The 144179-nt window shown below is 34.0% G+C and overlaps 3 non-coding genes across 3 annotated transcripts; 2 read left to right on the top strand and 1 right to left on the bottom strand.

Moving 5' to 3' along the window:
* Positions 1-13473: 13473 nt before the first annotated feature.
* On the top strand, positions 13474-13664 carry LOC125995172 (U2 spliceosomal RNA). The gene has a single exon (XR_007490754.1). It is a non-coding gene; the product is annotated as a U2 spliceosomal RNA (small nuclear RNA).
* A 35-nt stretch (positions 13665-13699) lies between these two features.
* LOC125995297 (U6 spliceosomal RNA) lies at positions 13700-13806 on the top strand. Its single transcript, XR_007490843.1, has one exon. It is a non-coding gene; the product is annotated as a U6 spliceosomal RNA (small nuclear RNA).
* A 40960-nt stretch (positions 13807-54766) lies between these two features.
* On the bottom strand, positions 54767-54900 carry LOC125995614 (small nucleolar RNA SNORA51). Its single transcript, XR_007491109.1, has one exon. It is a non-coding gene; the product is annotated as a small nucleolar RNA SNORA51 (small nucleolar RNA).
* Between the last annotated feature and the right edge of the window lie 89279 nt (positions 54901-144179).

Below are 144179 nucleotides of genomic sequence, written 5' to 3' on the forward strand. Positions count from 1 at the left end.
CTTGATTTTTTTTCTTTCTTTATGTTGACATGACTGTTGAATTATTATAATTAAATAAATAAGTTAGTTATCATAGAATGTCTAGAATGTTTGTCAAAAAAGCCCAAATACCTGACACAGCAATTATTGATTATATGAGACTCAAATTCCACATTAAATTAACCACAATTCCAGGAAACATTATTAATTTCAATGTATTGTTCAACAAATGTGTCTAAATATCTTAATATATACTAGCTAGTAGTCTAAACAATGTAGGTAACAATAATATGTTATATTTCCTTAAGTATCAGGTAATATGAGTCAGACCATAATGTATATGTCAATAATGTCCCAAGCTCTCAAAGCATTTTTATGATAAATTGAAAAATATAAAAAACTGAGATTTAAATTTGTATTTGCTATAGAGAGACTTTAATTTAAAAAGTATGGTGCAATATGTTGGGCCCTATAGACCTGAATTAATGAAAAGGGAATTATGTTCTGTGCATAGACATTAACTGACTTGTGTATAGCACTTGGGAATGTAGTTTTATTTTAAGGACAGGGCATAGATTAGACATAAATCTTGTTTGGGGAACTAAAAGAGAGAACAAGGTAATATATATTTGATTGTAATGTTTTCCAATGAAGTAATTTGAACCTGGAAGGAAACTTGAGGATAGAATGCTTTTCAGTTAAAGAAAGAGCTGTATAACAGACTGTATATTGGTATTAATTTCTGAATCAGCTCTGAATTTCTTTTCATATTAATTCTTTACACATCATAATCTATCTCTATATTTGAGTTATTTCATTCTCATTCCTCTTCAGTTGCTAAAACTGTATAAATAACTCCTTTTAAACTACTTCTTTCTCCACAACTGATCTATGAAATAGGCTAATTTTATCCTCCATTTTCAGATAAAGGAAATGATACTTTCTACAAATTAAGAAAAGGAAAAAAAAGTGGACAATACCCAAGGGCCAAGTGATCTCAGGAGCACTGAGTTAAAAAAAATAAAAAAGAAAGGTCAGATCTAAATACCCAAATACCCAAGCCAAAGTCAACAATAGAATCAAGAGACCCAAACTGTAACAAGCTAAACACAAAATGGACTTGTCACACTAGTAGTGCAGGGGGCTCTGGGTGGAAGTATGGGAGCATGCTGGTAACTATGGTGGAGGGAGGTAAACACTAGTGGTGGGATTGATCCTAATTCACTGTCTTTATATGCCTGAAATACAACAGTGAAAGACTTGCAATTCACAATGGCCTCAGTAAAATTTAAAATAAATAAACACTTATTTCTTAATCTACTGTTTCATCCATGTTGTCTCAGTATTTTGATTATTGAATCGAATATATATAATCTACCTACCTATATGTCTATCTATGTACATACCATTTCTATCACTTTTTAAAACATTTCTCTGTAGGAATAACTAAATTTTAGCTGTTTTCTATTTTGATACTTTTAATTTTAAAGTTTATCTTTTTCTCAACAGTGAAGGCTAAGAGAAAGTATTAGAGGTACAGAATATGAAGGGAAGAGTTTTATGGAGCAAGCCTGGAGGTAAAAATACTTTTATCCTCATTTTATTAGCCAAAACTTTGGAACACATCTAAAGCTATGAGCAAAATATACTGAGAACTAAAGTTCATCTCAGGACAGAGTAGTAAATTAAACCTCATAAACTGAATATAAGTGACTTCTTTGAAAAAGTTTGGAGGACATATCTATCCCAAAATTTAAATTCTTACTTAGTTTTCTGTCTCGAAATTTAAAATGCATAATAATTTTTACTTATGATACAAGAAACTCTTTTTGCTTTAGTTTTAGCCTGTCAGTTTGGACTCTTAATCAATCTTTATCTATTTTTGGGGTGATATCTCTAGTTAAGATGAATGATAACCCTGACATGAGTAACCTTTTCATAACTATACCAGACTGATGACCATAAGTATTTACTCCCCCAGGTTATTTACTCCCCCAGGTTCAGCATTTCTTAAGGCAATATTTCCAGCCTTGCTTTACTTAACAGGCTGCCAAGCCTTGATAACAATCCCAGGTTCTCACTCAGCTATAAATAGTGTCTTCAGGCAAAACTTGGCCTACATGATCTGAGACCTGAAGCAATTTTATTTTTTACTCTAACCAAATAAAACTTGAATTAATCACAGTATGTGGATGAGTTAACAAGAGGATTGGACGAAGGATGGAGAAAGAAAAAGGGAAAACTAAATATGCAGATTTTGTTTTCTTTCTAAAAGTGAATTATAAAAATATATAGATATGAACACCTGTTCAATGGTGAAAGCTAGTCGGAGCATCAAATAAAAATGAAAAAAGACAGTGAATTACTGAGGAAGTAAAGTTTATGGAGAAGAAGAGAAGCATATTTATTTATCTGCCTCTGTTTACCAATTTTTATGCTATCAATGAACTTGTCAGCAAGCTTTAAATGGAAACCAATTAGTTGCTGGATTTACATGTAATATTAATGTATGATAAAAGGTTCATTTTCCATTAGTACAGTGGTGGATAGTAATAACCAGGCTAAATGCTCTCAGATTTATGGGACTTCAGCAGTAGGGGAGGGCTTTACAAGTCCAAGTAATGAGAAAATAAATGGTTGATATGGGCTTAATATCATTTTTAACAACTATGGCTAAAAGTAGAGACAAGATCTCACTCAACAGAGAAAGATAAGTTGGACTCAATAGAAAATCAGTATGTACTCTCTAAACTTCAGCTTATGAAAGTATTAAACAGATGCTGGGAAGACAGAAAAAACAGTATTAGATGGAATAAAAAATATACGAGAATAATACAAACGGAAGATTCATATCAGATTGTATTTATTCTCTAGCATGTACTTTATCTCTTTACTACTAGTATATACAACTAAATTTAATATTTACATGTATAGGAAACCTTATTTCACTCAGCATAATAGATTCTATGTACATCCACATATAGGAAAATTTTATGACTTCATCTTTTCTGACAGCTGCATATTATTCCATTGTGTATATGTACAACAGTTTCCTTAGCCATTCATCTGTTGATGGATATCTTGGGTGTTTCCAGGGTCTGGCTATTGTAAATAGTGCTGCAATGAATATAGGTGTGAGAAAGGGAATTTTTAATTTGAATTTTGTGTTCCTAGGTTGTATCCCTAGGAATGGTATAGCTGGATCATATGGGAGCTCAATTTCCAGGTTTTTGAGGAATCCTCATATGTTTTCCATAATAGTTGGGCTAGACAGTATTTGTAGCAGTGATTAAGAGTTCCTTTCTCTCCACATCTTCGCCAGCACTGATTGTTCTTGTTCTTTGTTGTGTGCCAGTCTCTGTGGTGTGAGATGGTTCCTCATTGTTGTTTTGATTTACATCTCCCTGTTGATTAATGATGTGGAGCATTTTTTCATGTGTATTTTGGCCATTTTTATTTCTTTGAGGAAGTGTCTGTTAATTTTTTCTCCCCATTTTTAATGGGTTTAGATGTTTTATTCTTGTTATGTTTTGTCAGTATCTTGTATATTTTTGATATTAGCCCCTCATCTGCTAGGTATTGGGTGAGTAGTTTCCCCCAATTCTGTGTGTAGCTTTTGTATCCTGGGCACTATTTCCTTTGAGGTGTAGAAACTTCTCAGCTTAATATATTCCCATCTGTTTATCTCTGCTTCCACTTGTTTGGAGAGTGCTGTTTCCTCATTGAAGATGCCTTTAGTCTCAATGTCATGGAGTGTTTTTACCTACTTTTTGTTCTATATACCTTATGGTTTCAGGCCTGATATCAAGGTCTTTAATCTATTTAGATTTGATCTTTGGGGTGATGTTAAGTGGGGGTCTGAGTTTGATTTTTCGCAGTAGCTAACCAGTAGTGCCAACACAACTTGTTGATTTTTCTTGCTTCATTTTGGATTTTTTGTCCCTTTTTCAAAACTTAATTGATTGTATGTCTGGGGAACATTCTCTGAATACTCAAGTCTATTACACTGATCTGAGGATCTGTCTTTATTTCAATACCATGCTGTTTTAATAAATATTGCTTTGTAATACAATTTAAAATTGGGGAAAGTAATGTCTCCCATATTTCTTTCCACAAGAGTTGCTTTAGCTATTCATAAGTATTTATTATTCCAAATAAATTTCAGGAGTGTTTGAGCCACTTCTTTGAAGAATGGGTATCTTTAGAGGGATAACATTAAATCTGTATAATGCTTTGGGGAGTATTGCCATTTTAATAATATTAATCTTGCCAATTCATGAGCAGGGTATGTGTCTCCAGTTCCTTGTGGCTCATCTTATTTATTTATTTATTTATTTATTTATTTATTTATTTATTTATTTATTTTTGGTTTTTGGGCCACACCCGGCGATGCTCAGGGGTTACTCCTGGCTGTCTGCTCAGAAATAGCTCCTGGCAGGCACGGGGGACCATATGGGACACTGGGATTCAAACAAACCACCTTTGGTCCTGGATCGGCTGCTGCAAGGCAAACGCAGCTGTGCTATCTCTCCGGCCCTCATCTTATTTCTTGAAGCAGGCTTTTGTAGTTTTCTTTGTATAGGTCTTATATCTCTTTGGTTAAGTTGACTACAAGATATTTGAGTTTGTGTGACAGTAATGTGAAGAGGGTTATTTTTTAATGTCCATTATGAGAAGGCCATTGATTTTTTAGTGTTAATTTTGTAGCCTGTCACTTTGCTATATGAATCTATTGTTTCTAGAATCATTTTTGATGAGCTTCAGTCTTAAGGATCATTTATCATTATAAAAATTTTATAAAAATGTTACGAGTTCTTATGTTTTAAATATCATTGGAAAGTATTTATTGAAGATGCAATTTTTGTGATGTCTTTTCTTAGAATCAGGCAGGATATAAGTAAAATAAGAAATCACTTAATTTTTAAAAAGTTTTCTAAGCACTCCCATTAATTTATTATCATTATTATTTTTATTAGTTTTTGGGTCACACCTGATGGCACTTAGGATTTAACTCTAGCTCTGTGCTCAGAAATTGCTCCTGGCAGGCTTGGTGGATGACATGGGATGCCAGGTATTGAACTGGATCTGTCCCAAGTCAGCGGTGTGCAAGGCAATAGCCCTACTGCTGCTCTATTGCTCAGGTCTACCATTTATATTTTCTTATCTAAATTAAATTGTTAAAAATCTCCAGTAAAGGGGCTTGAGCCATAGCATGGTGGTAGAAACTTTGCCTTGCATGCGGTCATCCCAGATTTGATCCCTGGCCAAACTCCTGGGAAATGATTTATTTTCCAGCCTGGTTATATATTTCTACTTATTTTTATATTAAAAAATTACATTGGCAATCTGAAATTTTGTACCATTATTTCTATTTTTATTACTAAATGTTAATCTAGAGTGCTATCATTGTTGCTAAAATAATTGGCTATTTCCTTTATTTTTCTAGTGAATGTTAGTTTCTTATGCCTTGATAGATATTTATTTCATTCTAACATTATTTAACTATTTTAATCTTATTTTATTCTAGCTCCTTAAAATTGAATTGCAATCAGGACAGTGAATTAGAAATATATTTCCACCATGCCAAACACTTAACTGCCTTCACCTTGTAGTAATCTTACTTCTGCTCTGTTCCAGAATGTTCAATTTGAATAAAATTTGCCAGATCTATAGACTTGTAGTTCTCCAGTCTTTCTATCAGCCTGTGCCTGATATCTGAATCTATTTATTGGGGTGAATGAAATGTATTGAGAGAATACTGGCCTTGTCTTTTCTAAAAAAAAATCTGTAGTTATGTCTTTTTTCACTGATAAAATAATCTCAACATCATAGTAGAAAAGCAGACATGAGCTTTACTCCTTTTTAAATTTAATACAGATATTTCTGTCCTATGCAAACAATAAGTCTGTATCTATGTACACAGACACAGACGTGTGTGCAGTTGATTTTAAGCAAGTTGTTGCTAAGATTTTGGCATAGATGATGAAGAGCCCGGTATACATAGTGAATAAATTAGTTTCTGTGGACTGGGGAGATAGCTCAGTGTTATATAACAAATGCATCCTAAGAGTAATCTGATGGTGTCTGTTTATGTAATCTAAACAATTTATTTAGGAAATATATAATAAGTAAACGATGTAAAAATTTTAGTTATAGATAAGGCAGTAAAAAATAAAGCATGCATAAATATAAACAAGGTATAGGTTTTTCTATCATTCATTACTATTTAGTGCATGAAAAACGTTTTTGCTAATATGGCAGTATGAGACTATTGTCATATGTGCAGGGAAAACATGTATAATAGCAGTATGTTTACTAATGTATGCATAAAATCCTGCACTTAATAAATCTACATTAAATTTGTCATCTATGTGAAATACTGTACCTGTTATTGTGAGAAAAAATAATAGGTAAAGATACCAATAAAACTCCCTGTAGTAAAAAATATAGTATACCAACAAAGAAAAAAGAAGAGAAGAAAATGCGTGCCACAAATAAGCACAGGACATTTAAAATATTATAGATGCATAAATTTAGACTATTGTGAGTGCTATATATTAGAATATATTGTCGTTGATTTACTAATGCAACCAATATCCATTAAGTCTCACATTACTTTGGAATATAAATGTGACAGGCTAAGACAGGCTGCTTGTCTGAAAATAAAGGACCCTTCCCAGTTTAATAGAGGCAAGATAATCAAGTCAATATTTGATAGGATAGAATATACATAGCAATATGAAAAAAAGAGATTCAAAAAGAAAAAAATGGAATATGTAAATGCACATGTATAGAAGAAATAAACGTGTTGTCAGTATTGACAGTTGGATTGTAGGAAGATTATTTTAAAAAAATAAGAAATTGTTTTACTACAAAGGCCATAATAATTTACTAGGGATTTTATACAGGAATACAGGTAAAGATTATGATGGGAAATTATTGACTCCAATGGGAACATTTCAAAACATGATGGTTGAATGCCTTAACCTTACCAAATGTAAAAAAACCTCTCAGTTTTTCTGCCCATAGGGGTTCCTGGATACAAAGGGTGAACATCCTACGGTGGTACCTCGGTGCTGAGTCACACGAGGCACCATACTCAGCTTGCATCATGAAAATGTCCAGATATAACTCTTTAACATCCCCTTTATCTCTAGATTATGCCTTTTTTTAGGACCTAAAGGCATGACCAGCCAGACCACTGAAGCAACAACCACGACCTACAGATTTTAACTACAGGGCCTAAGCATCGAACACGTTCAAGCAAACTAACATGCCCTTGCTCTTTTACCCTCTCTTCTCATTACTTCATATTTTGTTGTTGTTGTTGTTGTTGTTTAATTGTTGGTTTGTTTTGTTCTGTTTTGTTTTCCCTTTTCTCTCTTCTTGTCTCCCTCTTCTTCCACCTTCTTCTCCTCATTACCATCAATTCAATCCAGGTCAAATAAAAACCACACGGTTACCTCCTCTATAGGAAAGGAAAGAAAGCTAATATAAAGGGTGCTGCGGACAATACTGCAAAGGGTAAAAACCTATATAGATAGACCTCTCTAACACAATGGTTAGTACTCAAGACACGAAACCTATACATATCCAAAAGTTGATCTATTAGTTTCCTTTCCTTACAAGTACTATACCTACCTATCTTTCTGTACTCAGCATATCTCTTGCCCTCCCCACCTCTCTACATTAATATATACCTAAGCTAACCTCTATGTTTATATGGGGGCAGGAGCACACAGAGATAGGGATCCTCCTTAAGAGAAAAAACTAAACCACAAACAATCCATACCTATACCCTATATAACCCCTCCCATGTACTATCCCCACTCCCCCCTCAGAAACCTGACTATCCCTTCACCCCTTAATCCAATCCCCGATATCCCCACCATGTTGTAACCCTTTACTCTCAGTTCTTAACCCATTAGGCATCCAGACCAACCTCCTACACCTACGAACCAGTACCCAGTTCCCAAGTGAGGAGACACCCACTCAAACTCACACCTCGTTCCCAGCAAGAAAATACAACCAACACCCCGACTGACTCATGCAGTGTGGCCCTCCTAATCACCTCTCCCTATTGTGTACTGTGGATTAATACCAGATTAGCTCCAAAAGGACTCCTATTGCAAGAACTCTACCCAAGACCTCCCTGTGTGGAGCCCACACCTCAGGAGGAAATCTCAAAAGACAATGGGGAAGCCTATACTATCATCATAAGTATAGACCTATATAATGCTACCTCTTATACTATTTCTCCCCAAATGTAAAGTAATCTCCTGTATCACTTTCTCCCTTTTTCTTTTTCTCCCCTTGTTCATTTTTTTGTTTTGTTTTGTTCTACTTTTTATTTTTTTTGATTTGATTTGTTTTGTGCTTCTTTTGGGTGTCAGCTGGCTACGCTCGGAAGGTGCTCCTGGCTCTGTGCTCAGAATTTGCCCCTGGTGGGCATGGGGGACAATGTGGGATGCCGGGATGTGAGCCACCGTCCTTCTGCAGGAAGGACAGACGCCTTGCCTCCAGTCTATCCCTCCGGCCCCACTTTATTCCTTTAATTATGTCTTTTATTTAATCTTTTTTTTCTTTTAAGAAACTCTTTTATCTTTAGATATATCTGAGCATATATATTTTTAGTTTTTGTCATGGGTCTGTTTTCTTCTCTCTTCACTCCCAAATCCACCAGCAATATAATGTAGCACCACTTCTTCCTGCAAAGGCATATTAAAAATAGTGTAAATTTTACCTGTAAAAACAAGCTCTTATCTACTAGGGATAAGAACTTATACTTTTTTACAACACAGGGACATCTCCCACCCTGAATGTATGTCATGGGGAACCAACCTAGACTCCAGGGAAATAGGCACTGACCGTCCAGCCTTGACTCCTGGATCCCAGACATAGAAACGACAGAGTTTTCCACAATAGCTCCAGGAACCAAGTCCCCTCCAGGGCATTTCATAATACTGTTCTGACGCCAATGTTTGCCAGTTCCAAATTGATAACCTGACAACGAGGAAATGGGAACAACTAGATCTAAGAGCAAGTTATCTTTCCTCACCGGCCAATGATAAGACAAAATCAGAAGACATGTCACCCTTTGATCTGTGCAAAAACCAAGATTGCTATATACAGATGACTGGTTGTTACAACCAGGACTAGACAGTACGCATCCCGGGACCAACAACAACAACAACAACAACAACAACAACAACAACAAAAAGCTCTAATCTAGCCTTTGGTCTACAATCTGTTCAACAAACAAGATCTCCAATTCCAGAGGTCTGACTGAGACAACTGCAAGTGAACGGGTCTTCCAGAAACAACGAAAGACATTGTCCCAGGCTCCATCCTAGGAACAACATATTGACCAAGAACACCAACTACAGAAGATGAATTAAAATGACACTGAAGAAGCAGAACTGCTAGAACCACAAAGAAAGCCTTCATCAAAAGCTCCATTCCTTGAGCTGCACAGTCACCAAGATCTCTAGATACAGAGGACTGATTTTACCATCCATGAAGAAGCAGAAGTCTTCCATACACCACAAAAGCACTAAGGGGAGAGTAAATGATCATGCAAGGAGTCTATAGTTAATCCCATGACAATATACTTCAGGGATGAAGAAATCCTGTATCTCCATTCCAAGAGAATTCTCTCTATAATATCCCCAATAATTACTGTGCCTATGCAGGGGGGAAAAGAAAAAAAAGGAAGAAAGAAAAGCACAAAATAATCATTTTCCACATTTATATTTATTTATTTATTGATTGATTATTTTTTGATGTCTTTACTTTGGTATAGATATTCAAGTTGATGTCTTCTTTTTTATTTTATATTATTTTTATCTTATCTTTCTCTTTCTTTTTGCACTCTGGCATGATTTGACTTCAGAACCGAGACTATTGTATGGTGCTTCTCTTTATTGCTGTAGGGCTCACTGGATATTTAATTTAACATTTATTTTTGTATTGTTATGGTGTTTCAATTACCTTTTTAATGTCCTCTCTCAAACTGAGGCTGATAGCCACTAGAAGGACTCTTCCCATTTTCAGCATATTTTTTAAATTAATTAATTTATTTAAAAAAATTTTTTGCTTAATATTTACCCTATTCTATTGCCTTTCTTTTCCTCAAACAAAACCACATAACTCGATTTATCTAGGTTAGCCTCTCAAATAGAGGGAGAAACAAGAGAGGGCACCAGGACCAAACAGATGTTTGTAAGTAAGCTAGACAAAGAGGGGACCACCTACTCTAGCAGCCTGGGAGGTGATGGTGAGGGATATGAGGGAAAGGGAACAGGGAAGGGGGGAAGACAAATTTGGTGGTGGGTATTCCCCTGATTCAATGTTAATATGTACCTAAAATACTAATGTGAAAGATATGTAAGCCACTATGATCAAAATAAAAATTAAAAATAAAACTTTACAGGTTAAAAAAAATAAGAAAGGAAGATTGGGAATAAATAGATTCAGTGTCTCAAAGTGCTAGTCTTCTAATAGTTATATAAAAATTAACTTTAATTGTTTACTTTTTTCATGATCTGGAACATATTAGATAATTTCAGTTCAATATAATCCAATATAATCAATTTGATTTGAATTTATTGAATGCAATATTTTATCATTTAGTGAATTAGCATATTGCAATAACACATGTTTTATACAACTCATTTATCTGTGGGCAGTTTGCATTCTCAGGTCAATTGTGCATACCTGATTTGATTCTTAATCAGGTTTTCATTCACAATAACATAACATGATACAATTATCCCAGGAATCTGAGTCATGTTTTTCATTCTACCAAGATTTTTTTCTGGAGAGAAGTTCAAAGTGTTCATATGATTAGGTATTATTTTGTGGAATGTACTTAAAGACATATATTTTAAATTTTATTTTTACTGTTATTGAGGCAAAGCAGTTTACAATAATGTTCTGTTTGTCCATTTGATATATAAAGTTACCAACATCACTACCAAATGCCATCACTGTTTATGCCATTTCTAATCAAATTTATCACTCCTCATTCAATGTTTAGTAACTATTCCATTATCAGAGTTCAATTTTTTATTTCCATTGTAACAAAGTCAACTATTTTCTTAATTTCTTTTTATAAGTATATGAGATTATAAGGCATCTGTCTAATCCCTATTATGTTTTCTATTTTAACACAGCCACCCTGTAGCTCTGTCCAAGTTGGACAAAAATGAATTTTTGAAGATAGAAGTCACTGAAATTTTGCAGTGATCAGAAAGAACCATGCATGAGTGAAGAAAGGGTTCTGATGAGCATGAATATAATTCATTAATATAATTCCTATTGTAACTTTTATATAAGAAAATTAATAAATAAAACCCGCTTTCTCTCCTATTTAAATCATTATAAGAGTGAGTATCAAAACCCATCTAGGTAATCCCATAATAAATTTATAAATAACTTTGAAGATCACATTTTTTTTTTTTTGGTTTTTGGGTCACACCCGGCAGCTCACAGGGGTAACTCCAGGCTCTATGCTCAGAAATCGCCCCTGGCAGGCACAGGGGACCATATGGGATGCCGGTATTCGAACCACCATCCTTTTGCATGAAAGGCAAACGCGTTACCTCCATGCTATCTCTCTGGCTCCTGAAGATCACATTTTAAGTTTTGAATCTGTAGGTTTTTTTTAACTCACAGATAGGGCTTTATTGTGAATAAGTGATAAAGCCATTAAGCAATTGTTTCAAATAAAAACTGTTTTAAAAATGTTTTAAATAGGGGCCAGAGCAATGGTGCAATTGTAAGGTGTTTGCCTTGCATGCACTAGCCTAAGACGGATCACGGTGTTTTCATCATCAGTGGTTTCATCCCCTGGCGTCACATACGGTCCCCCAAGCTAGGAGCTATTTCTGAGTACATAGCTAAGAGTAACCCCTGAGAGTCACTGGGTGTGCCCCCCGCAAAAAAAAAAGTTTTGAATACTAAAACGTAAGTTGATATGTATATGATTTTTAAACTTTTTTTTATTACACAAAAGTATATATTTTGAAGAAAATAAAAAGTATCACCAAGTAACTGCTCATAAGTTTACCATTTTTAAAAACAATTTGTAATGTTTTATATAACCTGTTACATTAAATAATAAAGGAGGCCCTTTGGATGGAGCTGGATGGTGATGGGGTGCATGGAGGGGCCTTTCTCTGCGTTACAGCACCACTTGTCTCCAACTTCTCCAGCCATAGGGGCAGCAGCTTCAGGATAGAGGCGAGTAAATCATCCACAGACAGGTTCCAGGAAATATCAGTTTTATTCGTGCCCTAGCCAACATGTGTGGCCTACCATAACCATTTATGCTGGATTCCTATTCAGCCCTGCATTGTACCTTGTTCCTCAGCCATCTCCTCCTGCTTCATTCTCTATTCTCCATCCAGGCAAAATTCTCTTTGCCCTTCCAGCCAAAGCCTTTCGTTATCTATCAAAGACCCCTCCCAGAAATGGGAGGTCAATTAGCAGGTAAAATTATGCAGGAGGAATAGGGGTGGGGTAACATAACCTACTACACATTTTTTCTCTCCAATTTTTCTCTTAAAATAATCCTGTACATAATATCTTACATTTATAACAACTAAATGTAAATATATTTCTGCTTTAAAATATATTTATGTAACACATTTAATGTATTAATTATATTCTACTATACTAGGTCTTACAATTTAATTATTATTGAACATGCATATTCTTGCAAATTTTCAAATACCATCAGCAGTATTAAAACAATTCTTGTATTTAAATTTTTGTGTAATATTTTCTTAAAGTAAGCTTTGGTGAAATTACTATATAAGTACAAATTATAATTAAAAATTTACTTAATTTTAAAGCAGAATGATATTAGAGCATTAAAACTTTTGCCCTGCACAGGGCTGACCCAAGTTTGATTTCAGCATTTAAGAAGGACTTTTGGGAGTGATCCTGTATTTCTGAGCCAGGAGTATGCTCTGAGCATCATCTGTGTGACCTAAAACCAAATAATACATATGCAAACAAAAAGTAAAAAAATTAATAGTTAAGACTTTCTTTACCATGTAAAGATACATAAAAATAATTTTAAGTCATCTAAGTGATACACATATTTAGATATAGTTATGTTTGCACCTTAAATACCAAAAACAAAAAGTACAGGACCAAACTTATGTCATCATCTTTGGTTGAAAATAGTCATGTTTATTTCTGATATTTATATCTTTTTAATAAGCTAATTTATTCTCTCTAATTGCTGCTAATAATCACATTCAGATTATTTTTGTCTTTTTTGGGCCACACCGGTGATGCTCAGCTGTTACTCCTGGCAATGAGCTCAGAAATTGCTTCTGGCTTGGGGGATCATACGGGACACTTGGAAGTGAACCTCAGTATTTCTGGTGCACGCCAGGCAGATTTACGGCTAGGGCCACCACTCTGGCTCCAACATTGCAATTGAAATATTTAAGAGATACACTGATTTAAAAGTTCTATTTGATCGCTTCTCGGCCTTTTGGCTAAGATCAAGTGTAGTATCTGTTCTTATCAGTTTAATATCTGATACATCCTCTATCCGAGGACAATATATTAAATGGATTTTTGGAGCTGGGAGTCGGAAGAGGAGCTTGCTCAGTCCGCTCCGCGCATCGACCCAGTATTGCAGTACCTCCGGGAATGGTGCACCCCCTCCTTGGGGAAATAAACTTGTTTAAGAAAAGACTTAGTGCTCGCTTTGGCAGCACATATACTAAAATTGGAACGATACAGAGAAGATTAGCATGGCCCCTGCGCAAGGATGATACGCAAATTCGTGAAGCGTTCCATATTAAAAAAAAAAGTTCTATTTGAAATATTAACTTAAAACCCAATTACTACCAATGAATTTTAATACATTGCTAAAAAAAATTTAGCTATTTCAATATAAATACCAATACATTATCCTATTGTGGCATCTATACACCTGAATATAAAAATTTACTGTCTAGAATATTTTGAAGAACAGTTAAGGAATATTTGTATATTTTTAATACCATCACTTATTTCTAAGATTTATTTTATTTTTCAAAACTACAACTCAGTATCGTCTATTTAACAATAACTTCCTATTCCTCTATTCCTTCATTCCCTGGCAAACACTACTTTATACCCTGGTAGAGTTTGAAATGCCATAGTATATAGTTTAGGTAAATCATACACTATCTATTTTTGTTACTAGCTTATTTCATTTAGCTTAATGTCCTCAAAGTTCATTTATGTTGTACATAGGTCAAAATTTCTTTTCATTTTTAAGACTGATAAATATTGTATTTAATGTATATGCTGAATTTTCTTTATTCATATATGAACATGTAGATTACATTCATAAAGCTATGATTATTCTAATGAGGTATAAAATAATACTATTGCTATCTTAACCCACTAAAATAGCATAGAATAAAACTATTTTGGGGGACGCACTTGGCAAGCGCTCAGGGGTTACTCTGGGCTTTGAGCTCAGAAATCACTCTGGTAGGATTGGGGATTATATGGGATGCTAGGGACTGATTCTGGGTCTGAAAAGGGAAATCAGCCCCCCCCCCCCCCCCCGCACCAACCTTGGCGGGTGCCCCGCCCCTTAAGGAAGTCGTCACTGCCTCGGCCCCACCTCTACTCCTACCTCACCAATGATTCGTGTTACCGTAGGGGAAGTCCAGCCCTCAAGGACTCTCCTTCCCCTCCCACTTCCCATCCTATATAAGGGGGTGATCAGGGAACCACGCGGTCTTTGGTTCTGGTCCTATTCTGGGAATCCATAGACCCTGGCCATTCCGAATGGTCAGTATTAAAGCACTTTTAAGCATTTGCTGGGACTCATCAGCCTCTTCATTTCTCTGCGCCGGGCAGCTAGATTAGGACGTCCGGACCTTTCAACACAATAAGTATTTTAAGTGACAATAAGATATATACCTTACACAATATAGAACAAAAATATAAATCAACAAAATATGAATAAAATAGTTGATTAATATTATAGAAAATGTATTGGGCTATAAAGTTTAGAATAAAAGAGATATATGTTATGAATTCATATTTTATGCTCAAATGCAATTTTTAGTTTCAGACATTCTTGTTAAATTAAGTGTAGAAATACAAAAGTGTTTTTCTTTATTAATAATAACATAGCTTCTTAACAAATATATTTATTGTAAATTTTAAATAACTTATATATGGACTTTTATTATCATGTATTCACCTATTGAATTCTGTATTTGTGCATACTGGTCCTTGGTTGTGAAGGACCATTTAGCTTTTATTTTCCATAGTGGCATTAGTAGGAATAAAAAAGGATGGCAGGCATCTAGCAGTATAGGATAAATGGTTAACTCCCAATAGTAAAAGAAAATTTGTCTAGTTTAATCAGCTGATGTGGCATGTAGGGCAACTCATGGGGCATTTTATGATCTTTCTTACTGAGTCTTATAGTTAATTTGTGTGGAAAGATCTTTATTATAAATTAAATAAATGATGAGGTGATTAAGAACTTGAATAATGAACCAGAATTTAAAATTAGGGGGAGGAGTTGAAAAGTCCGGACGACCCGACCCCCCCAGTTGCCCAGCACAGAATAGTGAAAAAGGCACATGCTCAGCAAATTGCAGGCAAGTTCCAATTTTAATCTGATCGATCAGAGGTTCGAAACGTGCTCAGAGCAGAGCAGAGGTTGCGAACCCCGAGGTCTGAAATCAGGGTTTTTTTATACAGTTTTCAGGTGGGCTGTGTTATTTTTACAGCGGAAACAGGAATGGGCTTTGATATGGGGGAATCCGGAGGTTTTGGGGGTAGGTGTGAGTAGGGATCCAGACTTCAAGTCTCCAAGTGAGCGGGATTCAGACTTTAAGTCTCCAAGATGTCTTCAGGACGATTAATGCAGGGTCTGTAAAACCATGGGGAGCCAGCAAATGGATCAGCACCTGTAGCTCAGTAGATAAGAGACAAGCAGGTAGTTAACACAGAGGGGAGGGTGAGGGGGGAACATTGCATTGCATGAGAAAGAGACAGACAACTCTCATCAGAAATGTGTAGGGGAAAATATGTTTTTCACTTCTTTCAGAGTGAAAACACAGCCATAAGCCATAAGGCATTTTCCTTACACACAACTGTCTTATGTTAAATCTCTGGCATGTCACATGTCCTGCCAGGAGTAATTCCTGAGCACAGTAATGTTTCCTGAGTGATTCCTGAATGATTTCTGAGTCAGTAGTAAACATCGAGTGCCACCAGGTGTGACCCCAAAACAAAATACAGCACAATAAAATAAAATTTATCTCTATGACATGAAATTTTGTGATTTTAGTCACAAATTATTTTTATTTCATCTTTTCAGATTTATAAGTGGAATTTCAAGAAGTTAATATAGTTACATAATTCAGAAAATAATGATAAGATGAATTGAGCTTGTAGAGCCTGTGAAACATGTGAGACACCATAGCTTATTGGTGGTGTCACCAATGTGAGACATCATATTATTTTGTAAATTTTTTTTCTCTAACCATTACTACCATGACAAGGTCTTCTAGTAATCTGATTTCATTATTTTTCTTTGGTTCTTTTCCACATACAAACTAGAGAACACTTTTGGAGCCTGTATTTCCTTTACCAACTATATTCATTTCCTTTTACAGTCAACCCCATTTACACCCCAGCATCAGTTCCTGAGCTACTACTGACTTCTCTGGGGCTTAAGAGTTTTTCTCCTTAGATGTTAATTTACTGCCACCAGAAAGTGACAAATCTCCTTTTGCAGCCTTTTTACCACAATAAAACTCATTAAGAATAAGAGGAGGCATGGAGATGCAGGGTTTGGGGGAAATCATAAAAAAATATATATCTTTTTCAAGCAATTTGCATTTATTCAAGTGGCAGCACTAAGTGAGTTAATGCTAAGAAAGTAGACAGCTCAAGTTAATAAGATAGATTACTCAGGGAAACAGAAGTGTCACTATTACTTGCCATGTACAGCAGTGGATTTGTTACTTTTGAATGTTGGCAACATTAATAAAAACATCATTTATTCAAATCGAGATGTTCCCTAAAGTTGCACTTTGGTTAATAAAGATAAAATCCTTATGTTGTTGTTAAATGCTATCTTCCCATTCTGGGAATCCTTCCAAAAGCAACCAGGGCATTTAATCCCTAAAATAAATTAGTTATTGTGGGATCTTCCAGAACCTGGGTTCTATTAACTGATTTCTTGGAACATGTCTTAAGAATCAAATATTTGTACCTCTTATTTAATAAAGCACAAAACAAAGAAAGAAAAAATATCTCATACCTAGAGCAAAGACATAATTCCATTGAAACTCTTATTCAATTTCCACATTCTCTTATCCTCTTTTCAAACCCCCTATTTTTTCCACTATCATTTCTTTCCTTCATTCTCTTTTTCACAAAAGTCTAGCATAATCCAAAACATCACTATACTATATGGATAATTTTAGTACTTCTTTACTTGCTCTACTACAGATAATACTAATACATCTCTTGTTTTTTTAAACTATATCCAGTTACTTTAATTTCATATTATTTCCCATTTAGTTCATTAGTCACATTGATTCCTCTCAACTACCACTGTCAAACACAGATTCTGTGCCTCCAGGCTCAGTACTCCCTTTGCTCTTTCCTCCTTCTTTTCACTCTCCTTAAGCCTTAACCTGTGTACCATTTGTTTGCAAGTAACATTTTTAACAGTTCTAGTCTCTGACTTACATTTTCCCAGAGCTCTGAACTCTGAACCTGTTGAAGTGGCATCTTCCTAGGCTCTTGAAAACTTTCCAGAAGATACACTTTAAATTTCCTAGTTATGTCACTAGTCATCAAAACACTAGACATTCTGATTTTCCATACATCCCAGACTTCCGTGTTCTCCTTAAAATAATCTACGTACTTCATATTTCATGAACACGAGCTATTTTAATTGTTAAATATTGTTCATATTCTATCTATCTATCATATATCTTTTTTATACTTCTATTTTCAAGCACAGAGACTGTCAAGGAACTGAAGAGCTAAAGCAACTGAGGACTAAATTTTGAATTATAGAATCTCTATTATCAACACAAATAAAAATCTAGTCTCTTGTAAGAATTTTCAAATTGGTCTCCTCAATCTGAATTTATTTACCAGTAACAATTCTTCATTTTGTTAATAAGCTGAGTGTTTTAAAAAACAAAATAAGATAATGTTATATCTATCCCTCTATTAAATAATTGGAAATTATTATATTAAAAATGACATTTATATAAGATATAAAATGTCTTTTATATCTTGCCTTCTGCTCTAGGTCTCACTGTGAGAATGATCAGTCTTGCCTGCACTCCTTATAATCTCTCTATTTGTCACATGCTGTGACTTTCTGGTCTACAATTCCATGTCCTCTTAATCAACCCCTAATTTATATGAACTCATTCTTCAGCCTTGCTGATTTCTTTCTCTCTTAAAATTACTCATAATAGCTAACTGGAGGGGACAACTATTTCTATAATATGATCTAACAATAGAAAATAAAACTATAGCTATAATAAAATATTTTGAATATTTTTTCTGGTCTACTTAAAAACATACACAAAGTATGCTTTTTATGTAAAAACATGTCAGTGTCCTTTATTGTGTAAATAAAAATGCAGGTGATATTAATGCACTTGTTTACTTTTAATGTATAGATGAAATGGTGGAAATAATGGAAGTATTCAGTAAGAAATGATCTTTATCTGAGTATACCATTTTAAATAGTACACTGCTGCAGACATCTTGCATCCCTAAGCAAAACCTTAGTGGGGTCAGAAAATCCTCACTGGAAGAAAGTAGATACACGAGCAGACAAATATGAAATATGAAATAATTGAGACCACACAAAATGCATTGTATGGGGACCCACATCTATGAGATGAGAGACACCTTTACTTTTCAGCCTTTAAGCACAACTCTGGTATGCAAGACATTTCCAGGGGAACAAAGGGCATAGGATAAAAGGAAGGCTAATTTCTTACATATCAAAGTAGTACATGGCCCTAGGAGTCATTACTGATGTAAATTAAGGGATAGCAGGAAATCATGTTTTTCTCCTGATAACAAATATTAATCTGAGGGAAATAGTATTCTAGCTAGGGGCTAAAACCCATTTCCTCTGATCTGGTAATAGAAAGAGATAAAAACTAAAGAAAGGGGTGAAGAATTATTCAAAGTGACAGGGAAAGTTCCTGAGACAAAAATAATTCTGCTTTTGTGCTCAAAGGCCGGGAGAGAAGACCATTGTCTTGAAGATGCTATGCTTTGACTTGGCCTTAGGAAGCAAATAGGCTAACAGAAAGAGTGGTATCTGGCTTGGCTTTAGAGATGCAAATATACTTAGCCAGCAAGGAATTTTTGGCGGGTTTTCTTTGGTACTGAAATTTCTTTATGACTGCAGGATAGCTAAGGTCGAATTTCTGTAGTATAGCAGAAACGAATTAAAGGGAAATGTTAAGTCACTGCCATGTAAGAATTATGACAGAAATATCGCCAGTGATCCATGCAGGGGTTAGACTTCTCCAAAGGGCCTTCTGGCAGAGATATTTCTTGGGAGGAAAATTAGGCACTGCACCAGGAAAGCCAAAGAGCACATCTGGAGTGTGCCTCCCTTGATAATGGAGACATGCTCTAAAATACACTCTTTTCTATTATTTTTTATGTCACACCTGGCGGCACTTAGGGACTATTACTGGCTCTGTGCTCAGAAATCGCTCCTTGCAGGCTCAGGGGACCAAGTGGGAAGCCAAGATTCGAATCACTGTCCTGCATGCAAGGCAAACATCTTACGTCCATGCTATCTCTTTGGCTCCACTGTCCAATTAGAAGGTAAAGAAATAAACAGAACCAAAAGAAATTAAAAGTTATCAATCTGATCCTAGCAGTGTAGGATTCAGAAGCTGTAGCACATCTATAGCTAAATAGGTTAAAATAGTATGAAGACTGGGATATTAGTTATAATTTATCTATGAGAACCTAAATATAGGCTGGTTACTTTAACATATAAAGATTGAGAATCTGTTTTGACACTGAGGAATTTGAACAAATAAGTAAAACACTTTAGGCGAGAAAATTGTAAGGAGAAAAAATTGGAGTAATACTAAAATCTTCTGTTCCTGCATAAGCATAGAAAAGTTAGAGAAGAATTAAGCAATAGAAAACAATAGAATATATAAACAAATTTTGATAGGAATATTGTTAGAAGGGGAACTGCTGGTCTGCTGAATATCCCCATATGCATATATACATAACATTTTTTCCAAATTCCAATGAATTTAGGTAAAACAGTAAAACTATGTTCTTAGCTACTTTAAAGAAAGTAGGCTTAAACAGAAACATATACACAGAAGAGTAAAAGGTGGCATTTTGTTTAAGAGTTTATAAATTCAGTGTTTTGATTTTTAAGAGTCTATCAGCTCAGTCTTAATTTTTATCTGCGGGTCTGACGTCATCTGTTTCCAGGCAGCTTCCAGGGGATGGCTGTCAGGGAGTTTTCACGATGTCTGCATTCTGGTCTTTTAGATGTCACAGGACTGTGGGTTGAAGCTGAAATCGGCAGGGAGTTGAGTCGCTGAATCTGCAAACAGAGCCTGTCTGTCTGTTCAGGAGGCTCAGTTCAGGCAAAGACTCTGTCCAGGGAGCCAGATAGTTCCTGCCGATCCTTTCTGAAAAACTGAAAATTTAAGCTAGAAGTTAGTGCAGACATTATTATTGAAGAATATAGTTGCTTACTCTTGACTGGATTCCAGTCAAGAAAATATTTCTAGACCTATAGAAATTTAGATAGACCTATATTAAATTTAGATAGCTTTAATTATTATCAGGGGAAGCTATAGGCTTCCTTTCTAAATGTATATTCTAGAAGTTCTATCATTTAAAAAATATTAAAAAGGGAGTGTGGGCAAAGAAACCCCATTCTTTGTTTTTAGGATGGCAAAGGGCTGTCCATTAGCTGTAGTTTCTACGTATAAGAAAAGATTAAATTTTTATGTTACTTTGATTCCAAGTGAATGCAATTGACTGGTTTGATCCCGCAGTTTTAATTTCTGGAAAAGATCAGGTTTATTAGTGGGATTTCCTGAGCAGATCAGGCCTCAGAGCTGCAAGTGTTCCTCTCCTTTTGGGAGGACAGAATTTTATTTGAAATGATAACAAAAAAATTAAGTTAAAGCAACATAGCATTAATTATCTTAAATTGATTATGAAGCAACGTAAATTTTCTATAGTCATAATATTTAAATGCATTTTATATGCAAGTAAAACGAAGTAGTGGTGTTAGGTACAGCTATTTTTCGAGGCTAGAAATATAAGGAAAATAAAAGAAGCAAGATTTTTGCCATAATTGCAAGTGAAATTGAATTTAGTTATACATAAGATTACAAAATAATTATTGTATACTTAAAAGAAATGTTTAAGAAAATTACATAATTGGCATAACTAATCATATTGTATATATTTAAATAAAGGAGAGCAAATTTATAGAAAAAATCATAAAAAGAATAGGGAGAGGAAAAAAATTCTTATTTAAATGAAAAGTTAAGTAGCAAGTAAGGTGTGAAAATTATTAATGTAAGTTACTTGTTAACTGGCATTTGTGAGGAGATACACTGCCAGTCTTAGGAAAAACTTTAATGCTATGCTGGGAGAAAACACAGCTGAATTACATTACTGTTATTTTTTCACTTAAATTTTTAGAGTAAGATTTTCCTGGTAAGGTTAAAGTTAGATTAGTAGTTGTATTAAAACTTTGTTACTTATGACCAGTTTGTTACAAACAGTAAGTAACTTCCACCTTAAGTCCTCTAAAAATGCATATAACTTAAATACAAAAAGTAGTTGCCATACACATGTTAACTTAAAATTTTATTTCCAGATAGCTGAATATTACGTTATGCTCTTTAGCATAAATTTAGTAAGATTGGAGAAATCTAAGATGTATTTTAAAATTTCAAAACAGGGAAAACTAATATATTTGAGGGAAATAATACATCAAGAAATGCAAATAGAAACAGATTATAAACTATATTTGTAGAAATATATTCAAATCAGGGGAAGAAATAAAAACTAAAAGAACTTCCAACAGTATTTAAAACTTAAATTTAAAAAGAAAATTAATATTACAATATTACAAGATATTGCATTTACATAGCAGATTTTTTTCAACTGTGATAGACTAATAATTCTGATAATTATTTTCTAAATATTCTAGAAGTAAACATTAAACACTAAAGAAAATTTGAGCTGCCCTTTGCAATGTTATGGATGGAGGTTAAAAATACAGATAAAAAAGAACGTACATTTAATTACAATAAGATGTTGAATAAATGTATTTAAATATGAATATATTTATTATACATTTCTTATTCATACAAAGACAAATATTTTTACCTTAATGTAGATAAGAATATATAATTAGAATCTCTAAATATCAGCTATGTGTTTACAAATAAATATATTTCTGTGTATATCTTGCATCTATAAATATAGAGATTTGAGAAATATTTATTGATATAGATATTAGGAGCATATATTCTATATTTAAATACATATTTATATATAAATCCAATTTCTATCTTTATGCATTGAAAGGTGTTTTGATAAAAAACTGAATTGCTCAATATTGAACATACCTAATCAACAAATCTGACTTCACAAAGTAATTATTTAATATCATTTGAATAAAAGAATTATTTCAGTGTTAAGGACAGGTACAGAATAAGATGTTCCTAAATAAAATTTTATGCTATTAAAAATGTCATGCCATATTGTTCAAAATGGTAGACTTCTTTTCTTGTAAGATTAATGTTATATCATTATAATGTACACATATAAAATGAAGCAACCCTATAAAATAACTATATATAATATTCATTTCTGTGTGGTTATATCTTCTACTATGACCCAAAGATTATGATTCTTGAGACCGCTGAAATGGACAACTGCACACCACAGACATATGCTATAGGACCCACTCATTGAGTATATATTAGTAAATTACTATTTTCCCTTTCCTTTTATTTTTTCTATTGTTTTCTCTTTTTCTTCTCTCCTTTCTTCTTCTTCTTCTTCTTCTTCTTCTTCTTCTTCTTCTTCTTCTTCTTCTTCTTCTTCTTCTTCTTCTTCTTCTTCTTCTTCTTCTTCTTCTTCTTCTTCTTCTTCCTTTCTTTTTTGTTTTTTTGGCCACACCCATTTGATGCTCAGGGGTTACTTCTGGCCAAACGCTCAGAAATTGCTCCTGGCTTGGGGGGACGCCAGGGGATTGAACCATGGTCCTTCCTTGGCTAGCACTTGCAAGGCAGACACCTTACATCTAGCGCCACCTCGCCTGCCCCCTTTCTTCTTTTTTAACCCAAGCTATGGTACTATTATATCATAATGTCTATGCTGTCAGCTTTTTTCCAGGAAAGGAACATCAATGTATGAGACATGGTGGATTATACTACATAAAGTAGATTCTTATATTGCCCGCTACCTTGCTTAGTACTCTAGTTGTGAAAACAATGCTTATCTTATAATGCTCCATACACACTCTAACCCTGAAATCTTCATTTAGCAAAATTTACCCCTGTCATCCAAGAAGCACCACAAAATTGGAAAACTTTTCCCCTCCAAGATATCGAATAATAATAATGTACATAACAATTATATGCAAGGTAACAAGAGAAGTATATATATTTATGTTTTGCCTCTTTGATTGATTTTTTCTTAGTTATTATAAATAAATATTGAAATGAACACTGGTATGCTATTTCTTTGTGATTTATATAAGATTTTTATTTTATTTCTATCATATATCTGATAGGAAGTAGAATTGCTAAATCAAAGGGTAGTTTTATTTTTCATTTTTTCAACTGCTGAAAATGAATATATATTTATGTAAGTTTGTGTAGAGATTTACAAGCAGATGTATCAAAAGTTGTATAGAGAAAAGACAGAAAATGAAAGTAGTATAGAGATTATGAGAGCAAATTAGTGTAAGGCCCATACAAAGACATATGAAAGAGAAAATAAGAAAATGTTTATATCTGGATGTAATATATATTACATATGTATGACTATGTTTTCTATAATTTTTAAAATTTTAATAAGTCTTAGGTAATCTAAAATATAATATGAATAATATTTCATAATGATATACATTAGTAAATATTCTTAAAAGGGTTTGATATTACATTAAGTTGCTTGCCTGCAATTGGTTAACCTAGGTGTAGTTTCTTAACATGGCATATGATTCACAACCAATCTAGGTACAGAATCAAGTATAAACATGCTGTATAATCCAAAATTAATAAAGCAACCCAAAACCAAATAGTCAAATAAAATGTGGTAATACAATTGGCAATACCAATATCAAACTATTTGGCAAAAAATTACAATATAGAATTAAATCTTGGGTATACATTTTTTCCTAAGCTATAGCACTACCATTTTTTTTTTTTATTAATTAACAATACTAGTCTGGAGTTTTCTGATTTTTTATACTTTACTCACAAGTGAATGATAATCAATAGATTGACAACTACCTGATTAAATATCCTTTTCAAATCATTATCAAGTTTTGTGTTTTTTGTTTTTGGTTTTTGGTTTTTGGGTCACACCTGGCAGTGCTCAGGGATTACTCCTGGCTCTATGCTCAGAAATCGCTCCTGGCAGGGTCGGGGGACCATATGGGATGCCGGGATTCAAACCACCATCTTTCTGCATGCAAGGCAAACGCATTACCTCCATGCTATCTCTCCGGCCCCAAGCTTTTATTGTAAAAGAACATAAGCTGAAATTTATTATTCTATAGATCATATTTTCTCACTGTAATTTAGGTTTATTTAAATTTGGATTTATCTCAAACCAGATTTTTAAAAGATATTTTGATTTTTATGGGTTAGTTACAATAAAAGGATGTCTAGACTAATAGTAGCTGTTGACTATTTAATTCTAAAACTTTCTCACAGCACCCTACTTTTCTTCACAAGTCTGTTTTGAATTTAAATGTTATGCAAAGAGTTTTGTCAGTGAAATGCCTTCACTTCAATAAGGTATATGTTTGCATGTTAGCATAGCTTTAACTAAATGATATTGTGCAAGTGATGTTTATATTTCTATACCTTCTTTATTAAAGATGATATTTTAAAAGAGTGCCCCTATGAACAAGACTGTCTTCCTTATATCCATTTCTTCCTTGTAGAATGTTATTTACAGTAAAAGTGACTCATGCTTGATTATAAAAATGTACAGCTTAATAGTACAGATTAACACATTTGTCTGTAATCCTTTAAATCATAATCTTGATCTGTAGAAACTTGGAAATGCAAATTGATAGCCTTTATTACTCCAATCCATATTTTCAATATAATTTGTTTTTTAAATTTTTGGGGGGCCACACCCATTTGATGCTCAGGGATTACTCTTTGCTAAGCTCTCAGAAATCGCCCCTGGCTTGGGGGGACCATATGGGACGCCGGGGGATTGAACCGTGTCCTTCCTTGGCTAGCGCTTGCAAGGCAGACACCTTACCTCTAGTGCCACCTTACCGGCCCCTCAATCTCATTTCTCAATTTTCTTATTTGGCAGCTGCAAGTGCCGCTAGATGGGCATAATTCAAATAGTTTAGTTTTACAGCTGCCACCTTTACTTAGAAGTTATAGAATTCTATTGAGACAGCATAGAAAATAGAAAGTACATGGCTGAGTCACACTACAGAACACTCAGGGCTTGCTTGCCTTGGTTGTTCTAAAGTTTGAAAGGATGTGGGAGGGGAGATATTTAATTAGGCAAAGGGTAATATCGAAAAAATAGGATCCTACCCAAGATAAAGTAAAAAAAACCTCTTTAAAAGATAGAAGCTTACAATCATTTTTTTTCTCTTTTACAGAATATACCAACAGAAAAAGGATGCATCTACAGTATTAATATTACTAACTACAGCTTTAAGTTACAGAAATTTTATATGTCAACTTATTTTATCTTTAAGAAAAGGCTATAATAACTAGTCTTTTACTCATTTTATAGATTTTGGAAAATGAGAATTAGTGTAGTGATGAATTAGGCTGCATATTTTTCTAACATCAGTGAGTTTTTATCTTTGAATATTATAAAATTATATATATTTTATTCAGGGGTACAACTGGCAATGCTGAGGAGCTTAATTCAGTCTTTGATTTTGTTAGCAATCCAGGGCTTTCTGGACACAAGGAATAGAACATTCTCTGGGACCTTTATATTTTCATTTTTTTTTGGCCACACCCGGTGATGCTCAGGGGTTATTCCTGGCTATGGGCTCAGAAATCGCTCCTGGCTTGGGGGGCCATGGGTGATCGAACCACAGTCTGTCCTAGGCTAGCGTGGGTAAGGCAGACAGATGCCTTACTGTCTGTGCCATGGCTCTGGCCCCTTATTTTTATTTAATAATTGATATATTTGTTACAAGACTTTAATTTCTTTATCTGGTAATTTCACACCTCTTCAAAATATATGAGCAAAAATTAATGTCTCTTCACTGTTCACTGTACATTTTTTTTATTTTTATTGTTGTTTTTATTTTTATTGTTGTTTGTTTTTTATTTTTTCTAAACATCAGGAGGTGTTTAGAAACTACTCTAAGATTGTATTGAGGTAGTCAGCTAGTGCTGGGAATTGGTGATTGAGAATTGAACTCAGTCCTACATATATAATGCAACTATTTTGTTAAAGAGTCATTTCTAGCAACAGTCACAATACTACTTATTAAGTTTTCTGTCCATAATTCTGTCATATACTTACATACACAACACATACACAGATTGTCTCTCTATGCAGACTGTAAACTTCTCAGGGTAGGAATCATTTTCAGTGAGTCTATGGCACACTAAAGCACAAGGCTGGAGGTTATAAGGCTAGAGAAAATGACAAGTCCTAGATTTATAAAGAGACTCTGGTAGTCAAATAATACTATGCAATCTCTGACTCTGAAGCAGATACAGGTGGGTCTGCATTTACTAGTTTATCTGTAAATGGAGAAAGGACAGTTCCTAAAAAAATAAATAGCAAGGACTCTGTATCCCAAAGAGTACCAGGACTTACTATTCTCAAGATGTGTAGCAAAATATCAAAACCAAAATCTTATTTTATTTTTTAGATATAGCAGTATTAATCAAAGTTCAAGTTTTCTGAAAACAAAAGAATAATTCTATTTTTTCAGATGAGGACAAAATAATAGATAGTAAAATGTACAGGTTTAATTCACAGGTTAATGTGAAGGTATTTCTCATCCCTACCTTTCACTGCTCCCTCAACAAAGTTACCCTGTTAATCCAGAAGAGGATGGTCTGATTTTAAGGACACACTTTTTTTTTTATTATTTTTTTAATTTGTTTTTGGAGGAAGAACTGCCATCCTTTAGGTGTCACAGTGAACCACAGGTTTAAAGCATAAAGACCATTATACAACACAGACTTATTAAACATGGGACCCTATAATCAATGTTAATTACATATGCTATGTTCTCTAAATTTATTTCTGTCAAATTTTATTATAAATGTGGTCAGTCCCTAAAAATATTGACACTCAAAAATGTAAATTTATGAAACCTTTCTAGACAGTTTATTAACCTCACACCAAAAACTTTTGGGTAGAAAAATTAGATGACAGTTTGTTTTTGTTTGTTTTGGGGCCACATCTGGCTGATCTCAGGGATTACTCCTGGCTCTGTGCTCAGAAATAGCTCCTGGCAGCCTCAGGGAACATATGGGATGCATGGAATCGAATCCGGGTCTGTCCCAGGAAGTCTGCATGCAAGGCAAATGCCCTACCACTGTGCTATCTTTCTGGTCCTAGAGATGACATATTAAAGGCAATTTTCTTCTATAAAAAAAAGTCTCACTGACCAGTGGTTGGTAATATAACCCATGTAAATTATGTTACTACAGGGCCTTACTTGAGTCTAGAGTGATAAGTTTTATGAATTGAATTTCAATATATCAATAATAGTAATTTGCAATTAAATATTTGAGAAAAAAAGGTCTATGAATTTATGACAAAGATGTTTTCTTTTGTATAAAAAGATTTATTAAGTTATAATCCAGCTCTCACCCAATAACCTTTGTAAAGTATCTATTTTCATAAATTTTAGTACATTTATACAACTGAAAAATTCATCACCACAAATAACATTTGAAAATTAATGTGTAATATTAACTTCATTCATATTTATCCACATTTCATCTTTAAGTAGAAAGCCAAAATTTTCTCAGGAAAGGAAAGAATAAAGTGACTATTTAGACCAATGGTCTTTAAACTACGGCCCGCGGGCCACATACTGTATTTATTCCCATTTTGTTTCTTCACTTCTAAATAAGATATATACAGTTTGCATAGAAATTTGTTCATAATTTTTGTTTTTACTATAATCTGGCCCTCCAACAGTCTGAAGGACAGTGAACTGGCCCCCTGTTTAAAAAGTTTTAGACCTTCTAGAAACCATTATGTTGCTCCATTGACTACATATATACTGATCAATAAAAAAAGGTGATATTTTAGACAAAGGAAAATGGGCACTTTTGAAAATCAAAGCCCCTCAAATTTGACTTTGGCCAAAATGCAAGTCTGAGGTGTTACCCAGGATACAATTGGTGTGCTATGAACTAACATGTAAAGGGCAAAACCTTTTGCCAAGATACTGAAAAAATCAGAACTTTATGAGTCAAGATAGCTTTCCAAAGTGTGTGAAGGAAGGTGATTATAATAAAAAGAAAACCAAAGAAAGGTACTAAATTCTAATGAAGCACAAATCGACTTAACTCGTACAACCATATGGTCCACCAAGCCTGCCAGCTGTGATTTCTGAGCACAGAGCCAGGAATCACCTGAGGGGCCCTGAGTGTGGCCCAAAAACCAAAACCAAACTAATAATAAAAGCAAAAACACCCACACACTTAGTGAGAATTAGTGGATAAAAGTCTTATCTCTAGAATCCAATTTTGGGGAATTCATACAATGGAAAATGTTTAAAAACATTTTTTTGAGGGTCCTGAGTGATGGCACAGCTTTAGGGCATTTGCCTTGCATGCAGCTGACCCAGGACAGACAGAGATTTGGTTCCTGGCATCCTATATGATCCTCCAAGCCAGGAGAGATTTCTGAGTGCATAGCCAGGAGTAACCCCTAAGTGTCAATGGGTGTGGCCCAAAAATCAAAAGAAAATAAAACAAAATATTTTAATGACTTCTGGATAATAAAAACAAACCCTCATTTTCCTCTTTTTTCTTCTCAAATCTAATTCTCTCTATATATTTTTCTTTTCTGAATATTTTGCAAGAATAGGGTGTTAGGCTATGTAGCTTTTTGTCTGATTATTTCTACAAATATATATTGTTTACAAGGTTCATTTATATTGTAACCAGTGACAGTAATTTTTCATATATATTCCTTTGTGTATGCTCATATTCCACATTTTAAAATCAATTCATCATTTGATGGGCATTTGGGTTGTTTTCAGGCTTTACCTATTATAATACTATTATAAATACATGTTTTTATGTGTTATAATTTATTTCCACTGCTGAATACTTATAGAAAAGATTGATGGATGATATGATAAGACTATGTTCAGCTGGCATACTTACAAAATATTTTTCTAAAAATGTACACTGTTTTACATTTCCATCAGCAGCGCTTGAGATTTCTTATCTTTCCACATTTATGCCAATATTTTTTTATTTTTAAAAGCAAAGATGGGTGAAAAATAAGTATATATTTTTGTGCAAGTTTAGATATTCATGTTGGAGTGAACCTTTGCCATGCTTTTAGGTGGATCAATTATGGTGAATGAGATGTTAATTTTAACATGTAGTTACTTGCACACATACTTGGAATCAGCAGGATCCTTCCATTTCCCTGTAGGACACAAGTAAAATTTGAGCCAATTTAAAAAAACATATATTCCAGAATCATGCATGTAGCTCCTAGAGTTGGAGTTCATTCCTTGCTTATTTGAGGTCCTGAGTTTGATCTCTGATACCACATGATACACTTAAAACTGCTGGCTAGAGATTTAGAGACCCACTAAGTATCGTGATGTGTAGTCCTGGTGGTCCCCCAATATTGAGCTTGACAAGCTTAGTATTGGTTGGCTAAATATCACTCAAGTGGCCTTTAGGTCCCCTGAACATTTCTACAGTGGTGTGGAGAAAAGGTCAAATGCTCAAATGCATGTTTTGCTTCTAGGACAGAATTTTTCAACCACTGTTCCATGGCACACTAGTGTGCCATGAGATATTGTCTGGTGTGCCGTGGGAAGAGTTCCAATTTCATCTGTAACACAAATAGACCAATCATTAGATTATTTCATAATAAAATAATTATAAAATAATTTACTTGTGTTTATTTGATTCCTATTCAAGAGAATTACTTTATGTAGTCAATATAGGCACAGTTATTTTTTTTAACATTTTCAAATGGTGGTGTGCCTCTTGATTTTTTTTTTTCTTGAAAAAAGGGTGCTGTGGCACAAAAATGTTGAAAAATACTGTTCTAGGAGGTTTGAGTGGTTAACCATATGGTCCTCCTGATCATTACAGAAACTATTTCCAAACACAGAGCTGAGATACCCTATGAGCATTTCTGGGTGTGGTTCAAAAGCAAAACAACACCAACAAGAAAAATTTCATAGTTATCAATCTTTCTAAATAATAGGTGATTCAGATTCCAGGAAAATAAAAAGAGAAACACATTTTAGAATCATGATAATTATGTCATAGGGCACAATTCTAGAGAAATATGGGAATGTCATGCAAAAACACTTATAAATGTAATACAATGTAAATGGTCAATTTTCATCAATGTGAATATTATTATTAACTTATATTTAAACCCTGTTCATAAGACTGTTGTTTCAGACATTCAGAGATCCCAACACCAGTGTATTCTTCCCAATGTCAATGTACCGAATTAATTCTCAACCTCCAACCCTGCCCCAGTAGCAGACATAAACAAATTTAATATATATTACTTGTTACAAAATGGAAAAGGAATGTTCAAACATATATCAATAAAAGAGAATCTTTAATAATTGTTTCTCATAATGGTTGCTACTAGGATTTTCTGAGAATATACTGGTTGGTGCTAGTTGTGCCTTCTCTGTTACTGTTTTGCTAGTCAACATTCCCACTAAATTTGCTGTGTTTCTACTTGGCAGCCAGGATTATGAAATTTGTAGCTGGGATTATTTGGTGATTTAGAGTCTTATAAGGTTCAGGTGTGTGAGGCTACGTTTTGTTTTGTTTTGTTTTGTTTTTGTTTTTGTTTTTTTCCATGCTAGAGGATGTTGATGTAAGGGGGCTGCTAGGCCTTCCAAGCAGGAAGGTGAATTTGCTGCCCCATTCTCACAAGGCCCCAGAGTTCACAGCCTAGAGACCAGTCTGCAAGAGCATTTATTATTAATGCAATACTTTCTAAAGGGATTATAGGGATATTTCACAAGTTGTACTCAGGTTCCTGGATACAGGCCTGATTGTTTCAGTGAGATGTGGTGTTTCAGGATGAAATGAGATGGATTAAGATGATTACATCCAACTGGCTCTTGAAATATGTTTAGATTTATATTCTCATTTTTTTGTAAATACATAGAGAAAACTCCAAAAACTTATTTAAACATTATATCAATCTTTTTACTCATCTTTTGGGCAATTCAAACTCCTGTCTCTGATGTCAGAAATTATTCCTCTATGACTGGGAGATCATATGAGATGCTGGAAATCTAACCCCCTGTCTGCTACATGTAAGGTAAAATACCCAACCTGCTGTGCTATCACTTTGTCCCTAACAATCTTCATGATCAGCATATATTTCAAAAGTAGCAGATTAAAAATCAAATATGTATTCTTGTTAATGAGTCCTTATGTCCTTTGGAAGATAGCATGTTAGATGGTAGTTGGTTGTTCTCAAGTGGCCATTTGCTAGAAATATTAGGGCATTTTTCTATATTGCATTTTAGACTCCACCAAAGATAGCCAAAAATTCCAGTCAGGATTCAATCAGAGCATAAAAACACGAAAAGGTCAGGATTGAGACAAAGCCAACGAGCCAAGTAGCAAACAAACCTAGTTCAAGTAGGTTTGTTGTGGGAATAATTTTAAAGGTATTCTTACAAACCTAATGCAATAATTGGAATATTATAGTGATTAAACATATATATCATCATTATTATGTATAAATGCATAAAATAGTTTACTAAATATCTTCAAATTTAACACTAAGCTTTAGGACATAATCAATTGATTTTTATGACATTACAAATTCTTATTTAGTAATTAAAGTTCTGTAGTTTTCTACCAAGGCAATTGTTCAAACATAAAAATTTTAAAGCATGCTGTGTCAGCTCATTGAGAAACCTCATATTCTTGCAGATATTTTTGTATGGTTAAAATCCCTCTTGAAAGGACAAAATAACAGAAACTTGTATTTACCTCATATACCAGTGCCTCTTCTGTTTTAAATAGAAATGAATATTTTAAATTTGCTTTATTTTATCTTAGATTTATTTAACAAAATTTAAACTGTCTCACGATCATGGATCTCACTGTCTCTAGTTCATTATGCTTTGGGCATAAGTAAAACATGAAAATATTATCATGCCATTTATTTAGCATAATATGAATGACAGCTAATTGCTTTCCATTAATTTTTTAAATTTTAATTCATCTAAAAATGCTTCATCTGGCCAAAGCAATAGAGCAGGTAGAGTACTTTTTCTGCACACCACTAACCTGGATTCAATTCCTAACACAACGAATAATTTTTTTCTAGGAGTGATCCTGGAGTTAGAGCAAGGAGTAAGCCCTTGAACATTTTCAGGTGCAGCACCCACACCAAACACACACACACACACACACACACACACACACACACCTCATATTCTTATTTATCTGTGCTAACTAAAATAAAATGACAAGGAAAGGGGAGTTATCAAAGTGGGTGAAACTTTATGCTAGAGTGCAGATATGAAAAGGCAAGGGGAGGAGAGAAATGATGTGTGATTTATGTTGAGCACTGTATGTTTGAAATTCATCCTTTGACACCTTTGAAAACATTTGTACGTATGTAAAAGAAAAAAATAAATTCAGGCTTTTATAGTATTAGAGAAATTCTTTGCTGTTTTTGCAAGTAATACAATTTTCTTGCTTTGTTGTATCTTGCTGAACTCCCTTTTATCAAGGTGCTTCTATTTATCTCCAAAGCTCTTCTTTCCATTGTGAGAGGGAAGGAAGGACCTAGAGTATTTGACTGCAAATGTTTTAGTGTTAGAAAGTAGGATTCTAAATGTTGAATTACTAATTCAGTTTCACTGAATTACTTTTTACTTATTTGAAGAATAAAATTGCACTTCATAGGTTTTTAGGATACTAAATGTAGCAATAAATGCAAATGCATTAGTCTACAATATAGAATATTGCATATAAACACTCAAAATGTTAAATATTGATACAGATATGTCTACATAAATTATTTTTTATTAATATTTTATAAATAATTTCAGATTTAGTTGGTTAGTTAGTTTTGTTTGGGGGTCATACCCGGCAGCTTTCAGAGCTTACTCCTGGCTCTGTGCTCAGAAATTGTTCCTGGCAGGCTCTGGGGATGAAATGGGATGACATGGATTGAACTCAGGTTTGTCCTGGGTCGGCTGCATGTAAGGCAAACACTCTACCACTGTGTTATCTCTTCGGTCTTTAATTCCAGATTTATATTGCTTATATTTGAGAATGCATTTTGTGTAGAACTTTGCTATTACATACATTCTTGTTCCTTAAGTGGGTTCCCATTATACACAGAATGTAACTATATAATTATTTTTATTACAGAACATAAAGAACCAAATTTTCTAATTTCTTAATATTATTCTATGTGTTAGCTATGAACGTATCAGAGTAGTTTATGACTAAAATTATTCAGTGACTATGTACTTCTCTTGTAAAGATGTAAAATAGGACTCCATTGTAGCAAAAATGAGTACAATGTAATCATAGGAAAAATTAAATTTACTAGTACAGAGATTTCTTTGCTCAATTACTATCTGGATTATATCCTGGAAGTTAAGAACTGGTCATTTAAGTCAGAATGCTTAAGAAATTTTGTATCAAAACAGTTGATATCTAGTCAAGGTATTGACTCAAAATAAAGAATACTGAATTCTAAACTGTTTGGTTGATTAAAAATTCGGAATAAGTCTAAGGAGTTCTATATAAGTTGAATTTTTATTAAAAAGTAACGTTAAAAGCCAAAGTTTAGACCTTGTCTTCATTAATATCTAAGAGAAATACTTTAGATATATTTTGTCAAATCTCATGTTTTTTTTTTTCCTAAATTTTCAAGAGTAACAAGCATGGGTTTGGGATTTGATAACCTCTTAATCATGTACGTTTCAAACCTGAAAATCTGGTCTTATTAATTTGATCCCATTGCTCAATGTGGAAATATTTTTTTTTGTATTAAGAATCTGCTCTGTAACTTTGAAATAATCTACAATTTGTAGAATGGGTTGTTTTTCTGTTTTTGCGTTTGTTTTTTGAGTCACACTCAGGGGTTACTTTTGGCTCTACACTCAGAAGTCGTTCCTGGCAGACTCCAGGGACCATATGGGATGTCAGGATTTGAACTACTGTCCTTCTGCATGCAAGGCAAATGCCTTACCTCCATGCTATCTCTTTGGTCCCTGCTTTCCTTTTTCGTTTTGTGTTGTTTGGGCTTTATAACTGGTTGTGTCTAGGCTCACTGGCATCTCTATACTGACAAATCATTCTAGAAGAATCAGAGGACTAATATGTAGTCTCTGGGATTAAACTGGGTCTACCTTATACTAATCAAAATCCTTACCCAGTGTACTATTAGGTTCCTTAAATTAATTAGTTTATTTTTTGAAGAAAGCTAAAATTGCTAATCAATCAACAGTACCATAGCACAGGATAGAGTTTAATAGGACATTCAATCTCTAAGCTATCTGGTAGGATTTTCCTGCATAACAAGTCTCATTCAATAAGTCTTTGCTTTTGATTCTAAGTTGTTTTTATGGATCTTACTCCTGAATTCTCTGGTTTATCTGGCAATTAGTGATGTAATTATTTGTAGACACAGAAGGTTAAGAAAAAGTCCAGAATTGTTGTCTGCAAATTTGTAGTTTAATTTAGAATATTTGCTCTTCGTTTTTTTGATATTATTTTTTTCTTTCAATATAATTAGTCTAAAATCCATTTTTCATATTTGCCTTTCTTCCACAAAACATTTTATTTATATACATTTTATTTTTTAGTATATTTTATATATATTATATATATTTTAAATTTTAGTATATTTTAAATATACTATTTAGCTATTCCAAAGCCACTTCAGATTTCTTATATTTCCTATAGAAAATAATATTTCCCTCCCTTTTTTATTTGTGTAGGATGAATAATAATTAGTATAAGCATTTCAAATGGCTTATCCACTTTTATTTGGTTTTTTTTTGGGGGGGGGGCAGACCCAGCAGCACTCAGGGGTTAATCTTGGCTCTGCACTCAGAAATCATTCCTCATAGGCTTGAGGACCATATTGGATGTCAAGGATCAAACTTAGTCCATCCTGGGTTGGCAGCTTGCAAGGTAGTGCACCCTCTGTGCTATTACTCGGCCCTTCTTTCCATCTGAATAGAAACAACACCACTTGTCACTTAAATTAGAAAGCTAAAATTACATTTATATGACTCATTTTGTAATCAGAGCTTGACCTAAAAGTTAAAAAACCCTTACTTTAAAAAAGTCTTAACTCAGTTTTGTCAAGTTCTTTTGCAAGGTCTCCAGTAATCAAGAATATACATGGCTCTGCCCTATCTCAATGATATCATTTTCATATCTGTAAGACCCTGACTCTGAAAGTCTAGGTATGGCCACTCTCTATTCTTACATTGGATCCCCCAGGTTTATACTTATTTTCTATTATGTCAGTTTTTGCTTTTGTATTTTAATAATTCCACTTTTGTTCTTAAGTCATCTTATAGGGTAACTATACACTAAAAGTTTACAGTTGAAATATACAATGTGAATTCTATTTTTTAAAATATTTTTGTTACTTTTGGATCACACCTGGCAGCTCTCAGGGATTACTCCTGGCAGAAATCGCTCCTGGCTGGCTCGGGGGACCATATGGTGTGCCAGGATTCGAACTACCTTCCATCCTGGATCGGCTGCATGTAAGGTTAAAGCCCTAGTGCTGTGCTATCACTCCAGCCCCAAGTTCTATTTTTGTTATATATTTTTAAAATTGAATCTTGATATTTTTGTACTGTTACATTAGTAGCTTTCAGAAACAGGTTTTTAAAGTTTAGAATTGTGAAATTAGTCACAATTTGTCCTTGATCAAATTGATTTGCTAACAGATAGAAAATTTAGACTGATATCTCATGTCAAACCAACTATCTAAAAACTATCTTGTCACTGTGTCCTGTAAATTTAATGTGTGGTATTACAAAATTAATTAAGACTGTTAGTAAAAAATACCAATGTGTTTATTTTTAAAACAAAAATAACTGAAAATAATATTTTATCAATTTCTTTATTATATTAGAAATCTTAGGGTTTTAATAATTATATTATGGAGGCCAGAGTAACAATACAGAGGATAAGACACTCACCTTCTATGCAGCCAACCTAGATTCAATCCCTTGAACCCCATTTGACCCCCCAGCCCATCAGAAGTGATCCATGAGCAAAGAGTCAGGAGTTAAGTCCTGAGCATCACTGGATTTAGACCATAAACAAAATTAAAACTGTTAAAGTTGTGCAAAACATTTTAATTAGTCTAATATCCATAGAGAAATGACCTTATAAGGAAGCTAGAATATGTACTCAATGTGATATATATACATATATGTGCATGTGTAAATATAGACATATACAGATATGTATATAAATGAGTGTGAGTGTGTGTATGTGTAGTAAATGAACTGATACTTACGAAATTATCAAAGAAAAAAGTCATATCAGTGATGATTAATGGATTTGGGTAATTATGTTGAATGAAATAAGTTGGAAATCAAAAGAATATTGCCAGACAGTTTTTTTTTTCACATTTGGAAAAACTAATTAAGTAAAACAAACTAGAAAAAAGTAATAAAAGTAACTTTAGACTCAGTACAAATGTCAGTACAAATGTATAGGACAGGGCCAAGGAAGAAAAATTGGTAGATAGGTCTTTTGAGTGCTAGTTTTCTGTGTCTAGATCTTTGTAAGTGTGGTATAAAGCTATATCCCTGAAATTTGATAGTATAATTAATCAATGATAAGTCCAAAAATAAATAGAAAACATCTGATTTTTTGTTTTGTTTGTTTCTATTTTGGACCACACTCAGCATTGCTCAGAAATTACACCTGGCTCTGCACTCAGGAATCACTTCTGGTGGCCTCAAAGACCATCTGGGATGCAAGAAATCAAGTCAGGTAGGCCAGATGCAAGGCCACTGTCCTGCCTAGTGTACTATCCCAACAGCACCACACCTGAGTTTTCAAATTATACACCTATCGACATTTGAAGCATGAACAGCTACCACTCAAAATAGAAGAATGTAAATATTGGCACTTTGTTGACAGTTATCTTGGATACCAAACAGACATCTAAGCAATGATCACTGAATGCGAATACTGGTAAATGTTGATCATACACTGTTGATAGAATGGCAAGTCTTAAGCCATAGACATGAATGAATAATAAACCCTTATGCATATAACTATGTTCTTTTTGAGTTATACTGCCTACTCTAAAAAATTCTGGGGAAATATGAAGAAAGCTTTTTTTCACAGGACAGCCCTATGAGTGTTTCAGAGAACCATGCAGAGAACAGAAATTTCCCCCTACATTTTATAATCAAGAACAATCTTAATTAATAAGATTTTTTTTAAAGTACCTGCTACTTAGGTCACTGTTGAAGCCCCGTGTAATAGAGAGGAAATGCTCCATGTGATGCTATTCTATATAGCCTGGATAGGGGTATAGATAGGTAATAATTCTTCCAAAATAGGCACAATGTTAAGGAACCAAGGTATAATCAATATTATTGATGAAATAACGTAGACCAGTAACCAGAGATATAGTATAGATGGTAGGACATTGCCATCTATAATGCAGAATCATGCTATATTCCCAGCATCCCAAATGGTCCCCCAAGAACTGTCAGAGTCATCCCTGAATTGAAAGCTTGGAGCACTGTAATTAGTAAGCATTGTTGGGCTCTTGAAAAAAGAAAGAAAAAGAAAATTAGATCAAAAATATAGTTGTGGGAAGGCAAGGGAAATCCCAGGCACCAACGAGCCAGAGCAACACCAGATTGTGCTTCACATTCAGCAAAATAGACTTATTGGCTGAAAATCACTAAAAAGCCCCCTTACCAGAAAACTCCTGAGCACATCTTGGGAGGCTCAAATCAAAACAAAATCTGTGGAAATCAGATCTCTCTTTAAATGAAGGAAAGATAAAGTAATAGTGTTACAGAGAATCTGACACTCTGATCGTAACCATAGCAACCAAAAAGCTTAATATCAGTGAAATTGTTTTTGCTTTGTTTCAAATTTTTTTGAAGGTTAAGAAAGCTTTTATTTTGAAAGATGAGATGATTGTGGACCAATCTGAGCAGTTAAGTTGTGGCTTCAAAATTTGTCTTGATGTCCTTCAAGAGTTAGATTTTTTTTTTTATCTTGGCTTTTATCCCTTCTTTTAAATTGTAACTTCAGACTAGTGTTGAGTACAAATGTAGTCTTTAAAATCCCTTGAAATTACTCCTGAACTCCAAACAAGAGACTACAATTTGAGCAGAGAGCAGATTACTGGATAACAGAACCTCTTTTACTCTGGAGGCTAATAAGTAGTGTTTTATAGGAATAAGCTGCTTTGTGAAAATTAATATTATATAAAAAATTTATCATCCAAGCAACCTGTACTGGACAGCTGAATCCTTCAGAATCATCGAAAGTATGCTAAAACAGCACTATAATGCTTAATTTTTACAGGGATAGTTCTTGTACTATATTGAAACTTTAAAGTTCTTTTAAACTTATTGATATCTGTGAACAAAAATTATTCATTTGTATTTTTGTACTTTACACTAGAATGTCAGTTAAATGATATCTCAAGAATTGATAATACTAAAACGTACATAAAAAAATTTCTAAAGACGTAGCAAAACCATGCTCATTTATAGGCATATGGGCCATTTTTATCAGTCCTCATTACACTGTCCCATACACTATTTTTGATTTTCATGATATACAAAAGAATGTAAAAGGCAAGAAAAATTTACTATTATGAAATATCATTCATTCAAACTAAAGTCATCTATGTAACAGAGAACATAGATTAAGCTACTGGATTTGAATTTATTGTTTATATGATAAATTTTATAATGTAATTATTGTGCAACACAGAAATTCTGTTCAAGATAATTTAACAGAGATGATAAAAATAAAGCCTGTAGAAGTGCTAAAACTGAAAACCATAATATAATAAGTGAATAATATATTTTCTGGTTGATTTACTGGAGATGAAAATACTAGTTTATTTCCCCAATAACTGTGCCTATGCTAAAAAACACACAAAAAACAAACAAAAACAAAATCTTGCCACACCAGCTCCTCCACTCCTATTTTTTTATTTGCTTTTTTTCCTTTTATTCCTTTCTTCTTTAAATTTAAATTTATAGCTTTTACACAAGGGCTCATCCTCATTTATTTTTTTTCAACAGAACCATAGAACATGAATCAGCTTGTTCTGCCTCATAAATTGAGGGGGGGAAAAATAAATGTCCCAGGGGCAAGCAGTCTCATGAAATTGAGTGGAAGTAAAAAATTTTCAGCCCTAAATACCCAACTTAAAGTCAACAAAACAATAATAGAATCAAGAGATAGAATAGAATAGAATAGATAGAATAAAAATAGAATCAAGAGATCCAAGCTACAACAAGCTATACACAAAAGTGTCTTGTTACTCTAGCTGTCCAGGCGGCTAAGGGTGGAGACAGGGGAAGCATGCTGGTAACAGGGGTGGAGGGATGTCAACGATGGTGGTGGGAATAGCCCTAATTTACTGTCACTATGTACCTTAAATATAACTGTAAAAGACATGTAGTTCTCATCGGTCTAAATAAAAGTTATAAAAAAATAAAAAGAAAATATTAGTGAACTTCAAAATATGTGGTTTTAAGTTATGCAACTGAAAATTTAAAAGCAGAGTGAGCAAATTAGAGAGAGAAAAAGAAAATAAAGAATGGAAGAAGGGGAGACCCCATAATATCAAGACTTATATAGAAAAATATCAAATGTTGAAAGTATATAATTAAAGTTACAAGCAAAAGAGGAGCGATAGTTGAAGAATGAGTGCTGAACAGTACTTGTTGAAAGCATATACAGCAAGTGTCTGAGTAAAGATGCAGGTGACTGTACTGAGGATCATTATAAATTTGAATATAGTGATGGATATATTTGCTAAGCAAGAGCTTTGGAGAACACTTGATCAAGGCTCTTCATTGTATGTAAGGTTGTAATAATAGCAATAGAAACTGTGGGATCTGTATGATTATGTGACTCTACTTAAAAAGCTCACATGCACACACATACAAAACCAAGTTGATTTTTTTAATTCCTAGCTTAAATTATAATAAAGAAACCAGAGAACATCTTTGAAGAGTCTCTAGTGCTTTATTATATCCACTAAGATAACTTGGAGAAGAAAAATTTCAACAAAAGTTGAATTCACAGATTTGCTGTATCTGTTTTGTGAAAAGCAAGACATTGATATAAATGGAGTGGGTGTTCTGAAATTTAGAGGGAATATTGGATGAATACATGTGAGGCTAGGAATATTAAAATTTGAGCCTTTCTAAGCCTCTCATCACTTCAAAATTTTTTGCCTGACAATGTAAAAGAAGACAATCTTACACTGTTGAGATAGCTAATGAGGATTTGATTTTAGTGATAACACTCTGATATAAAATTATGATATATCTTCTATATTATTTTATTAAAAGCTGCTAAAAGTGTGGCAAGAAAGATTGTACAGTGGGCAGGTCACTTGCTTTGCACATGGTAGACCTGGTTTTAAACTCCAGCACCCTGGAGTAAAGTCAGGAGGTGATCCTTGAACACAAAGTTAGGTTTAATCCTGGAGCATTACTAGGTGTGCTCCAAAACCTAACAAAACAAAACAAAAAAAGATAAACTTTTTAAAAAGGTAAAATAAAATCTATAAATTTCAGGTGTTATTTATAGTTTTCTTCTATTTTCATTGCAGAAATGACTGAGAACTGCCACATTATTTATCAGTGATCATTTGGATTTCTAAGAGGAAAATGAATTATGAAAAGCATTGCCCACTTTTATTCCCAGCAATTTCTATTCTTGTGTGTAAATTTTTAAGTAAAAAAACAATGTTGTTATTAATTAGTGCTGAGCAATGGTAGGGAAAAGATAGAAAGCAAGAAAGCAAGCCCATGTTTGCCACAATTGCTGTTTTTAACAAAATGAAATATAGTATAAAATATTTTCTATAATATGTATGTGTATTTATGTATTTATTCACAGAATTATACATATGTACATATCCTATATAACAAAGATCAAGAGAGTGTAAATCTGTGTTCCTAAGTATTAATGTAAACTCTGAATTTCAATCCTTACACAGTGAAACTTTGCTTTTAGAGAAATTATATGTTGACTTTGTATTGATGATATTTATATATATTTATATATACTCCATAATTCTGAACATTGAGCAAGCATTTAATCATCAGAGGTTTTGGTCCTGAAAATACATGAGGTAGCTTCCCTTTGGGTAAAAGAGATGGTAAATATTTCCCAGGCTGAATCAAGCATTTGTGAAGGCAACCTGACCTTATTTAAACAGCTAGAAAAATAAAAGTAAAGAAGAAATAAGTTGAAAGTCAGAGATTTACCTGTCTTTACTTGTCTCTTTGGTTGTGCCTCAAAGGAATACTCTGCTCAGGAAGCCCAAGCAGTACCTTTCTGGTAATCCATGTGTGCAGTGGGATCAATCTACAAAGCATGGTTTTATAAAATATTGTTGCTAAAATGGGAACTGGCAGCCGCATTCATTTTAAATAAGACTAAAACACAGAATCACATTCCTTCTCCTGGATACAGATTTCATTTAATATTTCTTATGCTAAATCCCAGATCACTTGAAAAACCCACAGAAGATTAAATTCGTGTTCTTTCCTTAATATTCTTGTAACATTTGAAATCTAGTTTTACCTTTGCTTTCCCCCAATTCTTTAACCAAGTCCAAGTGTCATTTATCTACACTGCCCTGGGACTGTGCTAGGTAGCAAATATAGCAAATAAAAGCCCTTTGCAGACAAAGTTGACCTACTAAAATTTTGATGGAGATCCTAGTCGAATAATTTAGGTACCATATAGGTGTTCATCATTTGATAGATATCACTGATGGATATGAGATACTTGAGTATTTAAGTAAGGCCAAATTTATTATAATCATGGGATAATATCTGTCTTATTCTATTCTTGTTTCATGCTTCAATATGATTTCTCTTTTAAGCTATCACTTAAAATGGAATATTCTTATACTTAAACATGTCAAGTAGATTGTATCTCATGATTTTAACCTTGAAATTAAGAAACCCAGTTTTTTGTTAAAAGGCACTAAATAAGGCCCCAGATATCCAAATATTAACCTCAGCTTTTGTCCTTTGGGTGGAGCTAACTCTATTTCTAGCTCTAGAGAGAAGCATGCAATAGCATTTAAACTCTTCCTTGGACACAATGTTGAATACACAGAAATTTAACTCAATTAGTGCCAATAACACTAATGTTAGGATGGGACTGGGCAGACAAAGTGAAGGATAAGCTGGTTTTGTTTTGTTTGTCAGTTTTTAACCTTTCCTTCTGAAATTTCCAGTAATTTTTACACCACAAAGGGAGTACCTGTTTTAAAATAGGGTGACTGCAGAGAAAAATCTGGAATGTACCTCTAAAAAAAATAAATACTTACTGATGTTCCTGCTACAGAAGACAAATAGTACAATTTGTGTATACACATGTGGTGTGCATGTTTTTATGGAAAAATTAATTTTGTTTTAATTTTAAGACATTAATGTAGGATTCTGGTGTCTATCACTAGCTCTGAAGTGGAGGTAGATATAAAGCTCAAATATGTAGTGCCCCCAGGCCCTATAGTGAAAGTGCTCATGATGCCTATTTCAAGCCATCAGTGTGAGGCTTCTGAACAGAGACTTGGGAAGAGATTTTTTTTTTCATTGAGTCTGGCAAGAATTATTCAGAAAACATTATTGATTAAATTGTTTGCTGATTTTAAATAAGTAAATAATTATTTCTACTGGCAATTATGAAAAATTTTAGAAATATCTCAACTTTTTCAAAATAAAAACTTCAATCTGTTACCATGGTATGGTGATGTCTTTTTCAGTTTTTAATGAGGGAAAATAAATTCTTACATGTAAGCTCTAGTAGATATATTTAGAATATTTTATATTTATTCTGTCTTATTAATGTAAGCTAAAGTGTCAGAAGCACAAATAAGGGAATCATTAGTCTTATTTTAAGTTTTTCTGTTACTGTGGAAACTCAGAAAAGCCAGATCTCTTTGTCTTATATTATATATCTAGAAAATAAGTGTGTTTGAATAATAGTGAGCATTGGCCTAATAAGGTAAATGATATACTACTATATATAAAAGGGTTTGATCTAGTGACTGAAACGCGGCAAATCACTAATAAATATTCATTATAGTCATGTTAAAATCCATCACTATTTCTCTTCTTTTTAGAAGTCATATGTTTTATCTGGTCTGTTTTGTTTTGGGGTCACACACGGTGGCTCTGAGGGGTTACTCCTGACTTTGAGCTTAGAAAATGTTCCTGGGAGGTTTGGGGAACCACAAAGTATGTCAGAGATGGAACTTCAGTCAGCAACATGCTAGGAAAATGCCCTACCCATTGTGATATCCGTGTGGCCCTTTGGAGTCATGCTTTAAGGTAAGTCACTAGATATTAGTTATCAGCTTACTTAAGCTTTATTCATTTATTTCTTTTATTTTTTTCTGAGTGAATCTTCTAATTTATTTTCATTATAATTAATCATCTTTAATTTTCTCTTGAAGTGACTTTATCATCACAATTTCTATCAGTATATTTTCCATCAGTACATTTACATTTATATAAGTACAAATTTCATTTAATGTATTTTATTTTGAGATTCTAAATTGGCATTTTCTTATTTTATCAGTAATCGTCTATACCAGTGATTTGCTTGTTTTTGTCTTTGGAATCACTCTTTATCTACTTATTTAACACCATGCCATATTAAAACTTTTTCAATCAACTGCTTTTTCCCTTAACCTTAGTTAAAGTTTTCTTCCTATGTTTTTACTAAACCTTAATTGCTGCATATTTTAATATATTGTTGACTCTGACTTCAATTCTCCCCCAATGAAAGCATTTGTTTTTGTCTTGTATTTGTTTTTAATTTTCTGTTTTGTAGTTGTACCTTACTGTGATCAGACTCTGTGCTAAAGGATTTCTATGATGATGATTATGTCACCATATGTAACAGTAGTGGATTGAATCTGATTCAGCCACAATAAGAGAATGCCTAGCTCCTGTACTATATCTCTGTAAAATAAAAATCCATGGGTGTGATCTCACCCCAAATGCTGAATTTCCAACCCCTTAGGTGGAAGGGTCTGAGAAATAATACACCAAGCAGTCAGAAGTTATTGGAGTCAGTCTTAATTTTACTTCAAGGCCTCTCTGCCTCATGCTCCCTTTGCTGAGTCAAAATCCTTTATCTAAACCATTTCCTCATACCAGGAAGGGAAAGGTCCAGTACTGCAGGTAGGCTTTTACATACCAAAATAAGAGGTTTAGGGAAAGAGCAAGTTGGGAGAACACCTTTGTTTAAGGTGTTTAGCTAGTCTCATCTTACATATCTCTATCCTTGGAGGCACTCACTTTGATTTAAAAGAATAAATTGTTGGTTAATAACATTGTAATTGCTCTTTTGTTGTTGTTGTTGTTCTTGTTCAGGTATGTGTGTGTGTGTGTGGTGTTGAATTTCCTACATATTAGATATGTGCTTTACCAATGATACTCATCTTCAGTAGTTTAAGTGTATATATAATGTATATATATATATATATATATTTTATATTTATACTATAAGGTTATTATTCCACAATTTTTTCCCTAGTGCAGTAAATTCTTAATATTGAGGCATAGTCTTTATTCATAAGGCTTAATTAAACTAGGGCTTCAATGGAAATACCAAATACTACAGCTATTTAATTTTGCAGAATTAAATTTTTATTTATTTTTCTTAGTTAAATAGTTCTTCGGTTTGAGGAGCAAACCTGGTGGTACTATAGACTCTGCTTTCAGGAATCACTTCTCACAGTCTCTAGGGACCATATGAGATGATGGGTATTAAATTACCTATGTGTGAGGTAAGTGTCCTACCAGTTGTATTATATATCTGGCCAAAACAGTTTTCTTTAAAAAGAAATTTATATATAAATGTAAGCAGACAAAATGATAGGTACATGTTCAAGAGTATGTGGTTTTCTCCAGAGAGGAAAAAATCAGAGAAAACCTATTTAAAAACACCTGTCAGCCACCAAGATGGTAAATGTGCCAGATTCAAACTGTCAATTCTTTTTTTTTTTTTGAATCCATATTAGCAGACTTTCTTCTCAACTTTTATGTTTTCAGTTATTATTTAAGATTTGTTCAAATGTTAATGGGAGTGATTGCCACAAAAGTGGATATTTCTTTTTTCAAAAATATTCTTTCCATTTTTAGGCATTGGATGCAGATGCTACTATAGACACTCTACCACAATGAGCCCATGAACCTATAATTTCAACAGAAGTTTTATGCCATAGTCATAGAAGATGCCACAAAGATGAACCATATAAAATGTATATATAATATCCTGTCAATTTTTAACTTCAAAGATGAATGTTAAAATGACATTTCTATTCGAAGAATTATACAGATTTAGTGCACTCATGTTAAAATTCTAAGGTTTTTTTCAAGGACATATATCAAAAACTAAATCCCTGACTAGCCAAAGTAACTCAGAAGAAAATGATGGGAAGAGGCCATTTTCTAGTTTTAAATTATAACACAAATCTATAATAATCCATTTTATACTCATTTCAAAAGACTAAACCATTTATTGATAAATGACTGAATATAAAGAGGAAAAAGAAAGTTTTCAATAATTTTTGTAAACTATTTAGTACATGCAAAATAATATCATTAAGCCACTATCTCATATAAAAATAGTGAGCTCAAATGAATTTTAAATAAATATGTGCAGCACAAGATCTCTAAAAGCATTGCAAAAATAAACAAGTGAAACACTGTCATTCTTAGTGTTTTTAGTGATTAAATAGATGAAAAGTATAATATAAAATCAATCATTTATTTCATACCTAAAAACATCAGTGCTAAGAAAGAAACTATGACTAAAACACAAAAACATCTGATTTAGTGGGAGAAAATGTGTGTATGCCATATATACTAACCAGGGGCTAGAATCCAAGAAATAGAATCACTCACAATATCCAGTAATAAAAATTATAATTCCATCAAAATATTGGGAGAAGATCTGAAATCATAAATAATCTGAAAATTAAGATGTAGTAGGGAGTAGGTATTGGCTCCCAGCAAGAGACCTGGTTCTCTTTTATGCACATTAGCTTGATTTATGCTTTTCCATCAACCTAAACATTCCAGTTACCCTCAGTAAACTGAAACTTTGTCATAGCAGCCTCCAAGTCTGAAAATTAAATTAGCCATGTTACTGAAATAAAAGTTAAAATATATCACTTTTAAAAGAGTAAAAATAAAAATAAATCCTTTAAAATCTCCATGCTACAAGCTTTTAGAATAAGGAACTAAAATCTTCCACATTCCATATTAAGAAAAAAGTGCATCCATCATACAATGAATTAAAGCTTAGTTGATTAGTGTAGACATAATTTTAGCTGTGATTTTAATTATGATTAAATGAAATCAAACTGAGTTCTAACTCAATGAGAAAAATCCAACAGAGCAAAGAAAAATGGGCTAAAATAGAATTTCTTTCCATTTTATTGTACATTATTAGGTGTAATATCTCAATAAAAACATTCCTTTCTTAGCATGGTTTAAATACTATGCTTTATTTAGCATCTTATATATGACATACAAAATATGAATGAATCTGTCTGATCTGATTTCTTTTTATTGGCGGGGTTGGTGGAAGAGTGGAGAGTTGTTTGGGTCACATCAAGCTTTCTTCAGGTCTTACTCTTGCCTTAATCTTATACTCAAGGATCACTTTATGTGGGATCATATAGAGCAGGGGTCTTCAAACTTTTTAAAGTGGGGGCCGGATTATGGTCCCTTAGAGAGCTGGAGGGCTGGACTAAATGAGCTACTAATTTCTACTCACACTGCACATATATTACATAAATAAAATGAAAACCATTTATAAATAAACAGATCACGCACCAGTATTTCAATGGGAACTGTAGGCCTGCTTTGGGCTAATGAGATGGTCAATGTCCGGTTCCATATTTGTCACTGCCAGCCATAACAAGTGATGCAAGTGGGCATCAGTTATTCTTGATCTGGTTGGAGATTTCAGATGTTTTATTCTTGAAAAATTCTGTTCACAGGCATAAGTGCTACCAAAGATGGTTACCATTTTGAGTGCATGGTTCCTGATATTTGGATATGTCTCAGAGGGGTGAGATGCATAGAAATTCAAAAGGTTACTTGACTTAAATGCATCTTTCAGAGAGTCACAATTCTGCAGTTCAGCCAGTTCCATTTGGTAAATTGTAAGAACATTTTTAATCTCAACAGAAAAGGGGTTACGAAAAAGCTGTATGTCCTGTTCATGGAGATGAAGTTCTTTGAATCTAAATGGAAACTCCTTTTGCAACAATTCTAGTGAAGCCAGACATGTTTCCTTTGGGAATGCAACCAATGGTTTGTCCGCTGACAGGTTTTGAGTTATTGGGAGATGACTGAAGTTTTCCTCCTGTACTTGTTTGATGAGAAGGCCTAATTTTACTTTAAATGCTTTCACATGCGATGCCATATCACAGATGAGCTTCCCCTTGCCTTGAAGTTGCAGATTGAAACTGCTGAGTAGCTCTGTTATATCTGTCAGAAAGCAAGGTGCCATTTCCATTCTGCATCATTGAGCTCTGGTACTTCTTGTTTTTTTGAAAGTAGAAAAGCTGTAATCTGCGGAAGTAAGTCATAGAAACATTTCAAAACTCTCCCTCTACTCAGCCAATGGACTTCTGTGTGGTACAGAACATCTTCATGGGCAACATTTACCTCAGATAGAAATTCCTTAAATTGTCTGTGGTTTTAATGTAATTAATACAAGATACCACAATTTTCATAACAGAGTCCCACTTCAGTGATTTACAACACAGCGCTTGTTGGTGAATGAGGCAGTGTATGGCAATTAGATGAGGATGGTTATCCTTTTTTTTGTTTTGTTTTGTTTGTCCAGCTCTTGTGTAATGTGAGCAATTACTCCTCTCTTAGACCCCACCATGCTAGGAGCACCATCTAGTTTAACCCAGTCCAGCTCCAAACCATTCACAGTTTGGCAAACCTTTTCAAATATATCCACTCCTGTGGTTGTACCTTTGATACTTTGCAGTGCAGCAAGCTCTTCTGTGACTTCATAATACTCATTTGTCCCACTGATATAAATGAGAAGTTGGGCAGAATCACAAATATCATTGCTTTTATCGAGTGCCAAGGAAAAATAGCAAAGTTTCTTTGCAGAGTTTTGCAAATGGTGCAGCAAATTTTCTCCCATTTCTTCAATACTTCGTGTCATTGTAACTCCTGAAAGGCTCACTATACTAAATAAATTGGCCTTCTCTGGACACATCTCTTTGGCAACAGAAATAAGGCATTCTTTAACAAATTCTCCCTCCACAAATGGTTTGCCATTGCGCGCTATTAGTTTGGCAACTTGAAAACTTGCCCACAGTGAGGAAGTATCTAACTGCTTCTGCTTTACAAAAGTATTTTGCTGAGTTGTCAGTGTATGTTTCAGTTGTAATATTTTATCTTTTCTCACTTCTCCAACCAAGCAATCATATTTATCTTTATGTTGAGTTTGATAGTGGTGTCACAAATTGTATTCTTTGAACACAGCAACTATATTCTGGCATATCAGACACAGCTTTTTCTTTGTACCACATAAAAAAGTAATCGTAAGTTCACTGTTCTTTGAATATCCTACACTCGCCGTCAATTTTTCTTTTTCTTGACATCATTGTTTCCTAGGGATTCCAAACTAATATTAGTGAAATACAAATATGTGTGCATATATATACACAGTGTATGAACCCCCATTAGTCCCTGATGTGAACACTTACCCCTTGCAGGCTTTTTCTTTCTTTTTTTTATAATTATCTTTATTTAAACACTGTGATTACAAACATAATTATAGTTGTATGATTACAGTCATGTAAAGAACACCCCCCTTCACCAGTGCAACATTCCCACCACCAATTTCCCAGATCTCCCTCCTCCCCACCCTCCCACACCTGTACTCAAGACAGACTTTCTACTTCCCTCATTCATTCATATTGTTATGATAGTTTTCAGTGTAGTCATCTCTCCAACTGCACTCATCACTCTGTGTGATTACTTCATGTCATGAGCTGCACCTACCAGCCCTCATCTCTCTTGTCTCTGAGATACTGTTAAAAATGTCTTTCATTTTTCTTAAAGCCCATAGATGAGTGAAACCATTCTGCTTCTTTCTCTCTCCCTCTGACTTACTTTACTCAGCATAATAGATTCCATGTACATCCATCTATAGGAAAATTTCATGACTTCATCTCTTCTGACGGCTATATAGTATTCCATTGTGTATATTTACCACAGTTTCTTTAGCCACTCATCTGTTGAAGGGCATCTTTGTTGTTTCCAGAGTCTGGCTATTGTAAATAGCACCCTTGCAGGCTTTTCTAAACAGACTAGCTCAGATATAACTATTTCAGTTATATCTCCCTATATAATGTTTGGAATCAGCATGTGAACACTGAAAAGGAATTGCAAAATGTATATAAAATTTTCAATGTAACCCCTTTAAAATGCTTCAGCATCGATCCCTAATTTTCCACATGGGCAATTCAGCACCGAACCCCTAACTTCCCAACCACCACCCACACTCTAACTTTGATCTCAGCACTGAATGCCAATCGGGCAGAACCCCCCATCTGGCAAAAAATTATTTCTATGGCACTTTTGACTGACCTTTGGCAGTGGAGGGAGTGGAGGAAAACCTCACTGACAGGCAGGCACAGCACACAGACACCATGTTGCCTGGGGGTGGAGCAGGCGCCTTTTTACATCATATAGTCACCCACATGTGGTACTTCTTGCCATGTGGCGACCGGTGTCCTCCAGTGACATCATCAGCAATGCACGTGCCAAGCGCAAGGGTGCATCAGTGTCCCTCTCAACACCGCCCTCACGCCCACCCTCCCAGCACACAACATGCTGTGGGCAGAGGTGGTTGACATCATCCCTGAGAAACTGTGACACTGAGTGTATATGCTGGCAGGTATCTTGGCAACCAAACAGTGCTCACTGTTGGCAGGCGGATCAGACTCCTCTGCTGGCCGCAGTTTGAAGACCCCTGATATAGAGTGTCAGGATTGGCTGTGTCCAAGGCAAACACTTGATAGGCTATCTTATCTCTTTAAATCAAATAATTTCAAATGGAAATTCAAATAGACTTTTTTTAATTCCCCTTGTCAAATGTCACTACAGTATTTCATATTTTATAAGGGAATTAAAGAAGGATATGTTTGTAGATTATGAAATAAAGTTTATGTTTATGTTTATGTTCATAAACACCTTTACTCTTTGTAGTTTAATTGGTATACTGGCTACTTATTTTACTTTTCTTATTTATTTTTAGACACAGTGTTTAATCTGTATGTGATGGAAATTATGTGAAGTGAAAATGTGCAACAAAATCTCCAAATTATAAATTGTTATGATATTATTAGGCTTTAGTTCATTAAATTCTTTATATTCAATAAACACACAATAAATACCCAGGATTAAGTAGAATTAAATTTAAAGTACAATTATGATTACAAAAAGTAAAAGAACCTTCCTAAATCAAAATTTCTTACTTAGTCATTAAAGTTCTGATTATCATGAGTCCTTTGAAAATATGTATTAAAATTTCATTTATGATTATAGAGAGGAATTTGAAATAATGGTGTCACCTAATCATTTTTCACATGTTTATTTTGAATTCTCTGTAACATATATAAAAATAACATTCTATATTTTATATATGTATATAAATACTGAATAGGGTATTCATATACAAGTCATTGATATTGTATAATTGAATAAAAGACATTAAAAGAAAAAATCATTATCTCCATATTTCTTGGTCAGGTTGGTTCTAGCTAGTGATTTATGTACCTTGGATTTTAAGCCTTTGTCAGATGGATTAGTGGCAAATATTTCTGCTAATCTATGAGTTATCCTTTTTACTAGAGTCACAATTTGCTTGTCTGTTTTAATTGTTTGTTTGTTTGGTTGGGTCTCTATTTATTTGCAAAAGTTTCTTAATTCAATAAAATCCCATTTGTTTATTTTTAATTTTGTTTTCTTAGTCTATGGCACTGGATTATTGAAGATCATTTAATTTATTATATTATAATGTTCTGCCTACTTTTTCCTCAATGTAAGTATTGGGATCAGTTCTGATATAAAGGTCTTTGATTATCATGAATTAACTTTGGTACATATTTTGAGACAGGGGTTTGATCTTGTATTTTTTTTTTTTTTTTTTTTTTTTTTTGGTTTTTTGGGCCACACCCGGTAACGCTCAGGGGTTACTCCTGGCTATGCGCTCAGAAGTCGCTCCTGGCTTGGGGGACCATATGGGACGCCGGGGGATCGAACCGCGGTCCGTCTCCTAGGCTAGCGCAGGTAAGGCAGGCACCTTACCTCCAGCGCCACCGCCCGGCCCCGTGATCTTGTATTTTTAAACATAACTTGTCATCAAGTTTCCCACCACAATTTGTTTAAAAATGTTTTCTTTCTCCATTGGATTACTTTTTACTATTCTGTTAAATATTCACTATGATTTATTATACATTATGATCTGTGCTCTCAATACAGTGTCATTGATCTGAAAGTCTAACTTTATCCCAAAATCACAATGTTTTGATTAATAAATACAACTTTAACTTACTCAAATAAGACAAACAGATGGTTAAAATCTATGTAAAAAAAACTTACCTTAATTATATTAGCATGGAGAGGCAAATTAAAACAATGAAATATCACCTTAAATTAGTGAAGAAAAAATTAGCACCTGAAACATCATGAAGAACAAAACCAACCAATGTTTACATGAATGGGAAAATGTACCCCAATTTTGATGGTGGCAGATTGTCTGTTCCAGAATTTTTGTAAAATACGTTTTATGTTAATAAAAAAAATATGTCAGCTTCCATATGATCCAGAAAATCTAGTTGTTGACATCTATCTCAAAGGTTCAAACACTTTACTCAAAAAAAAAAAAAACCCACAAAACAAAAATACATTGCTTTTATGTTCATTGCAGCACTATTCACAATAACTGAAATTTTAAAACAAATGTCCAAGACAATACTCTAGAATTTCTTGAATACTCTTTAGTCATAAGAAAAATGAAATTGTGCAATTTAGTGTATGTGGATTTATCCAGGGAGTATTAAGTGGAGTGAAGAGTCATAAGGAGATATACAGAACAGTCTCTCATATAGGTAATATAAAAAACATAGTAAGAAAACAAAAATTTCCCTCAAGCAATAGAATTTGAGAACTGAAGGACAGACTTGAATGCTTCACAGTGCTGGGAGAACAGTTGAGGAGTGAATAGTGTCAGAGGGTGCTGGGAAGAATACTAGCGCATGGGTGTGCGTTGCTGAATTGTTGTATTCACCCAACCATACTATCTCATGAGTGTTTGTGTGAAACCCTACCATATTATGTTATTATAAACCATAGAACCTAAAATAAAATATATTATAAGTAAATTAATTAAAGAAAAATGAGATGTTGACAGCAAATTTGAGAAACAGATATCACATTTTCAATAAAATTTATCTGCTGTAATATTTTATATTTTAAGTTAGCTCTTCATTCAAAGACAGAACCAAAAATAATAATAATCTTGCTTAAAACCCATAAAGATTTTTAATAAGTTAAGATTTATTTAGTCTATAAATATGCTCTGAATGAGGAAGGGTAAGAAAGTAACAGTGACAATAAATTTGATATGGCAACAGTTACGTTAGCACTTTTTTTCTGTTTTTGGTGTGCAAGAATTTAGTACGTCTCTACCTCTATCTCCATTATTAGTCTTTTAGAGATTTTATTATAATATGAATTTGTGGAAATTTATAAATTCCCAGGGCCGGAACAGTGGTGCTACAGGTAAGGCGTCTGCCTAGCCTAGGACTGACCGTGGTTTGATCCTCTGACTTCCCATATAGTCCTCCAAGCCAGGAGCAATTTCTGAATACATAGCCAGGAGTAGCCCCTGAGTGTCAGCTCCCCCCCGCCAAATTTATAAATTCCCAATAATTTTGCTATTCAGAGTTGGAGTTTTCTAATTTCTGGTCTAATTAATCCTGTTCAAATTCTCTTCTGAAGATGCTTAATGTTTTATTTTTCTAAATTAAATAGCTGTACTTTTAAATTTAGCAAACTTCTCTCTCTTTGATTTACCCATATATTGAAGATTTATTTCACTTATTCCCAAGATAAAGGACGAAGTTTTCCCCAGATAAACAAATCCTGTAACTAATTATGTGCTGAATGTATAATATCATTCTGCACATTTAAACATGTGTACAGCATTATGCATCATTATTGTCTTTCCTTATATTTGAGGTGGTTTCTGCCTCAAGAATTCTTTACTTGGGTTTCTTATTCTGTTGAAGACAGGTGGCAACTCAGACTTCTAGAAGGCTTATTTGTTCCTGTTTAGGCTGGAAATACTGTAAAACCTTTGGGTTAAATCAGCTGGTCCTCCACAGCCATCACATGTTTCTTTGTGTAGTTTCTCTTAGGATCCCTGCTGCATGATGTGGTTGCTGTGTAGACAGATTTTACATGGCTGCTGAGGATTCCAATGTAACATGAAAGAAGAAAGCTGGACTAAAGTTAAATACTTAACGTGACTGAGTTATAAAAATAATCCAATTCTTTTTTAAATTTTTGTCATTTATTATAAGCAAGCCACTAAGGTCAGACAGTTACTAGGGGAGATTAGAGAAGACCTCACTTCTAAATGAACAAGGGCAAAAGGATTATATCACTTTTTAAAACTAACAAATCTTTGTGATTTCAAGATGCTCTATTAATAGAGATACTGTTCCTACGACTAACATATTCTCTCTTTGTTGACTCCTTATTACAACAATTCTTGATATTCTATCATATTTGAAAAATTCGATTCTTTAAGAAACCATGAGTTATTACATAAATCATAGGTAAAGAAAGAACTATAATTTTTAATGTTTTATACAGAATGCAACAATATAACTTTTATATTTATCAACTAGAAAGATTTATTGAGACCTAAAAATATAAGAAAATTTTTGAATAAGTCCATTATTTACTCAGGCTATCAGAAGGCCCTTTATTTATTTTTTTGTCCCCAATATCAATACAGACCAGGCAAAGGGCCTGGGATTGAGGTGTATATGGGGTGCATTTACTATAACTCCTCTTTCTATACAGTCAGTGTAAAGAACACAGTCTGTGGTAAGAATTGGGAGGCCTTATCTTTTCTTTTCATTTTTATGTATATAGACATACATACATACATACATACATACATACATACATACAGACACACACACACACAAAATCCTTCACCAGTGCAACATTCCCATGACCAATATCCCAAGTGTCCTTCCTCCCCACCCCACACAGGCCTGTACTCTAGACAGGCTTTCAGAAGGCCCTTTAGAATAGTAAAAGAGGAACAGAATAATTATATATGAGCTTAGGTGTTTGTTTGTTTTTTTTCATGCAGTTAACCCAAGTTCCAACAACTGGCAAGACATATTTCCAGAGCACAGCAGGGACACAAAGCCAGGAAAATCCCTGAAGACCATTTGCAAATCCCATTCTCCCACCTCCTGCCAAACAAAAGAAAATATATAATATTTCTTAATTACCTGGTTGAATAGATAAAAGTTTTCCACTGGGATAAGGAAAACTTGGCTCTAATATTAAAATTTGTAAAAAAAAAGACAAAATATATACTGTGTTCATAAAACTCAATTAATATCCTATGGATAGAGAATTTGAGAAAGGCAAGCTAAGTACTCCTAAATTATAGTGCTCCTTTTGGGTTGATCTTCCTTTTGAAATAACCAAGATTAGAATCTGTTATAGTTTGTATACATCAAATGTTTTACTTGGTATCTTGATGGCAGCAGTACAGAGAAATTATTAAACTCAGCAAATACTCATTAAAATAAAAGGTCTCTCAAAGCCCCTGGAGGAAAACTTTATCAGGAAACCAATTAGATTAATTTCAGCCCTTTGACTCTTTCTATTGAGAACTTTTAAAATCACCATCTTATTTCCTATTTTATTTCCTTAACCTATAATTAATTACTATCCATTATAAATTCATAAATCATAGGATGGAATTAATTGCAACTTTAGCTCACTGATAAAAAATCTATAGAAAAAAAGATGCTTAAAGTTAAGCAGTGATAGGTTGGATAATATCTAACCTTGAAAACAACTGTGTGACTTGGGAAATAATTCAAGATATTCTATTATTCACTGAAATGAAACATTTACATACAGATTTTGATCAATTTGGAAACAGTAGATTATGCAGGACAAGATCATTGTCATGGTGAGATTCTAGGTTAGGGATCCCCAAATGATGGCCTACGGCTTCATGTGCCCCAACAATGACTTTTCTCTGGCCTTCTGGGTAATTTTTGCTGCTTGTCCTACTTAGCAGCTGACTTATCCCAGGTCTACAGTTCTCTCTGTCTCTTCACTTCTCTCAGACCTAATTTTTAAGCAACACTTTCCTCGGACCTAACCTCATGACCCAGGCACTCAAAATAACACTATCTTTGGCAGCACTTATATGTGAACAGACTTTTTCCAGAAATGTGTTAAATCTCTATCTAGTTATATTAATTGATGCACACTTGCATCATTGTTACAACTAGCAGTGACAAATATGGAACCAGAATTGACCATCTCATTAGCCAAAAGAAGGCTCATAGTTCTCTTTGAAATACTGAAAAATTTGTTGATTTAATTTTTCTTGATCTTTATTTTAAATTATTGTATTTGTTCCTTTTTTTAAAAATTCAAAACAAGATATGGATAGTGTGCCAAGGAATTGTTCATAGCCATTTTTTTTAACTATAGTCTGGCCCTCCAACTGTCTGAGGGAGAGTTTGGACAGTTATTTAGAATGTTTGAGGACCCCTGCTCTAGGTATTATGGAGGTTCTCAATCTTGAGTTTGTTTTTGGCAAATGTAAATATCTCACAAAAAATACTAAAAAAAAGTTAGCTACAGTACATCTAGGTTTATGTTAGCATATATAGTATTTTTTAATTGGGAGAGTTAATTGAAATTTTATTTCTTGGTATTATCATAGAAACTTAAAAGTTTTGTAATCTTATAAATTTATCTACAGTCTTACACACAGTCCTATAAAACTTCAGATATATGCAATGAAAACTGAGAAGTAAATAATTTTCTCCACTTACATTATGTTTTCTACAATATTTGCACATATATGCAATATATGCACAATTAAGAGGAAAATGAGGTGAAAACACTTATATTGCCTTTAAAGCAGGACAGTTATTGCCAATTTGTTTAATGTATATATATATATCAAATAGTATATATTTATTTATCCAATTGTTTAATATTGTTAGATTTTCTCAATCACTATAGACTTGAAGAATTATAAAGGATGCTTTTCAATGTATATTGATAGATCCAAGGGAAAAATATAACAAAATAAAAGTTGTTGTGAAAAAGGAAAGTTGAAGTAAAAATTAATTTGCTCCTACAAGTTATAAGTCATAATTTCTGGTATATTTAGGACAATTTTCTACAAAGATTCCTTTGTTGAGAAAGTGTATAAGTAAATCAATATATATTCATATATTTATATTATATTTGTCTCCTTTATCTTTCAACTTAAGCATATTAATTGGAAGCCTACTCTGTGGTCTAAAGTTGTCTAAAATATTGTTTATTTTATCAGGGTAATGTGAAAAACATTGTATCAGGATTAATACATAGAGAAAAATGACTTATAGGAAGGTCAAGGAAGGGGTGACCAAGGTTTTGTATTCCTAAATCCTAAATAAAACCTAAATTTGTTTGGGAAAGTTTGTTTCATTTTCTATATGAAGTGATAGAGTCACAGAGAAACAAAATCACTTTCCCAATCTTAAACCTTGTAGTTGGAGAGTACCTGAACATTACCACTTGAATTCATCTATATTACATTCTTAAATATTATTTCTCAAAATAATTAATTAAACAATTAACTATCACCAGAAAACATCTAATATCTTTTAATGTATCAATAAACTAGATGGCTAAAACTAAGGTGAATCAATCTGGTTTATGCATTCTGACTCAGAATGTTCTACTACAGTGCTAAGTTAGAAATTTAACTTTAATAGTTTATTTCATTGAAAGTAAAGTTATTTTACTCTTTATGTATTACTTATCATCTGCATAATTATTAGATAGGACAGTTAGTTATCTTTTTAATATATCATCATTTGTTTACATTGTGGGTGGTATCATCTAAACTTTTGTATTCTCTTACATTTTGAAATTAAGCCTCACTTTAGTAATTCATCTCTAAGAATTTGCTTACCCTGTAGTTGGAAGACACAGCCTTTGAACATTTTGATTCTTATAATGAATCCAATTTATTCCTATACAAGTATCCTACAGTAGAGACAGAACCTGACAATTTCTCCCAAACTGTTCTATCACTTTGAATAGCAATTATTTTAATATTTCTCTCAAGTCCTAAAATGAAAATAAAATTCAATTAGTATTTCCTCATGTTCTACATATATTCTCTATGACTTTCTGTACATATACATAAAAGCAGAGAAAAAAAGAAACAAAGAAAACTATCTCTTGGTAATTACACATGTATGAGCATCTTGAGTAATAAAATAATTTATTTTCATATCTTCAGATTAAAAATGGCTTATTAAAAATAACTTATTGAATTAAAATTAATTTGTATACAATTCTATAAATCTATTGGACCTTTTGGAAATAGTGGAAAGCAAGAATGACACTGTAGGTTAGGCTTCAATGAAAAAATATAGTAGAATTTTCTAGTAAAAAGCAACATATTAAATAAAGGCGTGATGGAAAGGAAAGTCTTACATAATGCAAGAGGAGGCAGTTAAAGCATGTTTTTTTATAAAGCATAATAGCCTCCTTTTCTCTAAACAGGACATTAGAAATATTCTGCTGATAAAAAAATACTGTTTTATTTCTCTTTTACTATTTTGTTCATATTCTTTATACTTATTTATTATTTATATTATTAATATATTCTTATATAATTCATACATTTATTTATAAATAATATATAAATGTATATAAATAGGTTATATTATACATGATATAATAAATATATCTTATTAATATAAGTAGATTTCCGTTCTAAGTAGCCTATTATTGGAAATAATACTCATTATTTAAATAAGTATAATTAATGGGAGTTTTTAAGATAGTTTACTTTCGTAGTTAGGAGCAATATGTTACATTTAGATATGAATATGTATATATTTATATAAATATGTATGTGATAGATAATAGTGACAACAACTAAAGTACTCTACATGAACTTGACCCACCAAATAGCATGTGGCTTAATGTCTTTTTAAATGTTATCCCATTGACAAACCCTCAATTTTTATTCATATTAATTTAGTGGTGTTATTGTGTTTACTTTTAAAGGTCAGTAAATATGTGTTCTTTTTCTGGTAACCTCTGACCAATGTCTTTTCTCTGTGAAAATAAATATTCGACTCTCTGATGTTAGTTTGAGTAAAATAATCCTTTAAGTAATTTTTTGCTTTGAAGAAATGTTTTCCATAGCACTGGTTCCCTGGTCTCAAAACATGGCACTATTATTGTTTTTATTTTCTTCTTTTTGTTCCAGCGCTAGATATATTTTGTAGAGATACAGCTCAGGGGTTACTCCTGAATCTCTTCTGGGAAATATCTCCTGGCTGGCAGGAGGGAAAGAAGGGATTCGAATCTTCCTTGATCCTGGGTCAGCGGCTTGCAAGACAAAAGTCCTACCACTATGCTTTCTCTCCAGCTTATGTAGAGATACTCTTTATAGGTTTTCCTGGTCAATCATCATTAGAGAAAGAGGAACATTGTTATCATTGGCCAGACCTGAGATATTTACTTATCCTATAAAACAGGATTGCAACCTACCAAGCCTGCCTTATATGAACAGAGAAAGGATAATGAATAGTTCTGCTTAAGGAAAGGAGTGAAAAAAAAGCGGGTTACTTGTGGCATGAGCTATTGCACAGTGGTAGGGCATTTGCCTTGCATGAGGCCTACCCAGGACAGAGCCGGTTCAATTCCCAGCAATCCACATGGTTCCCAGAGCCTGTCAGGATTGATTTCTGAGTGCAGAGCCAGAAGTAACCTCTAAGCATCACTGGGTGTGGCTCCAAACTCAAAAATTAAAAAAAGGTGACTTTTGGAAATATTTAATAATTAGATGTATTTAGATGGATTGCTGGCAGAGAAACATTGAAGTTGTGAGAAATTTTATTCAACATACATATAATACACACACACCCTTGAACATATACACCTACCCAGAAATATCATTTTATCATTCAGTAGAATTCAACAAAAATGGGTCATCTTTCTCCCTTAGATTTGTTTATTAAGTTGTGGAGCTAACTGTTGTTCCTAAACTACTTTGATATGTTTATCTTAGTGTGGGAATTTTCCAATTAGTCAGTACAACAAACTAGGCTCTCATGATCTCTGCGTCTCAGATGAAGAAAGGTCTTCAAAATACCTGGAGGTGGGTCATGACGATGGTCAATAATCAAATTAAGATTTGATCCTAATTGTCTGCATTGGTAAGAATCCTTGTTTGTTTACAGATTTCAGGAGGACATCTCCATTTTATCCAGGGTTGGGAGTAACAGAGCTATTGTTCCAGTGGTTCACATGACACGCTGACACAATAATTAATTTCCTTTTGTAGGTGGGTGTGTTGATCATTTCTGGCCTTGTTTAGGGCTTACTTCTAGCTCTGTGCTTAAGGATCATTTCTCGCAGGGCTTAGATGACCATATGCGGTGCTGGGGTTTGAACCGAGGTCAGTTGTGTGCAAGACAAGTGCCCTCCTGCAATATTATTTCTCTAGCTCACAGTTTCTTTCGGTTCTTATAAATAAACCTTTATAGCTCTATAAAATTATTTCAGAAAATGCCCTTATTTTTTTGCCTACCTGATGATTCTTTTTCTAATGCCCACTCTGGGGAAGTATATCTGTAATAACAAGTTGAAATCTTACAGTGTTCAAATTCCGAGTTGTAGCCTTTTCCAAGCAGAGGGCTGTGAAGGTGAGCACATACACATGCAGTTAGATTTTGTGCAGAATTTGGGCTTTATTACCAAGATGTGCTGGTAACAATCCAAAGGCTTGTTTATACGGTTGGTTGTCAACTTTGTGAATCATTCTCCATCTCTTTATGTTGCCTAGGCAATGAGTTGTAAGGGGAGATCAAGATTTACAGATTCTTTAGAGAACAGATTCTTTAGACTCAAATTACCCAAAGGAGTGTGAATTTGATGATGGAAGCATTCACTGTAGATTTTATTAATTTGTTGTCCTTTGAAATAAAAGATAAGAAATGAAGAATGAGTTATGCCATGAATTAGAAATATGAATAACTCCATAAATTATTTACCTGCAATGAGTGCATTTTTATGATCTCAGACAATTATTATACAAAAATATGACATTCTAAAATAAACACAAATATTTTAACATGTTCCTTTAACTTTCTATTGATATATGACATTTTTAACTTTTTATTGATATATGAAACTTTGACAAATTAAGCATACTAAACTATGCTTGCCTTCATATATCTAATGTTCCTTTCTCTTCAAACTTAAATAGCTCATATATTCTTGGATATCTTCTTACTCTAAATGTGCATATAAAAGAATGTTTGAATCTATCTCCTAGGGTTTCTATGGAAGGAAAAGGGGAAATGTCATTAGCATTAACTGTGAAGTCATGAACACACCAAGCACTAATAAGAGTCTCTACGTAACTGTCCTATATACTTGTTTTGGTATTAATTTGCTACATAAAGCACCCAAACAACATGGATATGAAGAATAGTGAACTCATTGTTTAACCTAGATTTCCAGCTCCTACATTCCCAATCTATGTGATAATGGGAATTTTATGAGTGCCTTAGATTCCTGATGTGCAAAAATGATAGTAACTATCTTGTAAAGTTATTAGGGCAGGATGCCAGGGAGAAAAAGATGGGGAAGGGAAGGGTGTTAAACATTATTTTATATGTTGAGTATCAATAAGAATCTAAATGATTTATTTGCAAGTGAGAAATAAAACATCTTTCCCAGACTTCACACTCCGTGTGATAAAGAGAACAGTGTGTACAAAATGGGGAAACATCTTGATATTCCTTTCTTTTAGCCTAGAAGAGTCAATACTATCAACCTAGGCATTATTTCTGAATTAAGTCTTGACATATCTTCAGAATTATATTCAATGCACATTCTAAATTGCATGAATTTACTCCAATGCCACTGACATAATCAATTTTATAATGCTCTGAAAACATAATTCTGAATTACAGTTAAGAGAGAAATAGACCTGAGGAAGGAGGGGCATAGATTGGTGAAAATGGCCAGGTAAAGAACACAGATAAACTGATATTTTCTATTACTTTATCGAAGCTCATTCTCTGTCATTCTTTATTAGCCTAGTGGTGATTTACAGATCCTAAAAATTGGCTACTTGGAGAATTTATATATGTTATAAACTAATATAATAAAGATTTTAATGTCATATAAATACTTCTATAAAAATAATTTAATCGAGCAACTTGGAATGTAAAGGGAAAATGACATGGGATTTTACCTGAAAGCCATGTTTTATGAGTAGGAGCACACTGGGAAATTTATTCTTTTACTTATAAGAAGGTTGATCAACCTTTAATTAAATGATTATTAGATTAAAACTAAGGTAGAAAGAAAATACTTTTATTGTTTTTGGCTTACAAAATAATAAATAATGGTTTCTCAGGGACAAGTCTGACAACAAACCAATTAATTATAAATAATTGTAATAATATTTAACTTGGAATTAAATAAAGACCAATCCATAGAAACAATTAGGTTTACTTTTTTTCAGTAGCATTGTAGATTGCTTTTAATCTGTTTAATATTACATTTATTTATTCAAATTTTTAAATTTTTATTGTGGCCAAAGAAATAAAGGAAATAAAAAACTAAAAAAAATAAAAAACAAGACAAAACAATAAGAATAACAATAACAAAAATCAATTAAAAAACCCAAACCAGCAACTACTTAAAAAAGTTTGTTTCTTTTCTTCTTTTTTTTTTCAAAGGCACAGTAAGTATTGGGAAAATTAGAAAGGGAATTCCCTTGGCCTAAGAAATACAGGGTTTCTTTGCCCTTGAAGCATACTGCCACGGGAACAACTACAGGCTTCATACATACTCATTTTCACACCCCAAGGTCTTTTTATGATGCCAGGTAATTTTCTGCTCAGTTGTGGATGATAACATCAGAACTCTATAGCTAGAGATATTGGTATTTGCATAGGTCATAGGACGAAGGCTAGGGGAGAGTCTTTATGGTTCTAGAAGTTCTGTTCCATCACTGTTGTAATCAATCTTCTGTATTTAGTGGTTTTAGATTTTACTTAAATTCCAGGACAAAGCCTAGAATAGTTTTTTAGTATGGTTCCAGAAGATCTGCTCAGTCACAGTTGTCAAAGTCAGACAAGTTTACTTTTATAAGAATGAATGTTGGTGCATCTCCCTTGATATCTATGGCCCTTTATTTGAACAGCATATGAAGAGCAACTTCTCTTTCTTATTTCTCCATGAAATGATTAGGATAAATTTTAAAACAGTGTATTTTGATGGGAAAATAAAATATAGGAGCCAAAGTGATTGTATACTGGGTAAGATAATTTTCTTGTTTGTGACAGACCTAGGTTTGATTCTATCACCACAAATAGTTCCCAAAGCCCACCTGAGTGATCCCTTATTACAGAGGCAGGAGTGAGTCCTAAGCACAGGTAGGTGTATCCCAAAGCCAATAACAAAAAGGAAAATGTAGAAATGTAATAGCAAAATACTTCTCTGTCCTTGTGACTTGCAGATGAAAGCAGTCCATTTGCTCCTTCTGATTGTTCAATTAAGAATTTCTTTCTCTTCTACCCTTCTTTCTCCCATTAATAATTACAATAAATCCACATTCTGAGAAAAAAATCCCACTCATTGAATTTTCTTCATAAAGTATTGGACCACGTGGGGGGGGTAATATGGCCTCCATCTGTTAAGACAACATTTGCTTTATTCACATGCTGTAGTGACTGATAATGATGTCTTTGGTCATTTTGTGACTGATCTATTTGCAAACTATTACTTTCTCTCTTGGAAATGATCTAGATAAAACATACTGTACATGTGAAGTTACAATGTAAACATTTTAGAGTTTAGGAATGCTATTTTCTATCATTACATGACTTCTGAAAGATGAAGACAGGGAAAGAGAACTGGTAAATGGAAACAGTGAGAAAAGAAAAACAGATTTTGATAAGTGAAAAAATTCTGTCTAAAGTACCTAAAAAGTACCAAGATTTTTTGAGGAGGAAGGCATACTTACTAATGCTCAGTGTTTTCTTCTGCTTTGTGCTCAGGAACTAATCCTACTGGTGCTCAGAAAATTTCATACTATGGATGAAACCTGGGTTGGCTGTGCACAAGGCAAGCAGCTGACTTGGTGTCTGTTCTCAGGCATATTCTGAAACTTAACATTTTCTAGAATTGAAGCTTTCTGGAGATCTTGCTGTGAATAGTTAGTAAAAAAAACTGATGGAAATAAATATTTTTGTTTAAATTACTTTATAAGTTGTGTTTGATAATGCTTGTCTTGTCTTTATTATAAGAAATTTAACAGTTTGACTCTGAACACTTCATTTTTCCCCAAAGCCTAACATTTTATTTTATTTTATTATTGGGGTCACACACAGTGGCTCTCAGGGGTTACAAAACAATAAATTTTGTTTTGTTCTCCAGATCTCCTGGCTCTGTGCTCAGAAGTCACTTCTGGTAGTTTGGGAGACCACGTGGAATGCTGAAGATTGAAACCTGTTGGCCTCTTGCAAGGCAAATGCCCTCCTCACTGTACTATAAACATAGATTTTATATAAAATAAAAGATATTCTTCAAATCTTGCTTAAAACACCAGACATTTCTTCATATTCTGATGATAAATTTATAATCTTTACCAGAATACTTATTATTATTATAGTTTTGCAGGTCAAATCAAATGGAGCAAGATATAGCCACATAGACTCCCATTACTCTTGGTTGTAAAACAGTTTTCTCTAGGTAAATAATCCTTCCAAAAACGATTATTTTCATTTGTAGGTAAACAATCTGCAATCTTACTAGTTAACATGGCTTATACAACATTAACATTTGGTACATAAAATGATTGGTTGGATTTTTAGATGAGGCTCCCTGTTTTCTAATACAAAAATCTTTCTATGATGTTTTGAATACTATTTCTTGTTCTTTCATAGTGTCTTGAATTTGATCCTGGGTTCTTCTTTTTATGTCTTTCTCATAAAATCTTATAGTAATGAATGCCAAAAACCCTTTGTATTCCAGTTTTCATAAGTCTACAAGTAATATATTCACTCACATTTAATATCAGTAAACTAGGACAATGGGTTCAGAAATATGTGCCTTGCACAGGGATCTAAGTTTAAGTTCCCCCATAACGTAGTTCGTGAGCAACACATGGGCTTGTCCCAGTGGTTCCTAGTGTGCTAGCACCACATCAGAGTCTGAACCTTTTCATCCAGATGACTTTAGTCTCATCAAAGGGACCTCAGATTCCCCAAGTACTGCTTGAGAATCTTCCCAGAGTGTAGAAGATGAGTCTTGGGGAGAACAATAAAACTGTTGATGTGCCTTTTATAGATTGTAAATAGATCATCCAGCCCAAATTTGTCTCTTTTCTCCCAATTCATGCATCGTCAAAGACAATGTCCTCTCCTTTATTTTCTAGACACAATTAGCACTCATCAAACTGGGACACATGGCCCACTTATGAACTGTTTTTATTTTGGGGGTACACTCAACAGTGTTTATAGGTTCTTGGTTCTGTTCTCAGGAACTACTCCTGGTGGGTTCAGAGGACTTGATGGGCAATTGCTCCAGTCCCCAATATATTCTTTTTTTTTTTTCCTTAAATGATCTGGTGCATTAATTAAGAGAAGCAGAAAAGATAATGGGTAGGAGATAGTACTACCAACATATTAAAAACAGAGATAATGTTTCATCATTAACAAGAAAACCAACATTAGTCTAAGTAATTCCCCAAACCTGAGGAAAATATGACTGATTCTGTAATGATACAATCCATCTATTAGCTGTCATGCACTCCAGTTCCCACGCTAAAAACTGCCACCTAGTGTTACAGGTTTATATTCTTATTTCTTATATACTGTTGGAGCTTATTTAAAACTAATCACACGTGTCCTTCAGGTTATTGAACCGTGCAAGTATTAAAAAATACTTTCCTAACTTCACCGTGTCTTGACTACTTTTTGTTTATTCATTCATTCTTTGACCCCGCCTACACAATCCCCTTTCCTATCTCTATTCTTTAGCTACCAGTACATGATTGGAAGAATAAATCTAGTCTCTTTTGAATAAAGTCTTTTTTTAGAATAAATCTAGTCTATAATTTAGTCTCAAATACATGTCTTTATTTCCATAATGAAAGGTAATCTTTGGAGAACAAATTAAAGATTTTTTAACTTAAGAATTACCTATCTTTTCTAGACTTAAAAATATTTAATTTCTATTCCACCCACTTTACCTCTAATATTCTGTCAATATACTTTATCAAAAGGGTTTTGTTTATAGTTTTTGGTGACTTTTGGCTTTCTTACCACAGCCTTATCTAAATTTTTCAAGGTGTATGCAAACTCCTACTGCTCTGTGTCACTGTTCTGGCCCTGTTTTTGTTTGCTTGTTTGTTCTGTTTTTGTTTTTGAAGCCACACCTGAAGGCACTCAGGGATTATTTTTGAATCTGTGCTCAGAAATAGCCCCTGGCAGGTTTAGGGATTATATGGAATGCCAGGAATCGAACCCAGGTCTGTAGGATTGGCTGCATGTAAGGCAAATGCCCTACTACTGTATTATCTCTCCGGACCCCAAAATTTGTTTGGTAAGATACATTAATATTAAATATAAAACTTTATTAGAATTCACATTATTTTTTGTTTGATTTTGGCCACACTCGGTGATGCTCAGGGATTACTCCTTGCTATGTGCTCAGAAATCGCTCGTGGCTAGGGGTACCATATGTGATGCCTGGGATCTTACCACCATGGTCCATCCTGGATAGGCAGTGTGCAAGGCAAATGCCCTACCACTGTGCTATAGCTCTGGCCCAAAATTTTTAAATTTTAAATTTTATTATTTTAGTTACTGTAGCTTATAGCATTATAAGTGATAGAGCCTCACACATAATAAAATCCAGTTCTACCTCACCCAGTGTTGACTTCCCTACTTCCCTCCAAATTGTCTTAGTTTTTACTCCCATTCTAATGTCACCCCCACAAACACACACCCATCTTTAAACTTTTTAATAGAGACTAGTTCTCAATTACTGGTGTGTTGGGTATTTGTTACCTCTCTGCTTTGTTCTTTATATTCCAGATATAAAGAAATCATTCTCTTTATGTCTCTTTATTTCTAACTTTATTCATGATACTGTCCAGATCAATTTACATGGCAAACTGCATTATTTTGTGTTTTCTTATAAACAAGTAATTGTGTTTTGTACTATAGTTCCTTCACCTATCCATTTGCTTTTGAAATTTAAATTGCTTCTGTATTTTAGCTGCTCTGAGTAATGTTTCAATGATCATAGTTCAAAGATCTTTGATGTATACGTTTTGCCCTTTAAAATACAGGCTATATACTAGGTCATATGGAAGCTTACTTCCTAATGTTTTTAAAATTATTATTAAATTTTATGAAAATGCTGTACCAGTCAACACTCTCATCAGCATCAATTAAAGTTTCCTTTTCTCTCACATCTATGCCAACACTGGTGGCTTTTATTCCCTGTGAAATGTGCCAGTCATGAGATGATATATTACTATCTTTTGCTTTGCATTTTCCTGATAATACATACTATAGTACACCTTTATAATATAGAACATACTTTTCAGCATATGTAAGTCTTTGTTGAAGAATTTCAATTCATTTCTCACACACACTCTATTATTGATGAGATTGCTTTTTTATCTCTTGTAAAATTCTACTATCATTCTATATATCTTAGCTATTACTATTTTATTGGATGAGTTGTGGGCAAATATTCTGTGAGATGGTGGTACTGTTAGTTTAGTTTGGGTTAGTTTCTTATTCTGAAGGTCCTTGTTTCTTCTTCAGTGAAGAAGTTTCAAGAATATGGACAAGTAATATTTGATTAACTAGCTAAAGGTATGATGTAGAGCAAGGAAATTTTAATTATGGGATAATTGGTTGATCATTTTTAAAAATATACATGCATACCTTTTTCCTACATCATGCACAAATGTCAAATCACAACATACTAAATAGCTCAATATCAGATATGAATTTTATAGAATAAAGTATATTTTATTGTATAAAATATAGGTAGAATACTATATAACATATAGTGTCATTGACCAAATATATATAAGCAAAGATAAATGGGTCTACATAAAAGAAAATGCTCTATTCTTTAAAAAAAAATAGTAGCAATAGGTTTTTTTCTGGACATCTTTTCTCTCCCAAGGACACTAGAGAATAGAGTGGTCATTCAGAGGGAACTCATTCTAATTAGTTAATCTCTAATTAGTTAATCTCTTCCTATAATATTTTGAAACATTTCTTTGATAAGAAATACTGAACAGTATGAGTGTTAATAAGGGCCTTTTACTACGAAGATTGCTCATGTTCTTATAAGAGCTAAGACCCTTGTTTATATTGAGTACAGGATGTAATAAAAATGATAAATAATAATCCACATTCCAAACTCAGATTTATCTTAGTCCTAAAGTTTTAATTAAAAAATGATTAGGATGTAAAGGAGCAAAGTAATAATTGCATAAAATGGATAGGGAAGGGAGAAGGGAGAGAAAAACAGGAGATAGCAATTCTTTTGAAAAGCATCAGTATGTAAAATTATTTCTCTAAAAGAAATAGTCAACTAAGAGTGAAAGTTAAATGATCTTTGGTTATTGAAAAATGCATCTCTTCTCAGCTTCCAACACATTTAAATGTCCCTAAATAAAACAAACGTAGGGGACAAATCTGTGGCGCAGCAGTAGTGTTAGTTTTGCACGCGGCTGACACAGGACAGGCCGGGGTTCAATCCCTGGCGTCCCATATGATCTCCCAAGCCAGGAGTGATTTCTGAGCAGATAGCCAGGAGTAACTCTGAGAGTCACCAGGTGTGGCCAAAATAAAAAAATCAAAATAAAAAAATAAGACAAATGTAACAACGCTTGTTTGGAACAAATAGTAACACATTAAGTGCTTTTCTCTTTTGACTTTTGCTTATCAATGTTTTTCTCTGTATAAGTAATGCTACCAAATTTTCCTTCAATAAAAATTAGAAGAAAATGAGTTCAAATGATACTGCTTGGGAAGGCTATACTCATTGATTCTGTAGAATTATTCTCAAGTAAATACTTTAAGTATGATCCTTTCTTTTCTAGCATCTGATTTATAATTCATATCCTTGATCTAAAAATGCTGTTAGATATTTTACTAACTGAATGACCATGCTGGAAAATCATTACTTTATTCTCATTCCAGTAAACTTATCAAGAGCATTCCTTCATTATCTGTACATTCCTACTCTGTGAATAGATTAAAACATTGTTTTTATATATCAAGTTAAACTGTGTGTCTCAATAATAATTAAACATTGGTGTCTATCATCTAATTTAGGGTATAAGTCAATAGGAAATAGGAAGATATTTATATATATACTTGAAGCACATTATGCATGATTATTAATTTAAAAAGCAGTGAAATAAAGCAAAATATATAGGGTCTAAGAATATAGCATGGTTTATCCATAGTGAAGTGGTATTGAATGAAAAATATATATTGGGCATGTTCACTAGAAATATGTTGTTCCTTATTAATGGAATTTACACTAATAAGCCTGAGATAAATTATATTATAAAGAGCAATATTTGTTCTTAGGTCTGTGGTTATGTGAAAATTCTGGATGTTTCTCTCAAAAGAAAACATCTTCCAAATGAATAGAGCAATTATTCTTGGTATACAGAAGATTTTGTAATATGTATTTGGTAATATGAATTTGGTAATATGAATTGAAGTATGTGTAAATTTTTAAAAACAAACCACTGTGACTCACAGATTGCCAAAATGCTCTATATTTTACACATTTTTAAAGGTGCTTAACATATCTTCATACTTTTCTTATTACACATAGAAGGTTATATTAGTTACACTTTTGGATCCCATTATATTAATCCTATTGAAACCTGGTCAATAGAAAAAAGTAGAAATGACAATATGCCAGTCTTAAAATAAGCCTCTAGTAGCCTTTTCTGACTTTAAACTGAGTCTGACCAACTAGGAGAGCTACCTAACTTTGTTTGCTGAAGGATGGGGGACATTTCAAGTAGTGAGTTCTGTCAGCCAAGCCTGTCATATCTAACCAGGAGTGCTTTCATGTTTCCCTCAAGTTGCTTGAGTTTCTAATTCTAAATGTCTGACTTCTACTTACTTATACTTTCATTAGAAAACCTTTGTATAAATTCTTAAGTCTTTCCTTTTGAGATATAAAGCTGTTTAAAAGTTTCTGTCAGTTTTATGCATTTCTCAAGTGTAGAGCAGCCATATCTTTGAAATGTTATTAACAAAAATGATAGAATTTTCTATCTCCCAGTCTCCATGGGCATATAGAGAATTCTGAATGTTAAAACATGACACATCAAGATTTTGTAAGGCAATGAAAACTCAAGAGAAATGCTTAATCTTAAAGGAATTTCAATGTGTGATAATTTGTACATCTGATGTCAGTGTGCATATGATTCAATTTAGGAAGATCATAGAAAATACATGAAAATACATCTATGTATTTATAGATATATAGAAATTTTTTGGAGCTCTGAAAATTGTTGTTTTTCACTTAGTAATAATCCCAAATAAAACTAGATACATAAAACATGATACATTTTTAATGACTTTCAGAATGTTTTTTTCTTTCTTTAGTCAAAAAGAAGGATGATGATTCTGGAACATCGTCATAGGAAATCTCTCGAACACCTGCCTACCAGATCATGCACAAATCTTGCTCAAATGTGCAGGTGTTCTTTGCTGTAAAAATGATATTTCTGAACTCACTATGAATAAATGATACTTTAGATTTCCCTTTAAAATATGGCAGGCCTTTATGCTTTGTCCTATACATGCTCTTTCCCTCCCTTCACATTGTGAAAAAGTGAAGGTGTTCTATGAATTTAAGTTTAAATAATGAGCAAGGAAACATTACATAGAACACAAAGGTATGGACTTCTTATTACAGACTATATTGGGTTAAAACACTGGACATGTAATAGAATCATTGAGATAATAGTGTTCAGGACTTTGGCATGAGTAATCTGTGAAAACTAACCCAATCAGAAGATCTGAGTTTTTCTTAGGTCAGTTGACAAAGAGTAGGAAAAATAAAGACTTTAACTTTCCTTGAGAAAATTTAATAGTCATTTGATCCATTGAAAAGCCTATCATTTCAATCCAAATCTTGTACCATAATCATAAAAATAAAAAGTTCTGTTAGATATTTAAACAAAATATCTGTCCATATTTCTACTATCACCCCAGCTTGCTTTCTGTTAGTTCTTTGATTAATTGAGCAGTCAAAATACCTCATCCTGCTTCATTATTACAAAGACTCTCTGGTACTTGATAAAATGCATCAGTGAATTTCTGATGACCTCTGTAGGCCTCTCTTGATGCTTGAATGCTCACAGAAGCACAAAAGCAAACACTGTTAAAGGATATTGATGATGTGAGTGACTTCCTGAATAATAGTTCTATAAAGAAATAGAAGATTGCAGAGATCACTAGCAACATATCTGAAAACATATATGACACTATTCAACCTGAACAATCATAGCATCGAATATAAAACTAATAGAAGTTTAGAAAAAGATAGGTGTTTCTCAAGAAGAGAAGTAGAAAGGTAAGATTCCCACCTAGGAGCAAGGGTGTGTGTTTTGTTTAGGTTAGATTTACAGGATAAATACAGCTTTTATTTACAGAATACAAGCTTTTAGGTATTATGTACAAAATATAAACCCTAAGAATAAGACTGAGAGATTTGAAATACATGGTGGCTTCTTGTCACCTTCTTTTACCTCAAATTTATCCCATTTAATAGTCAATATTTCAATTTTCCTTTAGTAAACAAGAGAACAATTATATTCAAATTTTCTGCTTCTATTTTTCTATATTATCTTCAACTCCTTTTCTACTTTCAGTCTCTGTTGCTGAGTTAAGCATATGGTGTCCATTTTCCTCTTGGTATTAGCACTTGAAATGAAACTTAAGAGTACTCAGAACACCAATTAGAGGCTCTGATGTTTTTCTGGAATTTTTAAAATCCAGTACTATGTAAGAAAATGATAGAAAAGGTAACTAAATTTTTCATTAAACTTGATGGAAAAGAAAATATCTCTTTAGACAACTTGAATGTTTTTGCTATATAATATTAACTGAATGTTATATATAACTATTAATAACTATATAAGTTTATACATATATGTATATAGTTACATACTATATAGTATATGTACCTATCATCTATACACATATACAGTTATATATAAATCTATCATAACATATTGTCATAATGATTAACCCACAAGATAATGAAGCTATTATAAACATTGAAGATGCTAGTAAAATTGATAGTAATAAGATTATTTGAGTGTCTGATCCAGAATGGCCTAAATTTAGCAACTAATTATTAACCTATGGTGCTTTTAAGGAAGAGTTTTGAATTACAGCAAATATTAGTGTACCACTTTTGTTATTATTTTTAGTCTCATATAATATTTCAAGAATAATCCCTTCAGCAGTGTTCACTTTCCTCCACCAAAGCCCTCACCTCCTCCTTCATCTGCCTCCCATTTACAAGTCTGCTTTGCTGAGATGAGCTTTCATCTATATGTTTACATATGTAACTAATGATAAATATAGCTATATATTACATATAAATTTATATATATATGTTTTTGAACTGTATTTTACTGTATTATTGCTGATAGGTGCCATGAATAACACTTTACCATCTTTTAGCACCACTTCTTTCTCCCTGTTGAATGTTTCCTCCCACCATAGATATTGTCCCTTCTTTATCTGCCATTCCTCTCAACTGACATATTTTCTCCTGAATATCAGGTCTCATGTTCTTTGTTTCCTTTGTCTTTGGGTATTTGATATTTTATTATGTTTCTTTGTATCCAACATATGAGATAGGTCATTCTGTGTTGATCTCTTCCTCTTACTTAGAATAATATCATTGAACATGTAGCAACAAATTGCAAGATTTTAATCTTTTCTTATGTCTGAGTAATATTCCACTATATGTATGCACATAGAAAGCCAAAATCTATAAACAACCAAAGTATCCAATATGAGATGACTGGATAAAGACATTGAGGTATAAGTTTTATACTAATATATTCCCACATCCCTCTTCACTTTAAACATTATAGCCAAATATAAATTTGTTTACAGATAATTTGTTAGGTAGTTACTTCAAAGTAATAGAAATAAAAAGTCTAAAAAAATCTAAATCTGTGTAATATATTTAATGTTAGGAAATGGGTTTGAATTTAGCAAGAACTCTTGTTTAAGGAAACTTCAATTTAACAATAATGAATAGGAAAGGAGAATTAGCTCCTTTAACCTTGAATTTTGAAACATTTACTTTTTATTATAATCTTTATTTAAACACCTTGATTATAAATATGATTGTAGTTGAGTTTCAGTCATGTAAAGAACACCACCCTTTGCCAGTACAACATTCCCACCACCAATGTCCCAAATCTCCCTCCTCCCCACCCTACCCTCCAGTACTCTAGACAGGCTTTCTACTTCCTTCATTCATTAAAATTGTTATGATAGATCTCAGTGTAGTTATTTATCTAACTGCACTCACCACTCTTTGTGGTGAGCTTCATATTGTGAGCTCCTTCCAGCCCTCCTCTCTTTGTCTCTGAGGATTATTGCAAAAATGTCTTTTATTTTTCTTAAAACCCATAGATGAGTGAGACTATTTTGTGTCTATTTTTCTCCCTCTGACTTATTTAATTCAGCATAATAGATTCCATGTACATCCATGTATAGGAAAATTGACTTTATCTCTCCTGACGGCTGCATATATCCCATTGTGTACATGTACCACAGTTTCTTTAGCCATTCATGTGTTGAAGGACATCTTGGTTGTTTCCAGAGTCTGGCTATTATAAATAGCATGGCAATGATTATAGGTGTGAGGAAGGGATTTTTGTATTGTATTTTTGTGTTCCTAGGATATATTCCTAGGAGTGGTATAGCTGGCTCGAATGGGAGCTCAATTTCCAGTTTGTGGAGGCATCTCCATATAGCTTTACATAAAGGTTAGACTAGACAGCATCCCCACAAGCAGTGAATAAGAGTTTCTCTCCACATCCTCGGCAGCACTGCTTGTTCTCATTCTTTATGATGTGCACCAATCTCTATGGCGTGAGACGGTACCTCATAGTTGTTTTGATTTGCATCTCCCTAATGATTAGTGATGCAGAGCATTTTTTCATGTGCCTTTTGGCCATTTGTATTTTTTCTTTATCAAAGTATGTTCACTTTTTCTCCCTATTTTTATTGGATTAGTTGTTTTTTCTTGTAAAGTTTTGTCAGTGCCTTACATATTTTGAATATCAGCCCCATTATCTGATAGGTATTGGGTGAATAGTTTCTCCCACTCAATGAATAGCTCTTGTATCCTGGGCACTATTTCCTTTGAGGTGCAGAAGCCTCTCAGCTTAATATAGTCCCATCTGTTTATCTCTGCTTCCACTTGTTTGGAGAGTGCAGTTTTCCCCTTAAAGATGGCTTTAGTCTCAACATCATTGAGTGTTTTACCTACATCTTGCTCTATATACCTTATGGTTTCAGGTATGATATCAAATTCTTTAATCCATTTGGACTTTATCTTAGTAAAATGTGTTAGCTTGGGGTGAAATATTTACTTTTGATTCTGTCTTATGCAGCATTAGAAATGCTTTAGCAAGTTGTCTATAGATAGGGCACATGAAAAACCTGGTGTAGACTATCCCTTGTTTTACTGAGGTGTACTATGATACAGGTTAAGAAATATACATATGGTAATTTCTAAAAGTCTATAGGTCATTAATATCTTCAAAGACCTAATATTAGTGTAATATGCTATAGTAATAATAGCATTTGCTATAATAATCATCCATTTTATGATTTTGTTTTCAGTAAAGTACAACATTTGAGTATTTGATTTAAGAACAAAAGAGAAAAGTAGAATTTTTCCCAACATTTTTTAAAGAGCATATTGTGAATTGTTGTTTCATGGACAGTTTCACCTTGCTAATGAGTTAACATCTTAATCTAAATAAGGGTGACCAATAATCTTAGTTTTAATAGGACCATATCTATTTTAGAACTACAAGTTCTTGGCTAGAGAGAATGCACAGAGGGTAGGGTGTTTGCTTTGTACACGGCAGACCCAGGACCAAACCAGGTTTAACCTCAAGAGTTCCATATGGTCCTCAGAGCCTTGTGGGAGCTATTTTTGAGTGCAGAGAAAGGAGTAAACCCTAAGTGCTTCTGGGTGTGAGGTCTAATTCCCCAAGAAATCCCTAGAAGTCTCTGCAGAAGAATTAAGCCAAAAAATGAGTGTTCACATCATAAAGAAAGAAAATGAGACTATTTCGGATAACATAACTATATATGTATATATACAGATATATTGAAAACCTTACACCATTGAAACTATTGGAAACAATAAATAAATATAGAAAAGTAGCAGATGCAAAACAATTTATAAAAATATATGTTATTTCTCAATATAGTTAAGAAGCAGAAATGAGGTCAGAGTGATAATTCAGTGGATAAGGCCTTGCAAGTGACCACTTGAGTTTGATTCCTGGTACTTTTTATTATAGCTGAAATACTACTAGGAATGATTCCTGAGCACAGCAAATAGCCAGTAGAAAGACCTAAGCACTGCTGGATGAGGCTCAAAATTGGAAGAAAAAGAGAGAAAAATAAGGTAAAAAAAATTGAGTGAGAAAGAGAGAGAAAATAGCTGAAATAAAGTAAAGAACATGATCATATTTACAATTATATCAAAAGAATATAAGGGCCTTATACATGTCTAAAGAAGTAGAATCTGGGGCCGGGCGGTGGCACTGGAGGTAAGGTGCCTGCCTTGCCTGCGCTAGCCTAGGATGGACCGCGGTTCGATCCCCCGGCGTCCCATATGGTCCCCCAAGAAGCCAGGAGCAACTTCTGAGCGCATAGCCAGGAGTAACCCCTGAGCGTCACAGGGTGTGGCCCAAAAACCAAAAAAAAAAAAAAAAAAAAAAAAAAAGAAGTAGAATCTGTGTTTTACTTGTAGCAGTTAATGTCTGATACTGTGTGTTCCAGAATCACCAGCTTTGATAGCCTTTTCCACCTCTGGCCTTGAAGAACACTAGAAGTCCCTCAATAATTTCTAGAAGTGGCCATTCGAAAAGCTAAAAGATTAGAAATCAATTCTGAGATGGAAGTAAAAAAAAACCCTGAAACTGTGCCTTAAAACTGAATAGAAAACATAAAGAATAGAAACATTCTAAGTATTTGGTTTAAAATAATTTGCATAATTAAATATGTCATAAAACATGCTGCCTGTGTTTCTGAATCCCTGAAGGTTTCTTCAGAGGCCTAGGGAGTGCACCCCACAAATAACTGCATTCTGAAGCTGCCCAGTGAGTACATTCTGGCTAGGGGGTCGCTGTCCAATAAGCTGAACTCTCTGGCCTGTGGAGTCTATGCCCTGCTGTGCCTTTGTTCACTCTGAGGACTTCAAGGGAAACTTCTCCTACGCCTGTCTGCCTGTGTTTCTGAATCCCTGAATGTTTCCTCAGAGGTCTAGCACTGTCAACTAGAGGCAGCAGAAGAGCACTGCTTCACTTTGCTTCATGGCCGTGCACTCTTTCTAACCAATGATCCCCACCACAATACACAGGAAAAACCACACTAGAAGGATGACAATGGGGAAACCTCTAAGGAAAACACCATGCACAGAGAATAAAGACGAAAGCTCGGATGACCAAATAAATTCTAACCATTTGATTAACCTCTTGGATAAGGAACTTAAAATAGCAATATGAAAGATATTTGAAGAACTCAAAGAAAGCATAGATAGATCTGAACAAAACACAAGGACAGAAATCAGAAAACTCTAAAGTGAAATAACAGATCTGAAAAACATGGTAGCTCAACTGTAAACCTCAATGGATAGCGTCGCCAACAGGGTATCATCAGCTGAGGAGAGAATCGGAGTACTTGAAGATATGATGCAGAAAAACTCAATACAACAGAGGAAATTGAAAAAAAAAACCTTAAGACAAACGAACAGGAAATGGAAAAAGTACTCAACGAATGTGAACATATGAAAATAAAAGTCTTTGATAAACTCAACAGAAACAACATAAGAATTATTGGAGTCCCAGAGACCCAGGTAGGAGATATAGAGGAAGAATCAACTGTCAAAGACATCATCAAAGAGATACTCCTAGAGTGAGTAAGAAATGGCTGACTGTGGGGATTGCCAGGTAAAGTACTGATTGCTTCACCTGCGGAGTCTCTGCCCTGCTGTGCTTCTTCTGAGAAAACTGAGGACCTCAAGGGAGCCCAGTCCTGTGCTCTCTGTCTTTTCTGAATCCTTGAAGTTCTCCTCAGAGCCCTGGGAAGAGAACCCCCCAAAAACTGCATTCTGAAGCTACCCAGAGAGCAAGTGAGTGAGTAAGAAATGACTGACTTTACAAGCCCCAAAAGGGGAAGCCGCTGAACTCTGCTGGAACTCAGATGCCAGCACCCCTATCTGCCTGTATTCTGTGCTGTGCTCCATTTTCGGCCTGATTTCATCCTGTGTGTGGCTCCTCTGCAGATGGCTCTCCTTTCCTGGAGCCTTCTCTGAAGGTGAGCTTACATGCCCAGAGAGGGGAAACCACTGAACTCTGCTGTAACTCAGGTGCCAGCACCACTATCTGCCTGTATTCTGTGCTGTGCTCCATTTTCGGCCCAATTTCATCCTGTGTGTGGCTCATCTGCAGATGGCTCGCCTTCGGGGGAGCCTTCCTGGAGGTGAGTTTACAAGCCCAGAAAGGGGAAGCCTCTAAACTCTGCTGGAACTCAGATGCCAGCACCTCTATCTGCCTGTCTTCTGTGCAGTTCTCCATTATTGTCCTTATCTCATCCTGTATGTGGCCCATCTACGAAATGCTCGCCTTCCCTGGAGGTGAGCTTACACATTCAGAAAGGGGAAACCACTGAACTCTGCTAGAACTCAGATGCCAGCACCTCTATCTGCCTGTCTTCTGTGCTGTGCTCCATTTTCAGCCTGATTTTATCCTGTGTGTGGCTCATCTGCAGAATTCTCGCCTTCACTGGAGCCTTCCGGCCATGCACATCATTTAGCCAATGAATACAACCACAACACATAGAAAAATCCACAATACAAGTGTGACAATGGGGAAAAAACGCAGGCCAGCGCCAAACATAGAGAATGATGATGACAACGCTGATGACTTGAACATGACCAACCAACTAGTCAGTCTCTCAGATAAGGAGTTTAGAGTCACAATATGGAAGATGTTCAAAGAACTCAAAGAAAGAATAGAAGAGAACAATAAAAAGAATCAAGAGATTATGAAGATAGAAATGAGAAAACTCCAAACTGAAATTTCAGGTCAAATAACAGGTCTGAAAAACTCAGTAGATGAATTGAAGAAAAACATGCTTGAGCTTTCCCATGGGTTAACAGCCACTGAGGATAGAATTAGTACACTAGAAGATGAGATGAATAACAATTCCATACAGCAGAAGAAATTGGAAAAAAGCCTTAAAGCAAACGATCAAACAATGGAAAATTTACTCAAAGAATGGGAACAGATGAAAATAGAAGTCTATGATAAGCTCAACAGAAACTTAAGAATCATTGGAGTCCCAGAGACCCAGGAAGAAAATCTCCAGGAAGAATCAACGGTCAAGAACATCATTAAAGAGAAACTACCAGAGCTAATGAATACATGCTATCAAATCCTGCATGCCTGATGAATACCAACTAAAAGAGACCCCAGAAAACACACCCCAAGACACATCCTAGTCACAATGACAAATCCCACAGATAAAGACAGAATTCTGAAAGTAGCAAGATCAAAAAGAGAAATTACATTCAAGGGAACAACAGTAAGATTTACTGCAGACCTGTCACCAGAAACACTCAAGGTCAGAAGGCAGTGGTGAGACATAGTGACAAAACTCAATGAAATAAATGCTTTGCCTAGAATACTGCACCCAGCAAAACTCACTTTCAGGTTTGAAGGAACAATACATAGTTTCAAAGACAAACAACAGCTCAGAAACTTTACAGACTCAAACCCATTCTTTTTTTTTTTTTGTTTGTTTTGTTTTGTTTTGTTTTTGGGCCACACCCGGTGATGCTCAGGGGTTACTCCTGGCTATGTGCTCAGAAGTCGCTCCTGGCTTGGGGGACCATATGGGACACCGGGGGATCGAACCACTGTCCGTCCTAGGTTAGCACTAGCAAGGCAGACACCTTACCTCTAGCGCCACCGCCCGGCCCAACAAAACCATTCTTAAAAGAAAAACTGAACAGCCTACTTTAAGACAAGACTGACCAACTGACACACCAAACTCCGATATAAAGATAGCACTAACTCCCAGGACAATTCTTTCTCTCAATGTCAATGGACTAAATGCACCAGTTAAGAGACACAGAGTGGCTAAATGAATCAAAAAACTCAATCCAACCTTCTGCTGCCTACAAGAAAGGCACCTGAATAGTCAAAACAAACATAGATATATAGAACAACATGTAGGTAAAACAATCCAGGAAATTGAGACTGAAGGCATCTTCAAAGAGAAAACTGCACTTTCCAAGCAAGTGAAAGCAGAGATTACCAGATGTGAATATATTAAACTGAGAAGCTTCTGCACCTCATAAGAAATAGCGCCCAGGATACAAGAGCCCCCACTGACTGGGAGAAACTATTCACCCAATACCCATCAGATAAGGGGCTAATCTCCCAAATATACAAGGCACTGACAGAAATTTACAAGAAAAAAAAACATCTAATCCCACAAAAAATGGGGAGAAGAAATGGACAGACACTTTTACAAAGAAGAAATACAAATGACCAAAAGACACATGAAAAAGTATTCCATCACTAATCATCACAGAGATCCAAATCAAAACAACTATGAGGTACCACCTCACACCTCAGAGATTGGTACACATCACAAAGAATAAGAATAAGCCGGGCGGTGGCGCTGGAGGTAAGGTGCCTGCCTTACAAGCGCTAGCCAAGGAACGGACAGCGGTTCGATCCCCCGGCGTCCCATATGGTTCCCCCAAGCCAGGGGCGATTTCTGAGCACATAGCCAGGAGTAACCCCTGAGCGTCAAACGGGTGTGGCCCAAAAACCAAAAAAAAAAAAAAAAAAAAAAAAAAAGAATAAGCAGAGTTGGTGGGGATGTGGAGAGAAAGGAACTCTTATCCACTGCTGGTGGGAATGCCGACTAGTTCAACCTTTTTGGAAAGCAATATGGAGATTCCTCCAAAAACTGGAAATCGGGCTCCCCTACGACACAGCTATACCACTCCTAGGAATATACCCTAGGAACATAAAAATACAATACAAAAATCCCTTCCTTACACCTATATTCATTGCAGCATTATTTATCATAGCAAGACTCTGGAAACAGCCAAGATACCCTTCAACAGATGAATGGCTAAAAAAACTGTGGTACATATTCACAATGGAATATTATGCAGCTGTCAGGACAGATGAAGTCATGAAATTTTCCTATACATGGATGTACATGGATTCTATTATGCTGAGTGAAATAAGTCAGAGAGAGAGAGAGAGAGAGAGAGAGAGAGAGACAGAATGGTCTCACTCATCTATGGGTTTTAAGAAAAATTAAAGACATTCTTGCAATAATAACTTTCAGACACAAAAGAAAAAAGAGCTGGAAGTTACAGCTCACCTCACCACAAACAGGGGTGAGTTTAGTTAGAGAAATAACTACGTTTTCAACTATCCTAATAATAAGAATATATGAGGAAAATAGAAAACCTGTCTAGAGTACAGGTGGGGGTTGGATGGGGAGGATGGAGATTTGGGACATTGGTGATGGGAATGTTGCACTGGTGATGGGTGGTGTTCTTTACATGACTAAAACCCAAACACAATCATGTATGTAATAAATTTGTTTAAATGAGAAAATTAAAAAAAACTTACCATGCCTAAAATAACTTGAAGAAGCAATTATGAAGTAATAAATAATGTTTGATGTAAGTCTGAGGGAAAATTAATTCTTTAAAGTAAGTGGAAAGATTTTTTCCAGTAATAGACAAAATAGAAATAATTCAGGCTAAAAAAAAGATTGAGTAGTTAATATATATTGAATCAGTCTCTACATTTATAGCTCTCAAGACTAAAACATTACACATGTAGAGTTAAATGTCTTACAAGTCAGGATTAAACACAAAATTAGTTTGCTTAAGAGTTTGTTTTTGAATCCCAAGAAGGTCTCTTGTATGCAAGCAAGTGAATTTTATGACTCACAGAGACCCACACATACCTTTTAGCCATTTACTCTATAAATGAAAAGGTTAGGGTACACTCTCTCCCTTTTATCTCAATCCATAAATTGCATTCTGACCTGTGAAAGAAAATTTTTCATTATTGCACTAAAATAAAAATATGGCACTTAAAAGGGTAAAAAATAACATACTCCCAGAGTTAAAGTATACATGCAATCAAATCCTGCATCTCGATGAGTACCAGCTAAAAGAGACCCAAAGAAAAACACCCTAAGACACATCCTCATTACAATGACAAATCCCACAGAAAGAGATAGAATACTGAAAGCAGCAAGATCAAAAAGGGAAATTACATACAAAGGAGCATCCCTAAGAATTACAGCAGACGTGTTACAAGAAACTCTCAAGGCAAGAAGACAGTGGTAGTATATTGTGACAAGACTGAATGAAATGGATGCCTCACCAAGAACATTGCACCCAGCCCGACTCAAGTTCAGGTTTAAAGGAAGAATACATAACTTCATGGATAAACAACAGCTCAGAAACTTTGCAGATGATAAACCAGCCTTAAAGGAAAAACTGACAGGTCTACTCTAAGACAAGAGAGACCAACAAACACAGCAAACTTATCTACAAAGATGACATTAAATCCTATGAAAATTATCTCCCTCAATGTCAATGGACTAAATTCACCAACTAAAAGACACAGAGTGGCAAACTGGGTCAAAAAGATGAATCCAACTCTGCTGCCTACAAGAAACACATCTGAATAGTTAGAACAAACATAGACTCAAAAGCAAAGGCTGGAGGAAAATCATCTAAGCAAATACACCCTCAAAAAAGCTGGGGTGACAATATTAATATCTGATGACACCAACTTTATACTCAGAAATGTGTTAAGGGACAAAGATGGACACTACATACTACTCAAGGGATATGTATAACAGGAAGAAATCAGACTATTAAACATATATGCACCCAATGAGAGACCAAAAAATTATCTAATACAATTACTGGCATATCTGAAAGAAGAAATCAATAATAACACAATAATTGTGGGAGACCTCAACTAGGCCCTGTCAACACTTGATAGGTCAACCAGACTGAAACCCAACAAAAACACACTAGCCCTGAAAAAAGTTATGGAAGAAAGAGGACTAGTAGATATACACAGGACACTCCATCACAAAAAACCTGGTACAGATTCTTCTGCAATATACATGGGTCATTCTCCAGAATAGACTACATGCTGACACATAAAACATACCTCCATAAAATCAAGAGGATAGAAATCTTGCAGGCTACCTTTGTTGACCACAGGGTTCTGAAATTAGATGTGAACTACAAGGCCACACAGAAGAAAAAAATTAACAATTGAAAATTAAGCACCCTGCTACAGAACAACCAGTGGGTCCGAGATGAAATCAAAAAGGAAATCAAAACTTTCCTGGAAACAAATGATAATGAAGACAAAAACTGTCAGAATCTATGGGACACAGCAAAAGCAGTCCTGAGATTTATAGCTCTACAAGCACACATCAGGAAGGAAGAAGAGGCATACCTGAAAAACTTAATGACGCAACTCAAAAAATTAGAAAATGACCAACAAAAGAAACCAAAAATAGGGAGAAAGAAGGAAATAAAAAAGCTGAAAGCAGAACTCAATAAAGTGGAAAACTAAAAAACAATCTGAAAGATCAATGAAAGCAGAAGTTAGTTCTTTGAAAAAAAAATAAACAAGATTGATAGACCATTGGCAAAACTCACAAAGAAAGAGAGACAGAGAGAGATATCTGATAACCCGTTTTAGAAATGAAAAAGGGGGAGATCACGACAGATATTGCAGAGATCCAAAGTGTTATCAGAGACTACTTTGGGAAACTTTATACTACTAAACATGAGAACATAGAAGAAATGAAAAAATTATTGGACACCTATAACCTTCCACATTTAAGTAAGGAGGATGTAGCATATCTAAACACCCCCATCACTACTGAGAAAATTGAAACTGTAATCAAACATCTGCCCAAAAAGAAAAGCCCAGGCCCATATGGATTTCCTAATGAATTTTTTCAAATCTTTTAAGAGGAGCTACTACCAATCCTAGCCAGGCTCTTCCATAAAATTGAAAAACTGGGAACACTCCCAAACAGCTTTTATGAAGCCAACATCACCTTGATACCAAAACCAGACAGAGATGCTGCCAGAAAAGAAAATTACAGACCAATATCCCTGATGAATGCTGATGCAAAGATCTTCAACAAAGTCCTGGCAAATAGGATCCAATGCATAATCAAGAAGATCATACACTACGACCAAGTAGGTTTCATCCCAGGAATGCAGGGATGGTTTAACATCCGTAAATCTATCAACATCATACACAACAACAACAACAAGAAAAATAAAAATCACATGATCATATCAATAGACGCAGAGGAAGTATTTGATAATGTCCAACACCCATTCTTGATCAAAACTCTCAGCAAGATGGGAATGGAAGGAATCTTTCTCAATCTAGTTGAAGCCATCTACCATAAGCCAATGGCAAATATTATCCTCAAAGGAGAAAAACTTTCCTCTAAATTCTGGTATAAAAAAAGGTTGTCCTCTCTCATCACTATTCTTCAACATTGTACTAGAAGTTCTTGCTATAGTGATTAGGTAAGAAAAAGATAGCAAGGGAATCCAGATAGGAAAGGAAGAAGTCAAGCACTCATTGTTTGCAGATGACATGATACTCTACTTAGGAAACCCTAAGGACTCTACCAAAAAGCTTTTAGAAACATATATTTATATAGTAAAGTGGCAGACTACAAAATAAACACACAGAAATCAATGCCCTTTTTATACACCAATAATGATAGGGAAGAGATGGATGTCAGGAAGGCAATCCCATTCACAATAGTGGCACACAAACTCAAATATCTTGAAGTCAACTTGACCAAAAACGTGAAGGACCTACACAAAGAAAACTATAAAGCCCTGTTCCAAGAAATAAGAGAGGACACACAGAAATGGAAACACATATCCTCCTCATGGATTGGCAGGATTAACATCATTAAAATGGCAATACTTCCCAAAGAATTATATAGATTTAATGCGATCCCCTTAAAAATACCCATGACATTTTTCAAAAAAGTGGATAAAGCACTTATGAAGTTCATCTGGAACAATAAACACCCTCGAATAGCTAAAGCACTCCTAGGGAAAAGGAAAATGGGAGGCATTACTTTCCCCAACTTTAAACTGTACTACAAAGCAATAGTTATCAAAAACAGCATGGTATTGGAATAAAGACAGACCTTCAGATCAGTGGAATAGGCTTGAGTTCTCAGACATTGTCCCCCAGACATACAATTACGTAATTTTTGACAAAGGATCAAGAAATCCTAAGTGGAGCAGTAAAAACCTCTTCAACAAGTGGTGTTAGCAGAACTGTTAGCCACTTACAAAAAAGTGAACATAGATCCTCAGTTAACTTCATGTATGAAGGTAAAATCCAAATGGATTAAAGACCTTGATATCAGACCTGATACCATAAAGTATATAGAACAACACGTCAGTAAAACACTCCATGACATTGAGACTAAAGACATCTTCAAGGAGGAAACTGCACTTTCCAAACAAGTGGAAGCAGAGATCAACATATGGGAATACATTAAACTGAGAAGCTTCTGCACCTCAAAAGAAATAGTGCCCAGGATACAAGAGCCACGCACCGAGTGGGAGAAACTATTCACCAAACACCCTTCAGAGAAGGGGCAAATATCCAAAATATACAGGGCACTGACAGAACTTTACAAGAAAAATAAACATCTAATCTCATCATAAAATGGGGAGAAGAAATGAACAGACACTTCTATAAAAAAGAAATACAAATGGCCAAAAGGCACATGAAAAATGCTCCTCATCAGGGAGATCCAAATCTAAACAACAATGAGATATCACCTCACACCACTGAGATTGGTGCACCTCACAAAGAATGAGAACAATCTGCTGGCAGGGATGTGGAGAGAAACGAACTCTTATCCACTGCTGGTGGGAATGCCGTCTAGTCCAACCTCTATGGAAAGCGATATAAAGATTCCTCCAAAATCTGGAAATTGACCCAGCTATTGCACTCCTAGGGATATACCCTAAGAACATAAGAATACAATACAAAAATCCCTTCCTCACACCTATATTTATTGCAGCACTATTCACAATAGCCAGGCTCTGGAAACAACCAAGATGCCCTTCACCAGACGAATGGCTAAAAAAAAAACATGGTACATATACACAATGGAATTTTATGCAGCCGTCAGGAGAGATGAAGTCATGAAATTTTCCTATGCATGATGTACATGGAATCTATCATGCTGAGTGAATTAAGTCAGAGGGAGAGAGACGCAGAATAGTCTCACTCATTTATGGGCTTTTTAAAAAAAATAAAAGTCATTTTTGCAGCAATCCTCAGAGACAATGAGAGGAGTGCTGGAACTTCTAGCTCACTTCATGAAGCTCACCACAAAGAGCGGTGAGTGCAGCAATAGAAATAATTGCACAGAGAACTACCATAATCATGTGAATGAATAAGGGAACTGGAAAGCCTGTCTGGAGTATAGGTGGGGGTGGGGTGGGATAGAGGAAGGTTTGGGACATTGGTGGTGAAAATGTTGCACTGGTAAAGGGGGTGTTCTTTACATGACTGAAACCTAATCACAATCATTTATGTAATCAAGATATTTAAATAAAGAAAAAAATTAAAAAAAAAAAAGATGTTGGATAGCACATGGAGTGCTAGCACAGTGGAGTTTGCCTTGCAAGCAGCCAATCTAGGACCTAAGGTGGTTGGTTTGAATCCCGGTGTCCCATATGGTCCCCCATGCCTGCCAGGAGCTATTTTTGAGCAGACAGCCAGGAGTAACTCCTGAGTACTGCCGGGTGTGGCCCAAAAACCAAAAAAAAAAAGTCATAGAACCTAAAATAAGATATGAAATTTATTTAATTCTTAGAAAATATGTTATATTCTATACTTAATTATAATAAAATATTTTTATTTTGATGTGGCTACAAAAAGATCAATTAGACAAAACAAACTTGATATCTCCACTTGCAACTATACTCTAAAGAAATAGTAATGAAAGCAATATTTAACATACTAACAGACATATGTCTCAATAGAATAGAGAGTAATGCACAGAAAGAAATTGGCAGGCATAAGAAAAACTAATTCCAGGTGCTAACACCATATAGAAAAATGAGAAAAAAAAATCTCCTTAATAAATAGCTTTGTGCTCCTTTTTTTTATTTATTTGTATTTTATTTTTTTATTTTTCCCATAGGCTGCCCTTTAGTCCCCTACTATTTTTCTTCTTTTCTTCTTTTAATTTTGTTATTTTCTAGATAGGGGCTTCCACTTTTACATAGAACCATAGAATTAGAGTCAATTTGTTTTGTCTCATATTTCTTTGTCTTTTTACAAATTGAGAAAAAAAAAGTGGATTAGGCCCAGGGGCTAAGTGATTTCAGGAACATTGAGTGGGAAAAAAGAAGAGTTCAGATCTAAATACCCAAGCCAAAGTCAACCACAACAGAATCAACAAATTATAACAAGCTAAACACAAAATGAAATAAAGTAGTAGTTCAGGGGACTGGGGTGGAGATTAGGGATGCATGCATGAAACTATGGTGGAGGGATGTCAACACTGGTGGTGGGGAAGGATTTAATTCACTGTCATTAAACATCTGAAATACAACTGTGAAAGATTTGTAATTCACAATCATTTCAATAAGAAAATAGCATTGGGAAACCACCATAAAATAAAATGAGCTACTACATTAACTCTTGCATGAAAATTAATACAAGATACATTCAAAAGTGTATTATTAAAGATGCAATAACTAATATTTTTTAATATTTTAGCATGGAATTAAACAAGATAGACTATAAACTCCTTGATATTAATTAGTCTTGGTGATGATGTCTTTAGGGAATATTTTCTGATGTCAATGAAAATAAAAACAGAACTCAATAAATGAGAATATCCAAACTAAATAAATACGTACAAAAATATACAAAATGAAACTTTAACCTAATGAATTATAAAAGATAATTTTAAATCATCTAGGAAAATGTTAACAGTCAAAATAACATAAAACTCATAAAATTCCAAAACAAAAGAATTATACTATTTTTTGTGATTCTGAGCCACACTCGGTCAGAAATCCCTCCTGGCTTGGGGGATAGAACCATGGATTGTCCTAGGTCAGACGCCTGTAAGGCAAATGTCTTAACACTGCATCACTGCTCCAACCCCAGATTTATACTTTTAAGGTTGGAAAATTATTTGTATAAACACCCTTTTCAAAGAAAACATACATATATTCAATCTGTAAATTAAAATATTTTATCATCACTAATCCAGAAAAAAGTATATTAAAATCACAATGAATAGCATTGCTTAAGTGTTTGAAAGGTTTTATCTTAAGAAATGAGTACTGGTTGTGGTGCCTTCTTAGCTCAGTAGGCAGCGCGTCAGTTTCATAACCTGAAGAAATAAGTACTGGTATGAACATTGATGTAAAGTCTATTTAAGGGGCAGGAGTGGTGGTGCAAACTATAAGGCGTCTGCCTTGCATGTGCCAGACTAGGGAGTCCCATATGATCCCCCAAGTCAGGAGCGATGTCTGAATGCATAGCCAGGAGTAACCCCTGAGAGTCAGTAGGTGTGCCCCCACCCCAAGAAAAATACACCATTGTTTGGAATAAAATTCTTTACAATATTATAGAAATTCTTTAAAAAGTCAAAATTATAATTAACATAATTGAATTTCCCACTTTTTGTTATCTACAGACAAAATATGGAAATAATTTAAATAGATGTATACCACAGCATTGTTTTAGTATACTAAGAGAAAATAATTCTAGTTGTTTGTTTATGATTTACTCTCTAATAACCTTGCACTTATAAGGGTTTTACCCTAACTATAACAAAATATCAGTTTTGGTATTCAACCTTTACCAATAGTCATGTAATAATAGTAGGCATATTTTCCCACATTATGCTTAATATTGGAAAATATAGAAGTAATTTTAATACAGTAACATATTTATTATATGTACAATTTCATTGTAATCATTCTTAAACAAAATAAAGCATATATTCCTATAATTATATGTAGAATTGCCTTTGTAAATATTAATGAGAGATTATGACTTTTCAATCTGAATTCTGATACCAGTTTTCTGTTGACTTCTTCTCATGCTCATCTTTCATCTTTTTTTTTTTTTGGTTTTTTGGGGCCACACCCGTTTGATGCTCAGGGGTTACTCCTGGTTAAGTGCTCAGAAACTGCCCCTGGCTTGGAGGGATCATATGGGATGCTGGGGGATCAAACCGCGGTCCTTCCTTGGCTAGCACTTGCAAGGCAGACACCTAACCTCTAGTGCCACCTCGCTGGCCCCATGCTCATCTTTTACTAAATGTTTATACAGTCCAGTGCGAATATATTCACAAAATATTTTATGACAAATGAACTTTTGGTTTATTCTAACAAACATTAATCAAGTGTTACACTATTTGTCTCCTACAGCATATATTTCTTTACATGGACTGTGTCAAAATATGATCATACTTAGTAAAAGCAATAAGGGCAGGTGCTCTCAATTTTGAGAAAAAAGAAATCAATGGTATTATGGAATATTGGCTTCATTTCAGTATTTTCTATTTCTTTTTTTAATAATAATTTTATTGTAACCAAAGAGTGAATAACAAATCATTCACAGTAGTATTTAAGGTACAAAGTGACAATGAATCAGGGCCATTCCCACCACCAGGATTGTACTACCTCCACCCCTTTTGCCAGCATGTGTCACATATCTCCCCTGTGTCCCCAATATTTTCTATTTCTTATGCAGAGAATATTATTACTTAATTTGGGTACATGGGATGAAGGAACTATAGTTATTCACTTTATTTATTTATTTATTTATTTGGTTTTTGGGCCACACCCTGTGACACTCAGGGTTTTTTCCTGCCTATGCACTCAGAAACCACTCCTGACTTGGGAGACCATATGGGATGCTGGGAGATTGAACCACTGTTAGTTCTAGGTCAGCGCAGGTGAGGCAGACGCCTTATGGCTTGTGCCATGGCTCTGGCCCCTATTTACTTTTTTATGCTGATATAAAATTATCTGCTCAGAAATCAGGATCCAATTTGTCTCCTATAATAGTCCTTATCACATCATATCAGATAATAATGAGGATTTATATTCATTAAATTTTATAGCTTGGCCATTTTTATAGTTAAATATTAAACTGTATTCAACACAATAACCCAGCTTCTGGCAGAGTTAAAGGTCAATTTACCTAATTTAAAGAAGTATTCCTGTTATTGTTTTTCTTAAATCAATGGTTAGCATTTATCAAAACATTTCCATTTTTAATGCTTCTAATCTTACCTGTAATTTTGTATTTATAGTTTAATTGGTTGCATGTTGTTCTAATATTGTCATTTGATATAAATTAATAACATATCTTCCTACTTCCTCTAATTCCAGTTCACAGTCTGTGGAAATTCTAATAAACATGATGCTTTCTTATACTCACAATTTTACTTATAAAAATCTCCCTTATAAATCTTATTGTTTGGATCCTTGATTATACATACTTAACTATGAGTAGTAATATCTTGGAATTATATCCTGAATGCCTGTTTAACAGGGCGCTTTACATTAAAATATTCTGAAATTCTACTCCTTATTAAATAGAGGTAAAGTTTGTGTATAGTTTATTTATTTCCTTTTTCAAATGATCTTGAAAAACTAGAGATCAGATTTCCATAAGTGAAAATATTTAGTGAAGGAGTCAATTCAAGAAGTCTTTGTGTTAATAACGACTAAGACTTAATCCTATTCTGGATCTTCTGAATTATCATGAGGGACAGACAGAAGAATTTTCCAACACGAGAGACAGAAAAAAACCTATGTTGTACTCTTTTGATAATATGCTTCCCACTATGGTGTTAAATAAATTCAATTTATAAAAAACATAGACATGGGGCCGGAGTGGTGGCGCAGCAGTAGGACGTTTGACTTGCAAGCTGCTGACTTAAAATTGACTGCAGTTCGATCCCCTGGAATCTCATATGGTCCCCCATATGAAATGATTTCTGAGTGCATAGCCAGGAGTAACCCCCGAGAGTCACCGAGTATGGCCCAAAAACCAAAAATCAAACCAAACAAAACCCCCAAAGACATGAGTCAAAATAACTGTATGTATGGGGCCGGAACAATTGCACAGTGGTAGGGCATTTGCCTTGCACATGACTGACCCATAATGAACCTGGGTTTGATCCCCCGAAATCCCATATGCTCCCCCAAAGCCAGGAGTGATTTCTGAGTACATAGCCAGGAGTAACTCTTGAGCATCACTGGGTGTGGCCCAAAATACAAACAAACAAACAAAAAACAAAAGTAACACAAAAAAACCCTGTATATTTATCTACATGTAACCAACTCAGAGTCAGCAGAATAATTACGGTGTAAGAAGAAAGCATCTTTATTTTTTGTTTTTGTTGTTGTTGTTTTGTTTTGGGGCCAAACCCAGTGATGCTCAGGGGTTACTCCTGGCTATGCACTCAGAAATTGCTCCTGGCTTGGAACTCTAGGGGATCAAACCATGATACATCCTAGGCTAGCGCCACCAAGGCAGACACCTTACTGCTCTGCAACACCGCTCCAGTTCCAACAAGAAAGTATCTTATAAAAAAGATCCATCAGCTTACAATGTGTTCAACTGGTTGATAAAAAATAGTAGAATTTAGTGAACCAATAACTAATGAGTAGGAAAAATGTAAAATTCTTTACATTTTAACTACCCATCTATGTACAGTGCAAAGAAATAGTACTTTTGTTTATGTTCTTTTCGTTGCTGTTGTTGTTTCTTTGTATTTAGGGAGCACATCTTGTGTAACATCAGTGATTACTTCGATTTTGCACACAGAAACATTTCTGCAGGGCTCAGGGAATAATAAGAGGTGCAGGAGTAAGAACCCATGTCTGTCATGTGCAAGGCAAGCTCCCTTTATGCTATTCTGTTGCTTAAGACACTTTGTATTCATTGTAAAAAAGGTTACATATTTTTTATTTTCAAATAATATATTTATTTAAGCATCTTGGTTACAGGCTTTTCATAGTTGGGTTTTAGTCATAAAATGTATACCCCACTTTACTAGTGCAACCTTCCCACCACCAATATCCCTCATCTGCCTCCTTCTCCACTCCCTGCCTGTTTTCTAGACAGGCATTTAATTTCTCTCACTCAATAATATTGTAATAATAGTTATTAGCGTATTTATTTTTCTAACTGCACTCATCACTCTTTGTGGTAAGCTTCAATTTGTAGTCTGAACCACCAGCTCTTATCCCTACTATCTCCTGCTATTATTAACATACTGTCTTTTATTTTAATTTTTTTTTTGTTTTGGGGGACATACCAGACGGTGCTCAGGGACTACTCTTGGTTCTGTGATCAGTAATCACTCCTGGCAGCTTGGGATTGCTGGGGATCAAACTCAAGTCCATCCAGGTTGGTTGCATGTAAGGCAAATGCCATATCGGTGTGCTCTTTCTAGCCCCAATGTTATATTTACTTAATTTTCTTAAATCCCCCAAGTGAGTGAGACTTTTCTGTGTCTATCTCTCTCCTTCTGACACCTATTTTACTCAGCATAAAAGTTTCCGAGTCCAACAATGTATAGGCAGATTTCATGGCTTCATTATACACTCCCAAACACCAAAACTCCCAAATAGTTTTTAGAAAACTAACAACACACTGATACCAAAGCAGTGATGCTGCAAAAAAACAAAACTACAGACCAATATCCCTAATGAATCCAGATGAAAGATCCTCAACAAGATATCCTAGCAAATAGGATGCAACAAATCATCAAGAAGGTCATATACCATGACCAAGTAAGTTTCATTCCTGAGATGTAAGGATGGTTTAACATATGCAAATCAATCAATCTAATCACTATATCAACATCAGCAACAACAAAAATACAGTAAAAACCATATGATCTTAGTTCTTCGCTAATAGAAAGCAATTGATTCTAAAAAGAAGGGATAAACTCATGATGACTGATTTCTCTTTAGTAATATTGTTAGACATATAGAAAATAAGGTAAATAAATACTAAAATAAATTTAATAGATTTCAACTATGTGATCAAACAGGTTGCACACTTAACTGTGGCCTTTTGTTTAAGGTCTATTTGAGATCATTCTTTGGTGCAATGCAGAAAATAACCATGATTTAATAGTGTGGTTGAAGATTATGCAAAAGCACACGTGATTTATAATTGACATTTTTGAAAATGAGCATGGGAAAATAACTTCTGAAGAGGAAGTTTATTTGTGAATGTAATATCTTAGAAGAGGTACAAGTGACAAGGAAAAAGATATGAAATCAGTAAAAAGGCAAGTAATTGCTCGGTCATTGTTAAGGGTTATAGGGTTCCATAATACCTTTTGAGGAATTTTTTAAATTTATTTTTATAATTTCTTTTCCATATATTTACATGCTCATTTTCTGTGTTCATTAGCCTCATCATAATTATTTCACAAAAATTCCATACTGTACATTCATGAGTTCCAGTGAAATCCTCATAAATCCTATTCTGTTTCATACTGCAATTTTTAAATCGAATTAAAGTGTTAATTAAAATAAATAACTGGTCAAAATTTATGCCTCAGTAGATAGCACAATTCTTAAATTCTGAGGAAGGTCAGAAAGGAGACTTCATATGAGAGCATCTGATATACATTTTCTGAAATTGCTTTCTATATTCCTGTTTTCTCAAATATATGCCAAATCTGTAAATAAAACTCAATCAAATATTACCAATGTAGAGTGCTCTACTGGTAAACCGTGTGTGTGTGTTTCTCAAGAATGACATCATTTGAATATTTTCCAAGTAAAAATTAAATCTTTAAGTAGTAAACCATGCTACTAAAACTCATGGTACAACTACTATAAAGGTTAAAGCCTCAATGAAATAAAATTAACAGTGCAGCTTGGTAAGTGTTCCCTATATAAAGAAAAGCTATTAATTTGACCCATATTCATTGTCCTTTTATGCAAAAATTAGCTTCAGTAGAAGCTTTTGAGAGACATACCAACATAAATGAAGCAGAAAATTGATAGACGTAGAGAAATTAAGGTGCTCCAGAATGGGTTATAAACTTGTACCTCTTTGTTGCCCATGCACTTTTGATGAGCTTGCAATGTTTTAGATCTCTTTAATTTAAAACGGAGCAATTTTATTTCTTTCAGCTAGAGTGGAAATAATTTCCTTATCTATCATTAGAATGGTTTAATACTTTCATTAATCCACACATCATAAAGCAGAAAGTGATTTTATACCTACTCCAATCAGTCATTATGCCTGCTTCAGAATAGAAAGCAGTTGTTTTCTGCTGATTCCAATGATAGAGTTAAAGCCAGTGTCTTCATGAGCCTTTGCAATTATAGGGCCAAGACCAAGATATATAAATGTGACTTCTCCCACCTTTTCTTTGACATAATTTAGATTATTTTTGGAGGTTGCAGGATGTTTGCAAATATATCTGAGACTTTAACTTAGTAAAAGGACAAAGATGTGGGCATAAAGAAGGATCAGGTGTACCCCTGGTGCAGGAAACACAGTATGTTTTTTCTTTCCTTTCTAGGGGAATCCAGTGGGTTTGTATATATTTGCCTCATGCTTTGTTTCTCCAGGACCAAAAAGGTGGAGAAGGTTTGAAAATAGTCATGTCATAGAACAGAAATTCTCAGAAGAGCGCAATGATGCTTTTAATTTACTAGTCTGTTAAACTTATTCAGAAAAAATTCAGACTCCTTCCTCCACATAAAATTTAGTTTTCTGTTCAGAATATTCTGGAAAAGTGGAAGAGACATTTATCATGCTTTATCAGTCAATTTGTACGTCCCCAGCAACAGAAAGCCCAGTAGAGTTTTATTATCCAATTTAATTTAGTTGGGTGTAATTTAAAGTGTGTGCACTGTAGATAAAAGACAACGAAGGCTTCAAGGCCAGTAAAAGTCAAAACGAAAGATTTATAGTCTGGAGACACATAGTTTTAGAATAAAACCCTAAGTGTGTGAAGTCTAGTGTCAGTAGGTAACTATGGACTCTATATGTTATGTAATTTTGAGAAACAAAATGGATTCTACTATTAAAGAAGAAGAATGGAGGCTTAGAAAAAAATTAATGAAACAGGAAAATCCATTAGCATTGATAGAAATGTCTGGAGTGGTCTCCAATTCCCCTGAAAATGGCGTATTAGGCTCTCCACCCAAAAATGTACTAAATTGAATGATTTTATCTATGACTAACTAACATCTTAGCTATAAATGATGTTTAAGATATTTTAGTATAAATTACTCCTTTGATTCTTATTATCACTATATTGTAAGGCATGTACTATGATTGCTGTCAAAGATCAGAAATAAATGAAAAAGAGAGAAATTGAGTGATTTAATTTAGGAAATTGAGAAACTAAAATGAACATGTGAATTTCTAATCAGCACATTTGCCTTCTCTATTTTTGTGTCAAATAAATTGTCTGAGATTAATGTAAAAAGATAAAAGGTGAGGAACTTAAAGATGATTACCAATCAAAACAAAACACAAAAGAATATTGAAGGTATTTTCCAGAAAGAATTAGAGAAATTATGGAGGTATACCTGGGCTGTCTCTATGGAATGACTAAATATGACATTCACCAAAATAATATCGGACCTAATAAAGCTATGGAACAAGTATCATGTAATAGATTTCAAATATTGGTCCTTTGTCAGTAGAATGTACCATGTCTGTATGTGATAACTGTTGTGTCTAGTGTTTAAAGTAAGTGGTCAACATTTATGAATTATTCTCTGTCTTCATATTCAAATGGGTAGAAGTAAAACTTACCCTTTTTATTACAGAAAAAATGTTATTTAATAACTATGGGATAAATTTTTAAAAACTTAGATAAGTCACTCAAACATATTATAGTAATGAAGTTGAAACCCTTAATCTTTTCACAGTGTAAGCAGAATTACACACAGACATTCTTAAGGCCAGGATTACTGAGACATTATTTATTAATGAAGTGAACTCATTGAATGTGTTTTTAGGTGTTCCTTTGAACTTGTCACAGTTTGGAGAAGAAACCATTTTCTTTTCCTCAAATTACTTTTCTCAATGGAAGACATGTTGCACTGGTGAAGGAGGGATATTCTGTTTATAACTGAAAACCAACTACAAACATGCTTGTAAAAGTCATGGTACTTAAATATTTATAATAAAAAGAAATTGAAGGTGCCAGCGAGGTGGCGCTAGAGGTAAGGTGTCTGCCTTGCAAGTGCAAGCCAAGGAAAGGACCACGGTTCGATCCCCCAGTGTCCCATATGGTCCCCCCAAGCCAGGGGCAATTTCTGAGCACGTAGCCAGGAATAACCCCTGAGCATCAAACCAAAAAAAAAAAAAAAAAAATAGGGGCCGGGCGGTGGCGCTGGAGGTAAGGTGCCTGTCTTACCTGCGCTAGCCTAGGAGACGGACCGCGGTTCGATCCCCCGGCGTCCCATATGGTCCCCCAAACCAGGAGCGACTTCTGAGCGCATAGCCAGAAGTAACCCCTGAGCGTCACCGGGTGTGGCCCAAAAAAACCAAATAAATAAATAAATAAATAAATAAATAAATAAAAATTAAAATAAATTGAATTTTTTTTTATTTAAACACCTTGATTACATACATGATTGTGTTTGGGTTTCAGTCATAAAAGGAACACCACCCATCACCAGTGCAACATTCCCATCACCCAAGTCCCAAATCTCCCTCCTCCAATAAATTGAATTTTTACAGTAGATTGTAATTGTGGTTGATATCCCATAATATCTGTCTGAATATGAAATTTTATGAGTGAAAGATAATTTTATCCTTATATTTCAAGGTAATATTAACATCTATTAACATCTGTATAGTATTATGAAAATAGCCCTTAAGTTAGTACTAGAGAAACTGGTGTAAGGAGGTGAGGTAAATTAGATACATAGGATAAAGAATTGCACCTAAAACATAGAATGAGCTGAAAGAAATAAGAACTATGTGAATTTGTGACACATTTAAAAATATTGCTATAGAATTCTCCAACTGCATCTATCTATAAAGTTATAGATGAAAAATATTCAAGTCATTCAACTGGGTTATAACATTGTGATCAGATTGTGGGGAAGCCAGGCTATCCTCAGATCTGCATGTATATTTATTTATGCATAAACATTTAGGTATAAAGAAAAACAATTTCCCTATAATTGAACTTCAGAATATTAGCCATGTGAACATGGTGTCATTCTTCCATTAATCTCCCTCTATTGTATTCTTGGTAAAAAGCTAGGGTACTAATATCAAATGTAATTAAAATAATGTTCAAGTTTTTATAATAGAAAAATATTTCACTGACCATATGACAGAAAAGAATACTTTTACAAGTTTTGTGAATAATATATTTACTACAATGGTATTTTTAAAATGCAAGTTTGTATTTCTTCATTCCACAATTATAGTTTAACTAGAAAAAGCTTGACCATACATAGTACATAGATTTATCTATAAAATTATTGGGGTAGGTGTCATCATTATTGAAACCCAGAATTTCCCAAAAATCTTTTTCCCTTTCATGTTTTTCAGCTGAAATTAAGACACACCTTTCATTTTATTTCATTTTTTACTTTGTTTAAAGAAAATGCATCACATAGTTGAAATAGTTGACCATCATACATCTGTTTCTAGATAAGTATGAAAAAAGTTATTTAAGAAATAAAAATAAACAGTAAAAAAGAATAAGGAAGAGAAGAAAGTTTAAATAAAACCCAAAAAAGTAGAGTAGTGAGCACATTTTGAAAATTATTCTATCAAATGAAGTCATTACTACAATGGCAGAAGTTTTAGTAAGCTTTTGTTAGCTATCCATTCTGTCAAATTGGTGTTTTCCTATATGGATGAAAGCATCAAGCTAACAAAGTTGTACAGCAAATCAAAGCTATAATAATAATTGATACTGTGGGTTTTATGGGGAAATTTTTTTTTTAGTTTTCAGTCCTCGTGGAAAAAGAAGGATGCAGGGGGAGAATGGCTGAGTGTAAATAGACCAGATAATCCAGTATATTCAGTATACCTGAAGTTTGGTCAGATTGATGTTGTAAAGGAATTTTAGAGGGGTAGTGAGCAGGGCCATTGGCAAATGAGTTCTCGATGATGGGTATAGCAGTTGTGACTTTGGCAGGGCTGGGATTTGTCCTGCCCTCTCCTCCCAAGTTTGCCAGCTTTCTGGTGCATGGCCAGTGTTCCAACGATTCTTCAAGGTTTGATTTACATCCATTTTGAGAAAATAGTGAGTCTATGGAACTGGCCTGGTGTGAACATGGTGACTGTTTGTGGATGTGGTTAGAGCTCTCAGGCTTCTTAGAAAAAAAGGTATCAGCCTCAAAATTTGTGCACCTGAATGTTGGTCAGATTGGAAGACAATTCTTCTAAATAATTTACAATTATGTTTCTATGTGTATCTCTGTGTACTGGCATTCATCTATTATCTATTTATAGAGGAAAAAATATCACTTAGATATTGTTCTCCTCAGATTCCTACTCACATTTTTCTGAAGCAACTCAGTTAAATTAAATTTTCTTTTCTTTTTTTATCTCTTGGACTGGTCACTTTTTGTGTTCTCTTTTATACTCATTTTAGACTGGAACACATTTAAGTGAAAATTTCTACTAGGTAGCTAAGAAAAGAATCAACAAATGAAATCCCAATAATTTATATGTATTTTAAAGTTCATTGCATTATATTTTAAATAACCAAGATGTGGAGTACCACTAACGTCTACATCTCTCTTTTTACTAATATGAATATAACTAGAAAATCTCAGGCTAAAAAATAACTGAAAAGAGAAAGTAAAATATGAATGACATCACTCAAAGTTGATATATGCAAAATAGAACAATAGAAAAATTAAGTTACATTGAAATATTTTTTTATGGGGGCCACACCCAGTGACGCTCAGGAGTACTCCTGGCTATGCACTCAGAAAACTCTCCTGGCTTGGGGACCATATGGGATGCCAGGGCTCGAACTCAGGTCTGTCCTGGGTCAGACAATTATTAACAATTGTATTAACAATAGTACAAGGCAAACGCCCTAACTGCTGTGCTATCACTCCGGCCCCTGAAACAAATTTTAAACTAATATAAATCTTAAACTGAGGTTATATAAGCAGAGATAAATTGGAAGAAAGGCTCCAATGGACAATGGTAGAGAGATTGCTTATGTTTGTTTTGTTTTGTTTTGTTTTTTGGACCACACCTGGTGACGCTCAGGGGTTACTCCGAGCTATGTACTCATATCACTCCTGGCTTGGGGACCATATGGGACGCTGGGGAATCGAACTGCTTTCTGTCCTAGGCTAGCACTGGGAAAGTACACTCCTTGCCACTGCACTGGCCCCGGTAGAGAGATTTTTGAACTGTGGTAACAGATGTTATATAAAACATATAAACGTTTATTATAACATATAAACTATTTACCATCAACTATGTAAAATATTTTTAAATTCCTAACCCATTTTTTCTTCCAGACATGTCGCCAATAATCTTCATTTTTCTTTATTAAAGTAGCGTAAAACTCACCAGCTTTTCCATTAAGTTGTAAGTTTTCTTTTTCTTCCTCTCTAATCCCTAATAATTTAGTTCAGAATTCAATTTTATCACTTATGTTAATTGCAAGACATATATTCTTTATCATTCTCTCAGTACTCATAATTAATGAGAATATTTTACTAGTTTACATAACCCTCATCTCTAACCTAAAACCTGGCACTTCAGAAATTATTAATCAGTATTATGCTGCCTCTCAATTTTTTGGCATCGCTTATAGTCCTGAATGAGTTATAAAATAGCTACTTAACCTTAGAAAAGCTACTGTTTATCTGTGGCCTTATATTTCAGTGCAATAAGGGAAAATTCTCTGTCTAAAGTATTTATTCCAAAATCATGAAATTTATTATACCTATATATATGGAGATTATTTTGCTTAGTTAAATAAGTCAGAGGGAGAGAGATAGTCATAGAATAAGCTAACTCATTTGTTTGATATAAAAATAAAAATCAGTAGAGTGATAATATTCAGAGACAATAGAGATGAGGATCAGGAGGACCAGTCAATGGTAGAAAGCTTGCCACGAATAGTGGAAAGTGCAAGAAGAGTAGATAAGGGTCTACTATGACTATTACTGTTGTATTTGATCACTCTGGACAAGATCTGAGTGATGAAAGGGGATAAATTGATATGCTTGGTACCTCTATTAACAATAGTACAAACCACAATGTAAAAGAGGAAAAGAGAGAGAAAAGTAAAATGACTGCCCCAGAAGATGGCAGGATGGAGGTAGGAGTGAAAACTGGAAATAGGTGATAGAAAATTTGCACTGGTGAAAGTTATTAAACATTCTATAAATAAAACTCAACCACAAACCATTTTGTATCCATATGCTTAAATAAATAATTATCAAAATATAAAATTTATGGGGCTTTTTGTTCAAACTCCTACGGAGAAAATATTCCCACTCTACTTTTCTTAAGATAGATTGTAGATTTTTAAACTGGAAATGTGTCCATTTTTTAGTGGTATGCATTATATACTTTTCAATCTCAGGGACTTCAATAGTCGGTAGACTGCAAGTATGTTTATTTAAAGAGACTAAAATTATCAAAGGGATACCTTATGCTGGCCCTGAGAATAATGTTTTCAATCTCAACACTTACATGCTTTTTTACATGTGCTTCCATTGTGTGATTTCTTCAAAATATTACTATCCAAAGTTAAACTTCTTACACCAATAGTTCAAGTCTCTAAGATAAGTATTCTATTGAACCAGGTGGATGCTTCAGTTGATTAACAGTTATGCATTTCTTTCTTTTGCATTTTATTCACTATACACAAAATCTGTAGCTATTTACTTTAGTTTCAAAGTCTGGAATATATCTCTATGAAAATAGTATCAACAAAAACTGTTAGGGAAATTAATTTACTTGTTCTCACAATGATATTTTACCAGAAATATAGCACTTCATTTTTATCACTTATAAACTAAAATCAATCCACCTTCTAATATGATATATTATTTTAAATGGAGGCATTCAACTGAACGTTTAGTATGAATGTGAAAATTAGAAGTTGGAATCTTAGCTCAGCAGCCTAGGTATCTCAGATGTACAGACTGTACATAAAATATTTTATCCCCCATTCAAAGCACTCTCTTTCTGTATTTGATTGCCCTAACTTTTAGAAGTTCGTGTTTTCTATAAGTTAATCAAGTAGCTTCCTAAAAGATTTTGTATTTGAAAATCCATGTTCTTTTATAGTTTCATTGAATTATGTGCACTAATTAAAAACCTACAATGTTAATGAGTATACTTTAAAAGCAAAACTAGTAAAATATTTAAGATCAAAATTTAGAATATTTTCAATAAATCTTTATATTATTATATTACATCAAATAAATTCATTTTGGTTAGAGTGGTGTTTTTTGTTTTGTTTTGTTTGGTTGTTTGTTTGTTTTTTGGGCCACAAGGGTTACTTCTGGCACTCAGAAATCTCTCCTGGCTTGGGGGACCATATGGGATACTGTGGGATCGAACTGCAGTCAGTCCTAGGCTAGCACCCTTAAGGCAGATGCTTTACTGCTTGCCCCACCACTCCGACAAACCCCTTAGAGTGTTTTTAAACTATGATTCAGAAATAATTAAAGTGTACTTACAAAGTAGAAGAGAGAAATGATAATCTCATGCAATTGAAATTGTTTAATAGAAGTAATGTTGTCTGCCAGTTTAGATAGGTTTAATGGTATCTACATTGAGATAGTAAAACTTGCTGCACATTTAGAATATCACAATTAATTTACATTCTTTTGTTTATTTGAGTTCCCAGTTATTTCATGAAATATGAGGAAGTAATCTAAAACATTCTAAATTTAACTTAACTCTTTTCTTTGTTGTTACTTAGAAAACATTGTTTGCAAGACTATATATGTTATAGGAGTATAATTTCAGATCTCCTCAAAAATATATGCCCCAACTGCCTGATACCTATCCGGCCACCATATTCCTGAAGATTCTTCCAAACCTTTGACCTAATTTTTTTTTTGTTTGTTTTTGTTTTTTTTTTGGGGGGGTGTGGGGGAGTCACACCCGGAAGCACTCAGGGATTACTCCTGGCTCTATGTTCAGAAATCACCGCTGGCAGCCTCGGGGGACCTTTTGGGATGCCAGGATTCAAACCACTGTCCTTCAGCGTCTAAGCAGGGCAAATGCCCAACCGCTACACTATTTCTCAGGCCCCCTTGACCTAATTTTTCCCACTCTTCAGTTACTTCAGTTCTGCTGTAAAATTCAAATATTTTGTTGTCTCTGACTTTATTTGTTATTTTGGAGTGTCAATGTCCTACTCACTATGCATCATTCCAGTCTTCTTGGTTTGTTTCTTTATATCTCACACCATCTGGTGTTTTTTTTTCTCCCTTTATAATAGTCAAGTATAATTTGTCCTTGCATTGGTTTTGGAGTTCTGGATATTTACTCCTAATTCTGTGCTCTGGGGAGCATTTCTGTCGTGTTTCAAATGTCACTGGAATTTACCATATACAAAGCAAGTTGCCATAAAATCTGTTTATAAATTTAACATTTTAAAGAAATATTTTAAGAAAAATGTCATATTTTTTAAGAAACTTCTTAAAGGTTCACATTCATGCAACTCTATTCCTTGTAAAAACTGGAAGAAACATCTCTAGAGAATTCTAGAAGATAAAATAATGATGGGAATTAATTGAAAAAGACAGATTCTATATAAAACTGGATATTTGAGAGCCTGGACTGATAGTACAGTTTGGAGAGCACTTGCCTTGCTCTTGGTCAACCCAGGTTCAGGAGATCTTTTGACATCTCCTATGATCCCTAAAGCACTGTCAGGAGTAATTCCTGAGTACAGAATCTAGAGTGACCCCTAAGTATCTCTGCATGTGGTCGAAAAGCCAAACTCTCAATAAAAACTCACATTAAGACAAGAAACTAGATGTTTAATATATTTTATTGTTATTAACATTATGCAGAGATTTTAATATTTGTTAGACATGCTAAATTAATCAATATATTAAGTTTATTATATTAATTGTATTATTTTTAATTAAGATCAAGAAAAATATATATTTCACACCATCTGGTGTATTTTCCCCTTTATAATAACAATATATAGTTAGTAATATATATTATATATTATAGTACATTATAATATATATTATATATAATAAATAGCAATAATTGTACACAGCTGATCTGGGCTTGCTATCAGTAATCCCAAATGCTTCCCCTTGCCCACAGGAGTAATTCTGAAGTAAAAAACCAGGATTAATCCCTGAACATCACAAATGTGGCCCCAAATCAAAAAATAAACAAACAATTAAATAAAATGGCTACAGCTCTTGAAGCTTATAGAAATACATGGGATTTGGTGCTCAAGTGTGAGATATTGACAAAATAACTGAGTTACTAATACATGTGTTACAATTAAATTGTAACAGGCCTTGCTAGAGCACATGCAGCATAAGTGTAACCCTAGTGATGAATATAATTGAATTAATGGGAAAAGAAAAAGGGTTGAAAGGCATACAGATTAGAGTCAGTTTAGTACAGGTTAAAGGGAATGGATTGTAAATTTAGAAATCATAATGACTACATATTGGGAATGTACATTTTTACCAGACTTTTGTAATTTCTGAAAATTAAATTTCTTTAAATTAAATTTCTTTTCAAAGATTACTGTTCACTCAGCACAGCAAGTGAAAATATGTCTAATTTTAAAGATATATCTTATGATATCAGAATTCTAAGGTAAAATGTTCTAGAAGTTTACATAGTGGCTAAAATGTACTAAAATTAAAATCTTAGTAATGCCATAATAAAATCTCTGGTATCACAGACATCACAGCTAAAACATCATTGAAATTATGAAGATGATACTTTTTCTTTTTTTTTTTTGAAGATGATACTTTTAAGATAGATTTATATATTCAGTCAAAATCTCAAGAAAAAGAGAAGATAAAACAAGAGCATCCTGAGATTTTCAATAATTCATTTTTTTTCTTTCCAGATTCTTGCTAAGAAAGCAATTGAGGATGTATATCCAGCCACAATGAGAAAAATAAATTCAATAAAATGTAAAACATGTAGTAAATTATAAGTTAAAGTAGGACAAATGAGTACTCATCTAATGTATGATATAATCTCAAGAGGATAGCATATATAAAACTAGAAAAAAAATAAATTGACAGAAAGGTTTAACTGTCAAAATTATTAAATTATAAAACAAAGCAGACTAACTATAGCAAAACAACTAATAACTACCAAACACTAAGGTAATTTGTAAATTATGTAATTGAAAATTTTATGAGTATTAATAAACCTACATTTTCCAAAAAGTTCATTGCCTAATATTTACTTTTAAGAAAGTGATAGATTTAATATTCAAGATATGCGAAATATAGACATAAATACTTATCCAAGCATTTTATCATCAATTATGTGACATAATTTTTAAGAATAGTGAAGAGAAAATAGTAGTGTGTATAAAAACATGATATATTTTTATAATATGAGAAAAGTAGAAATATGAATTGTATGCAAACCAAACAAAGACATATAATACATAATTATTTTAAATATATATTGAATAGAGATCATGACAGGATTCTTAGCCCTGACTGGGATGATCTTTGTGCATCAATATTTATTTCCTTTCCCATAAGAGAAAGAAATTTCCCAGAATTGGGAATTATTTTCTTCTTCTTCTTCTTTCTTCTTCTTCTTCTTCTTCTTCTTCTTCTTCTTCTTCTTCTTCTTCTTCTTCTTCTTCTTCTTCTTCTTCTTCTTCTTCTTCTTCTTCTTCTTCTTCTTCTTCTTCTTCTTCTTCTTCTTCTTCTTCTTCTTCTTCTTCTTCTTCTTCTTCTTCCTTCTTCTTCTTCTTCTTTCTTCTTCTTCTTCTTCTTCTTCTTTCTTCTTCTTCTTCTTCTTCTTCTTCTTCTTCCTTCTTCTTCTTTCTTCTTCTTCTTCTTCTTCTTCTTCTTCTTCTTTCTTCTTCTTCTTTCTTCTTCTTCTTCTTTCTTCTTCTTCTTCTTCTTCTTCTTCTTCTTCTTCTTCTTCTTCTTCTTCTTCTTCTTCCTTCTTCTTCTTCTTCTTCTTCTTTCTTCTTCTTCTTCTTCTTCTTCTTCTTCTTCTTTCTTCTTCTTCTTCTTCTTCCTTCTTCTTCTTCTTCTTTCTTCTTCTTCTTCTTCTTCTTCTTTCTTCTTCTTCTTCTTCTTCTTCTTCTTCTTCTTCTTCTTCTTCTTCTTCTTCTTCTTCTTCTTCTTCTTCTCCTCCTCCTCCTCCTTCTTCTTCTTCCTCTTCTTCCTCTTCCTCCTCCTCCTCCTCCTCTTCTTCCACTTCCTCCTCCTCCTTCTTTTGCCTTTTGGCAAACCCTTGTGATGCTCAGGTTACTCCTGGCTATGCACTCAGAAATCACCCTGGCTTAAAGACCACATGGGATGCTGAGGGATCCAACCAAGGTCTCTCCTAGATCAGCCACATGCAAGGAGAACACCCTACCACTGTACTATTGCTCCAGACACTGTGAATTTTTTTTTGTAAACTGACTCAAAATTAGGTTTGATGATCTACATAACTTGAGAAACATCATGTGGAATGATTACCATAGTCATATAAATTTGTAAGTCTATCACCAGACATGGAGGTCATTATATATTTTGTGTGTGCCATGGAAATGTTTAAGTGCAGTGCGAGGACATTGTTCTGTGAAGTGTCTCACTCGTTATTTGATATTCATAATCCTATAGAGTCCTTTGACCCTACATGTGGGACCCCTGACAGAGAGCCAGAAGTAAGTTCTGTGAACTGCTGGGAATAGTTCCCACAAAACCAAATTATTTTTATTAAATTAAAATATATATTTTCAAGGTAATATGTCTTCAAAAGTGCTGCTAGCATATTACAAAACATTGAAAAAATGTTAAAAATTTAAAAAGTGCTCTTGTAGAAGAAGACTGGTAGGAGGTAAATCACTTGGTGAAGAAAAGGGAACTCTGGTAAGAGGATTCTTTTAAAATATGATATGCCAGAGACCTAACCATGAATAACATTTTAATTTCATAGTGACTATACAAAATAGATTAAAATTAGGTAAAAAAGAAACAGTAGCAACAATTTGGAACTTTGTTTTATTGCTATTTGTGACACATCTAAGATTCTAAGATTTTATAGCCCCTTGTTCACTGAACTAAAATGTAATTATGCTTGGATATGGAGCTACTCATTTTCCACATAAACTACATGAGATAAAGTTCTAGGCATTGATGTTGTTTCACCTGGAGTAGGAAATTGGAAGAGTTGTGGAGGCTAGGTTTAAATGAACTAAAAAATGTATTCCTGAAGAAAAGAAAAGGCTGAAATAATTATTTGTTTGTGGTATAGTAGAAGTGACATAAGTTAATGAGGGTTCTCACCAAGATAAAATATATATATATATACTCTCATTTCAAATACATAGAGATTATAAGTGGTTTAGTTCAGAAGTTATGCATAAAATAAATTGACTTAAGATTTAATCTTAGATTATTAACACTCTGCAGAAGACTTAGAATATGTGAAAACTGACAAATCAGAACCATTAAAGTGGAATTAAGTAGAGAATGCTGAGTTGTGTTTCTCTCACTTATGCATTTTCTCATAATACCAGATATCTTAGTCTGACATTGATTATCTGCATCTGATGGAGGAATTTAGATTTCAGTTCTAAATGGCATATCTTTAAAGGGCCCACAACTCTAAAATATAGAAGAGAAATGACTGTTATATCTGCTACAGGTCAGACTCCTTAGCTTATCTCCATCAGCAAAATCAATGTTATCAATCTGTCTAAAACTGTATTTTATACCTTTCTTTATATTAATGTCTGATTTTAAACATTGAAATTAAATAGAAATCTTGAACAAATCTACCTTCTTTGCTTATATAATGTCTCTCTACTTGGGTTATGAACAGGAATATATATAAAGAATTCTTGACTTAGTGAAGATCCATATAGTGGAGTACAAGCAAAGAAATTGAATGTTAGGTGGAAAGAGACAAATACTGGGGTGAGGAGTTGTAAAAAAAATTTTTTTGCTTCTGAAACTGTCACTGTCTTTTTATATCTTTTGATTAGATATAAAATAATGAATTCAAGCTCATATAAGTAGAAAGGAATGCATTACTAGTTTATAACAAAGGAGCTCCATGATGGTTTTGTGAGTGTTGTAGATTGCTAACTGAGTAGAATGTAAAGTCATTTCAGAATCCAAAGGCTCACTCAGCCCTGTTTACAAAACTAAATATGTAAAAGAATTAAATAAAAAGGGATTAGGAGGAATAATTGTATTCTATACAGATGCAAAAGTAATTGTTAAGACTTGATGTATTTTATATTTTGTGACTCAATGTAATAATATACATTACTTATCTGTAATATGATTGAATTAAATTCCAAAAAATAGATGTAGAGGCAAAAGGAAATGCAAAAAATAGGACCCAAATTTCAGAAATTAAGTTTTCTATGTCAAGTTCTGAAATATTTAATAAGAAATAGGCTTCTAAGAAAATTTGTAGATCAAATTTTTACCTCAGGAAAGGACATGGACATTATGCGATTCCACCTCCAGCATAGTTAGTTCTTTTTTTTTTTTAATAAAAAAACAACTAACAATGTGTATAAATTTGTCCTATTTCAATTATAAATTCAAAATCCCAATCTGCCTTTAATTTTGTCACTGTTATTCAAAATGATATTCAATAATGTAAAAATGTTTGTCCTTTTAGTTTTCAGATCCTGTCAATAAGAGTCTCAATTTTCACTTTTTGAAAACACGATTTTCTTGCAATTGTACATTTATAAAATGAGGAAAATACAGTAATGAGGTAAAAATAAGGATAAGAAGTCAGATAATTAATGAATCTAACATTAAGCATATAACCGCTTGAATTATCCGTATTTAATGATCTACAGGCATAAACAAAGTTGTATTGATGATTGATAAATTAATTTTCCTATTCCTGAACTTAGGATGCTGTCCTTTTTAAAATAAAATCTTATTATACTGTATATATTTTATACATAAATAACAATATATAAAGACCTATGTTGACTGACATGCTATTTTAGTAGCTAAAGTATAAAATGAGTTAAATATGGTGGTTTACTACATGCAGACAAAGGAAAACTATAAAATTGATCAATCTATTATTTGTGATGATTTGAAAAAACTTTTAAAGTATTATACCGAGTGAAATAAATTAGAGGAGAGAAAAATGCACATTATTTTTTATGTATAGTCTAAAAGGCAAGACAAATAAAAAAACCTAAGCATTAGAAAACCAAAAAAAAAAAAAAAAACAGGAAAAAGAAAATCATATTGGTGGTTATTGAGAGGAAGAGACTATGGAATGGGAGAGGGAGTCAGAAATTTCCTATTACAAATAACACTATTTTAGGGCCAGTGAGGTGGCGCTAGAGGTAAGTTGTCTGCCTTGCAAGCGCTAGCCAAGGAAGGACCACGGTTCGATCCCCGGCATCCCATATGGTCCTCCCAAGCCAGGGGCAATTTCTGAGTGCTTAGCCAGGAGTAATATCTGAGCATCAAATGGGTGTGGCCCAAAAAAAACCAAAAAACAATAAAACCCCCCAAAACAAATAACACTATTTTAAATATATAACTTATAGACTAATTAATATTATATGCAAATTTGAAATTTCTTAGGAAAAGATGGTATGTAGACTTCTTATGATGTAGTTTCAGCAATGCATCCAATGCATACAAATCTCAAAATCTTTACCTTTTTGTTCTTGAAAGCAAATACGTAATAAGTAAATAATATCATATAAATATAGTACCTCTATTTTTTTTTAAGTCAAATGCTGTAAATAAAATAAGAAAATCCAGCATTACCTAACTTATTCCTCTCAAAATTTTAAACTGGATGAATTCATATGGAATTCACGCTTTGGCTTTTTATAACATTTCACATGTTATTATTGCAATTTTTCAAGTGAAAAAGCTGCTTCTCCTTTGTGTCTCTGACAAGAAAAATTCTAAACTCAAGAGGACAAAATCAATGAAAGGAAAGCCTACCATTGTTTCCTTTTTATTGTTCTCAGATTCATGTTGTTATTCACACTTTTGACAAGAGAGAATATTAGGAAGCTACTCTCTCTCTCTCTTTTTTTTTTTTTTTGGTTTTTGGGCCACACCCGGCGTTGCTTAGGGGTTACTCCTGGCTGCCTGCTCAGAAATAGCTCCTGGCAGGCATGGGGGACCATATGGGACACCGGGATTCAAACCAACCACTTTTGGTCCTGGATCGGCTGCTTGCAAGGCAAACGCCGCTGTGCTATCTCTCCGGGCCCAGGAAGCTACTCTTAATTAAAGTTCTCACACACAAACCTGTAACACAAAAAGAAAAACACCAGAATAAGGTTTATCAAAAATTATTCATGCTTGAATTTACACCAAGTGTGCTACTTGCGTTACCACAAAACTAAGCTAACTCTTTAGTGTGGATCCTTGCAAATTGTACCAAAAATCAACACAAAAATTCCAGAGATTTATGATATTAAGATATATAACTTACTAAAAATTAGTTTTGGGATCCTTGATGTCCAATATATATAGTCCTGGTAATAATGGTTTCTCACTTGTTCTGTCATTTTATTTATCCAACTGGTTCTGCCTTAATGTTTCAAGACACCTAGAATCTAATTTTCAACAGTATCCATGGATCCAGTTTCCCTCCATACCTGGTGTTATCTATGACCTGCTTATCTGTGTCTTCTGTTCTCTGGCTTACCTCTTCTTGTTGGTACTGCTCTTGGTCTCTTTGGCTTTCTTCGATTCTTTAGTTATGCTCATGTAGTGATAATTTTGCTTGTCTTCCATATTGCCAGGCACAGGTTAGGGGTAATAGCGAGGTTTACATGGTTTACATGGGTGGGAAAGAGATAAAGGAGGTTACCTAATAGTGCTCTCAATTTAAGTGCTCATTTTTCATTTCTTTATTATTTCCATTATCTGTATGTCTCATTAAGAAAAAATATCCTCAATATTTGAGAATATTACAAATTAAACAAAACATAATATAGTGCCTTACATATTTATTTTAGAAAGGGAATAGAGAGTAGGGCCTTATCATGCAGGATTTAGGGACTATTTGTTCTTTGCACTGTACTTAAGAGTAACCCTTGTTGGTGCTCAGGGGGTCATATGTTGGGAATCAAACAAGGGGCACTACATTTTAACTCCTCTATCTCCAGTCCCATTGTCTTACAGATTTCAATAGACTTTATTCAGAAACTTTCATAGGGCTGGTCACACAGTAAAAAATTTAAGATTCTTGCCTTGTATGTTATAGACCCAGGTTCAATTCTCTTGCACCACATTTCCCTTGAGCACCACAAGAATTCCTGAGTCACAAGTAGCTCTGAAAACAACTTGTGTCTCCATATGCCAAAGCAAGAAAACTTATTAATGAAACATAGGATTATATAATTGATACCATTGTATGTTTTAGGTGTACAACAATATACTCTGAATTCCTTATACATTATATAGATGTGATCTTTGTAATATAATACCAAAGTCTAATTTTCCTCTACCACCAAACAACTGATTCTCTTTGATTATTTTACTCAGTTTTAGTTCTCTTCCCCCTAAAACCACCAATTTTCTCTCTCAAATTGTATTCTTAATCAGTGCAAAGTCGATCTTTTGTATAACCTACAATAGGTTCAACAGAAATATAATACATTTAAATTGTTGAAAATATAAAACAAATATTTCAACAGACTAATGATTGGAGAAGTTAGAATTTTCATGTTTTACTTTCTTCTACCATAAACATTGTTTTTTGTGAACAGAAACTAGAGTAATAATTTGACAAAATTGTGTTGAATATTTTCTTCTATTATTACTAGAAAGGGAACTTGGCTTTTTTACTTTAATATTAGTCTTATCTCTATTTTCCATTATGTGTCCCCTATTGTCCCAATCAAAACTAATTTATGTTTGCAAATCACTGAACAGTCACAACTAAAAAAATATTTAAATCTCTCTCAAGCTGCTTTTCCTTATTTTTATACCTTAAAAAACATTATTCACAGAGCCATTGAGAGATACTACACTCACTACGAAGTTATTTTAATAAGCATTTTCAACTCCTACATATTTTATTTGTGATATACAAGTAAAAGGAAGTTTTATAAAATAATTTTATGAAATACATATATATATATATATATATATATATCAGGGAATGAGAAATTACTCTAGAGAGTAATACACTTGCCCTGCATATGGTCAGCCAGTATTGATCTTCAGCACTATGCAAGATCAGTCTCTCTTTTTATATTTCATTGCCTTCACATAATAAATATCTTCACATAATAAATATCTGTTATATCTATGTAGATCTCTTAAATTTATATGTGCAGGGGGTGAATCTTATGAAGTGATCTCTGAGCACAGAGCCAGGAGTAAACCCTGAGTACAACTAGTTTGCCCCTCAAAACCAAGCAAAATAAATTTATATGTCCATTTTCTCAGTGCACTGCTGTTGTAAAAGATAAAATTTTTCTTTTTTAAAATTAATATCTTTATTTAAACACCTTGATTACAAATATGATTGTAGCTGGGTTTCAGTCATGTAAAGAACACGCCCCCCCTTTCACTGGTGCAACATTCCCACCTCTAATGTCCCAAATCTCCCTTTTCCCCACCCCCACCCCTACCTGTACTATAGACAGGCTTTCCAGTTTCTTCATTCATTCACATTGTTATGATAGTTCTCGGTGTAGTTTTTTCTCTAACTGCACTCACCACTCTTTTGTGGTGAGCTTCATGTCTTGAGCTGGACCTTCCAGCCTACCTCTCTTTGTCTCTGAAGATTATTGCAAAAATGTCTTTTATTTTTCTTAAAACCCATAGATAAATGAGACTATTTTGTGTCTATTTCTCTCCCTCTGACTTATTTCACTCAGCATAATAGATTCCATGTACATCGATGTGTAGGAAAATTTCATGACTTCATCTCTCCTGATGGCTGCATAATATTCATTGACTAGATATATCACAGTATCTTTAGCCATTCATCTGTTGAAGGGCATCTTGGTTGTTTCCAGAGTCTGGCTATTGTAAATAGTGCTGCACTGAATATAGGTGTGAAAAAGGGATTTTTGTATTGTATTTTTGTGTTCCTAGAGTATATCTCTAGGAGTGGTATCGCTGGATTGTATGGGAACTCAATTTCCCGTTTTTTGTAGGAATCTCCATATCACTTTCCATAAAGGTTGGACTAGGTGGCATTCCCACCAGCAGGGAATAAAAGTTCCTTTCTCTCCACATCCCGCCAACACTGTTTGTTCTCATTCTTTGTGATGTGCACCAATTCTGTGGTGTGAGATGGTACCTCATAGTTGTTTTGATTTGCATTTCCCTGATGATTAGTGATGTGGAGCATTTTTTCATGTGTCTTTTGACCATTTGTATTTCTTCTTTATCAAAGTGTCTGTTCATCTCTTCTAATCATTTTTTGGGGGGTTAGATTTTTTTCTTGTAAATTTCCATCAGTGCCTTGTCTATTTTGGATATTAGCCCCTTATCTGATGGGTATTGGGTGAATAGTTTCTCCCAGTCAGTGAGTTATGCAAGATCTCTTGAGTACTAGTAGGAGTAATTTTTGAGGATAGAGTCAAGGGAAAGACCCATGAAAGTATGGCTCCAAAATAAACAAGAATAAAACTAACAATTTTTTGAATCAAATGGATAAAAATTATTTCTGTATATTTCTGTATTTCTCCTTAAGAAATAAGTTATAACTAATCAATTTTAAAAGATTTAATGATTATTCAAAATTTTAAAACAATATTTGTGACTACCTTTGATATAAAGTATAATCATCATTTTATGATATTCCTATGCAGTTTCTTTTTTACTTTTCTAAATATTTTCATATATTTCATATATTTGAGTGGAGCAGGGAAAAAACCTCTTCAACAAGTGGTGCTGGCAGAACGGTTATCCACTTGCAAAAAAAGCGAACATAGACCCCCAGTTAATATCATGTATGAAAGTAAAATCCAAATAGATTAAAGACCTTGATATCAGACCTGATACCATAAGGTATATAGAAAAACATGTTGGTAAAACACTCCATGACATTGAGACTAAAGGCATCTTCAAGGAGGAAACTGCACCTTCCAAACAAGTGGAAGCAGAGATCAACAGATGGGAATACATTAAGCTAAGAAACTTCTGCACCTCAAAAGAAATAGTGCCCAGGATACAAGAGCCCCCCACCGAGTGGGAGAAACTATTCACCCAACACCCATCAGATAAGGGGCTAATATCCAAAATATACAGGGCACTGACAGAACTTTATAAGAAAAAAACATCTAATCCCATCAAAAAATGGGGAGAAGAAATGAACAGACACTTTGATAAAAAAGAAATACAAATGGCCAAAAGACACATGAAAAAATGCTCCTCATCACTAGTTATCAGGGAGATGCAAATCAAAACAACGATTAGATACCATCTCATGCCACAGAGATTGGCATACATTACAAAGAATGAGAATAATCAGTGCTGGCGGTGATGTGGAGAGAAAGGAACTCTTATCCACTGCTGGTGTGAATGTCGTCTAGTCCAACCTCTATGGAAAGCAATATGGAGATTCCTCCAGAATCTGGAAATTGAGCTCCCATTCGACCTAGCAATTCCACTCCTAGGGATATACCCTAAGAACACAAGAATACAATACAAAAATCCCTTCCTCACATCGATATTTATTGCAGCACTATTCACAATAGCCAGGCTCTGAAAGCAACCAAGATGCCCTTCACCAGACGAATGGCTAAAGAAACCATGGTACATATACACAATGGAATATTATGCAGCCATCAGAAGAGATGAAGTCATGAAATTCTCCTACACATAGATGTACATGGAATCTATCATGCTGAGTGAAATAAGTCAGAGGGAGAGAGAGATACTCAGAATAGTCTCACTCATCTATGGGTTTTAAGAAAAATACAAGTCATTTTTGCAACAATCCTCAGAGACAATGAGAGGAGGGTTGGAACTTCCAGCTCACTTCATGAAGCTCGCCACAAAGAGTGGTGAGTGCAGTTATAGAAATAACTACACAGAGAACTACCATAATCATGTGAATGAATGAGGGAACTGGAAAGCCTGTCTGGAGTACAGGTGGTGGTGGCGTGGGATGGAGGGAGATTCAGGACATTGGTGGTGGGAATGTTGCACTGGTGAAGGGGGGTGTTCTTTACATGCCTAAAATCTAATCACAATCATATTTGTAATCAAGATGTTAAAATAAAGAAAAAAGATTATCCTATGGGCATTCTAATAATAAAAATAAAAGAAAAAGGTATAAAAAAGTAATTCTATTATATTGATATTTCTTCATGCTCAATAAAAAGTTCTGCTATAGCAAATGTTGCATGATTACCAGATCACTTTATAAATGCAGTAGCATTTATTTAATCATCCATTAAATAGTATGTTGTGCCTGTTATTATGGTAAAATTGGTGTGATTAAAGGAATGGGACCAGATAATACAGTAAATATGATGGAAAATTTAAAATCTTGCTAAGATGTGCAACAGCAATTCAGAAAGATAATGGAAATAGCAAAAAGAATAATTAAAAATACATATAAGAATATGCAAGTCAGTGACTTCTTTGACCCCTTGCTTGCATCTGCACAGGGAGCAGGAATGCAAAAGTTCACTCTGATGTGGCATTAGAGTTAAGTAAACCCAAAGAAACCAAGAGACACCTGCCAATGGGCATTGAGTGAAATTCAAGGAACCTCATCTGAGAAATAAAGATCAAGGTATAGATATAAACAACGAAAGATTCAGCCACTAAGAAAATACCATGAGGAACATAGTAAGAGTGCTATTGCTATTGTTTGGTAAGGCATTTGTCTTTCATATTGCCAACCAAGATTCAATCTCTGCCATCCCATATGGTCCTCCAAGTCTGATCAATTGATCACTGAGTATAGAACTAGAAGTAAAACCTAAACATGCAAAGGGTAACACCTCCTTCCACCAGAAAAGGGAATTAAAACAGCATGAAAACTGGACATAGGTATCATAGGATCTTTTTAAACCTTTATAAAGCTTTTAATTAGTGACTATATATCTCCGTAAACAAATGGAGATCTGTATATTAATGTTCTACCTAAAATTTAAGAACATACTAAGGAGCTAGTCCAGTTTCATAGTAACAGTATGACCTAAAATAGTTAATATTCATTCTTATTGTCATGTTGACTCTTGCCATTGTCCTTTTTAAATATAATAAAATTAATTCAACCAATAAACAACTATATCTGTATTTAAATAGGACTGTGATGTCTGAGTGTTTGTATAGCAGGTATGACATTTGCTTTCATGAGGTTTATATAGGTTTGATCCCCAGTACCACATATCTTCCCCTGAGAGGTTCTAGAAGTAATCTCTGAGCTCAAATCCAGGAATAAGTTCTGACCATGACTTGGTGTGACCACCAAAGCAAAAAAAATATAATTTAATTTTTCTGGATATTTAAATTTTAATGATTCTTAAATTGAAGTGAAATGTAAATTTAACTTGGATTATTAATATATATAAATAAAAGGGAACATTAAAGGAACAAATAAAATGGGCACAAACTGTGTTGCAAAAGAAAGATTAATGGTTACTTAAAGGGTAGAGTGTTGAACAGGGTGGGAAAATATGTGGTAGACTCTAGTTTTTATCCAGATCATATAACCCCCTGAACACTGATGGTTGTAAGACAAAAATTTAATTGCATTATGTGAATTGATTTATATATTAGAGATGACTAGTATGGTGGAAATTAAGCAAATTTATAGAAACAAGGCTTTTTAATGTCAATAGTATAAACTAGCAATAATTATACACACCTGAAACTAAGTGATCTATGTCAGTACTACTACAAAGACATATTTTATTACTTTATAATAATTATTTACCTAGTTGTCAAAACTGCACTTATATTTTATTGGGGCATAAGAATAAATAAGTAAACTATTAAATCTTTATCTAAAATAGTTTCTAGAAAATGAGGGCAAAATGAATACTCTGTAAATAAAGTCTATGTTATATAGCTATAGCTTTATACTCTGGAATTTAACTGCTTCTACTGGGATTATTCATTTAGTTTCTAGCAATACAATCTTGAAGATCCATTATTTTTCTTTCTGAGAATCAAACAAGAGACAAAATGACAGTCTAGAAACAGTTATATTGGCAAAAGTGGAAGACTATGGCCAAAAAGTACTTAGCTTGTCTAAATGGAGTTTTTCTGGAGAAATAGAACAGGAAAACACAGTTTTGGAAGGGTGGCTATCAGACCAAGTGATACAGAATGAGTAATAAAATTTTCTTATAGGCATAATAAAATTCCCACATTGACTGGTTCCCTGAGTGTGACTCCCTTTTTATATACAAATATAAAAAATGTAAGAATCAGGCTTTGGTGAGGATGGGTAATGTACGGATAGTTTTCTTTATTCTTAGGCTTTTGGTAAAAGAACATAATCCTATTCTTGGCCCTATTTCAGTACCCACTCTCAGTTCTTTATTGTAGAATTTGTAGCACTGAGTGGAAACTGGCAGCACTCTGCTTACATACCCCTTCATCTCTCTTCCTAAGGAGTCTAACATAATAGAAAGCTGTTTTCTATGAGTTATTTTCCTTTTATGGTAGTTCTTTTAGTCCACTATCCAAAGTTCATTTTAGAAATTGACTGAACTCAGTTCTGACCATTTCCTGCTGAAGGTCAACATGGTGGTGGTTGGGGAATGAGAATGAATAGAAAAAGGCGATCAAGTAAGAATAAAATATTCCTATGAAGATCAACTATCAATCTTTTTCAAAAATCCACTCTATAAAATAATATTTTTATTTATGACATTACGGGGAGTAAGATATTTGTTTCTTTAGAGTTTTGCCTTTGAAAATTGAGAATTTCCATGAGTGGCAAGTTGTTTTCCCAATATATTTTATAGAAAGAGTAACTCATTCATAAGGGTATATAAATCCTTATAAGTTGTCTATGAATCCTTTAAAAATGAGAAAGGTGTTATAATCGAAGTAAACTAGAAATGGAGCTACAAGAATCACAGGTTCTATATCTCAAAGCATCTTCAGGTGATAGGGTTTTTCCTATATACAAGAGTCTCTGATGTTCACAGATACTTGGAAAAAAATAGCACAATCACTTGTAATTCCTGCAATCTATATTGAGTCCATCTCAGATTGTTTGAGCTTTCAAAGATTGTCCAAATTGTTAATCAATGTGAATCAACTGAGAAAACAAAACAAAACAAAAACTAGAAATGACAAGTCAGAAAGTCGCAGCCAGATAATAAAAATACCATTCATGTATATTAGCCAAAACCTCCCCCCAAAATGATTAAAAGAAACATTTTTTACAAAAATTCCAAGTTACTGAAACATTTTTTCATTTTTCATCACTGAACTAACATACAATTATAGTAATTGACTGAGCCTTTTTCTGATAAACATAGCCTATTATATTGCACATGAATATTATATAGATTCTGTTAAACTGCAATTTTAAATTGAGCATACATGGTCTCTTAGTTAGGCTCAGAAAAAATAACATCTTTTATTCTAAGGAGTCAATCTCCAGTGATCAGCTGTGTCCAGACAGAAATTTGAGGTCTTATTAGTATCTGTGACCAAATTAGAATAAATAATTTTTGAAAGAATTTTCCCATATCTTTTAAACTATAGGCCTTAAGCCAGTTTGTTTCAGTTCTCTGCACTCCAAAATATTCATAAATGTTTTTGAGGAGAGAGAAAAAAGAGCCTACACTTTAATCTTCAGAGTTTCCCATGTAGTTTCTGCAGTAGCAAAGCGACCTACTCTGGATAAACAACATACATAAGCTTAACACATATGTATTTCTCTTTCCATAAAGGTAGCAAGCTAATATTATGAGAAACCAACTATAATAAGACAATTAATTTTATTTGACTTTTAGTCAACTCATTTTTATTTTTATTTCTGTGAAGTTTTAATCATAGCTATTAAAGCTTTAATAAAAATGCAAATTACTATTTGTTGTCATATTGGGAGTCAAAGTACCTTAAAGGGGTGATGAAGCAATTACCCAGTTTTTGTAACTGGATTGGAACACATCCCATGGACTTTAACATGCCTCCGTGTAATTGACATCTGCCATAACTATACAACCGAAAAAGATTGAGCCCGGCAGTGAAGCACAGCCCGATACCAGAGATATACAGAGACTGCCAACTTCCAAAGGGTGGAGGCCCAGGACCCCTTTGACAGGCCAGGCTTGATAGGCAGGATCAGCAAGATGCAGTTTGCCCTGTCTCTTTCTCTATCCTCTTTTTCAAACCCCAGAGCTATAGGCTTCTGCAGATTGGTCATGGAGCTCTCTCCTCTTTCTCTCTCTCTTCTCTCTTTTCCACTCTTTCCTCTCTTTCTCCTCTCTCCTGTCTCTGTCTGTCTGTCTGTCTGTCTGTCTGTCTGTCTGTCTGTCTGTGTCTCTCTTTCTCTCTCCTCTCCTTTTCTCCTCTTAGCATCAATTAATTACCCATTTAAATCTTAAAACAAAGTCTAGTTGTACTTGACAAATGCTAAAAGTACATGGAGTATTTATTTAAAATACATATATCTTTTGTAACTAGGTTGACTAAATATTTGATAGTCTGAAAAATTTCACTAGTCTTATAATACCTTTGTTCTTTTGGCAAAGTAAAACTAAAATTTTATTTACTCAAATATACCACTGACAATAAAACTTTGTTCATTTTAAGATCTATATAATAATTAGGTTAACTGTACACAATTTCTTACAGTAACATGCAATCTTCAAATCTTCCCTGTTTAATTTTTTGTTATTTACCTTTTTTATTCATCTGCTATTTTTCCAGCAAGGAATTTAGTTTAATCTCCATTTTTCTCCATAGGAATAATAAACATTTAAGAAATCCTTCAGGTTAATTATATTCCAACAAATCCATACATTTTTTGTTTATCAAAATATCCTGATGTTCACAAATGATATTATATAAGGAAAAATGAAAGAATAGACATAAATTTACTGTTTTACCTTAGACTTATTATTGAAGCCTAAGGCACTGAGATGTACTACTGCTTTAATTTTCTTTCTTTCTTACTTTTTCTTTTTTTTTCTTTTTCTTTTTTTTTTTGGTTTTTGGGGCCACACCCATTTGATGCTCAGGGATTACTCCTGACTAAGCACTCAGAAATTGTCCCTGGCTTGGGGGACCATATGGGATGCCGAGGGATAAAATCACGGTCCTTCCTTGGCTAGCGCTTGCAAGGCAGACACCTTACCTCTAGCGCCACCTCACTGGCCCCTAATTTTTTTTCTTATTAACTACAAAAATGCAGGGCATATGTACTGTAATACATGAAGCTAAAAACAGAAATAAATACAGCACACAGATAAAACATGTACTTACCATCATCCAAAGTTATGAGAAGTAATACACAGATAGACTCAACGTTTGTTATATAAGAGATGCTAAGGCCACTAAAACTACTAAATCACTCATTTTATTACATACAGTAATAACTTTTATTTTCTAATTTGTTAATAAATTAAACAAAATATGAGCATGATGGTTCATGTCTCATACTTTTAATTGGTATAAAACTGCTGAAATTATACAAATTGATAACATATTTAAATCACTATTTTTCTCAGTAACTTTGGGAAACTAATAAACATTAAATGGTCACATGTGGTCAAACAGATAAATTGATTCACAGATTGAATAAAAGTACAAGCCTACTCCCATTTATAGAGGATACTTAATTGCTCAGAGTCTACACAAAATGGCGCCCTGAGTAGGGGAGGGGAAATTTTTGAGCATATATCTTATTACTAGAATATCCTAAAAGAATTATCCAAAGTTGACAGGAAAATGGGCCCCAAAGGAGAGGAGGGGAATTTTAGGGGGTATATGTGTCCTAAACTGATTTCCTCACTTCCCTTTCTAGACATTGAAATAGCCCTGTATATTGTCACCTACTCTTTCATTTCTTGAATTTTCACTTACACTTTAGAAGTACTTTAAGAAACCTATATTAAGTATATATAATCTACTTCTGTCTGACTATACCAAATTTTAGCTGAGAAGGTTAAGTTCCATGGCACTTGAGAGCCAGCTAAATGAGAAGCAGTTTGATGAATCAGATCGAGCTCTTTAGGTGTCTACCTTGCACACAGCCAACCCATATTCAATTTCTAGCTTTTGATATGATCCCCAAACACTACCAGACATGACTCCAGCATACAGAACAACGAAAAGGCCCTGGGTATCACCTCCAAATAAAAGAAAACAAAGCAAAACAAAAGAATTCTATTGGCAATAGATGGCAGCTTGATAGATGTCAGCCTTGTCCTCAAAGAAACCACATGTCTAAAAAAATCCTAAAGAGATTTTTATAGAGCAGGAGAACAAGCAAGAAAGCATGCTGAGTTTGAATTAATGAGTAATAGACCCTTATGGTATGGTCCTCTCAGGCCTGCTTCATCTATCTAAATATCCTAACAACATATTAACTTAAAAAAACATATTAACTTAGGGGGTGGGAAGACTAAATTGAGGATATACATTTCTTACATTTAGACTTTAGGACAAGAACAGTCATCCTTGTCTACCAATGATCTTTGGCTTAGTTTCAGGTACATCCATACCTGGACAGAAGAAATATATTAAAAAGACTTACAACCTTTCAATTTAGAAGATATTATCATGTCTTAAAATTATTCTATGAAATTTTCACTGATAACTTTTGAATTCAGAAGATAAACTGCCATTAATTTATCAAATAAAAGGTACTTTTATTCTGCTCTCTCAACACTTTCCGCACTCTAGCAATCATCTACGTCCTGCTTGTATGCATTAGTGTATTGTGTGAGCATAGTATTGTGTGCAATGATTGTACAGTCACTGATTTATTTGTTCAATAAAATTGTAACCAACAAATTCTAGTTTTATCATTTATATATACTGTTTTATGAACATCTTGACCTCATTTTCCATAACTAAAAAATAGATATTTTGTAACTTCTTCCAGGACTATTTTATATCTTTATTTTTTTTGTATTAGATTTAAAGACCTTTAGAAATATAATCAGCAGGGGATTTTATTGTTCAGTAGAAAACTATATGTAATCTCTGTTTGGTAATTGATTGAGTGGGAATAGATGAGAAAATCAGTTCCCATTTGTGGTTCCCATAAATACAGTAAAGATCTAATAAATATTTGTTGAATGTCTTTACTCAAAATTGTTTGCAAAGAATTTTCAGTACTTGCAATGTCATAATATCTCTTTTTATTCTCTAATTACTGAGGAACCTGAAAAATATGTCCCAATCCAACACTGTCATTTCACCTTTTATAATTTTTTCCTGGGAGAAGCCATACCAACAATGTGATTAATCGCTAGATAATTTCATCACCTAGATCTTATTTTCTATAATAATAATAATGTAAGTCTTATGTCAGTTTTAAAAGTTAATATTTGTAACAGCTAGTTTGCAAAACTGGAAAGGAGGCTTGTATATTTGATTTAATAATATTTGAGAATATGTATTCTTATATTTTACAAACATGCTCTAAAGAAACTTTAAGGGACATATTTTCAATTCTTTTTTTATATAATTTTTATTTTTAAAAAAGTGGAGTACAAATCTTTCACAGTACTATTTTAGGTACACAGTGGCTTTGAATCAGGGACATTACTATTTTAGGTACATAGTGGCATTGAATCAGGGGCATTCCCACCATCTATGTTGTCCTCCCTCTACCTCTGTTCATAGCATGCATCCCATATACCCTTCCTTTGCCCCCAGGCTGCTAGTATAAGTGGTTCCTTCTGTGTCTAGCTTGTTGTAAGTTGGGTATCAATTCTATTGTCATTGGCTTTGGATTTAATACCTAAGTTTGATCAGTTTTCATTTTTACTCAATGTTCATATGAATGTTTTGTCTTGGTACCCTCCATTATTTCCCCTTCAATTTCCACCTCAATTTCTGAGGTGGAACAAAATGGTTCAAGTTATGTCGTTCTGTTTGAAGGAAAGAAAAAAAAAAAACAGGGCACAAAAATCAAATTAGCAAAAAATGGAAGGACTCCTTCTAGAGGCTATAAATATCAATTTAAGAGAAGAAAGGAAAAGATGAAGAAAAAATAACAACAATCAAAACTTATCTCAAACTTGAAGTAAATTACACTGTCCTAATTAATTAAAAGAGAAGACATTTTGAAACACACTGTTTGCTTTTCATCCTCAATCTGACATGCTCATGAAAGCAATTAAGCAATGAATCTTGTCATCAAGAACAGCATTCCAGCCCATGGGACAGAGTGTATTTGAGAAGAATTCACTAACCAAGCCATGTTGTCAGAAATGAAATGTACTTTTAAATGTATTTCAATAAGAAAATGCATCTCTTTCTATGTCTAAGCATAAAACTAAGAACATAGAGCAGTATATTCAACACAGTAAGTCACAGTCTATGGATGAATCATGGCAAATTTCCCAGAGGTCAGTGAATGTGAAGCAATAACCCTTAAAATATTAAATAAATTAGAAATGTTCTCTAGTAAACAAAACAGTGACAAGTGATAAATGATATGCCTTTTTAAGATTCTCCAAATTCTTAAATAGAATTGGATTTGCATGGCTTCTTATTATAGGATATTAGGGAAGGCAGCTACCATCTTTCAATAAATTTAATTCAATTTGATTATCAAGATAATTAAAACAAAGCCAAATATGAAGATTTAGATATGTATTGCTTTAATGACTTTTAAAAAAGATGATATGCTGACAAGAGCTAGAAGGCCAGGTATAGTACATATCTGCATTATCTCTCAAGACTATTAAAGAACCAGCTCCAGTCCTAACTGCAGTTCTGCGTCAATTATCAAATTGAATGAAAGTTGGTTGTCACTAAATTTAATTTTGAGCTATTATTTTGCATTTTTTAATCTATGTCTCGTCCAACCTCTTCTAGTTTTCTACTTTTCTTTGGTATCATAATTAAATCAAGTATAAAAAAAATAGCTTGTTATGTACTAAAACAATTTTTTTATTACTCTGTACACTTTTTAACATTATTTCATTTATTACAACCAAACTGTGCTCCCTCAATTTAATATGAAGTGTGGGACACTACTTCCTTTCTAGAAAGGTCATGAATTAATTATGATAGACAAATCAATGAGGTCAAGAAAACCCAGTGAATATGGATTGGTATTAAATAAGAAAAGCATCAGCTTTCACTAATGGAATAGACCAATTAAAATTTATTTAGAAACTTGTGTTTGTTTTTGTCACTAAGTAATAATTCAACTTTTATCCCACATTGTACTGAAACAATCAATAATTCAGATATTTTCATTTCACAAGCTCTCTAGAAACTCTTTAGCTTTCCCTGTTGTTCACTTGATGACTCTTGTTATGCAAACTTGGTATAGACAGAAACTTAAATTGTGTCCTACTGACCTATGTGAGGTCCTCTCTAACCTCAAAGTAAACTAACATGAAACATGTGTATTATAAAACTATTCTGATTTGTAAGTAATAAGATTGTCTCAGAGTCAAAAACATTAATTAATCTATAACTCTCAAGCATTAAAATTGTATCAGTATATGTGATCTTGTATAAATATTAAAATGGCAAGATTAAGGAGAAAACACAGAAAAGTAAACAAGGGGAGACAAAATGTTTCATGTCATCAAGTTATGTTAATCTTAATTAATATGAAAGCAACATCAAATTATATTCTTTTCTGAAGAAATCTGAGAAATGGCATAGATTATATGATTATATGATGCCTAGTAAGTCAGATAGCTACATGACTAATATGGTATGTTATTTAAGTTTTGTTTTACTTTTTTGGGTGCTCAGGCTTACTCTTGGTTCTGTACTCAGGGATCACTTCTAGTGACCATATTGATATGATCCCCAAACACTGCCATCCATGACTCCAGCATACAGAACCACGAAAAGGCCCTGAGTATCACCTCCAAATAAAAGAAAACAGCAAAAAATAACATAAAATAATTCTATTGGCAATAGATGGCAGTTTGAAAGATATAAGCCTTGTCTTAAAAAGAAAAACACATGTCTAAAAAATCCTAAAGAGATTTTTATAGGCTATATTGGTGCTGGCAATCAAACCTGGAGTGGCCATGTACAAAGCAAAGGCTCTCTCTGCTATATTACCACTTCAACCTCTGACTACTAAGATTTTTATTTTATTTCATTTTGTATGGGCACAACTGGCAGCACTCAGGTGTTACTTCTGGCTCTGTGCTTAGAAATCATTCCTGACAGGCATGGGAGATGCTGGGGATCAAACCTGAGTTTATCTCAGGTTAACTGGATGCAAGGCAAAAGCCCTACAATTATGCTATAACTCTTCTTCCTAAGATTTTATTTTTAAAGTCTACGTGCTAAACTTTAACCATCTAAACTTAAATGGGCCTGTTGTGCTGGCAGGCCAGGGAGCAAAGGGTGGTGGTATAGATGCACTCTGAGTTCTTTGGTGAAGGGAGCTTGACACTGGTGGTGGGGATATCCCTGACTCACAGTATATCTGAAATTCAACTATGAGGACTTTGTTGATCACAATGGTTTCAATAAAATAAAATTTAAAAACAAAAAATAAATAAAATAAAAATAAAACCGTTGTGCTTGCACCACTGATGTCATGTGCTGGACATACAAAGAGATGCTATGAGTTCTGACATTTAAATCCTTATTTTAAAAAGAAAAACTATTACTATGAGACAAACACAGTTTTTTTTTGTTTGTTTGCTTGCTTTTGGGTCACACTGGCAGCACTCAGGGGTTACTCCTGGCTCTACATTCAGAAATCACTCCTGGCAATCTCGGGAGACCATATCGGATGTCAGAATTTGAACCACAGTCCTTCTGTGTCTAAGGCAAATGCCTTACCACTGTGCTATCTCTCCGGCCCCTACAGTTTTTATGAATGATTACCATTAGTTCATTTATTTCAAAATTATAGATTTTGCTTCTATATTTATATAGCTTTATGCTTTTTTTTTTAAAGTTTCCATTGCTTACAATACAATGTGTTAGGTATCCTAGAGTTTGATATCTACGCATTTTGGAAGATTTTTTATGTATATTTTTATACTAGAATTCACAGAATCATATAATGCCTTTTAAGAAGGAAAACTAGTATTCTATGCCATATTTTGTTTCTAAAAGAGAATGCTTAACTTTCTGAAAGAAAACACATATTCTCTTGAAGGAGAAAATATAGAGATGAAATAATATTGCAAAATGAAACCTGAATTAAAATGAAAAAAATTAGGACATTTTTTCTGTGTTTATGTTTATCTGCATGCAGATAACACTGCATACGACAAGATATAAGATAAACAAACATTTGATTGCATATCTAACATTTGTCCCCAGATACATTTATTTACATGATTGCATTAGAACCATCCATAAACAAGTTTAATGATTAAATACATGAGACTTTCATTGAAAGGTCCAGAGAAAGATCATTCTCATAGAGAAAAAGGTTTTGCTTCTTGAAGGAAATGAAAGAGGAAGAGAGGTAGAAAGGGAATGAGGAAGGAAGAAAGTTAGGAAGAAGGAAGGAATTTAAAAAAGGAGGGAAGAAGGGAAGGAACAAAGGAAGAGAGAAGGAGTTGGGAGGAAAGGAAGGAAAGTAATAAAATAATGATTGAAGGAAGAATAAAGAAAAAATGGGGAAGTAAGATGGTAACAGACTAAGGTGGAGAGGAAGAAAGGTAGGAAAGAAGTCAAGAGGAAGGAAGAAGGAAGAGAAGAAGAAGAGAGAGGAATGAATGCAGGAAGAAAAAAGAGAAAGAGGGAGAGCAAAGAGGGAGAGAGGGAGAAAGAAGGAAGAAAGAATGACCGTGTTCATTTCCTGTATCATAAATGTCTATCACACTAGAGACTACTGCAATCAAAGGTAGTTTCCTCAATGCTTGAGGATACACCGTATGTTGCATTGATAAATAAATCTATAATAATGTGAGTAATGGCAAAGAGCACTGAAGAAGGAGTCCATTTCAATAAGTATAGAATAACAAGTATTGTGCATTCAGATTTAATTCTAAAGCAAACTGAGGGTAAAGGAATTAGATGTATCAGTAGACTACCATAGGTAAAAACAATAGCAAAATACACTCATAGACTGGACACTGAATAGTCTATGAAATGTAGAATTTCTGTAGAAGAAAACAGTATCAAGCAAGTAGACATGGTTAAATGCAAAATAAGTAACATAAAATACTAGCTATGAAATCACCCCAAGGAGTAACATAGTGAGAGTCCAGTATTTCCAAACTCATTCTGCAGCTGTTTCTGTGGGGAAAATAGATCATTAATATAGACTAAAGAAGGGAGTAGTTAGCTAGAAACCTAAAAGACTAAATTGTTTAATCTAATGTTGTAGGTCTCTTTGAAATATAAAAAGAAATATAAGCTCCTAAAGACTTCACTGATGCACTGGAATTTTGCAACTTTATTGTCATCAAATTTAAACCAACGTTGTCTTGCAGTATTCTTATAACAGGCAGTACAGTGTCCTCTATCCATTTTGTTTTAATGATTTGAACCTAATAATAAATTGTACTTTTATGAATCCCTTTTTAAATCAGTGGTAAACTGTGACAAATTGAAGACACTAGAGGAAAATTTATATAGGTCTATAATATTTTCATCTCCTTGCCATCAAAAGAAAAGTAATTAAAATGTATTAAAGCACAGGTGCTAATGTCCAAATTTTTGTTCTTTTCAGAAATCCTTCTGTGTATGGCAATGATTGAAATAAACCTTATTATTGTTTCTCGGCTCTTCTGTAAAAAATAGTTAAAGGCAATCTTATAATGTACAAGTAAGGATCACATTCAAATATCATATCTCAAATATCCAAGGTTCTTGGTGGCAGGTGAAGCATTAAAGTATGGATTTGAACTTGCCTTGGAAAATGCATAGATAATAGACTCAATAAACTGCCTATGTCTCTGTAAATTTTGTTTTGCATTTTTACTGTCCATTGGTGATCATCACTTACCTCTAGATACCTTTTCTGTCTAGCAGCTTTGTTCAAGTCCTAATGAAGTCCATCTATAAAAAATAGAAGTAGTTCAAGAGGATCTTGTTGATTGTGTCCAGAAAACTGGTCATTTAGCTTATCAATAGTTATCTTAAAATATTTAGGAATAATATACCTGTGATTTCCATCCCACAAGGTTTTAATAATTTTTCTAAATTCTTCTACTATGTTGCCTATATGTCCCAAAAGATTTAACCTGTTAATGTCCTCCTTATAATAGTCCTGATAAAAATAATCTGTTAAACTTGGAATATTACATAGGTATTGTAGTATTGAGTTCATGTAGCAAGAGTTTCCTAAATTTTGAAATCCAGTGAGAGCAGGACTCACTCCCTCATGACTGTATTGAGTTTTGGGGATCGGTCATTCCCAAGCCTAACAGTTTCAACCTCATTGTGAGGTGAGAGTTCACTGTCTTGGTTACCTATTGAGGAGGTCTCAGCAGTATTTTTTTTTTTTTTTGCTCTTAATCTTTCTAGTGGTCTGATTTAGTTTGAGAGAGGTTTGCAGTCTTATGATTTACAGGTGTCTGACTTTTTTATATATGAGAATCCGGTTTCTGAAAAGGCATAGTAGAACTCAGAATTACTTGGCAGGGTTCTCATCTGTGGAAACATAAGCATATAATCTTCTAAAGAGGAGGTTACCAGAAATCCATTTATTATCAATTTTTACCCAAATTGGTGAATTAATTGTTGCAACTAAGCATCCTGTTTGAAATGTCTCTCAGCAGTTTTGTAGCTTCTCCTTGGTTTAGATTTAAGTAGTTTAGTGTAAATAGATTAAAGGATATAACTTTTGTAGGTGGCAATCTTCTTATCCTGTATTTTAATAATGGAGTTTTGAAAGCTTTGTGTGCCCTTTCAACTATGCATTGTCCTTGATAATAGGGAACTCTGGTGATATGTTTACTTTACCACTATTTGCAAAAGAATTGAAAAGTTTAACTGGCCTGCCTTACTTGAGGGAATTTTTCACAAGCGGGAATTAAGATTCTATCCAAAAAATTTGACATTTATCTCTTCATTATTAATGGAATTAAATATATCCTGTGAAAATAGTATTGGTTGTTATGGGCTAGTATTAGAGACAGGTGGTAAATTGACAATTTATAAATTTTTTGCTTGAGCCATATTTTCTGACATAGAATTAGAGATAGTTGATAAATTGCCAGTTTATAAACTTTTTGCTTGAATACGTTTTCTTACAAGAAAAATACCTTTGACTTTTGAAATAAGATGGTTTCAGAACTCTTAAACTTTCTTATACTTTAATTCCCAGCCTATCTACATACCTATCAGGACAATATTTATACAAATGAAAACTACAGTAATGTTTATGGTTATATCCAGAAAGTAAAAGGCAGTAATAAAACTTTGCACATTGGTCCACAGACAACTTATAGCCACAACTTTAAACCACACAGAACCAATAATTCTTTAAAAAAAAAGTGTGGACTTATCCACTTAATCACCAACATCCTGCATCCAAAAGCACCATGAAATTCCCCAAAGGACCATCTCACCCTTAGATTGAAGAGGTCACTTTTTGTGTGCCAGCTGTGAAATAGTAGGTTGAGTATTCAGAGACCCAGTGAGGGAAAAAGATTCCCATACCCCCAATTTGGGTAGGACAAGAGACAAGCTCTTCCCATGCAGGAAATAATTCACAAATTATTTGGAAAGAGTAACAGGCTAGGAACCACACCTAAAGCTGTTGATTCACAATTCAGCTGTTTCAACCAGTGAAATGATAAGCCAAGATGGCTGCTTACCCTCCTGGCTTTTTTGACAGTCTTTATTGGGAAAACAAGCCTACGTCCAAGAGTGGAAAATGTTCCAGAATACAACAAAAGATGGCAAGACCATTGAAAGAATAAAAAAAGCTATTAGTGAAAAAGATTGTGGCATGATCAGTGAAGTTATAGAGGAGATTAGAGAAGATGAACTGGTCAAGAAATGAGTAAGAGAAAAATCCTTCATAACTTCACTAATAAAGAAGAAATTCCAAAGCCTCCAAAAAAGAAAATAAATTGACCAATGAAGGGGCAGTGCTCGGTTGGCAAGTGACTTTTTATCAGCAACACTTGATGTTAGCAAGCAAAGGAGGCCTGTTTCAATCTTTTAAGGGAAATGGTTTTGAGCCAGAGAGTCTCTGCCAAGTTAAATTAGTTTTCAAATGTGATGGTGAACTGAAAAGCCTCAGGAAATTTGAAAGGCAAGCCTTTTATGAGAGAATTGCTGAAATGACTCCTAGAAATGAAGATAATAAAGCTCACTTCCAAGGATGGGAACTAGATAAAATGCAAATCATCTAATATCAACATGAAGAATAGAGAGTAGGCCAAGTGACTACTGGCTAATACCAACAGATAATCAGTTTGTTGTTGGAATATTGAATCTCCTTATTCATTGTATTATGTTCATTGCATATGAACACGTTTGTAAACCAGTATCTAAATAAACCAGTATCTAAAATAAAGTTCACTAAAAAATACTGACATTCTAGTACACAATGTTTGAAAACATTTATGCTGTTTTCAAAAACAAATTCAGTAAATTGCAATTTACTCATCTAAAAATTAACATCACTCAAATATCTTTATAAGAGAAATACATGTGAATGATACAAAAGTCAGTGAGAGTGATCATTAGTGAGTACCAGGAACATAGTAGAAATAGGATAGTGTTAACTGTGGTTTGATTGCATTAACATATTATGTATATATACATAAAATCACACTTGTAATTATCAATATATTTGTATGCAAGTATTATGGTTTTTGGTAATTCTTTAATTTAAAATCAATCCAGATTAACACATTTATTTAAAAAATGACATATTTTGACATCTTAAAGCTTAAGTGCTATTAGTGGGGAACCTGAGATAGTATTTTAAGATACACATTCTTCTCTAATGTACATGGGATATTCTCTAGGATAGACTACATGCTAGCACATAAAATGTACCTCTATAATATCAAGAGGATAGAAATTTTGCAGGCTACCTTCGCTTACCACAAGGCCCTGAAATTATATATGAACTACAAAGGGACACAAAAGAAAAATTTTAATACCTAGAAGTAAAACAGCCTAATACTGAATAACCAGTGGGTCCGAGATGAAATCAAAGAGGAAATCAAAACCTTCCTAGAAACAAATGACAATGGAGACACAAACTCTCAGAACATATGGGACACAGCAAAAGCATTACTGAGAGGAAAATTTATAGTATTGCAAGCACACAGCAGGAAAGAAGAAGGGGCATACCTGAATAGCTTAATGACACAGCTCATAGAATTAGAAAGTACTCAACAAAGGACTCAAAAATAGGGAGACAGAAGGAAATAACAAAGTTAAGAGCAGAAATCAATGAAGTGGAAACCTGAAAAACATCCAAAAGATCAACGAAAGCGGAAGTTGGTTCTTTGAAAAAATAAACAAGATTGATAGACCACTGGCAAAACTAACAAAGAAAGAGAGAGAAAAAATTGATAACTGGTATTAGGAATGAAAAGGAGAAATCACTACTGATATGGTAGAGATGCAATGGGTAATCAAAAACTACTTTGAGAAACTCTATGCCCCTAAAAATGAAAACCTGGAAGAAATGGATAAATATTTGGACTCTTATAATTTTCCACGGCAGAATGAAGAGGATGTAGCATATCTAAACACACCCATCACTATTGAGGAAATTAAAACAGTAATAAAATATCTGCCCAAAAACAAAAGTTTGAATTCAAAAAAGTTTGAATTCTTTCAAACCTTTCAAGAGGAACTTCTACCAATCCTGGTAAGATTCTTTCATGAAATCGAAAAAACAGGAACACTTTCAAATAGCTTTTATGAAGCCAACATCATCTTGATACCTAAACGAGGCAGAGATGCCACCAAAAAGGAAAATTACAGACCAATATCGCTGATGAATACAGATGCAAAGATCCTCAACAAAATCCTGGCAAATAGGATTCAAGGCCTCATTAGAAAAGATCATCCACTACCATCAAGTAGGTTTCATCCTAGGAATGCAAGGCTGGTTTAACATCCGTAAGTCTATCAACATAATACACAACATCAACAACAAGAAAAATAGAAATCACATGATCATATCAATAGACACAGAGAAAGCATTTGATAGTGTCCAACACCCATTCTTGATCAAAACTCTCAGCAAGATGGAATGGAAGGAACCTTTCTCAATATAGTTAAGGCCATCTACCACAAGCCAGAGGCAAATATTGTCCTCAATGGAGAAAAACTGAAAGCCTTTTCTCTAAATTCTGGCATAAGACAAGGCTGTCCTCTCTCACCACTCCTATTCAACATAGCACTGGAAGTACTTGCTATAGCGATTAGGCAAGAAAAACATATCAAGGGAGTCCAGATAGGAAAGGAAGAAGTCAAGCTCTCACTGTTTACAAATGACATGATTCTCTACCTAGAAAACCCTAAACTCTCTACGGAAAAGCTTCTAGAAACAATAGACTCATATAGCAAGGTGGCAGGCTACAAAATTAACACACAAAAATCAATGGCCTTTCTATACACCAATAGTAATAAGGAAGAAATGGACATTAAGAAAACAACCCCATTCACAATAGTGCCACACAAACTCAAATATCTTGGAATCAACTTGACTAAATATGTGAAGGACCTATACAAAGAAAACTATAAAACTCTGCTCCAAGAAATAAGAGAGGACACACGGAAACGGAAGCACATACCCTGCTCATGGATTGGCAGGATTAACATCATTAAATATCAATATTCCCCAAAGCATTGTACAGATTTAATGTGATCCCTCTAAAGATACCCATGACATTCCTCAAATAAATGGATTGGGCACTTTTGAAATTCATTTGGAACAATGAACACACTAGAATAGCTAAAGCAATCCTTGGGAAAAAGAATATGGGAGGAATTACTTTCCCCAACTTTAAACTGTACTACAAAGCAATAGTTATCATAACAGTATTGTACTGTAATAGACAGGCCCTCAGATCAGTGGAATAGACTGGAATACTCAGAGAATTTTACAATCACCTAATTTTTGTTAAAGGAGCAAGAAATCCTAAATGGAGCAAAGAAAGCCTCTTCAACAAGTGGTGTTGGCACAACTGGCTAGCCACTTGCAAAAAATTGAGTTTAGACTCCCAGCTAACATCATGTATGAAGGTTAAATCCAAATGGATGAAAGACCTCGATATCAGACCGACTGTCCACATTTTGCCTTTCCATGTGACATTTTGAAAATTCCTTTTGTAAAGATTTATTAATTTTAGGTAAGTTTTAAATTAAATATCATAGCTTATATTTATTATTCTTTAAAGAATAACATCTTTAAAAGAAGAACACTTTTTCTCTATCACAGATAAAATAGTTTCCATAGTCACATCAACTGGAAATTTCTTTAATCCATTAAAACCCTACTTAGCCTCCTTACCTTAGCTTCTGCCACATCATTTTAAATTGGAACATATTCTTATGGTATTAGTCTTCTTAAATCAAGATAATTTCTTTCTTGGTTCTAAACTATATCTTCATTCCAGACTTCCCTTTTCTTTTTTTCAATTTAGTCCCCACTGTTGTTAAAATATGATAATGCATTATTTTTGCTTATTGATTATTTTAGTTCTATTATACTTTTGGTGTAAGGATAGCAAAAAGAATTTATTCAATAAAGTCTTTGTAATACTTTTAGCAAAATGATCAAATCAGAGCAGCTAATGTAAATTGAATCAGTATAATAATAGGTGCTCTTAACTCTCATGTTGCAATACTTTATTGAGTAGACTGTTTAATTTGATTGTCATGACCCTTGGAGTTCCATAAGATCCATGATAATATAAATGCTACTTTAATTGTTTGTGAGACTAATACTATGCCTTCATCATAGAAGCTAACATCACTATTTCTTCATAGACATTGATAGGTTTGTCTGAATGTAGGCATTATATATTATTTAGGCATAATATTTTCATAATTAAGTTTCTAATCCTTATGAAATATATAATGCAAAAGGGCTCTGAATCTTTTTGTATGCTAAAAATTGATAGAAAAATTTTATACAATATAAACATCTACAGCAGAGAATCCCTGAGTTTATATTTGTAAGAGAGTATATTATAGTGAATTCAAAATTTATTTCTGTTGGATTCATATAAATGGTATAGATAATGCTACAAATGAGAAATAATAAGCTTATTCTTTAGAAAACTATAAATTATTCATTATCATAAACATAAAACATAATTTGAAAAATATTTAAAAATATGTAAAAATTGAATTACAAAATTTTTATTTGTGATGAACATCTTCTTGTGAGAAGCAGGTATAAAATGATACAAAATCAGAGTCAAGGGTTCCTACTTGGTTAGAATATCCAAAACGACAATAAATTACATCCTTCCTCTTATTTCTCTGACCTTTCTTTTAAAGGCATTTTCTAACTCAAGATTATGGGAATTAAATAATGTGTAGGTCAGTGATTCTGTTCTTTCTCCTTCAGAAGTATTTTATTCTGAAAAGTGATGGATCTGTTGGATGATTTAGCAAAATCATTTGTAGTGCTATGCTGACTATAAGTCAAAAATGCTCTGATGAATCTGTCAGTATTAAAGTAGGATTTTCACCCCCTCATAAATGCATTGAGAATAAAAAGGAGAAAAACACTATTTATAAGATATAAACATTTTGTTTGGTGCTACTAATAAAAGTGTGGATTTTCTTTAGCCTTCCTATTTATTAAGATAAAAATGTCAGCAAATAATATTGTTCTAAAATCTCTTCAGTATTTAGTCTTTTAAAAATGCACAAAGATTTAATTTTTTATTTCATTTATACAGCATTCCAGATTTTTTTTTTTGTGGTTTTTGGGTCACATCCAGCAGTGCTCAAGGATAACTCCTGGCTCCATGCTCAGAAATTGCTACTGGCAGTCCCGGGGGACCATATGGGACACCGGGATTCAAACTGATGACCTTCTGCATGAAAGGCAAATGCCTTACCTCCATTCTATCTCTCCGGCCCAAGCATTCCAGATTTTTATTTTAAAAAATGGTACTATGTATTTAAAAACATATTTCAGCATCCTCAAAAATTTCTTCTACCAAAATAAATTTCCTAGAAAATACATTGTACTTGGCAGTGACTCACTAAATATCATTATAAAATAAATATGAACTTTAATATGGTAATACATAAGTACATACATAAATATTAATTTTAACAGTTGCTAGAGATATAGAATAGAATCTGGGGCACATGACATATAGGGCACGCCTAAGTTCTGTCCCTGCCACCCCTTATAGCTCCTGAGTCTCACCAGAATTGATTCCTGATTCAGAGCCAAGCATAAAAATTGAGAACACATGAGAGTATTTCAAAAACAAGTGAACAAACATAAATATGAGAAATATACAAAGAGTAACATTAAGTATTATTTGAAAACATTTATAAACCAATAGCACTTCAGAGGTTTTAGTTTTATCTTCTTGCTTTAGAGGATTTAGTTTTTTCTTCTTGCTTCATTTAAAAACCTTGGCACTTAACAAGCAGCACTTCTTAAATATAAAGTGAATTTGGGAAATAGTGTTTGGAAATAGTATTTTGATTATCAATTAAAATTGTTGCTAAAATATGTTTTAATTTACTGAGCATTAATTTAGAAAGTAGTTTATTTTCTTAATTATTACTAAATATCTTAACTGGGATTAGATCCTTCTGATACCAAGAATTAACATACTAATTAATATAACTAATATAGCTGTTATATAGATTTATCTAGAGTATCAGAACATGTGTGGTCCTCCTATGGTTGCTCCATAAATTTTATGTCACAACATCAAACACTTATGTGTTATGTGTGTCAGACATGCTTTTATAAAGCATTTCTTTGAAAATATTAAGGATATGGTCTATATTTTTAAAAATATATGTAATTTAAAATCATGTAAATTGTCATTAAGTGCTCCGTTTATAGTCAAACTCATGATCATTCAACTGTTATCATATAAAATAGATAAAAAATAAATATATTTGATTTCTGTTTCTTTTATTATATACCAAGAGCCATTTATTTTTACTATGTAAAAACTGTCATAAATTTTCCTTGATTCTCAAGAAGATCAATACTGTTTTATATATGAAAATTATACATTTTAAATATTGATTTTATTATTGTCCACATTATTATTTCTCATTATTACTCAATAACTTATTTTCCTTTAATGGTTATCTTTGACTTCAAGTTTTGTCATTGTTGCTTTGGGTTTTTCATTAGTTATATTTTGTTTTGGTATTTGTACATTTTATTAAATACTACTGCAAATATTTTAGACTATCTTAATTAAATAAAAACTAACATTTACAAATATTCAGAAAATTTAAAATAAACAAAAAATTCCACAAAAATAAAAGTGCCTTTGAAGCAAGAATCATGTGAAATGCATTCTTTATTTTAATGATTTCAAAAAAGGAGGAAAACTATTGTTTTAATACCATCTTTGGAATTAAATGATCATAAAGAAAGGTCAAAGTTTACTAATTTACTGACTTTTACAAACACATTTATCTTCACAGAAGTCTTATGAATGTTACAGTATTGAGTCTAATATTGAAAATATATCGCAAAGTTGGAAGATTTCAAAGTCCCAAAATGGAGGTAAAGAAGATATGAAGCATTAGTCAGATATATTGACTAGGATTCTATACCCCTCAGACTACATAAATATATTGTATAATATATGCATACAAATTACACTTGCAGGTACAAATGTATTTGTATGCAAATATCATGATTCTTGGTAATATATAAATTAACTCAAAATCAACCCAGACTAATTCATTATTCTGGAGAATGATATACTTGTCTACTCAAAGCTTAAATGCCATTAGTGGTAAACCTGAAATAATATTTTAAAATGACTTCATGTAATTCATTATTATAAGCTTTTTAATCTTTGATTCCAAATTAAAGTTAAGGAGATTATAGTACTACATCCTAGTGAAATTCTTACAGAGATCATTATAGTAAAATTTTTAAAATTCAGAAACTGTGGCTGGAGAAATAGTACAGGGATTAATGCCCTTGTCTTGGTTCAATCTTTAGCACTGCATATGGTTTATGTCCACTTCCAGGAATTATCCCTGAGTACAAGTCAGAAGTAAGCATTGCTGAGTATGTAAACCTCACACTAAAAAAATCATTTTTTAAAATTCAAAATTGATTTATATTTAGTCATTTTGTAAAGGGAAATATGAAAATTTAATATATGTAAAACTATTTGTTAATTTCCCAGTTTAGTTGACCATTGAAAGAATGGCATAAATCAATTAAATGACATTTTTACATGGACCTTTAAATATTCAATATTGTTAATGTAATGTCAACTTCTATAAACCCCATAGGTCTTGCTTTCATCTAAATACAAATATTGAAATGAACCTGAGCATCTGAAGAGAAATAAACTAGGTACTTTCATCAAGGTATGAAACTCATTTGAGTTTTATTGTATTAATTGTGGACATTAAAATAGTGGTAGAATCTCAGAAGACTTAACCAACTGCAACAGGCTTACAGGACAGGGCTTCCTGCATTTCCCTTTAATGGTGAAGTGAAACGAGAGGACACTCCACATCCTGACTTCAATGTAAGATAGGCAGATTCCAGGATCTTTAATACAGAAACATGATACCAACAACAGAGACTGTGTGAAAAGTGTGTTGGCACTTCGGACAATGTCTTGGATTGGACGATCTAACTTGCCTGGAGCCTAGAGTTGGTCTTATGCCAGGAAACTTCAGGGGTAGGTCTCTTTGTATTTAGGCCAAGGTTATTCCTTTCCATGCCCCTCATATTTTGGTGGGCCTATGCAAACAACAATTGCCACTCTAACACCATTTTTACTGTGCTCCTTTGACTCTAATCCTTAAAAAAAAAAAAACCACTTAAAATTTGATGTTAACTTAAGCTAATATGCATGTACATGGAAACGTAAAAAATACTATGCCTCTAATGCTTAAGGAATTATGTAAGTTTTCTGGCTTTAGATTGCCTTGTATGCTCTTAAGAAATATTATAATGTGTTACAATCTGGGGACTTGAGGGACAAAGTAATTGTACATGGATTCTGTTTTATTTATCTTAATGTTCTTTGGCTGAAAGTTCAAAGTTAAGATATCAGCAAGGGGACTTCTTCTGAGAATTATGTTATGGGTGATTGTCCTTCCACTGTAACTTTACCTTGTCCTCTTTCTTTGCATCTTTGTTCTCATAATTAAAAATAAAAAAATTAAAAAAAATAGTGGTAGAATCTCTATTCTATCTACTCTTCAATAAAAATTCATTTAATATTCATGAGTGGATTGCAAGTACTCTAATATTAGATTAATTATTTTTTATACTTTGTTTAAACCCATGGTTTACAAAGTTGTTCTTAATACAGTTATTTCAGATAGTCAATGTTCCAACAACAACCCCACCAATGTCACCTTTCCTCTATTTTTATCCACAATACCCTGCTAGCAAAGATTGCCTTCTTAGCCCATACAAAATCATATATTTTAAGTTGCTTGTTACAACTAATGGAATTATCAAAAAAAAAAAAAAACACTCAACGAAAGAAAATTTGTGAAAATTGTTTGATCAGCAATGACCCCATTAAGACTGAGAATTTACTGTGAGGTGAAATGAGAGGATGCTCTGCACCATCCTGACAGCAATATAGGATATGCAGATTCCAGGATCTTTAATACAGAAACATGATACCAACAACAGAGACTTGTGAAAAATAAAAGTGTATTGGCACTGCAGACAATGACCTGGATTAGACAAACTAGTTTGCTTGGTGCCTAGAGTTGGTCTTATGCCAGGAAACTTCAGGGGTAGGGTCTCCTTGTATTTAGGCCAAGGCTTTTCCTTTCCATGTCCCTCATATTTTAGTAGGTCTATGCAAACAATAATTGCCACTGTAACACCGTTTTTATTGTGCTCCTTTGACTCTTATCCTTAAGAAAAACAACCCACTTAAACTTTTGAGGTTAACTTAAACTAATATGCATGTGCATGGAAATGTAAAAAAGTACTTTGCCTTCAATGTTTAAGGAGTTACATAAGTTTTATGTCTTTTGATTGCTTTGTGTGCTGCTAAGAAATATTATGTACTACAATCTGGGGAATTGAGGGACAAAGTAATTGTACATGGGTTCTGTTTTATTTTTTTTTATTTATTTTTTTTTTTTGTGGTTTTTGGGTCACACCCAGCAGTGCTCAGGGGTTATTCCTGGCTCCAGGCTCAGAAATTGCTCCTGGCAGGCACGGGGGACCATATGGGACGCCGGGATTCGAACCGATGACCTCCTGCATGAAAGGCAAACGCTTTACCTCCATGCTATCTCTCCGGCCCCTGTTTTATTTTTCTTAATGTTCCTTGGCTGAAAGTTCAAAGTTAAGATATCAGCAATGGGACTACTGAGAATTCTGTTTATGAGTGATTGTCCTTCCACTGTAACTTTACCTTGTCTTCTTTCTTTGCATCAGTGTACTAATCTAAGAGCTCCATCACTCTTGCTTAATACATAAATGAGTAAAGTAAAATTTACATGAGTGAAGCAATTTTCTTTCTTACCTATATCTCCACAGTAAAAACAGAGCTGCACAAAAGACAAACATAAGTTTAGCAAAGATGCTTTTTCAGCTTTTCATTATTCCTTCTGTCTTTTTTATATAACTTAATTATATTATAGCTACTGATAAAACACATTCCATTCCTTAGTATTTTCTAAAAGTAATGAAGTCAAATGAGACAGTATAATACAAGAATATGTACAATGGTTACTTCAAAGGTTTTTTTTACAGTTAAAAAAGCATCAGCCTCTTCTGCACCTGTCTGCCTGTGTTTCTGAATCCCTGAATGTTTCCTCAAAGGCCTAGGGAGCACATCCCAAAAAACTGCATTTTGAAGCTGCCCAGTGAGTACATTCTGGTTGTGGGGGTCACCATCCAATAAGCTGAGCTCTCTGGCCTGTGGAGGCTCTGTCCTGCTGTGCCTTTGTTCAATCTGAGGACTGTCAATTAGAAAGAAGCTTTGCTTTGCTTCGAGGCTGCACACTATTTCTAACAAATGAACCCCACCACGACAGGCAGGAAAGACCACATTACAAGCATGACAATGGGGAAACCTCTCAGGCAAACACCATCCATAGAGAATGAAGATGAAAGCTCGAATGACTTAAATTCCAACCACCTGATTAACCTCTCGGATAAGGAAATTAAAATAGCACTAATCATCTGGGAGATGTAAAACAAAACAACGATGAGATACCACCTCACACCACAGAGACTGGCACACATCACAAAGAATGAGAACAATCAGTTCTGGCGAGAATGTGGAGAGAAAGGAACCTTTATCCACTGCTGGTGGGAATGCCATCTAGTCCAAACTCTATGAAAAGCAATATGGAGATTCCTCCAAAATCTGGAAATTGAGCTCCCATTCGACCCAGCTATTCCACTCCTAGGGATATACACTAAGAACACAAGAATACAATACAAGAACCCCTTCCTCACACCTATATTTATTGCAGCACTATAAACAATAGCCAGGCTCTGGAAACAACCAAGATGCCCTTCACCAGACGAATGGCTAAAGAAACCATGGTACATATACACAATGGAATATTATGCAGCCATCAGGAGAGATGAAGTCATGAAATTTTCCTATACATGGATATACATGGAATCTATCATGCTGAGTGAAATAAGTCAGAGGGAGAGAGAGAAATGCAGAATAGTCTCATTCATCTATGGGTTTTAAGAAAATTAAAATTCAGTGGGGCCTGACCATGAGAAACTGAGTGCTGCCTGTGTGTGTCTGTCTCCTGTCCTGTCACTTGAACCTCTTGGAAGTGGGCTGAAAAGAGGCTCCAGAAAACTCGCTCTCCCAGGGGCTCATTCAAGGGTGGGCACACCAAGGAACTGCTTCAGAACATGAAAACCGGCTATAAGCAGTAATTTCCAGAAGTCAGGTCTTCTGTTTGTAATGTCAGGCTGGAAAAATCAACAAAAATATGCCTGCCCAGTGGGGCCGGACCATGAGAAATTGTGAGTGTTGCCTGTGTGTGTCTGTCTCCTGTCCTGTCGCTTGAACCTCTTGGGAGTGGGCTGAAAAGAGGCTCCAGCAGAGCACAGCCTCATAACAAAGAGGTGCGGCCATGCGCTCTTTCTAAGGAAAGAACACCATTGAAAAAAAGAAGAAGAAATCACACTAAGAACTGTGCTTGACGCTGAAATCTGCTGGAACTCAGATGCCTGCACCCCTATCTGCCTGTCTTCTATGCTATGCTCCATTTTTGGCCTGATTATATCCTGTGAGTGGCTCAATTGTGGATGGCTCGCCTTCCCTGGAGCCTTCTTTGGAGGTGAGTTTACAAGCCCAGAAAGGGGAAGCCGCTGAACTCTGCTGGAACTCAGATGCCAGCACCCCTATCTGCCTGTATTCTGTGCTGTGCTCCATTATTGGCCTGATTTCATCCTGTGTGTGGCTCATCTGCAGACGGCTCACCTTCCCTGGAGCCTTCCCTGAAGGTGAGCTTACAAGCCCAGAAATGGGAAGTTGCTGAACTCTGCTGGAACTCAGATGCCAGCACCCCTATCTGCCTTTCTTAAGTGCTGTGCTCCATTTTCGGCCTGATATCATTCTGTGTGTGGCTCATCTGAGGATGGCTTGCCTTCCCCTGGAGCCTTTCCTGGAGGTGAGTTTGCAAGCCCTGAAAGAGAGGAGCCAGAGAAGCATGGCCGCTCCATTTCGCTTCATGGCCGTGCACATCATTTAGCCAATGAACACAACCACAACACTTAGAAAAACCCACAATACAAGTGTGACAATGGGGAAACAACACAGGCCAGAGCCAGACATAGAGAATGATGATTGCAACTCTGATGACTTAAACATGACCACCCAACTAGTCAGTCACTCAGATAAGGAGTTTAGAGCAATATGGAAGATGTTCAAAGTACTCAAAGAAAGTATAGAAGAGAACAATAATAATAATCAAGAGAATATGAAGTTAGAAATCAGAAAACTCCAAACTGAAATTTCAGGTCAAATAACAGGTCTGAAAAACTCAGTATATGAATTGAAGAATAACATGGTTGAGCTTTCACATGGGTTAACAGCAGCTGAGGATAGAATAACAACTCCATACAGCAAAAGAAATTGGAAAAAAGCCTTAAAGCAAATATCAAACAATGGGAAAATTACTTAAAGAATGGGAACAGATGAAAAGAGAAGTCTATGATAAGCTCAACAGAAACAACTTAAGAATCACTGGAGTCCCAGAGATCCAGGAAGAAAATCTCCAGGAAGAATCAATGGTCAAGAACATCATTAAAGAGAAACTACCAGAGCTAATGAATACATGCGATCAAATCTTGCATGCCTGAAGAGTACCAACTAAAAGAGACCCCAGAAAAATCACCCCAAGACACATCCTAGTCACAATGACAAATCCCACAGATAGAGACAGAATTCTGAAAGCAGCAAGATTGAAAAGAGAAATTACATTCAAGGGAACATCCTTGAGATTTACTGCACACCTTTCCCCGGAAACACTCAAGGCCAGAAAGCTATGGTGGGACATAATGACAAAACTCAATGAAATAAATGCTTTGCCTAGAATACTGCACCCAGCAAAACTCACGTTCAGGTTTGAAGGAACAATACATGGTTTCACAGACAAACTCAGACAAACTCAGAAACTTTACAGACTCAAAACCATTCTTAAAAGAAAATCTGAAGGCCAACATTATGAAAGACTGACCAAAAGAAAAACCAAACTCCGATATAAAGATGGCACCAACTCCCAGGACAAGTCTTTCTCTCAATGTCAATGGACTAAATGCACCAGTTAAGAGACACAGAGTGGCTAAATGGATCAAAAAACTCAATCCAAAATTCTGCTGCCTACAAGAAACACACCAGAATAGTCAGAACAAATATAGACTCAAAATAAAAGGCTGGAGGAAAATAATCCAAGCAAACAACACGCATAAAAAAGCTGGAGTGGCCATACAAATATCAGATGATGCAAACTTTATACTTAGGAGAGTTGTAAGGGACAAAGATGGACATTTTGTATTAATCAAGGGATATGTACAGCAGGAAGAAATCACTCACCTAAAAATATATGCACTGAATGAGGGGCCTGAAAAATATTTAATAACATTGTTGACAAATCTAAAAAGTGATATCAATAACAACAGAATAATTGTGGGAGACCTTAACATGGCATTGTCAACACTTGACAGGTCAACCAGACTGAAATGCAACAAGATTATACTAGACCTGAACAGAGAAATGGAAGAAAGAGGCCTAGTAGATATATATAGGAAACTGCCCCCACCCAGAAGCCTGGATACACATTCTTCTCTAATGTACATGGGACATTCTCCAGGATAGACTACATGCTAGCACATAAAACGTACCTCTATGATATCAAGAGGATAGAAATTTTGCAGGCTACCTTCACTTACCACAAGGCCCTGAATTTATATGTGAACTACAATGGGACACAAAATAAAAATTTTAATACCTGGAAGTTAAAAAGCCTAATACTGAATAACCAGTGGGTCCGATGTGAAATCAAAGAGGAAATCAAGACCTTCCTAGAAACAAATGACAATGGAGACACAAACTATCAGAACCTATGGGGCACAGCAAAAGCATTACTGAGAGGAAAATTTATAGTATTGCAAGCACACAGCAGGAAAGAAGAAGGGGCATATCTGAATAGCTTAATGACGCAGCTCATAGAATTAGAAAGTACTCAACAAAGGACCCAAAAATAGGGAGACAGAAGGAAATAACAAAGTTGAGAGCTGAAATCAATGAAGTGGAAACCCAAAAAACAATCCAAAAGCTCAAAGAGAACATAAGTTGGTTCTTTGAAAACATAAAAAAGATTGATAGACCACTGGCAAAACTAACAAAGAAAGAGAGAGAGAAAAAATTGATAACTCGTATTAGGAATGAAAAAGGAGAAATCACTACTGGTATGGTAGAGATGCAAAAGGTAATTAGAAACTACTTTGAGAAACTCTATGCCACTAAAAATGAAAACCTGGAAGAAATGGATAAATTCTTGGACTCTTATAATCTTCCACGGTTGAATGAAGAGGATGTAGCATATCTAAACACACACATCACTTTTGAGGAAATTAAGACAGTAATAAAATGTCTGCCCAAAAACAAAAGTTTGAATTCAAAAAAGTTTAAATTCTTTCAAAACTTTCAAGAGGAACTTCTACCAATCCTGGTAAGATTCTTTCATGAAATCAAAAAAACAGGAACACTTTCAAATAGCTTTTATGAAGCCAACATCATCTTGATACCTAAACGAGGCAGAGATGCCACCAAAAAGGAAAATTACAGACCAATATCGCTGATGAATACAGATGCAAAGATCCTCAACAAAATCCTGGCAAATAGGATTCAAGGCTTCATTAGAAAAGATCATCCACTACCATCAAGTAGGTTTCATCCTAGGAATGCAAGGCTGGTTTAACATCCGTAAATCTATCAACATAATACACAACATCAACAACAAGAAAAATAGAAATCACATGATCATATCAATAGACACAGAGAAAGCATTTGATAGTGTCCAACACCCATTCTTGATCAAAACTCTCAGCAAGATGGAATGGAAGGAACCTTTCTCAATATAGTTAAGGCCATCTACCACAAGCCAGAGGCCAATATTCTCCTCAATGGAGAAAAACTGAAATCCTTCCCTCTAAATTCTGGCACAAGACAAGGCTGTCCTCTCTCACCACTCCTATTCAACATAGCACTGGAAGAACTTGCTATAGCGATTAGGCAAGAAAAAGATATCAAGGGAATCCAGATAGAAAAGGAAGAAGTCAAGCTCTCGCTGTTTACAAATGACATGATACTCTACCTAGAAAACCCTAAAGTCTCAACGAAAAAACTTCCAGAAACAATAAACTCATATAGCAAGGTGGCAGTCTACAAAATTAACACACAAAAATCAATGGCCTTTCTATACACCAATAGTAATAAGGAAGAAATGGACATTAAGAAAACAACCACATTCCCAATAGTGCCACACAAACTCAAATATCTTGGAATCAACTTGAATAAAAATGAGAAGGACCAATACAAAGAAAACTATAAAACTGTACTCCAAGAAATAAGAGAGGACACGCAGAAATAGAAGCACATACCTTGCTCATGGATTGGCAGGATTAACATCGTTAAAATGGCAATACCCTCCAAATCATTGTACAGATTTAATGCAATCCCTCTAAAGATATCCATGACATTCTTCAAAGAAGTGTATC

The sequence above is a fragment of the Suncus etruscus genome, chromosome 17 (genome assembly GCF_024139225.1).
Source record: "Suncus etruscus isolate mSunEtr1 chromosome 17, mSunEtr1.pri.cur, whole genome shotgun sequence".
Classification (NCBI taxonomy): Eukaryota; Metazoa; Chordata; class Mammalia; order Eulipotyphla; family Soricidae; genus Suncus; species Suncus etruscus.